The sequence below is a fragment of the Crotalus tigris genome, unplaced genomic scaffold (genome assembly GCF_016545835.1).
Source record: "Crotalus tigris isolate CLP2741 ecotype Arizona unplaced genomic scaffold, ASM1654583v1 scf7180000017764.6130737, whole genome shotgun sequence".
Taxonomy (NCBI): Eukaryota; Metazoa; Chordata; class Lepidosauria; order Squamata; family Viperidae; genus Crotalus; species Crotalus tigris.
Window position 1 is genome coordinate 3,270,648 of NW_024096618.1, and position 143,346 is coordinate 3,413,993.

General features: G+C 39.9%; 9 protein-coding genes across 13 annotated transcripts; 4 read left to right on the forward strand and 5 right to left on the reverse strand.

The window, feature by feature from the left end:
* The first annotated feature begins 5,370 nt into the window (after positions 1-5,370).
* On the forward strand, positions 5,371-9,036 carry LOC120307036 (olfactory receptor 6Q1-like). Its single transcript, XM_039341250.1, has 2 exons — positions 5,371-5,524; positions 6,499-9,036. The coding sequence occupies exon 2, from the start codon at positions 6,499-6,501 to the stop codon at positions 7,447-7,449; it is 951 nt and encodes a 316-aa protein (XP_039197184.1). The 5' UTR covers positions 5,371-5,524; the 3' UTR covers positions 7,450-9,036.
* A 3,940-nt stretch (positions 9,037-12,976) lies between these two features.
* Positions 12,977-19,295, reverse strand: LOC120307038 (olfactory receptor 10W1-like). Its single transcript, XM_039341254.1, has 2 exons — positions 19,111-19,295; positions 12,977-15,077 (listed from the first exon to the last, which is right to left on the reverse strand). The coding sequence occupies exon 2, from the start codon at positions 15,055-15,057 to the stop codon at positions 14,134-14,136; it is 924 nt and encodes a 307-aa protein (XP_039197188.1). The 5' UTR covers positions 15,058-15,077; positions 19,111-19,295; the 3' UTR covers positions 12,977-14,133.
* Positions 19,296-20,034: 739 nt separating this feature from the next.
* On the reverse strand, positions 20,035-23,627 carry LOC120307034 (olfactory receptor 10Q1-like). 3 transcript variants are annotated; one of them, XM_039341249.1, is made up of 4 exons: positions 23,570-23,627; positions 23,310-23,380; positions 22,204-22,326; positions 20,035-21,572 (listed from the first exon to the last, which is right to left on the reverse strand). In XM_039341249.1, exon 4 carries the CDS (start codon positions 21,559-21,561, stop codon positions 20,602-20,604), a length of 960 nt encoding a protein of 319 aa, XP_039197183.1. In that variant the 5' UTR covers positions 21,562-21,572; positions 22,204-22,326; positions 23,310-23,380; positions 23,570-23,627; the 3' UTR covers positions 20,035-20,601. The 3 variants fall into 3 exon arrangements, with proteins under 3 accessions (XP_039197183.1, XP_039197182.1, XP_039197180.1); XM_039341248.1 differs by lacking the exon at positions 23,570-23,627 and adding an exon at positions 21,913-22,056 and having other exon boundaries at positions 23,310-23,561; XM_039341246.1 differs by lacking the exon at positions 23,570-23,627 and adding an exon at positions 21,862-22,056 and having other exon boundaries at positions 23,310-23,561.
* A 6,880-nt stretch (positions 23,628-30,507) lies between these two features.
* On the reverse strand, positions 30,508-35,221 carry LOC120307039 (olfactory receptor 10Q1-like). Its single transcript, XM_039341255.1, has 2 exons — positions 34,948-35,221; positions 30,508-32,478 (listed from the first exon to the last, which is right to left on the reverse strand). Exon 2 carries the CDS (start codon positions 32,471-32,473, stop codon positions 31,514-31,516), a length of 960 nt encoding a protein of 319 aa, XP_039197189.1. The 5' UTR covers positions 32,474-32,478; positions 34,948-35,221; the 3' UTR covers positions 30,508-31,513.
* A 4,662-nt stretch (positions 35,222-39,883) lies between these two features.
* On the reverse strand, positions 39,884-54,737 carry LPXN (leupaxin). Its single transcript, XM_039341256.1, has 9 exons — positions 54,647-54,737; positions 51,993-52,162; positions 51,419-51,474; positions 50,035-50,125; positions 49,046-49,213; positions 48,547-48,720; positions 47,477-47,558; positions 41,903-42,051; positions 39,884-41,238 (listed from the first exon to the last, which is right to left on the reverse strand). Exons 1-9 carry the CDS (start codon positions 54,657-54,659, stop codon positions 40,972-40,974), a joined length of 1,170 nt encoding a protein of 389 aa, XP_039197190.1. The 5' UTR covers positions 54,660-54,737; the 3' UTR covers positions 39,884-40,971.
* Positions 54,738-61,329: 6,592 nt separating this feature from the next.
* Positions 61,330-91,349, forward strand: ZFP91 (ZFP91 zinc finger protein, atypical E3 ubiquitin ligase). 3 transcript variants are annotated; one of them, XM_039341258.1, is made up of 13 exons: positions 61,333-61,495; positions 61,729-62,491; positions 63,605-63,630; positions 70,611-70,808; positions 73,799-74,005; positions 74,388-74,424; positions 77,581-77,667; positions 78,185-78,313; positions 79,570-79,620; positions 80,589-80,667; positions 83,340-83,454; positions 85,793-85,892; positions 86,016-91,349. In XM_039341258.1, the coding sequence occupies exons 2-13, from the start codon at positions 62,130-62,132 to the stop codon at positions 86,524-86,526; spliced, it is 1,902 nt and encodes a 633-aa protein (XP_039197192.1). In that variant the 5' UTR covers positions 61,333-61,495; positions 61,729-62,129; the 3' UTR covers positions 86,527-91,349. The 3 variants fall into 3 exon arrangements, with proteins under 3 accessions (XP_039197193.1, XP_039197191.1, XP_039197192.1); XM_039341257.1 differs by having other exon boundaries at positions 61,331-62,491; XM_039341259.1 differs by lacking the exon at positions 73,799-74,005 and having other exon boundaries at positions 61,330-62,491.
* A 1,692-nt stretch (positions 91,350-93,041) lies between these two features.
* Positions 93,042-99,867, forward strand: CNTF (ciliary neurotrophic factor). Its single transcript, XM_039341261.1, has 2 exons — positions 93,042-94,226; positions 98,489-99,867. The coding sequence occupies exons 1-2, from the start codon at positions 93,921-93,923 to the stop codon at positions 98,990-98,992; spliced, it is 810 nt and encodes a 269-aa protein (XP_039197195.1). The 5' UTR covers positions 93,042-93,920; the 3' UTR covers positions 98,993-99,867.
* Positions 99,868-119,739: 19,872 nt separating this feature from the next.
* Positions 119,740-124,049, reverse strand: LOC120307043 (macrophage-expressed gene 1 protein-like). The gene is made up of 2 exons (XM_039341262.1): positions 123,884-124,049; positions 119,740-122,851 (listed from the first exon to the last, which is right to left on the reverse strand). The coding sequence occupies exon 2, from the start codon at positions 122,811-122,813 to the stop codon at positions 120,645-120,647; it is 2,169 nt and encodes a 722-aa protein (XP_039197196.1). The 5' UTR covers positions 122,814-122,851; positions 123,884-124,049; the 3' UTR covers positions 119,740-120,644.
* Positions 124,050-127,299: 3,250 nt separating this feature from the next.
* On the forward strand, positions 127,300-133,561 carry FAM111A (FAM111 trypsin like peptidase A). Its single transcript, XM_039341263.1, has 3 exons — positions 127,300-127,532; positions 127,938-127,996; positions 130,946-133,561. Exons 2-3 carry the CDS (start codon positions 127,943-127,945, stop codon positions 132,827-132,829), a joined length of 1,938 nt encoding a protein of 645 aa, XP_039197197.1. The 5' UTR covers positions 127,300-127,532; positions 127,938-127,942; the 3' UTR covers positions 132,830-133,561.
* The last annotated feature ends 9,785 nt before the right edge of the window (positions 133,562-143,346 follow it).

The following is a 143,346-nucleotide window of genomic DNA, read 5'->3' on the forward strand; positions in this document are numbered from 1 at the left end:
ATTTCTAAATTCAATCCATATAAATACAGAAGTGATCGAATCAGTAGTGAGCCTTGAGCAGAATTTAGAGATAGATGCCCACTTCTTGATCAGCAGAATAATTATAGCTGTTTCTAGGTGGATCTTTTATCATATGCTTGTGAGATTTCTAGGAAGAACTTTTAAGGTAGGCTATTGTTATTCAGGCTGCAAAGAATCGTAAAGGATAAATGTCCATCAATTAAAGATTGTTCAGCCCTCCTAGAACAGGGCTCTTTACCCTGTGCTTCACAAATCATAGAATTTCATAAGAAATTGATGGGTTTCTTTGAGTGACTGGGGGCAGGTTAGTTTATGTCAGTGGTTCCAACCTTTTCTATTCTCCGCACCCCTAGAACGCTTCTGATATATTCTCGCACCCCTTACAAAAGTTCAAAATAATGGCAATTAATTATGCATGTACACTATAATTTTGAAAACCCAAGTTTTTGGACCATCTGGAATATCATCTTGCATCCCCAGGGCACCCCTGTTTGGGAATCCCTGGTTTATGTGAACAATTTTCTGTCACTAAAGTCTTGAGTCCAATCAGGGTATGGGAAATTTGTTTTTAACTAACTGGTTCCGTAGCTGAAGAAGTATGAAAACCCGTGCTCTAGAAGATAATGTCTAATCCATTACTGTCCACTGAATAATTCCTGCCTGCTATTAATGGCTGTAAATAAGAGTGTCTTTCATTGTCATAGATTGGAAGAATGCTAGATAGGAGGATACAGCAGACAAGTTGAAATTTTGAAATGGAATGTTGTTCATTTCTTTTTAAAAGGGAGAGCAAGCAGGCAGTGCTGCATGTGGAAAGGGGTGATAATTGAAGAAATCTTAAGAAAGAAGAGAATTTGAAGTGGGCAAAGCAAGGCTGTCTGTGCCTTTTCTCACAATTTGTATTCTGGGGGAGGAATAACCCAGGAATGCTTTAGCTGTATTATTTGACAAAAGTGACCTGAGAGGTACATTGCAAGGGACAGCAGAGAATGGTGAGTAGAGGGTTGGTTTGAGGATTGGGAAGAGGTGTTAAAATTGCCTTCTGACCATGAAGTTCACTAGTTTGGCTTTGGGACTAGTTGCTCTGCCTCAGCTTGACTTATTATGCAGCACTGTTGTGGGAATAAAATTAAGAGGCAAAATTCTGGAAGGAAACTAGGATAGAAATGCAAGAAATAAATAAAATGAGTCTTTGTTTAGCAAACACAATTGGAACTGGCAACTCAGTTGTTAAGGAAGACAGTTTGTAAATGAAACTTTAATTGCACATTACTTCAGCTTTCCTTCGCTCTACAAATCTGCAAATATTTTAAGTGCAAAGATTAGTTACAAGATGCTTTTTCATCACTGTTCTGAGACAGTCAGTAAACGAGGATTACTGCAAATGGTATATTTATCAATTGCAGTCTGCAGTTTGGGGCAAATAGAAGAAACTGTTCCCTATCATAACATAAGGAAGATATTGTGAGTAGGTAACACTCCTCCCCAAGTCACCCTTGTCACCCTGACCACTTACAAACCTGGCCATCCCTGACCTGTCACTGAACGCCAAGCAATAAAAAAAAAACAGACTTAGGTTTTCCCCATCCATATTGATACTTGAGGTAAAACTGACTAAGCAAGTCTCCAGCTAGGAAATTGGCAAATATCATCAACTCAATCAAAACCATAAGAAATCCCTCAAGATATGGAAATCCTTTACATACACACTAAGAACTATCCACTCAAGGTCAGCATCTGGACACACAAAGAAGTGAAGATTATCTCATTCTGCAGGGTAAGAAAGTGGCTTTTCCTTTCAACCAGACACAGTTCTCTCTCTCATACACACCCAACAAGAAAAACCACATTCACGTGCTTTCTAAAACAAAGACCAAACTTTGCAATAAATAATTCAAGCCTTGCCTTTTAATGTGTGGCTACCTTCAATTGCTAAGTTATCCATTTTGTTGTCAAATAAATTCTATCTCTGCTTCAAGAAGTTGTCCTGTGTTCTTTGACCCAGCCCAGAAAGATCCAGAATTTCTTTCAACAATATGGTGAAATTCTGTTCAGATAGTGCTTGACTACCATCATTAGTATGCCCAAGACAAATGATAATTTCAAATTAAAATACACAGTAATTGTTTGCTACACACTGGTTACACTCATTCCTGGGCCAAAGAGTCCATTTCACAGTCACTCACATCCTGGTCATCTCATATTTGGATTAATGCGCTCTATATGAGGCAGCCCTTGTAGAGCATCCAGAAGCTGTAGTTGGCTCAAAATGCAGCTGCCCACATGGCTTTGTCCAAGTCCAAATTTTTACATGAATCACCTCTTTTGTGGAAGCTGTACTGATTGTCAGTTTGCTTCTGGGTGCAATTCAAGGTGTTGGTTATTATCTATAAAGCCCTCCATGGCTTGGGGCCAGGTTATTTGATGGACCGCCTCATCCCAATTCCATCTATTAGGCCCACCAAAACAGGAAGGTAGGGAATGTTGAGTCCCAATTGTTAAGGAAGAAAGTACATCTGGTGGGACCTGGGAAAAGTGCTTTCTATATAGTGGTTCTCTCCCTTTGGTACATCATTCCCTAAATAATAAGATGGGCACCAAACCTGTTGTTTTATACAAGACTTTGAAGATATGGTTTTGTCAGCAGGCCTGGGGACCCCATTCAGAGCCGATCAACTGGCTTGTTTGATTCTGTTGTCACTGCCGTGGGATGGGAGGGAGGTTAAATTGTAAATTTTTAACTGTGAACTTTTACAGGATCCACTCTAGGACAGTCAACGGGTCAGAGGTTTAATCTTCTGAGCTTTCAGACTCGTGCTGGTCCATTCTCAGGAAACTTCTCTCTAGCAGAATGTTATTTGCCTTCATTTGTGGACTTTTAATGTTATATGCTGTCTGGAATTACAGTTTGTGAGTTGGGTGTTGAAATTTGTTCAATAAATAAATTGCATTTGAAATTTTGATTCTAAACCCAGTGTAGTCCTGGACAAATCATAGAAGATACTGCATGTCCTTTCATTTATTAACTCCTGTAAGGAAACAGCGAGATATGCTGTTCCATGATGTAGCAAGGAGGATTTAACTAATGATTGCTACCAAGTAGCTGGTTCCAGGAGAGCTTGGGATCTGCAAGAAGACAGATGCTCTTACACTGAGCACCAATTCCTACATAATAAACTATGGCAAAACTATCTATCTATCTATCTATCTATCTATCTATCTATCTATCTATCTATCTATCTATCTATCTATCTATAGGTCTTTGGTTATTCGGGTTTTCTCCCGCGTAAAATTGGAAGTGTCTTGGCCAAGACACTTCCAATTTTACGCGGGAGAAAACCCGAATAACCAAAGACCTACATACAAACAAATTCTGGGCTGTGCACAGCAGTTGGATGAAGTACTGAAGTAGATATAAAAACAACAGATATAAAAAAGATAAAAATCTATATTAATACATTAAAAAATACATATACAGACCCTAAGTGAAGGAGAATAAGAATGACTACCTCAACAAGGGATCATCTAAGCATGTCTACAAATGTGTGTACACACATATACATATATATACACACACACAATATTTGTACTACCGTTTTGCATTTTTTGGGTGGTTAGAGACTTTAAGAGATAAAATGGGAGCTGTAAGCCTTGTAAGGGCTTATATTGTCCATTTGATCCCTGAAACCTCTTTACAAAAAGGACCCTGTCCTTGACATGGTCCACAAGGTCTAATGTAGCTCCTGAACTAATGACTGGCACACATCCGTGGTTGTAATGATAAAGGATTCCTTCCAGGAATTAAAGAAGACTTGGCATAGGTAACTGGTGAAAGATTTAGTCATGCAAATTTCTATTCTTTTGCCAACTTCTCTATTCCCCCCCCCCATTAATTATTACTTAGCAGCAACATTAGGGAACTTGTTAGCTTAAATAAAACAAGTTTTTTTTTCTTTTTTCTATCTCTTTAGAGATTTGTCTCTGTTTTGGCTCTAAATAACAACTCTATAATTATCTTGTTGATTTAATATTTTAATGCATTTATTCATCACTGTACAGTAGTTATCAAAGTCAGTGAAGCTTATAAAGAAAAACTAGGAATCTCATACGAGTATAAATTCAATCTTGTTCAACTTAGTATATTTTCAGGTATCTAGGGTTACAGTATACTCATAGAGTATTTCCACACAGCTACTGTATATACCTCACTCCTCACACAATCTTCTCCAATTTCACACCAAATGTGGTAGTCCAGAGAAGTTACATGCTGTCTGCCATTTTGTCATGTGGTCACCCATATAAACTGTGCTGATAAGCTGAAGCCTGGCAATTAATTAGGGATGAAACAGGTAGTTTTCACACAGAATATCTTGGGCTGGGAGGAGATAAAGTTGAAATGGTTAAGAGCTGTCAGGAAAGGAGAAATTTCACTAAAGTTTGGAGGAAATGGAAAAGAAGATGACTACCAAAGCAAGCTGAATTTAGGTAGCATTGGCTGTTGAAGATTTGCTGGTTCCAGAGTGGAAAGAAGAGCATTGAAATCATATCAATAGAGCAGGGGTGTCAAACTGCCAGCCTGTGGGCCAGATGCGTCATGCCAAAACTATGCCCACCCCAGCTCCAGCAATAAGAAAAAAGTCAGGATACGTCGCAACACATTACATGACGTAGCGAGTTTGACAACCCTGCTATAGAGGGAGTCCTAAGTGACAACAATAGCTAACAATATGGTATGTCATGATTGAAGTGGGGGTGTATTTTCTCAAAATACAGCTAGACAGACTCCATGTGATACAACTAGAAGAGAAGATATGTAGTTCAGGGTTGAACTGTGAGATTCTTGGTGCTCCTTGAGGTTGGTTGTTTGCCTACAGATGTTTCATGATCTGAATAATAACAATCAATACTTGGCTAATATCAGGGGTATTGCTCTTGATCTAAAAAAGAGTACTGTGCACCCTGCTTTAGATAAACCTATGGTCTCACCAAGTAAAATATAGTTTTCTATGCTCACGTCAACATCCCAATCAGTTCTTTGTCTGACTACATTGAATTTAGTTTTCTATATACAATAATGAAGAATTCTGCAATAGCATTAATGATTGACACTAAAAATTACGCCCTCTGTGTATTTATTGATTTGTATTTTGACCACTATTTGAAAATGAACTCTGGTGAGGACCTGTATGTGTGTCTGCATGCCCTGATGTTCCCTAGTTACTCATTAAATAATTCCTGGTGTCTCTTAGAGACCCCATTCCCTGATCAGGATCATAGGGAGGCTTTGTAGCAATCATATATTTTTGTCTTTATTTCTTAAACTTACAAATACACACACACGAACACACATTCTGTATCTCCTCTTGGTTCATAACTGCTGGTTAGTTGTACTCAAAGGCAAAGATATGACTGAAGGAGGATGAATCATGCCAAACTGTGTCCCTGAAATCCTCTGATAGAGAATAGCAATAGAAGCAGACCTCAGGAACCATTTCTTGGAAGTGTAAGTAGTGAATATTGCTATCCTAGAATATGTTTCTCCAACCAGTAATAGGAACTTCTGGAGCCCACCAAGCTAGAGAAGACTGGTACAGAAGGATGACTAACTGTAAGGAATTATATAATAGGTTGGATAAAGTTAGTACCTATTTTTTTTCAAGTTCTTGTTTCTATGCCCCGGTGCCAGTTTTATGGCTACCAGGAAAAAATTAATAAGCAACAATTCATCTGGAAGTTTTGCAATATATTTATTATTCATTTATTAAACCAATTTATATAACCATCTATCTCACAAACAAGTGACTCTGGATGGTGTACAACAGAGCTAAAAACAGTGAATGAGTACATTAAAAAGTATAAAATCAAAATATTTTCCAACCAAAATTAAAATGATAGAGATATGAATTTTGTGATAAGCTGCTGCATACAAATGACTTATAATGAATGCAGTGACACTTGTTCAGTGGAAATTATTAAAGTATATGGCTATGTGTAAAGATTACAGAAAGAATGCTTACATAGGAATATCATATACGCACAGTATTTATTTAAGTCATATATAATGACTCAAAATGCAGTATGGAAAATGACCCTCCCTCCTTGCATATATACAGAGCTTCGCTTAAAACCAAACAAAATAGCCCCAATTTTGCAAGGGATTTTCAAGAGCTGCTTTCATTTTTTCCCCTACAATCTGTAAGCACTTGGTACAAGATTTATATAAATTTGTTTAATAAATAAATTTATTCAATATGTTTTGTATTGAGATGATAGTTAAATGCACTCGGTTCACTGATAATCATTCTGTTCATACCGGGTTGGGTTTTTTTGAGGGCATTTCTTTCATCCCTTAGAATGGAAAGATAACTTGCAAAACTCAAGATTCATTACATTTATTCTGAACCTTGAATGTGAAGAATAATCTCCCACTATTATTTCTATGTCCTACTATTCTAACAATTCTGTGTTGACTCCTAGATGCAGTCTCCACGTGAAAATTGGACGTTGGTGACAGAATTTGTCTTGATAGGCTTCACAGGCATCCAGGAGGCATGGTTGCCTCTCTTTGGCTTCTTCCTAATCATGTACTTGCTAACCCTGATGGAAAATGGCATCCTGATCTTAGCTGTAGCCACAGAAAAGCGCTTACACACCCCCATGTACTTTTTTCTCATCCATCTCTCATTCTTGGACATTTGGTATACTTCTCTCACTGTGCCCAAAATGCTGGCTGGGTTTGGATATCCAGCAGGTCAGAAGATCTCTTATTCTGCCTGCTTGACTCAACTTTACCTCTTCACTTTCTTGGGCAGTACAGAGTGTTTCTTGCTGGCAGCCATGGCCTACGACCGCTATGTGGCTATTTGTATTCCTCTGCGGTACCATGAGATTGTAGATCAAAACACCTGTCTGATTCTGGCAATTGGCTCATGGTTAGCTGGTTTTCTTACCCCAGTGCTGCCTGTTTATTTCATGTCACGGTTGACATTTTGTGGCCCCAATGTGATAGATCACTTCTTCTGTGATGCTTCACCACTCCTTATTCTCTCCTGCAGTGACATTTCACTGAAGGAATCAATAGACTTCTTGGTCTCTCTTTTGGTACTGTTGATCTCCTCTTTGGTTATTATAATATCATATGTTCATATTATCATTACAGTGCTCAAAATTAACTCGCTGGCGGGACGGCAACGAGCCTTTTCAACCTGTACTGCCCATTTAATGGTAGTGGCTGTTTTTTATGGGACACTCTTCTTTATGTATGTCCGTATCAAAGTTACTTCCTCAATTAATCTCAACAAGGTGGTGTCAGTCTTTTATGCAGTAGTCACACCTGTCCTTAATCCTCTAATCTACAGTTTAAGAAATACAGAAGTGAAGGGTGCTTTATATAGAATTATTTCTGAGAAAAAACCAGTTGTAATGTGACATCAGCGATAAAAGAAGCATTCATATTATTATTATGGCTTTTGGGAAGAGCTAAGGGAAAGCAAGATTAGTTCAGAATCACTAATAATATGCCTCTTGTTTATTCAATTTCTTGGGATTATAGAGAATGGAAGCGACTGCTCAATTTTAGCTGGAGATTCTTTTAATTTTGAGTGCCATTTTTATAGACGCTGAAACATTTCACAGTATTGTCATTTATACAAAATTGTTATCAGGAAAATAGCTGGGCCAAATGAGAAACTATTAGAATAGTGGCAGGAAAACATTTTGTATTACTTTTTATAACGTATTTTTTTCTTTTCCAAAGAGAATCCTAGGCGTTTTATCAGGAAAATAAAATTACTCCAAAGTTGAGAACCAAAACAAGCGTGAGTAATATATCAAACACTACAAGCAATAGCATCATAACATCATTGCATGCCTTATGATCAGCACTGTCATCACTGCAGAATTTTAGAGTAGAGGTCCTGGGTCCCGTTCTGCTGAACAAATATAGGAACCCTGCATACATTAGGACAGGCTCACAGTATTTTGAAGTAAATGCAGTAGTACATTTATCACTTCATGAACTCCCCTAAATTAAATAATTAAGCTCAGAGTTGAAATCACCAAAGTGCAACAGTGTTAGCTATGATAGGTGTTGCCATCTGATGTAGATACAGTACCAGTTCTGGTTGTGGCAATGAGAATATAAGGTCTGACCTGATCTGCTCAGATATGAAAGTAAAGGTGGTGGCTTTCCAGCAGACTTGTTAGTGTTCTGAGGAACAATCTATTAGACTTCTGGCACATCAATTTTCATATCCTATTGTTTTATTTTTGTGGAAACCTAGTCTTGAAATTGGAATTTACGCAAAGGAAGGCTCATTTCATTCTTTGCATCTTCTTGAATATAGGGTGATACACTTCTTTATCATGTAAGTCAGAGGTCCCCAACCTTTTGGGCACCAGGGACCGGTTCTGGAGAGAGGTTTTTCCACGGACTGCAGGGTGTGTGGATTTGTGTGCTGCCTGCATCCTGCAGATGGGGCTTTGCTTGTTTGCTGGTTGCTGGCATGCCATGGCCCCATACTGGTCCATGGACCGGGGGTTGAGAACCCCTGATGTAAGTAACAATAATTCTACTAATATGTGAGATTTATAGGTTAAGTGAAATAGTGATCTCACTATTTGCTGAAGTCATCAAAGTGATCTGATTTGGAAGGGGAATTTAAAGCTAATGTGGGTGTTATAAGCCTTAACTAGTCTGCTTGCTTAGTGTCTTTAGGAATTTTTTATCAGTCATTTTTCATTTTCATCAGAGTATGCTTGTTTAATTCCATAGATTTCTAAAGACAAATGTACTTCAGCATTATAAAAAACCCTCTGCTCCATCAAAATTATTTTAACATTAACATTAGAATCTTTTGGGGATGGTTGTGTGCCATCTTGAACTGTATCTCTTTAGTCTATTGTTTATTTGGTCTAGGTCAGTGATGGCGAACCTTTTAGAGACCGAGTGCCCAACTGCAACCCAAAACCCACTTATGTATTGCCAGATGCCAGGTGGGCATGGCCCATTGGGTGGGCATGGCTGTGGTGGTCATGGCAGACTGGATGGGTGTGGCCAAGGTGGGTGTGGTCACCTCGATGTTGCTCATGGGGAGGGATGCCTGTGGGGGCTGGGCAGGGTTGGGGGAGATCCATGGGGTCTCTGGCAGGTGGGGCGAGGCAGGGCAGGGGTGCCATTGTCGCAGGGCAAGGTGAGGCAAGGGCTGGGGTGGCTGCTGCTTGACACCATCGGCCCCTGCATACAGAGGCCAGCGAGCGCATGAGGGCCAACAGTGTCTGTCAGCAGCCACAGCCTGCCAGCCCCTCAACTGGCGCACTCTGGGGCTCTGCAGCCCACCGCCAGCAGTTCAAAGAAGTGCTCACAGAGAGAGCTCCGAGTGCCGCCTCTGGCACGCATGCCATAGGTTCGCTACCACTGGTATAGGTTATATCTTTTGTTTTGAAAAAATGTTTTTCTAAAATTGTACTGCACAATGTGATTTGCTGTAGACGCTTAGGGTTGTTGTAAGCCTCTGTAAATCTAAAAAGTTTAACAGTATGGAAATGTAATGAATAATGCAGGGCTTTTTTTGTCATAGAACTCACCAGAATGGAGTTCCGGCACCTTTTTTCGATGGATTTTCCAGAGTTGCCTTGAACAAAATCCTAGTCTTTTAGATAGACTAAAAATTGAAGAGTTTTTTTTTCAACTACAAAGGTAAACCTTGTAGGGTAGGCAAGGCAAGTCGTATGACGTGTGTGAATTCCAGCATCTTTTTTTTTAACAAAAAAAGCACTGCCCTTTTGCATCCATGTCCTTTTAACTGTAAAAGAATATTTTTTCTATTACATTTTATTTAGTCTCTCATGATTTTTGGACTGGTTGCTCTTCCCACTGAACTGTGTGTTTTCCAGATTATAAACTATTTTGATAATTAGGGAATGTTTCATTTTAAATATAATTCATAGTGAGCCAGGTGGGTTATCATCATCACCACACCACCACCATCACCATCATCGTCATCCAAATCAGTTCACTGCAGGATGAAGGTCTCTTCAGCTACTTTACAGCACTTCACTCAGTATGAATTAGCCTTAAGATACCTAGAAAATGCTTGGAGGGCTAAGCAAATGATGTAACTCCAATCAAAGGACCTATTAGAAATGACTTTATACTTATATAATCATACCAACTTTGACATTGAGGAAATTTGGTCCTGCTTGAAATGCAACTTGGATATACCAAGTACTGTTGTTACATATACGAATGGGACAGCTTTCCAAGGGAGTCACATTACATTAAAAAGAAATGGTCACTCTGAAGAAATTTGGTTTCAGGACAGAAAAATGTGGTACATGAACCACTTGTTGACTCAACAAAGGTATTTTTGCCTCTGCTGTTGCTGAGAATTTTTTGGGCAACTACAGAGCACCAAACTATATTCAGCTGGTTGACAAACTTCTTACACCATATAAGACCATGACCCACAATGTCACTGAAGATTCATTTTTTTCATTCACACTTGGGCTTCTTTTTTGAAAATCTAGGTGCAGTCAGTGACGAAAATGGTGAAAGGACATTGCCACAATACAAAAACAGTACCAGGGCAACTGGAATCTATCAGTGTTGGTTGCCTATTGTTGGATACTGCAGCAAGATGCATAGGACACTGAGTACAAATGAAAATCAGCAGCAAAACATTTGTAGCTCTGTTGAATTAATGCAGTATATCAGAAACATTATGCAATTAAATACATTGTAATCATTAAAAGTTAATTTCATATTTCTCAAGATCTCTGTATGATAATCATTCTGAAATTGTATTTGTGTTCAGTATGAATAGCTCTATCACAGTGGTGGGGAACCTATGGCACGTGCGCCATTACCCCAGCCCCACCTCCCCATACGGTCCCCTCCTCACCAGCAGCCCCCCTGGACAAGAGTCGCCCCCGGGCGTGGCCCGTGTGGAACAGCACAGCCAAGGACATGGCAGCCGGACAGCAGGGACAAGACTCCGCCCTTGCGCCCGTTGCACGCAGATGATGCTGTGGGGCGCGGGCAGAGGGCGTGGCCACTATGGCGCTGCAGGGCCACCTGGGCGATCTGCTGCAATGGGCCATGGAGGCGGTAGGTGGCCCTGTGGCTGAGTGTGGGGTGGGGTGGGGCAGGGGGGTGGGCGGGTTTTGGGCACTCAGTGTCTAAAAGGTTCGCCATCACTGGTCTATCATAATCACCAAAGGTTTTTTAAAAAGCAAAACTTTTGAAAAAAAAATGCTGTTCAATGTTATTAAATGCTCACCTGAGAGAAGATACTTCCTTCTTACTTCTCATGACTAGCTTTTTAGCATTTGATTTTGTTTGGCTTTGATTGTCTTTACCCACTACAGTACCAGATTGACAAGTTTGATTTGACAGATGAGTGATTTTTTTGATCTTTAATTTTTTCATGTCTGAATCCTTTGGGATGAAATATTTCCTCGTGGACTACAACCCACAACCTATTGATTGCCTCGGGCAGTGAAATGTAGACAGTTAGAGATTTACTTATAGAGTTCCCTGTTTTATTTTCAGTCAGTATGCTCTTAACTAAAGTAGCTTTGAGTTTAATACGATGCAAGAAGTTAATCAATTCAGGATGATTCAACAAACTATATTTTTGCAAAAACATGATTTAACACAATGCTTGACTTTAGTGACAACTTCAGTGTAAATGGGATGGCTGTCTATTTTCTATTACTATTCTGTCTCTCTCTCTCTCTCACACACACACACACATATGCACACACATTTTAAAGCTGTATCAAAAGGAAGCTGCTCTTCCCCAGCAATTTATCACTGCTTGGAGGGAAGAGGGAAGCAGTAATATATTGTTGCCAGTTTTTTTTTTAAAGTGGTAAGAACACTGTTTTCTATTGATTCTCAAACAGACATGCTCTCCCATCAGCTACCGATAAAATTATCAATCAGAGAGAAGTGGATAAAACAAAGTCTCCCATTGGAGGCAGTGCAAGTGCTGTTGCCCACAGACGCCGTGTTTTGAAGGGGTCTTCTGAACAAGGTGATGTGGGTAAGGTGGCTGCAAAAACTACCTCTGGAGCACAAAGGGGTCTCCTGGGCCTCTTTGCCCATAGCGCTTTGCTCTGAGAAAAAAGGCTCAGCATCAGAACTGACAGATTCTTTGGAGCTTAACTCTGGCTGTCCTCCTACTGCAGAGATGGCGAACCTTTTAGAGACCGAGTGCCCAAACTGCAACCCAAAACCCACTTATGTATCAGTGGGTGCCGGGTGGGCGTGGCCCAGTGGGTGAGTGTGGCCAATTGTGTGGGCATGGCCCACTGGGTGGACGTGGCTGCGGTTGTAATGGCAGACTGAGTGGGACTAAAAAGTTCAATCAATCAATTCCAACTTTGCGAGATCTTTTTTTCCCCGCGAGAAGTTGAAATTGATTGATTGATTGATTGATTGAACCTTTTTTTTTTGCACACGGCAGTGGTGGCCTAAAGCGAAAAGGTTTTATAAAACCCAGCTGAAGGCCTAGGATGGTGCTCATGCCCACAGAAAGGGTTCTGCGTGCCACCTGTGGCATGCGTGACATAGGTTCACCACCATGGTCCTACTGTATCAGTTGCTTCAATAAGAAAGCAAACAGAAGAACAATCCAGAATTACCATACGATGCCTCCCTCAGGTGACCATTTCCTTGGAATGAAGCACTAACTCTCTGGAAAGTAGGTGTGTCCAGCAGGAGATTCAAGATGGCTGCCACAACTATTTGAACAAAACCTTCTCTCTTTTTTTTAGGGGTTGGGCATGCAGTGCATATAAAAAGAGGCAGGGCTCCCTGCCATTTGACTTTTTTTTTTGAAACACCCTCCCTGCCCTCCTTCACAGATGCTGCTAATGGAAACTATCATCAGCTGCATTCCTGTAGGATTTGCCCCCTGCGTCACTTCAAGGAAGGTTGATGCATGTTATGTTGTGTTATGTTGTTATGTTATTATTTATTAAATTTATTTGCTTTCCATTTCATCTAGAGGCAACTTTGGGCAGCTTACAAATATTAATAGTAGTACACATTAAAAGGGATAAAACAATAAATGACATATTAATAATTTATCATTAAAAGATGGGGAGGAGGAGGGAGCACGAAGAACACAGGGAGAGATGGGGTCTTTTAATCTAACAGCTACCTCCAGAATGGTATCCTCCCCCCATTGGGGCCCCAGGCCAACTGGCAGAGCCTGGCCTTTAGGCCCTTACAGAAGGTCAGTATAGATCTCATCTGGGGGGAAGCGAGTAAGATATTCAAAAGGGCAGGAGCCCCAGCAGAGAAGGAACTTCTTGACTGATGGAGCCCACAGCATGCCCTTTCTGCCGGCATGGGTGAGGCAGACCAATCCCATTGTTGCTGTTTTTTTAACGCTTCCTTATTCTCCTTTGCAAATCCTCCAACCAGTTTGGTTTAGTTTGAGCATTCAGCTGAGAAAATAATTAAAGAGCTATTGGGAATAGTGGTTGTAAAAGAAAATCAAAAGACAAGGAAGGAGCTGTATCACTGCTGTGGAATGGGAAACTCACCAGGGACAATTCGCCACAGCCAACTCGCCATGGGACAACTTAACAATTCAATTTAATTATTTAAAATAAATTAAAAAATATTTTAATTTTTCTCATTCACATTTCACTCTCTTCCCCCTTTTGCATCCTTTCGTTAATGATTCTTTCCCACCATTTCTTTAATATTAGTGTAACTCTTGTCCGGCAGCAAATTGTCCTGTGGTGAGTTGGCCATGGCGAATTGGCCATGATGAGTTGGCTGTGATAAGTTGGCCATAGCAAGTTGACAGCGGCAAATTGTCGTAGACCCCATGGCTGTGCCCTACACATGCTGTCCTATTAGTGCCTTCATTTGTGCATTCACTCTGTCATGAAACCATAAATAGATGACCTAATATTTTCCTCAGTGTCTAGCTTCCTTGAAGTTATTCTTTCAAGTTATCAAACTCAATGTCCAGAAGTATAGTCCACCTCCAGAAGCAAAGCAATTTTTCTGTGCAGTATTTAAGAGTCTTAAGGGCATCCATTCTACAAGACATTAAGCAGTTAGTGGGATAATTAATCCTTTTGAAAAATTCAGTGGCTGAGGACTTTCTTCAGGGCTACCTTCATTTCTTTGTTCCTTAGACTGTAGATTATGGGGTTGAGTAATGGTGTGCCCAGAGTATAGACCATGGAGAGTAGCTGGTCTTGCTTTGGAGAAAAGCTGGTGTTTGGACGCAAGTACATAAAGCTGCAACAACCATACTGGAGGGCCACCACAGCTAGGTGGGAAGAGCAAGTAGAAATAATCTTTTGATGAGCATTGGCTGAATGGATCTGCAGCACTTCAATCGTGATGAAAAGATAAGAGGTGCAGATCAATATGAAAGGCACTGCAATGGCCATTACTCCTGAAAACAGTATACCAACTTCATTGACTTCAGTTTTGTTACTTATGAGCTGGTATATAGGGGGCACATCACAGAAGAAATGTTCAATTCCAAGCTTAGCACAGAAGGAGAGGTGAAAGACTAACCATACCAGTATCAGGGAAATCAGGAAAGCAATAATCAATGAGACAACTACTAGCTGAATGCATAGCTGCTGAGTCATGATGAAATTGTATTTCAAAGGCTTACAAATAGCCACATAACGGTCAAAGGCCATGATAGCCAGCAAGAAGCAATCAGCACTACCTAGTCCAATGAAAAGAAACATCTGAGCACAGCAACTCCTAAAACTGATGAACTTCTTCTTTTGCAAGCTGGACACCAAGATCTGTGGGACCACAGTTGCTGTATAGCAGAGTTCAATCACAGAGAGAACTCCCAAAAAGAAATACATAGGGATGTGCATATGAGGGTTCCTCCAGATAGCTAATATAATCAGTGTGTTAGCTGTAATTATGATTGCATAAACTGTGCTAATGCCCAAGAAAAGCAAAGATTGATTCTGTGGTTGAGTGGGAAAAGCCAAAAACATAAAATCCAGCATTGCTGTACAGTTCTCCTGAAGCATCCAGAATGATTGCCCCTGTCCTAAAAGTAATCCAAATAGAAAATAAGAAAATCTGTGATCAAGTCAGTGTACAGAAGGCACATGATACCTGAAACAGAGGGTTTGATATAACAAAAGGGTGAAGGTCAATGTGTGGTTCTCTAATGTTGAGCTGAAGTTTCTATGAATCCTCCTCAATGGGCAGGAAGATGATGGGTTAGAGAGAATTAGAATTCAACAGCCTCTGGAGTATCACATTAGTAGTTGCACTAAATGAGGGGAAAATATGCAAGAGGGCTTCCAAGCACTATAGAAATTCATACCAAACTAAAATAATGCTGTTCGTATTCTTGACTTACCATTTTTATTGTGTATGGTGCAAATATATCCTTCTGTATGAGAAGTTTAATGAACACACCTACACCTGGTTATCTTATGATTCTGGGTCTAATTTTGATTTTTACTGAATCCTTGATTGCTGCTATTGCAGTTCATGCAATAGCATGAATACATATTCATAATCAAAAAAATAAGCAACACAGAATCACAAAATCTTGTTTCATGTGAGCATTTCCATATCAGTGTTGTTTTATAATTTTTGAATAACTGCTTTTTGAACTTTTGAAACAACAGGGCAAGTGGGGTGCATTTTGAGAAACTGATTTTTCAACTGGAAAAATGTCACTTCCTGCCACCTCCTGCTACAGAACTGTAGAGGTGCAAATTTAATTTTTTTAAAAAAAAACATGATTCCAAGAGAAATGTTGTATTAAATAATTTACAGGACTAAGATATGTTTGAGATGTTATGACAAGAAAGCAGAAAAAACTTTTAAGATTTTTTTTTTATCCTTTAGAAAAAGAACCAAGTGAGCCAGCTTATAATTTATCTTTCATAAAAGATTATACATAAGTTTAGTATATAAATATATGCATGGATTGTTAATTAAAGTGATAAAACTAATGTCCTTTTAATTTTGATTTTTCAGTTTAAAAAGTTCACAGGTCAAAAGGGGGAATGGGATGAAACACTACAGCTTTCATCCACACCATAAACGTAGAAAAGACTGAGTCAAGCTATGGGGAGCTGGAAGTAGGGTAAGTTTAATATGGTTTGCATTCTTTGTGTTATTTCAAAATTGGTTCTAGGGATTTGTGTTCTTAAACAATCATTTGTGTTCAACAGCTGGGCAAATTTATTTCTGAATCAGCTCTGATTTACTTGAAATAGCCAAAAAGTTATTATTTCCGTTTTGAGGAGTGAAGTTTGGCAATTTGGAGGAACTCTTGACTCATCCTGGTTTTAGAACTTGACCTGATATACAGCATTCTGTTCATCACTACAACCATTCCATTCTGATTTTTGACGAGGGCCAGACAAACGAACCCCATTCTGCAATTCTACTTTGAAACACAGTTGGAATGAGTCTGAACTATTTTGATGCTTTGTGGCTTCTTGCAAATCCCCAACCCTCAAGCATACTAATCTAGGCAGTGAGTGAGCAAGTGCTGGGGAGAATTTGGCAAGATTTCCATTTCCTTTTCTATTCTGTGGCAGGATCTTTCTGATGCAAAGCACCAAGTTGCTGCTAATTTTTTTTAGGACACTGTCTTGTGGATGGCAGGAGGGAATGCTAGCAGTTTCTTGCTTGCTGAATAGGAATGTATGATTATCTGCTTTTTTCAGAACCATCTCTATTCCCCACAATTCAAGCCTACTTCCCTGACCGCCTTCAAAGTTCTGTTTCTGGTGATTGATTGTAGGTATTGTTTTGAATGTCTTTTCTTCTCTCCTCCATAGCAACCACACAGAGTGATGTCATGGTCTCCACTTGTATATGGTAAGGTCTTATACAGCCATCATTGTCCCAAAATAACTGTAATATAGATAGGCTTTATATTGTCTCAGTGATGGCTGGATGGTAATAGGCAGCAATACTTTGCCTATGTGTTTAGCTACTGAAAAAAACAAATGGTTGTAAAACTGAGGCATGATACTGTATAGTTCCACTACCACAACTAGCAATAGATCTTAAATGCAAGGAGGAATATTCAGAAACTCTAGCACAGGGGTCTTCAAACTGGCCCTTTTATGACTTGTGGACTTCAACTCCCAGAATTCCTCAGCCTGGCACGCATGCTCTAGCATTTCCCATGAAGTTGGGATGAGTTCACAGTTGAAACTATGAAGACTTGAAGTACTGAAGACTTGTTAGCATGTGGAAAATGTCTTAATGTTCTTTAGCTTTCACAATTCACTTTGCTTCTAACATTATACTGGACAGCTCCAAAATGTATTGGAGTTCAAACTAGCCTGGTTCAAGGGGGCTACAGAGATTAAAATCCAACAATTTGGAGATCAATAGGTAAGGGGAAACTGCTGAATACTAAATAATGTTAATATATAGTAGCTAAAACTCGCTTCATGTTGCTTGTTCTTTTTGTTAATTACATGGCCATCCTGCACAAGTTGGAATATAGGATTCCATTATAAGTACTTCATTACTTTTTCACTGTTTCACTTCATTTGGTCATTTAATTGGAAGCTAAAGGACCATCATAATGCTCCACTGCTTTATCTTCATGCATAGTTGATGTGGAAAAATCTTCACAAGCTGATAAACATATCAGTACTTCAGCACTTGTCATATGTTGTGAACCATCAAGCAAATACTTCTTTGGAACAAAGTGGTGACCTGACTCCCTTAGTTTTAATTAGATGTCCCATTAAGGCATAAACAGCATTTGATAGTAAATATAAGCATAATCCCCACTCCTGATTGAAAAGACATGCAAAATTAGGCGATGAAAATTCTTTTCAAGGAGATGTGCAAGATAGGAAATTTGCACACCTGAATTCATAAAATTTCTTCACTATTTTTCCCTATTTGTCTAGAACTACAGCTTGGAACCTTAGTTTCCATCTCAACCAAATTATGAACAATGAATGCAATGAAAAGTAAGTGATTAATCTGCAACTCCTCCAAAGTTTCTCTTTTCCTTCTTTGTGTAAATATGGAAAATACTTTGGTGGGGAATTCTGAATGTACAGAAGAACCACAAGGGAGGAACAAGTTTGGATCAAAATAGCAGGTCAAAAAAGATCTATAAAATTTAGATCCATAAAGCTTTCTTTGCTCTAATTCATAGACACCTTACACCACAAGAAATGCATTAATTTAAGATACCACAAAATTCAATATTGGTTTCAGGAACAAGAACCAAAAAGCAGAAGGAGAATACAGAACAAGAACAGCAGAATAACAATAATTCAGCTGACATTTTAAAACTCTTTGAAAATATTTTTTGAAAGTTCTACTACTTATCCCGAAGAGTAGTAAAAAAATGTAGCACATCAGTAGAAAAGCCTTCTCTTAGATTGCAGTTGCCATCATTGAGTAGGACCACTCATGAAGGACTTTATATATAGGACAAGGATAGCCATTCCAATATCTCAGCTAAGTCACAACCCTTTATGATTTTCCATTCTTTTTCCTCAAAGCTGATTTTTTTTTTAAAAAGAAATTGCTGTTAATGCTGTATTCTAAATGCTTGTTTGCACATGTCTATAGGTAGTCATTTGTGCTGAGTTAACAAAACATGCCTTTTTGCTAGATAGTGATTTAAAAAAAACATTACTTCCTCTCTGTATCCTAAGAAAATAATGTCATTCTCTGTATATTTTTGTAATATGGGCATCTGTCATTCAATAGAATTGTGGTGACAATGAATCCATGATTTCTATTTAAGATCATAATGTATTGACTGGCACTTGGAAAATGAGAAAACTAGTTCATCCTGACAAATCATTTGCCAATAGATTGTGTTGTGTTTGCTTCAAAGGTGCTGGATACACATGAACATCTACCAAAGGTGTATAGAAGGGTAACTTTCATCCTTGTTTATATTCTTATCTCTCAGGCCATCTTACCATGCAGATGAGAATTGCGTTGAACTTAAGACATTAGAGTCACCTCGGATAGTGAGATGGGTGGCATATAAATTTAATAAATAAGCAAATAAATAAAAATTAGAAAACAGCTGAATACAAAATGGTGCAAACTGAGCAACTTACCAAGGAGGATAAGTGGCAGCTGCACTGCTCCTCTCCTGATTTCTGTCTGTATTTGAACTGCCAAGATGAAAAGATTGTTCAGTCATAGGTTTGATCAGGAAAAAGAGGAATGGAAGTTTTTTGTAAAAAAAACCCCAGTTATATAGATAGGTTAAAACAGGCAAGGTCTTACTCCCTTGCTGAAGAAAGTGGTTCTGCTTGAGAATGTGTGTGTTCACCTGCCTGTGAAGTGCTATCAGTCTCTGGATACATCAGCCAGACTTTTCTGTCTTGTTCTTTGTGGAATCCCTAAGGTGCAGTTGCTTAATCTAGATGGTTTATGATATGTGTCTCAGCTCATATGCCTCCATGGAATATTTACAATTACTTCTCAGGATAATTGTATACTAATTTGATTACTACAAAAATGGTTATATCTGTACCGGGTGCAACTTTGCTAAAGATGTTCTTTACACGTAACTGGATCTTAAACTCAACGTAGATTCTATTTTGTGAGGAATTTATACAGCTTTTACAGCTATAATGAAGTACAGCTGTTGTGGATCTTAAACATTATTCTTTATTTGCAAGAAAAGAAAAATGGCAAATTGGACTCTGAAGAGCATGCTTGATCAAGGAAGCCTTTCTTTTTTAACAAAACCAGTAGTCATTTCTGAAAACACACAGTATATGGACCTCATTCTGATAAGGGCTATCAACAAATATGTCTTTGTTCTTTGCTCTTTATAAATATGGGCTATCTATGTGGTTTTATATTTTAATCTGTTTTTATGGATTTTTCAGTTTTGTACATTTTTTTTCATTGATTAGAGTATTGTTTTCTGCCTGATTGTTTATCTGGTATTGATCTCTACCTATCTGAATGTGGGCTGTTGTAGTCTTTTCATTTCCTCCCTAGCATTTTTTTTTTTTTTTTTTTTGCTCTTTTGAATGGTCTCTAATGTAAACTCTACAGTTCAACGCTGAGCTAAGCATGTTCTCTTCTATTGGAGGTTTTTCTTGAAATTTGATACCCTCCTTAACCAGGTACCCTATGTGATTGGCTAATTTGCCCATACTTTGAGCAATAATATGTTAATATTGTTAAATTTGATTAATAATATTAACAACAATAAAGACTGCCCTTGGTTACAGATATGGAAATTTATTTCGGCCAAGTTACAGATGGGGTCAGGACTGTCCCAAAGAATGCTGGCTTTTGTTTTGATATCTTTTGCAAGATCATTCCTCAACCTGATGTCCATAATTAAAAGATCTCAGGCTGACTCAGATCTATTAGACGTCCATACCATAGTGTAATTAATTAAGCAGATAAGAAATCAAGAACCAGCAACAAAATACAACCCAGAACCCCAGATAATATGAACAACATTAAGAGACGCTGGGAAATGTTCAGCAATTACCCGAAGGATTCAAGATTCCTCCCTTCTGTCCTAATGCTAATTCACAACTGGTTTTGAGGGTGTAATAATGTTACAGATGAATTGAGACTCAAGTCTGAGATGCAATCATTTTCTTCATGACCTTCCTTAAAGCCTGCTTGATATCTTTATTCCTCAGGGTATAGATCAAAGGGTTCAGGAGGGGAGTGACAAAGGTATATATAAGAGCCAGTTTCCTATCCTCATCCTCTGAAGTGCTGGACTTGGGACGCAGATACACAAGGCTGCAGACTCCATACTGTAGGATCACAACTGTCAGGTGGGAGGAGCAGGTGGAGAAGGCCTGGTGCCGCCCAGATGTGGATTTAATTCGGAGAATGGCAACTACAATATAGACATATGATATGCAAATCAGAAGAAAGGGAATTGTTAAAACCATGATGCCAACACCATATAGGGCAGTTTGGTGGAGATGGGTGTTAGCACATGCCAACTGTAGCACAGGTGGTACATCACATAGGAAATGATTGATCTTGGGTTGGTAACCACAAAAAGGCAAGTTGAAAATCAAGATGGTTAGCTGCAGACACAGTATTATGGCAAGGATCAGAGAGCCAATCACCAGCCATGTACAAACCCTCCAGGTCATGATGAGGGTGTAGCGAAGCGGGTGGCAGATGGCTACATAGCGATCATATGCCATGACAGCCAACATAAAACAATCAGTGCTTCCTAGTGTTGTAAAGAAGAACATCTGGATGCCACAGTTCACCAATGGGATTGTTCTGTGGAAATCAGAAATGCTAGCAAGCATTTGAGGCACTACCACAGTAGTATAACAAATTTCCAGGAAAGAGAGGCTGGCTAGGAAGAAATACATGGGGGTGTGCAAGGAATGGAGAGTACAGATAATCCAAAGGATGGAGATATTACCAAAAAGGATTACGAGATAGAGTAAAAGAAAGAATGTGAAGATAAGATATTGTATCTCAGGAACAGTGGAGAATGTCTGGAAGATGAATTCATAGGCAATGGATTGATTATCCCAGTTTGTAATTGTCAGGTACATCTTATCTATCACTATAAAAAAGAAAAAAAACATAATTATATATAGCATATTTCCATAAGTTTCAGAGTCAAAAATCTGTGGAGTGTATGATATTGAGGTCTGATACATGAAATCTCAATGATTAATCCTAGTTTTTCATTTCCCTTCATCTCGCAATTAGCCTCTACCCAAGCAAATTCTAACACTCCCAGGATATTATTTTAGATGCATTACAATATCAATTGTCCAAAACTGACCAAATAGATACAAAAGCTGATATTTACAGAACTTGTCTTATCAATAGGATGCAAGCATTCTCACCCTTGTCCCTACTGTATCAGGAGAGGGCAACCTTTGAAAGCAAGAAATTACATTAAAAGGCAGGAGATGAGTCCAAGTCCCATAGATGTTTGAGATCAGACTTTGGTTTAAGTTCAGTTGTGTGCATTTCCCATCTCCCAATAGAGCATGGAGAGGGGTATATTTTCAGCTGTTCTGATGTAAGACGGTTAAGACCTATGAAAACAAGGGGTGGAAGAGTTGAAGCATAGGCTGAAAACAATGCAACTTTGATTGAGATTATTTAGTAAAATAGCTGGCGTCCCTCATATAGCATTTCTTTTCACTTTACATTTCTAGTGATTCAGCTCTCTTAAGACTTACCTCCATCAAAGAGCCAGGCTCTACTGATGCTTTTAGTATAATAATTGCTTATCTTCCCAAGGAAATTGCTTTCTCACTTCCAGCTTCCAGCTTCCATCCATTGCAGTATTGCCCACTTTAAACCTGTGAGCAAGGAAACAAAGTGGGGAAGATAAGAAGGCAGCCCTCTGCATAAATACTGTATTTGGAGCCTGGGAAAAGGCCCAGAATGCCAAGTGCAAATAGCAGGGCAACACATTAGTAGCAATCTTCTGGGCAACATTTCATGAATTAAGTCATTATATAATGACAGCTGGTTTTAGAGGGGGAAAGGGAAACTGTTGGGGGATGCATAATGGAATGGATTGCTCTTTAGGCCACGGTTTTATTCATTATTTTTTGAAAGACAGTATCACTAAATAGAGTCACTTTTCTTACAAAACTTTACAAGGAAAAGGGGAGCATTACATTTACTTAAAAGGAAGTAATTCCTAAATTGAAACAGTTTCCACCCCTATCACTCTGAAATATTAGACAGCATCCATTGTTATACTCTCAGTTAATCTTTGCAGCTTTCTCCTTTTAAAGGTAAATTATTTGATGTAAAATAGTATTGTTTTTAGGCAAATATAGTCTGTAAGTCGTCCCACATGTATTCCTAGATCACTGTGCTCTCATAAACAAATAGCTACAGAAACTGATTATATCATCCATTCCAATTCTTCCTTTCTCACTGTTATAATTGATTTTAACAATGCCCAGAATGTCTTTAATAATCCCAACTATGGTCTTGAATTGGCATGTTTTCATTTACATTCTGCAGTCCAAGACCATAATTGTGAAAAGTGTTTTGAATGTCAGCACTATCATCCTGATTTTGGGAAGTAAAACATTTAAACAACTGTCATCTCCTAAAATCTTTCTGTTTTTGCTCAATGCCCACTGCAGACCCAATGCAGAAGAAGGAATAAAAAAGAAATGAAAATGAGGTAAAAAATCCCCACCCACCCCTGCTTCTCTAGATAAAACTTGAAAATCTCTGACTGAAATCCAGAGGAGTGCCAGTCAACACCCCCCCCCCCACCCCCAAATAAAGGATTTAGCTAAGCTCACCGATGCTCTCTTACCTTGTATGATGCCTCTGATCCAGGACTGCAAAACAAAAGGGGGGGGGCTCTCTTCTTCTTGGTGATGTTTTCTGTCTCAAAAGATGAAAGGGGAGTGAATTTTTTTCAACTGTCTATGAACAGGATGGTGAGCTTTCTAGCTGGATTATCTATGAGTTCTTTTCTGGGATGAATCCAGTTTACTTGTTAGACTGAATATAGCCAGGTTCCTCCCAATTCACTGAATCAATACAGGAATGCAAGCAAAGGTAGCCACTTACTCAGCTATTCTCCAGCCAATCAGGGTAGTCTTTATTTTCTTTGCAAGGTATTATACCCAGAAGACATGTCAAGTATTTATTATTTAAAAATAAAAGCAATTCTCCTTAGGAATCCCAGTGTTACCAAGTTCTTAAATAAGTAATTAAAACTTCAGAGGCCAAAGGCTTGCAATAAATTCATTTCAGCATTCTGTGTAGAAGGTTTTCGACAAACTGTAGCCAAATCAGCTGGTAGGATCCATCTAACACTTTCAAAAACGTTGAATACTCTAGAAGCTAATGCATTATGTTCAAAATTAGCTTTGCAAAGCATTGTAAAGAAGAAGCTATCAACTTCATCGATCATTCATATCATTTCTGAACAATCCTTTGGTCCTGGGGATGCTCTTCTCTCTCCTCCTTATTTATAATTATATTAAATAATAGGAACTGCTCCTCTATTATCACATTTCAGATGCATTGAAAATGCATGTGGATATACAGTGTGTATATAAATAACTTCAGGTCTCTGTGAATGGAAAAAGCTCTATTCTGTTCTGTTCTATTCTAAATATTTTAGGTTCTTTTCAGCCACCATGTTTCAGGCAATCATGCTTTCTAGTTTTTGCTTTTAAATACTTTGGTTTAAAGAATTCCACTTTGCCTCTCTCACACTTTTTAATGTGAGTAGGAAAATATACTAAACAAAGATGCCATACAGCTATTTGGTGTCAGGTGGCATTGGTTTATGGGTCCAACTATTTTAATCTATGAATTATGGTTTGTGTTCAAACATGATATGCAAATGAGGCAATGATAATTTATTCAACAAACCATAGTTAAAGATCCAAATTGTTCTAATGGTTAGGGCATCATGCTAAAAACCTGGAGACTGTGAGTTCTAGTCCTGTGTTAGACATAAAGCCAGCTGAGCAACCTTGTGCCAGTCCACCTCTCTCTGCTCTACAAAGCAAACAATGGCAAGCCACTTTTGAAAACATTGCCAAAGAAACTGCAGGGACTTGTCCAGGTATTTGCCAGGAGTCAAAACGGACTTGAAGATACTAATTTCCATTTTTTAAAGTTAAAATACAGCATAATTTGAGAGCACTGGACTCTGCATAAATAAAATGAGCTCATTCCCTGGTTATTATGAAATCCAATTTTCTTATCTGTGCTGCAGATAAGAAAGAACACAACTGGGTCTCTTGGAAGATTTTGCTGAACTGCTCTTACTTGGAGGCAAACTCATTTCATGAAAACTGGCAAACATAAGATCTTTGCCCCTAGTGATCATTTATTTTTACTGGGCAAATTCATTTTTACAATTACTGATTTTATATTTTTATTAAATAAACAAAAAGGACATATAAGATAGAAAGATTGTTCAACAGAGCTTCTCCTCATCCACTCTGATTGATTAATTACATTTTTCAGAGAAACTTTGAAGGAAGCTTGAAATGAATGAGTCACTCCAAACCATTTATTATATGCTTATGCCTTGTTATTTTCATTTATTTGGTCTGATTCTTTCTGCTTTTTATTGTTGTTTGCTGCACAAAATGATCAACTCTTTGTTTTTTCATTTTTATTTTATCTCTGAAATAAAACCAATAAAAAATTTCCCTTTAGTGCACCTCAGCAAAGAGATCGATCGCTCCATACGGCTGCTGGCTTGAGGTGGAACAATTTCAGGGCAACAAATGATGGGCTCCTGCTGTCCTTTCCCTCCCCTATTTGCATCATCACCTGCCGCTATCCTGAATGGAAGGGAAGAAAAGCTGAACAGGTAGTATATCCTTCCATGCACAACACGGTTGATAGTTATGGACTAATTCTTTCAAAGTTCTAGCCATAGGACTAAAGTGGTGAATGTCAGCACTGAATTAATTATTCTTACATTCAGTAAGAATGTAGCTCAGCTCAGCTCAGTTCTGTTGGGACCTATGTGTAGGTATTCTACCTGGTTTTTCTTTTTACATCTTCCAGGTGAGAAAAGAAGGAATCTCGAAATGTAAACAATAAGGAGGAAACTATTCTAGGTGAGGGGGATTGCACTGATTTAACAACATACATCAGAAAATTGTGTAGCCAATAGATTAGCAAGAGAGGGGGCACTGATACCTAAGGAGCAGGTTCTAAAATTGCGAGAATGTATGTGTTACTGTCAATGTGTGAAATTAGACATTTATAGAATGCTTAGGAAATCTATAGAATGCCAAAAATGGGACATCAAAGTATGAAACACTTAATATTTCACACATTTTCTAGGCATTCTATGCCGTGCCAAAAGCAAACTGGGGAGGTATAAAATGCTCCCACTAAAATGCCATTCTAGCCTTCCTTATTGCAACAGATCAATAGTGGTCTTTTTTCTTGGTGGTTTTTTTTTTCCAGTAAGTCCTGTACTTTATTTTGCATTTCTTCTTCATTTTCACATATGTCTTTTCAATAAAGATTTAGGGTTATGATCAGTGGTGGGATTCAAATATGTGAACAACCGGTTTTTGCTTTCAGAAGTCCATTCTGGGCCTGGGCAACAAAAAAGTAGCTACCGGTTCTGCCGAAGTGGTGCAAACTGGCTGAATCCTATCACTGGTTATGATTAGCTTAACCCCAACCCATTTCATGACTCTCTTTTCATATTTTGCCTAAATAGTTTTTGTCATTCTGCACAATGTCTAGGTTTTATACTGTATACAATGCCTACGGAGAGTATATAGCATATTCTACAGATTTCCTAGGCATTCTATACAATGCCAGCTTTTCACACATTGCTGGTAACATATACATGGCCAAACCTCATCTTCTTATGTCCAGTGGAGTTTACTCCCAGTTCTACATAAGAAGTGGATGCTGATCAGAGGTAACACATGCTTTGAAATGCAGACTGCCCTTCCAGTTTGGGAACGTGACAGCCTTGGAGCCTGTTTTTGCTGCCACCAAATGCACTGAAGCCCCCTACCAAATTCACCCTTGGTATCCAATGTGACAGATCCTCCAAAGTGACACAGGAGCTGAAAAGCATGCAAAAATTCCTACAGCAATATAAAAGCTTTCTTTTTTTTTAAAAAAAAATCATCTGATTCCTACCTTTCAGGAGAAGAGAAGCACCTGTGAAACCTTTGCTGCTGTGGAACTATAGAAGTGATAACTTTGTAGAAAACCTATAATTGATCTTCCACGAGACCAATATTCCCATGAGCAAGCAAAATACACACAAAGACCCCAAAGCCTCTGCCACTGACTTTTCAGATTCCTCAGGCAGCAACAAGAAAACTGGCCCTGGAGGCCACAAACCTCCAGCCACATAAGAGTCCTACAGCAGAACAGATGTTGCTCGGCAGATCACTGGCATTTTTAGTCCTTCTTCCATGTCCACTAGGTTGTTTGCATGGATGTCTTCTCCCAAAAGAGCACAAACAATATTACTTACTAGTTGGAATACCGTAAGTGGCTTCAAGATGCCTCGGCGTGGGCTACTTATGAGATGGAGCATAGGCCCAGGGCAAACAGGAAATGGGGCATTTTTATGTCATGATAAGCAAGCCATGTGAATGACCACTATAGCTTTCTGGGGGATTAACAGGGCAGCCACTGGGAGGCAATTCCAGAAAGAACCTCAACTCTGAAGTCTTTCTTACCCCCAGTTTAGTGATGACTAAGATAATGAAAATGAAGCCCATCCATATATATATGTTTGTGTTCATGTTCACTGAACTGACTTGGATTTTATTTTTATTTTATATGAAAAAAATGCTAATTATGTGTATTTAATATTTCAGCAACTTCTTGAATAATTCCATTATGCATTTTGTGTCTTCTCTGTTTTTATTAGGATATATGGCAGTGGTGGGGAACCTATGGCACGTGTGCCAGAGGCGGCACTCAGAGCCCTCTCTGTGGGCACGCATGCCATTGCCCCAGTCCTAGGCCTTCAGCTGGGTTTTATAAAACCTTTTTGCTTTAGGCCTCTGCCGTGTGCAAAAAAAAAAAAAAAAGGTTCAGTCAATCAATCAATTTCAACTTCTCGCAGGAAAAAAAAAGATCTTGCAAAGTTGGAATTGATTGAACTTTTTAGTCCCACCCAATCTGCCGTTACCACTGCAGCCACGCCCACCCAATGGGCCACGCCCACCCACCACCCGACGATACATAAGTGGGTTTTGGGTTGCAGTTTGGGCACTCGGTCTCTAAAAGGTTCGCCATCACTGATATATGGTGACTGATTCTGCTTTTATCTTTATTTTTACATTTGTTCTGTTGTTACACAGATTGATTACATCTCTTTTGGGGTCTTTTAGTCCTGGTTTTCTTGTCTGGTTAAATGTTTGCTGTTAAGGCCAACCCTAGTAAGAAAGGCAAGTACAATCTATTATTTAGGAAATTCTCATGGCAAGTACAATATGTGTTGGCAGTGGAGGCATCCTGCAGATCCTGTCAACCTGATTATTCCAGCTGGAGGAGTCCAGGAGGTGGGTCTTTTCTGCTGTTGCTCCTGCCCTCCAGAACATCTTGCTCCCCAATGTCAGGTTGCCTCCAACCTTCCTATCCTTTTGTAAGGGCTAAAGATGTGGCTCTGCTAGTTGGCCTGAGTGGGGAACAGCACAGTGGAGGTGGTTGATCGAGTAACAACAGATCCCATCTCCTCCCACTCTGCCTCCCATGTGTCCTTAGGTTTTAATGTTTGATTTTAATTTATTTATGTTTTAATTGTATATGTGTAGATACATTTTTCTGACTCTAAGCCATCCAGAGTTACCCTATGCGGAGATGGACAGCCAATACATTTTATAAATAAATAAATAAATATGACAAGGCTGAATTTGAAGGGGCGGTCAAGTGTGTCATCAGTTTGGAATCCCTTCATGCCCACCAGAGATCCAGCCCGGAAGTCCAGCCTTCCTTAAATTCTGTTGATTCTTATCTAATGCCAAGTTGCCTTGATCCTTGCAGTGATCTAGGATGCATTAAACTTGTACTCATTTGAACAACCTTGGTTCCTGATTTCTTGCACCTGACATGACAATGTGGAAAGAGATTGCACAACTTTGCAATTCATGTCCTTAGAAACTTAAATTTTATTTTAAAAATGTGAATACTTGAATAACAATCAGTGTACTGTGAATTAATTGAAGAAATAATAATAATAATAATAATAATAATAATAATAATAATAATAATAATAATAATAATAATAGAGAAAGTCATAGAAAATGATAAAATTAAACTGCTCTGGGACTTCAGAAATCAAACAGACAAGCACCTGCAACATAACACCCCAGACTTAACAATTGTCGATAAGAAAGACAAAAAAGTCTGGATAGTGGACGTGGCAGTGCCTGGAGATAGCAGAATAGAAGAGAAAGAACTGGAGAAGATAACAAAATACAAAGAACTACAAATAGAAATAGAAAGACTGTGGCAAAAGCAAGCAAGGGTAGTACCAATAGTCATGGGCGCCTTGGGTGCAATCCCAAAACAACTGGAGCACCACTTGAACACCATTGGCATTGACAAATTCGCTATTAGTCAATTGCAAAAGGCGGCCTTACTAGGAACTGCTTCCATCCTGCGACGATATCTGTAATACCATCAAACATCCACATCTCGCTATCCCAGGTCCTGGGTAAGGACTCGATAGGTAGACAAAATGCCAAATCCAGTCTGAACATTTGGCTGACTGTGCGATGATGATGATGATGATGATAATAATAATAATAATAATAATAATAATAATAATAATAATAATAATAATAATAATAATAATAATAATGTTGGAAGGGACCTTGGAGGTCATCTAGTCCACTCCCCTGCTCAGGCAGGAGACCTATACCATTTCAGACAAATGGCTGTCCAGTCTCTTTTTAAAAACTTCCAGTGTTGGAGCATGCACCACTTCTGGAGGCAGGTTGTTCCACTGGTTAATTGTTCTAACTGTCAGGAAGTTTCTCCTTAGTTCTAGGTTGCTTCTATCTTTGATTAGTTTCCATCCAAGTATTTTTCTTTTGGGTAAAGCAGGAATTGAGATTAGTTTTACTATAATCAGGAAGTGAATATGACAGAGTCAGAAGAACAAACTGCTTCAGTTTAATAAAATTCAATAAAAATCTTCTGAAAGAAATCCAATATTCCTATAAAGCCATATCTTTATAAAGCCACATGAAATTCCAAATTAACTTTTAAGCTCTCAACTTGTAACCTCTTCCACTTTTTAATTAGACACCATAGTAAAAAATAGGGAAGAGAAAATTAATGCAGTTTCAACTATGTATGTCTTATACTATAGTCTTCAACTGAACTGAAAGAAGCAGAGTATTTGCCTGCATTTGGTGCCATAGGCAAAAGATAAAATCAATTCTCCGTACCCAAATCCCAAAGAAAATATACTTTATATTTTAAAACTGTAGATTGCTTTTTGTGGAATTCTTGATGCTATCTGAACTTAGTGGTTTGCTGTATACATTACCTTACCCAGCTAAGTAATATGATCAGTGCAAGTGAGTGTGGTATTGGCTTCATCTTTATATGCAGTAGTTTGCTCTGCCAGATTTGGTGGAGTGTAGTTTCTCCATGATGGATCTATAATTAGAGTATTGTTTTCAGCCTGATTTTTTGCAATGGGTGGAAACTAATCAAGGAGAGAACCAACCTAGAACTAAGGAGAAATTTCCTGACAGCTAGAACAATTAATCAGTGAAACAACTTGTCTCTAGAAGTTGTGGGTGTTCCAACATTGGAGGTTTTTAAGAAGAGATTGGACTAAAAGATTTTCTATTCCTACTGAAGATCTGGTTTTTTACTTATAAAAAAGTAAAACTGAAAAGATTATAAAAACTTTGGACTTAAAAGAAAATTTTCAATGGTAGGGGTGACATCTTGTGGCTACACCTGATATTACAACTTGTTATTACTTCAAAGAGACTTGGCCTGTAGCCCAGACAATAGATAAGATTTATGCAGCTTTGAGACATCAGCTGTGAGAAGCCCAGCTGTGTTCTATATTCAGTGAGAAACAATATATATATATATATTTTGCATTCTCTAGTTCTACGGCTTTTAACCTAATACACTACTAAGAGAATATGCTAGAACAATTAATCAGTGGAACAACTTTCTCTAGGAGTTGTGGGTGCTCCAATATTGGAGGTTTTTAAGAAGAGATTGGACAACCATTTGTCTGAAATGTTATAGGGTTTCCTACTTGAGCAGGGGGTTGAACTAGAAGACAGCCAAAGTCCCTTCCAGTTCTGTTATTCTGTTTGGTGTTGATCCCTGCTTATCTGAATGTGGACTGTTACAGTAGTCTTTTTAGTTTTTTTATTGCCTCTTTTGAATGGTATGAAATCTAATCGGGGAACCACCAAAGAGGAACATACATTCCCACCAAAACTGGCAGGAGAAAGTAGTACATAGAAACAAGGAGCAAACCTCACACTTGTTCGCACTGATGACGTTACCTTCTTGGGTAAGGAAATGCCCACAAGCTAACAATCAAGCTCACAGTACCAGAACTACACAGATCAACCACAAGCAATGGATATCAGGTTTTTTTTTCTTGAAATTCGGTAGCCCACTTAATTAGGCACTCAAGGTGACTGCCTAATCTGCCTATATAAACATACCACTGTAAGATACAGATACAGATATGGAAATTCATTTCTGCCAGGTGCAGAATTAGAGTATGCTGGAATAAGGCTTTTGTTTTCGTGTTTTCTGAAAGATCTTCCCACAGTCCATTATTAAACTCCATTATTAAAAGATCTCAGGCTGACTGAGGTCAATTATAGAAGTAGACAACCTGTGACAAAATACAACCCAGAACCCCAGATAATAAGAACAACGCTAAGAGACGCTGGGAAATGTTCAGCAATTACCCGAAGGATTCAAGATTCCTCCCTTCTGTCATAATGCTAATCCACAACTGGTTTTGAGGGTATAATAATGTTATAGATGAATTGAGACTCAAGTCTGAGATGCAATCATTTTCTTCATGACCTTCCTTAAAGCCTGCTTGATATCTTTGTTCCTCAGGGTATAGATCAAAGGGTTCAGGAGGGGAGTGACAAAGGTATATATAAGAGCCAGTTTTCTATCCTCATCCTCTGAAGTGCTGGACTTGGGACGCAGATACACAAGACTGCAGACTCCATACTGTAGGATGACAACTGTCAGGTGGGAGGAGCAGGTGGAGAAGGCCTGCTGTCGCCCAAATGTGGACTTAATCCGGAGAATGGCAGCCACAATATAGACATAGGAGATGCAAATCAGAAGAAAGGGGATTGTTAAAACCATAATGCCAACACCATATACGGCAGTTTGGTGGAGATGGGTATCAGCACATGCCACCTGTAGAACTGGTGGTACATCACATAGGAAATGATTGATCTTGGGCTGGTAACCACAGAAAGGCAAGCTAAAAATCAAAGCAGTTAGCTGCAGACACAGTGCTATGGAAAGGATCAGGGAGCCAATCACTAGCCACCTGCAAACCGTCCAGGTCATGATGAGGGTGTAGCGAAGTGGGTGGCAGATGGCTACATAGCGATCATATGCCATGACAGCCAACATAAAACAATCAGTGCCCCCTAGTGTTGTAAAGAAGAACATCTGGATGCCACAGTTCACCAATGGGATTGTTCTGTGGAAATCAGAAATGCTAGCAAGCATTTGAGGCACTACCACAGTAGTATAACAAATTTCCAGGAAAGAGAGGCTGGCTAGGAAGAAATACATGGGGGTGTGCAGGAAATGAACAGTACAGATAACCCAAAGGACAGAACAGTTACCAAAAATGATTGTGATATATAACAAAAGAAAGAAAATGAAAATAAGATGTTGTATCTCAGGAACAGTAGAGAATGCCTGGAAGATGAACTCATGGGCCATGGACTGATTATTCCAGTTTGTAATTGTCAGATGCATCTTCTCTGTCATTAAAGAAAAAACAAGAAGGAAAACCAGTTAAATAGTAATATGTCTTTTCAAATGTTTAAAAAGCCATGTCCTGTGGACTGTATGATACTTAGATCTGATATGTGAAATCTCAGTGGTTAATCCTAGACTGTTCACTTCTCTTCATCTCGTAAATTAGGCTGTACCCAAGCAAATTCCAGCACATCCAGGATATTATTTTCAGGTGAATACAATATCAATTGTGCAAATCTGACCTAGTAGATATAAAACTGATATTTACAGAGCTTGTATTATCTGTAGGATACAAGCATTCCACCTGTGTTTTTCTTTTTGAAAACAAGCTCCTACTATTATCAGGAGTGGGCAACATTTTCATGAGTGTATTTTCAGCTGCTCTGATGTCAGAAGGTTTCAGACCCAAGAGAACAAGAATGGAAGAGTTGGAGGATAGGCTGAAAATACCACAAATTTGATTGAGATTATTTAGTAAAACAGCTGGTATCCCTGCGCATAAATAGCATTTCATTTCACAGCACTTTACAGTTCCAATGGTTCAGCCCTCATAAACTTACCTCCATAAGAGAACCAGTATTTATTTCACAGCATTTCTTAATTCCCATGGTCCAGCTTACCCCCATTAGAGAATCAGGTCATCTCAGTCCCTACTAATAGTTTTAGTATAATATCTGCTTGTCTTCCCAAGGAAGCTGCTTTTTCACTTCCAGCTTTGGCCCATTGTAGTGTTGCCCCCTTTGAGCCTGTGACAAGGAAGCAAGGTGAGGAAGGTGAGAGGGCAGCTATTGGCTTCCCTTCTTTGGCACGCCAGCTGTCCAGGTTGTATTCCTAGGATATATCACTGATACCATAGTAGAAACCTGCAAAGAGCTTGCTGCAAAAATTTGGGTAAAGAGAGCAGGTTTATACTAGGTGAGGTCAGGGAGAACTTATTTCTAGTTAGAAACCTTTAGGGTTAAAATAAGAACAAGTATGGCAAAAGTACACTATGCCAATCTGTCATTAAATTAATACATTGCCATAAACCATGATTTATTTTACCTGTTATTTGTTGGATAAGTTTTAAGGGCTGAATTCATATTTAGCACAAAAATAGTCTCCTTTGAGTAGAGCTCAGGTCTAGTCCTTTGAGTAGAGCTCAGGTCTAGTCCTTTGAGTAGAGCTCAGGTCTAATCCTTTGAGTAGAGCTCAGGTCTACTCCTTTGAGTAGAGCTCTGGTCTACTTCTTTGAGTAGAGCTCAGGTCTACCCCTTTGAGCAGAACTCAGGTCTACTCAATGGACCTTTCATGGACACATCCAGGTCATTTTCCCAGCAAGGGAGTAAAAGTAGTTTGCCACTGTCTTTTAGATGTTTATAATTTTCTATTTGAGCCTTGATTCTGCTTAATGGAATTCCATTCAAGTATTAATCATGCTTAGCCTTGCTTTGTTTCCCACAGCAGATAGGGTCATACATGTCAAAAGCAAAAAGCACAGTTATAGAATATAGACCTACCTTGTGTATACAATTCAGTGTTCAGGATTTTATAGGTATTACAGATTTAAATTACTCTCAACATCTATGCTGCCAGCTTTTGTGTTCTGAGTAGAAGTAATTTTAAGAGCAGTGAGAAATCTACAATTTTAACTACTTTTTAAAAAGATGATAGCTTTAATATAGTTTTCTACTGTTTATTTTTCAGGGAAAAATAAAAAATCTGGTAGAAGAAAAATGATTGGATGAATAGAAATGTGAAGCTGAAAAATATTTACAAGGAATAGAACAGCATTACATTTACTGAAAAATTCCTGAAATAAAACACCCCAACAGTCTGAAAGATTAGAGAGCATTGATTGTCATATTCTCCGTTAATTTTTGCAATTTTCTCATTTTAAAGGTAAATTATTTATATAAAAATAGTATTGCTTCTAAATAAATATACTCTGTACATTTCCCATATTGACTGCTAGATCATAAACTTATAGCTAAACTGATTATATCATCTATTCCCCTTCTGCCTTTCTCACTGAGCACTGTTATTTTAGCAGTGCTCAGAATGTCTTCATTATACGCAACTATGGTCTTAAACTGGTACTTTTCATTGTCATTTTGAATGTAATCCAAGAGCATAATTATGAAAAGCGTTCTGAATGTCAGCAAAATCATTCCTGAATTTGGGAAGAAAAGCATTTAAACAACCATCTCTTAAAATCTTTCTATTTTTGCTCACTGCCTACTGCAGACCCTATGCAGGAGATGCAATAAAAAGGAAGGAAAATGAGATAAAGGAACCCTTCCTCCCTGCATCTCTAGATGCTGGAGTAAGAAGCTATTTAACATGAGTTAAAAGTAAAATCCCTGCATCTCTGCATGAAGCTGGAAAATTTCTGGCTTAAATCCTGTGAAGTCCTTGACATTCAAAGTCCACTCAACTCTCCCAGAAACAGACCAAAGATCTAGCAAAGCTAAATAATGTAGTCTTCTTACCTTGTAAGAGGCCTCTGATCCAGGACTACAAAAGAGCTCTCTTCTTCTTGGCGATGTTTTCTGGATCAAAGGGTGAAAGGGGAATGAAATTTCATCAAATATCTATGAACAGATAGGTGGGGGGTTTCTAGCCCAGCTTTCTAGGTGGGTTATCTGTGAGTCCTTTCCTAGGATGAGTCCAGGTTACTTGCTAGATTGAGTATAGTAATCAGGTTCCTCCCAATTCATCGACTCAGAAATGGAAGGCAAGCAAAGGTAGCCATCTCTTCATAGCCATTATCTTTTCTCCAGCCAATCGGGGTAGTCTTTGTCTTCTTGCAAGATATTATCCCCAGTAGACATGCCAAGTATTTGTCATTTAAAAAAAACACAACAGTTCTCCTGTGGCATCCCAGTGTGACAAAGTTTTTCAAGAAGCAATAAAAACTTCAGAAGCCAAAGGCTTGCAAGAAATTCATTTCAGTATTCTATGTAGAAAGTTTTGGACCAACCGTGATCAAGATGTAGAAGAACAATAAGACCTGGTTAATATAACTACTTCACATCATTTCTTTGTTGTCCGTCCTGTTCTTAATGTTTTGAGAGTAGTAATTTTGATAGTCGAAAGTCTATTCTATCTGCCTTTCTCTGTCTCAAAGATTCAATAGCCAGGGTTTACATAACTATTTCAAAGGCCTTCAGTATTCTAAAAACTAGTGCATCATGTTAAGAATTAGCTTTGAAAAGCATTATGAAGAAGAAACGATCAACTTAAACAATATTTCTGAACAATCTTTTGGTGCTGGGGATACTCTTTTCTCTCGTCCGTATTTATGATTATATGGCATAATAATCAGGATCTGATCTTACTATTGTCACATTTCAGATGCATATGAATATTTAGTATGTATATAAATAGCTTCATGTACCTATTCGCAAAGAAAGCTGAAACCCTATAAATAAATACAGATTTTTAAAAGAAATTTATAAATCCTATTATAATTTATCAAAAAGCACAAAATCAGAAGTGAATTCTTTTATAGCTATACAATCATGTGCACCATAGCCATTGTTATATCTTGCAATATGATAGTGTTTGCATATTGATTAAAATTAAAACAGTCATTAACTTAAGAACTGCCAAGATGTGAGTAGGTTTCAACAATCAATAAAAGGGAACAAAGTCAGGTGTTCATCAGTTGTGATCCTGTGGAGCTTAGGGGAAGAAACTGAGTGGCTAATGGGGGATGACACACTAGAAGCTGGAAAGGATATTCATGCTAAACATAGCAGTCTCTGATTTATCCACATTAAGGTGATAGGATAAGCAACTGGATAAGATGAAGATTACATCTCTTTTGTCTATGCATCATGATCAAAGATCACCAAGGAGCAATAAATAGCATTGTAACAATGATACTAAAATAATTTTGAAGCTTATAAGCATAATAGAATTCAGGATTTATGAGAGATACATTCTGGATTGGGGAAATTTTCAGGGCTGAAATCCATCATGTTATATTATATTGTATATTGTATTATATTGTTATATTATATTATATTATAAAGAATGAGAAAACAAAAAAGATTTGAACCATTGAAATGCACTGCCATTGACATCTAAGTAGATAGCAGTTACTACTATCATATGTGAAAACACTGCTGTCAGGTTCAAAAGAATGCAAGGCATTGGGGTGTGGCCACCAAAATATTCAGAATTCATGGAAATGCTTTTGAATGGCGTGCACCAAATCCTGTTTGACATGGAGAAGATTATAGTGCTGAATGTCAGTACTGAATTAATTACTCTTACATTCAGTGGCCAGCTCAGCTCAGTTCTATTACAGTAGGGACCTATGTGTAGGTTTTTCTTCTTACATCTTTCTCCAATTGAGGAAGGAAGAAATGTGGAGCTGTAAAGAATATGCTCTAGTGAAGAAACTATTCTAGATGAGGGGAATTATATTGACTAAACAATATTCACCAGAAAAATGTGTGGCCAATAGATCAGAGCAAGAGAGGAAGCAATGATATCTAAGCAGCAGGTTCTAAAATTGTGAGAATGTATATATACCCTAACCTCATCTTCTGTCCAGAGGAGTGTACTCCTGGTCTACATGACCTACATGGTGGTTTGTTGGAACAAAAGCTGGGAAATATAGACCACCCTAGCAGTTTAGGCTTGAGGCTTCTTTTTTTTTTTTTTTGCTACTAACAACTGCACTGAAGCTCCCCACCAGATTGGTATCCAATGTGGCAGATCCTTCAAAGTGACGCAGGAGCTGAAAATCATGCAGAAATTCCTACAGCAATGCAAAAGTTTTCATTAAAAAAAAAATCAGCTGATACCTAACCTCCAGGAGAAAAGAAGCATTTGTGAAACTTTTGCTTTTGTGGATCTGTCGTAATAATAATTTTGTGTAAAACTTATAATTTATTTATTTATTTACTTACTTTTAAAATTGTATTTATTTATTCAATTTTTATGCCATCCATCTCCCATATAACATGAACATGGATAGCTTACAGGTTATAAACAAATTGAAGAACAATTAAAATATATTAACAAATTAAAACTAAGCGGGATTAAAATTTTACAAATTATTCAAAAAACCCAAACGAAGAGATGGACGGGATGGGGATACAGTCTTCTTATCCTGTCAACCACTCTAGCAGTGAGTGCTCCTTCAGAGCCCCAAGCCAACTGTCAAAGCCAAGTTTTAATTGTCTTCTAAAAGGCCAAAAGGGCGGAGCAGTTCTTACTTCCAGTGGTAAGTGCTCCACAATGGCTCATTTCCTTTAATTGATCTTCCATTAGATCTAATTGATCTTCCATGAGACTATACTCCCATGAGCAAGCAACATACATCCAGAGACACAAAGTCTGTGCCATTGACATTTCAGATTCCTCATGCAGCAACAAGAAAACTGACCCTGGAGGCCAAAAGCCTTCAGCCACATAAGAGTCCTACAGCAGAACAGATGTTGCCCAGAAGATCACTGCCATTTTCAGTCCCTCCTCCATGTCCACTAGGTTGTTTGCATGGGAATCTTCTCCCAAAAGAGCACAAACAATATTACTTACAAGTTGGAACACTGTAAGCAGCTTCAACCTGCCTCAGCAGGTTATGAGATTGAGGCTCCACTATGAGAAGATGCCAAGGGGAAACAGGAAATGGAGCATCTTTATGTCATGATAAGCAAGCCGTGTGGATGACCTCTATAAATTTCTGGGGGACTAAACAGTAGCTATTGGTAGGCAATTCCAGAGAGAACCTCAACTATGAAGTATTTCTTACCCCCAGCTTAATGATGAATAAGATTATGAAAATGAAGCCCATCCATATACATATGTTTATGTTCATGTTCACTGAACTGACTTGGACTTTATTTTTATTTTATATGAAAAAAATGCTAATTATGTGTATTCAATATTTCAACAACTTCTTGAACAATTCCATTATGAATTTTGTGTCCACTCTGTTTTCATTAAGATATATGGTGATTTATTCTGCTTTTATCTTTATTTTTACATTTTTTCTGTTGTTACACAGGTCAATTGCATCTCTTTTCTGATCTTTTATTCCTAGTTTTCTTGTTTGGTTAAATGTTTGCTGTTAAAATCAGCCCTAGTAAAAAATTATGTAAGGCAAGTGCAATCCATTATCTAGGAAATTCATCATGCAATGCAGAAAGAAATGGTACAGCTGTGCAATTCAATACTGTTAGACTAGAGACTTAAATTTTGTTGTTAAAATGTAAATATTTGAATAACAATCAACTTACTGTAAATTAACATCATTTCTTTCTTGTCCATCATGTTCTCAATATTTTGAGAGCAGTAATTTTGAAGTCGAAAGCCTATTCTATCTGCCCTTTCGAAGAATAAATTGTCAGGGTCTATATAACTAATTCAAAGGTCTTGGATTCTCTAGAAGATAGTGCAGCATGTTCAGAATTAGTTTTGCAAAGCATCATAAAAAAGAAACTATCAATTTACAAGTTGGAACATGTAAGTGGCTTCAGCCCACCTCAGCAATGGGCTACCTATGAGATTGAGGCTCCACTATGAAAATATGCCCATGTAAAACAGGAAATGGGCCATCTTTATGTCATATTAAGCAAGCTGGGTGAATTGACACAGATTTTATTTTATTTATTATTTATATAAAATAAATACAAATGATGTGTATTTAATATTTCAACAACTTCTTGAAGAATGCCGTTATGTACTTTGTGACTACTGTTTTCATTAGGATATGCAGTGATTGATTCTGCTTTTATATTTAATTTTTACATTTGTTTTCTTGTTAACATTATTATTGTTGAATTATTGCATCTCTTTTGGATCTTTCATTCCTAGTTTTATTTTTTTATATAAATTTGTGTTGTTAGAGCCAACCCTAATAGTTCTCTCCCTCCCATCCAGGACATAGCACAGAAGCATTGCTTGAGCAGGGCCCGTAAGATTATCTGGGACACTACACATCCTTTTCACAACCTGTTTCCCTTGTTACCTTCTGGGAAGAGGCTTCGTGGTATCCGTAGCAGAACATCCAGATTCAGCCATAGTTTCATTCCATACAGCATTAACCTTGTGAACTCTCAAGCTTCCTCCTTCCATTATATATTCAAGATGGACAGTATTTAATATTTATTTGCTACGCATATGTTGGGGTGTGGGTCTGTACATATGTTGTTCATAGTATGTTTAGGTGTGTGTCATGTGTGTTTTTCACTTGAGAGCGGACAACTAAATTTCATTTTTGATGTGTGCCGTTGTGCCCACAGTAAAAAAATGACAAAGGTTATCTTATCTTATCTTATCTTATCTTATCTTATCTTATCTTATTTATCTTAACATAGTAGAAAGGTTACTTCTTATTTTTAAGCTGATTAGCATCAATCAGATTTGCATGCAAAATATTGTAGTTCTAAAAGTCAAACACACATGACCAACAAGAAAATAAAATTTATTGTTCTTTGTGTATCATTTAATTGTTTAGAAACGAAGATAACAAAGACATACTTCATCAGTGTGTATGACAACTTAAGAAGATTAAGGGGAGGATGAATATTCAAATAATCTGGCAAGAGGCTGCTTGCATACATACTGTACATAAGATTTAGCAGATTAAAAAGATAGATGACTGATTTTGCTAGGGCATTATGATACTAACCCTGAGAGATGAGCTATTTATATAAAAGATACCTTAATGGAACTCTGCTGCCTGAGCCAATCAGAATGAACAGAATCAGATGGCCAAGATGTAGTGTAGCACAGGGAGAAGTACACCCTTTCCACATCGTTTACTCCACAGACTATACTTGCATCTGTAATGCAATTTTGCACAAGTCTAGCATTAAAAAGCTATTGATTTCAAGATGCATTGGTATATCTTCCCCTTGTCATCTAAATACAATTTTAAATGAGATTATCCTACTCGGAACAGTTGTATCCATCCTGATCAGGAAGTAAGCCTAAGTGACTTTTGAAAGATTTTCTATAATTTGCAGCTTATCTACTTCAAGATAACATAGGTTTCTGCTATTAGTTACATAAGTTATAGAAATAATGAAAGATATTTCTGCAGATGAATATGTATTAGTTAAAAAACCAACTTGTTGAAAAAAAACTCAAAAAACTTTTCAGAGAAGAAGAGCTACTATTTTTTTTCATTTTAATGTGTGTGTGTGTGTGTGTGTGTGTGTGTGTGTGTGTGTGTGTGTATGGGGGGGAAGAGAGAGAGAGAGAGAGAGAGAGAGAGAGAGAGAGAGAGAGAGAGAGAAGCTGCTCTTAATATTTCTAAAAATCACAAATACCCAGATAATGAATTCTAGTAAAGTTATTTAAGTTCAACACAAAAGGTACATGCCTAACAGCTGATTAATTTGAAAACATTAAAGTGTAATAGTGTGCTATAATATTTAATGTTGCCTAATTTGGTGGAGTTTTTTTTTTACTCAAGAGAAAATCTCAGGAAGCTCTATATGCCAAGGAATTGTCCTGAGGCTTATAGTCTTAATATTTCACATACTTTTAAGTTAAACAAAGAGTTTTTTAAAGCAAGAGTGACAGTAGGTTTTACCATTCTGCTCCTGAAAAATACCATTGTGCAACTGAGTAAGGCAAAAGGCACAAACAAAGTGCTCTGGGTGAAACTTGTGCCCCATGGCACTGACACACCGCCCAACAATTGGTTTTCCACAACCGTGACACACGGTTCCCTGATGATGGTGGAAGTGAAGCTCACAGTAGGGCTGGCCTTTTAGTTCGAAGAAAGAACCATCAGTAAAACTGCAGCAACAATCCTGAAAACAGAGGAAAGGAGCCTGTGTCAGGGCATAAAAAATATTACTGAGATTGGCATAGGGTTAGATTCTTCCCAATGCTGCATTGACAAGAGCACATTCATTGCTAGTCCACTACTATTTAAAATAAATAGGTTTGGCTGGTTTTTTTTCCTAATTCATCATTTTCTTCTTGGAATTATGTTTGAAACATAAATCCATCCAGGATAGAAGCTTACAAAAACAGCTAATCCTGGCCAAGGTTTTTCAATGCAGGTATCCAGGTCAATAGACACTCAAGAACGGAGCCACTTTTTGCTAATATGACAATTTGAACTGTGTTGCAGAGTGTCTTCCCCTTTTAATAAAACTAATGTGCTGCCACCAATATTTGGATAGTGGGTATATGTGTGTATGTGTATACATGTAGGTATGTGTGTACACACACAAAAATACACACATGCTTTATAGTACAGGTTTAATATCATATTTTAATATTTTTAGTTTGAGAGACTTTCCTATATCAAAATATAAATAACAAATTAATTAGCTGGGATTTAAGAAGTCTAATTATATTCAAGATTGTGACCAAAGTCTATTTAGAGCCCCTTAAATATTGGCTGTACCACTAACCCAAATGCCACCACATAAATGTTCCATAACTACCGTACTTCTGCATGCTTACCCTGCATACAAAACATTCGGGGTGCCATACAGCATTCAGAGCTGACAAATATTGATTCATCACAGGACGATCACAGCCTCTGCATTTGGGAGAAAAAATGCTTTGGAAATCTTTCTGGCAGTATGGCTTTCCATCTTTCACATGGTAACCTACAGGAGAAGGTTTGGGAAGATAATCATTAAAAACAGTGAATTCCTCTCACACAGACACAAAGGCATGCTATCTCTTTGATTGGAAAAGCAGTAGGAAAAGAGAGACTCTTTTATTAGGGTCCCTGATCCTCAGCCTAGTTCAACATTGATCTGTTAAAGATCTTGCTACAAAGCAAGAACTATTTTGATATATAGTTGTTTTTATGAGTTCTTACAGATGCATGTTTTGCCATAAAGGCAGGAAGAAACAGGATAGAGACAGGAAGAAAAGAGAGATGGAGACTTAAGAGACTGGTAGAAAGGAATCTGTAATTAATGGCTTTCTCTTAGCTTCCATAGAAGAAATGCAGTGGAAGATATTACATCACCGGCATTTAACTCTAACTAGATTAGCATGAATGATCCATAGTCATTCATCAAATTGTTATAGGGCTTGGAATCAGAAAGGAATACGGTATTTTTTTCAGTTGCGGTAGACTTATGAAAAGGTAGTGAATTCCTGGAAGATACTATTCAAAGAAATTAGAATAACAACAAACAAAAGAATAATAACTAAACAAAAAGTAGAATGTGTTCAATTCACATTGTGGAATTGAATGATTACATTGTGATTATTACATTTTATTGAGGGAGATAATTCTAAATAAAAAGTATTGTATTCTTACTTCTGGCTGCAGAATTGAAAGTTGCTCAAAACTGAAATTTCTAGATAACCTATCATTGAATAATTGGCATGCAAAAGTATGGTTAATTGTTCTTATGGAAAAAGTGACTGATAAAATTTGAATGCTGACTTCTCTAAGCAATGAATCACATTTTTATTGGTTCTGGAAAAATTAAATACAGTATGTTGTGCTGCTAATAATAACTCTTCTACTGATAAATTGAATGTCATAAATAATCTATGATTAAATGTTGATAGTTTGGCACTGTTATTTTATATTCTTGTTTCTTTTTGGCTTTACAGAATATTAAACATTAAAAATTAAAAATAGATTGTGATATTCTACAATATACAATAAAGGAAGCAATACATTTTTAATGCATGCATGAATGACTTACAAATTAAAAAATCTAGTTCTAAAAATAACACCTGTAATGGAATAGCTATGGCTAAGCAATGATGGATTGAGATAAGCGGGCAAAGAATTTGGTTATAGGTTGGGTATAATATTGTGACCATGACCACATGTGCCCTAAGTCTATTTATTTATTAGGAGTTTTGAATAATGGTAGCTTGATTGCTTCCTGGGAAGAAAGTGTCCAAAATGGCCACATAAGGCTGCACTGCAGTGTCTGTATGGTGGACAATGAAGCTGCCCCTGTGTTCTTGTCACACCCATCATTCTCTATTTCCAGATGAGCCTCCGCTCACAGCCAGAGGAGGTGTACTCAGGGAGCCAGACTGATAAGGACTGAGTTTCTGAGCCAAAGGCAGCCAGGAACCTCCAGCTAGAATGTATCTTGGATAGTTACCTTCTGTATACCATAAACAGCTAGATAGACAGACAGCGACTAAATATTTCTGCTGGTTTCCAAGGTTTAAAGACTGAATTACAACATTTTCTTACAGAACACAGAATAACAGAACTGGAAGCGACCTTGGAGGTCTTCTAGTCCAAGTCTTAACTTTATTACTTAATGTTGATTAATAATAATTAATGATTTGTTAATCATTATTTATTATGCATTATTTCATTGCATAGCTTAGTAAAAGAAATGTTATTATAATCCGATTCACCGGAGTAGCCTTTTAAGATGAAACAGAAAAGGTGCGATAAACTGGCAAAAAATGACATCTTAGATCTCTGTGGAGCAGCAACACTCAGGATGTTCTGAGATCTCATTTGTGCCAATGTATGTAGAGAGTCTATGTAGTATGCATAAACTCAGCATGGAGGGATTTCTATACATTCCATGAATTGGTGACCAAGCTGGACAAAGAAAATGATGCCGATAGGCTTTCCTGCACCCTTCTGAGTATAATGGAGCTTTATATTTTCTAGGGGGGAAAAAACTGGCCACTTTTTACGACCCAATTCTACTCCAGCTAAAGTTTTCATATTGTACTAGAATGAAATACTTTGTTTGAACAAAAAATACAAGCATGCTGTTAATCTGTTAATGCATATGTTAATTTACAAAAACTATAATAAAGAAAGGGCATTCACAAGACGTTATGTGACAAATATTTTCAATAGGAGGCTGTACAATCGGAGTAGATGCTTTGCATGAGCTGGCTGTATCAGAAAGTTTAAGAGTTACTGAATCAATTAGTAAAGGTTAAAAGATTTGCTGTTATGACCACAAGAGGATTCCAAGAAGTTAAGCCAAGAACAGATAAATTATCAGTGCAGATGAACCATTCTAGACAAAATTCTGGTACATTAAGTTCTGCCCCCTTATCTTTCACACACAATAGATAAACATGAAAATTTAGATTTTTAGATTTGCTCTGTTTCAAGAAAGCCTAAGACTCCTTACATAGCTTAAAGAAAAAAATCATCACAGGAACTACAGCAAAGGCAAATTGCTGTGATGCAGAAAAGTGGAGGATTTTTTTGAAAAAGATTTTGAAGCAAAAACAAGGATGAGCTTTAAATGAGAAGCCATTAAAGATAGAGTTTGATATTAGGAACATCTGCAATTTGATTTCCTCTAAACTTTTACTATCTCTCATTTGGTGCAATACCTTGTCTAAGAAATATTAGTATGGTTAATATTTGAGTGAGATACTACCCAGATATCCCAGGCTTTAAAATGGCAAGTATGCAATCATCAGCTCAATTTGCTAAATATTTACTTTTTAGATTAAACTGAGAAGATGAAGAATATTCTAAGAGGCAGTGACATCATGCTGAAACCATGCCCACCCCAGCTCCAGCAATGGGGAAAAAGTTGCAATACGTTGTGACACGTCATGTGACGTTGTGAGTTTGACACCCCCGGTTTAGAGTCTTTATGTAACCTCAAATGAACTGCATCCAGACCCCACTGAAACTTAACTTAGCTCTAACCAGGTGCTGACTGTTAGTTGACATTTCTATGCATAGGTTTTTAGCAATAAATCAGCTACCGTAAATTGAACGCTCAAGTGTGGACCTGGTTTCTCATGCCTGACAATTTCAGTGTTAATTCAAAATAGTTACTTGAAATTGATAAATTGTTGAGGAAAGTTATATAAGAAAATAGAACACCTAGAATTTATTGGCTTAATTAAAAATCTCTTTTGAAAAAGGTACTTTTAATTTAGCAATTTTTCAAAAATATAATTGAACTTATTTTTTTTATTACAGTACAATATATCTTTGTGGAATGAAAATTCAGCAGTGAATCAGCTTTTGTTGGCTTTATTGGAAAGCTTTTGCTCATTTCCATTAATTGCTTGGACTGATAACATAGTTGAAAGGGTGTTTGGTTTCTGAGACTGTGAGCTACTAGATATGTTTGAGCTCTGTTGGTTTGTAGACTGGATTTTTATGTTAAGGCCTTTTAATATTTAGAGAAATAGTTATTTATGGAATAATTCTATTTCAAAAATTGGGACCAAAAATCTATTGGACAGATGTGAGCAGAATCTGGAAAACAGTTAAATTAAACCTATTATTACAATGACTATTTTAAGGACTTTTCTTGACTTCAAATATAATTTTTGGGGAATAAAGTGTTTTTCTTTTTTAAATTTTCTTTTCCCCATTTTTATGTACAGGTAGTCCTCAATTTACAACAGTTCATTTAGTGATGGTTTGAAGTTAAAATGGCACTGAAAAAAGTGATTTATGGCCATTTTTCACACTTACAACCATTGCAGCATCGTCATACTCATGTCATCAAAATTGAGACACTTGGCAACTGATGGACATATGATGATTGCAGTCCATAAATTGTGTCCAGCAAAGTCAATGGGCCAGCCAGATTCATTTAACAACCATGCTACTAACTTAACAACTGCAGTGATTCACTTAACAACTGTGGCAAGAAAGATCATAAAATGGAGCAAAACTCACATGACAACTCTCTCACTTAGCAACAGAAATTTTGGGCTCAGTTGTGGTCATAAGTCGAGGACTACCTGTATTTCTCTTTATAAAACATGTTAAGGTAAAATAAATAAACTTGATTAAATAAATAAAAAGTTTCTGCTGCCGAATCAGAATTCACAACCTAGTCAATGTGAGCTTCCATAGTCAAGAAGAGAATGATAATTGTACAAATCACCCCTGCTCATGCCACTAACCAGCTTGCTACCATTCATTCTGGTAAAAATATAATTTGGTTCACCGTGGGGTCAGATAATCCCTTGCTAAACTTCTGCAATTCTTACATGTTTCAAGAGAAACAATCCATAATTGCACAATGCGGTTACCACACCAAAGATGAAGAAATTGCTGCCAATGCAATAAAGTTCTGAAAGTTGCTTCCAAAAGCTTGAAGCAATAATTCTGAGCAATGCTCAGGGAAAACCCTCCCGCGTGGCCAAGAAAGAATGAATAGTGCCCTTGGGTTGTTTAAAAGACTTAATTTAGGAAGAATCCAGCTCATCTCTAAATTGACCTGTAAAACTTTTTGCATTCTAGTTCTAATTAGGAGCTTGGGGACCCGAGTTTACCGATATGGGCTCAGAGATCCCCCTAGGAGCTAATTACTGGATCTCAGTTCCTGGTGTCCTATTAGTGCTAGTCTGTGATCAAATCCCACTGTGAGTGTGCTGATGCTTTTCTGATTGTTGTTTGTCAAGCAGAAAAAAATAATTATTTGCAACATGCTACCCAGCAAAAATGAAATTGAAACATTTTAATCAGTGCTCCCCTCTGATGCTCTGTATATTGCTTACACTCAGGAGAGATAAAATGCATTCAAAGAAAACTATGATACCGGGTACTTCTTTAGTACTCCCCTTTTTTTAATCCAGTCCACATTCATTCAGTACCCATTCACTCATGTATTCATTCATTTGTTCTTTCATTCATTCTTGATCCTATCTTTTCTTGTTTTATTGTACATGTAAACACCCCACTTCCTCTGCATTTGTATATTTCTCCTGAAATATAAAAAATCTGACTTCTATATAACAAATGTGGACAAAAAGCAAACATTTATTCACAGCCATTTTTGCAACTTTCAACAAGATTCCTTACTCCATCCTACTGGCAAATTTCTAGTGGCATTTTCCATCTTTAAAAATGCTCCATCCATTTTCTCATTTGTAAATTCATATACAAGACATCCTCAATTTTTTCTTTGCTTGTGTATAATATTGAATCACTTCCTGCAGAGTAGGAATGAGACATTTGTGGGTAAGAATGCTTCTACTTAGAAATGTTTCACACTCATCTACCTAGATTACATTTATACCAATAGATATAGACACTAAACAAGCTTGCAAAAGCCAAGTCAGGAATTCTGAGAAATAATGACTCACCACCATCACCAAACACAGTCCCACAATGTGCACAAAAAAAATGCTCAGGATGCCAAGTCTGATCCATAGCTGTTAGGATTTTCTGCAAAGAAAGCAAGAAAGCTTTACTGGAATAGTGTTACCGGTATATATGACAAAGAAAAGATGGCAGGCACGAAAGATATATACCCAGCTTGTCCCTACTCTGAAACAGGCAAAATTCAGGTACAAAGCTTCCAGTAGACAAACAGAAACATTTACATTAATGGGCAGATCATACAGGACAGCAGTGAGGTGCTGAATTGCAAAGCCATGGGAACTTTGCAGCCTATCTTGCAGATCTTTGGCTAGATGATCAGATTTGGCGAAAGAGGTTTTTACATCCTTAGTGCTGAAAGTGCAATTCCACTGTTGCTTGGGCATCTTTGGTACATGGAATAGGAAGGGTGGCATCATTTTATCTTTAGCCCCAGATAGCTAATGTTTAGGACCAGTTATGAATGTCATAACCCATTTCTTTGTTGGAGGGTGGTTCTGTTCTCTTTTGGTTTCTTCCTATGGGTTCTGTCATTCTCCTGGGGGCAGGGGAGAGGCTCTACGGATTGCATCATTTCTCTTTTTGCTTAGCTACAATGCATCCTCTCTGCCTTTCCTATCTGCTTGCTCTTTGAACTGTTCCCCCTTGATGTCAACCTGGGGTGAGAAAGGAATGTGCCTCCGGCCATCTGGCTTATCTCTCGCTATGAAAGAGAAGGTGCAAAGACCCAACAACATCTTCACAAGCATGGGAATGGACTCCATTATCAGCTCCGTTCCCACAACGGACTGAACACCTAGGGATTGGCTCGTTTGAACTGAATGGATCAACTATTGGGGTGGGGTTTGCTTGATGCTCCTTTAACCTATTGATCTGAGTGGGAAACCCTCAGATCCTGCCTTCTTTGCCTGCTGTCAGCTTCTCCTAATAAAAGTTCCTTTTGGAATGGAGTTGTTCCATTCCAGAAAGTCCTGCTTTCTTGGGATGAGGTTTTGAAGCAGGTCCTTACAATGAAGGCAGTTGATCATCAGATGGCAGAAACAGTGATTCATACCTCTTTGATAGGCGCAGTACAGTAAGCACAGTGAGGAGAGAAGAGCTGATGGTAGTCTTCTTGGCAGTAAGCTTTGTTGTCCCGCTCAAAGAATGGCCGGGAACCCATTTCTGTTCCACAATGAGCACATGTGAAGTGTTCAGGATGCCATATCTTTCCCAGAGCTGTAACCACCTAGAATTCATTAAAGGTTTAGTTGAAGATATTGGGTAAAGATACTTCTTTCTCTACCCAGAAGTTACATATTCTTAAAGGTGCTCTGTTTTACATCAATCTCCCCTCATTGGCTTAGCGAGCAATAGAATCTCTTTAGGCTAAGACATAAAGATTCTCAGTAATAAAATTGCAAAAGAAGATACTCTAATTTGCCTTCTTGGCTATACATGCCATGCAATTTAAAAGTGTGACAAATAAGCAATTGATTGTAGCAATCTCGGTGAGATTGAGAATGGTAAAAAGAGGAGATAACTAGATCCTTAATTCCCATGCCCATGCGTACCTTTCCAGCAATAGGTTTGTGGCAAAAGGCACAGTTGCCCTTCGGCACAGTAGTAACACCAAGGTCCTGCATATCATCAGTCAAACTCTTCAACATGCTGTCTAGGTTGTCAGTGGTATTCCCTTCTGCTGATGTTGACTGGCCAGAGGAGGCCAGGTCATCTGAAACCTGCAGGAGAACAAATAATTTGCAGTTCTCTATCTTTTTGTATAACTTTCTCTGCTTCCAGAACAGGTTTTTATTGATCTATCAACCTGCAACATCCACATGCTTTTATAAAACATTTTAGATGACATATAACTCTCACATATATATCCTCACATCTTTTCCTTACTGAAAAAAATATTTGGAACAAATAGAACCATACTTTTCCATTTGAATAGCAAATCTAAGAAGTCTTAATTATGTAATACAGTAAGGACATGGTTTGTGTTCTGTTTTATTTTATACACTCATCTGTACAAGGCTTTTCACTCCCCTAACTTCCTATGTTCAAACAACCAAGATAATGTTACGAAAACCCTGTCCTACAGTTCTTTTCCAGATCTGAAGCATAGGTAGTCAGGGAGGCTGCAGTGATCAAAGACATAGGACCAGGAAAAAAAAGCCAAGAACAACATGCAGTCATAAAATAAACTAGATATATACAGAAGCATAGGATATATACAACTATCTTGAGAAGTAATTTAAAGACATTCAGAATAATAGTACTCATGATAGCCTCCATTTTTACCTCTTAACTATTTTTAAACCCTGTACTCTCCCTTTATGATTTTTTTTCCTGTCAATGTATATTTGAAGTATGCAAGCTGACTTGAATGTAGGCAAACTGTAGACATCTTTCCTTAATTTATTTGTCAGTGTTTTTCAACCTTGGGCAAATTCAGTATATGTGGACTGCAACTCCTAGAATTGGGAATTTATTACTGCTTGTATAAACAATCAGTTTTCATTTCAAAATGTATTTAGGTTAGAAACCCATTATTCACCTTGGATTGGATTGTTCCTAAACAAGCCAAAAGATCATCCAGTTCCTGAGCAATTGAGGTAGAAGATGTTTGCTGTGGAGGTAAAATTTTGCTAAAAAAAGAGAAATATTTATGATCAACCAACTGAAAGGAATAAAAAGTAAATCTTTAAATTTATCCTGTCATTATATATAATACCTGCTCAAAAACCAACCCACTATTTCAGTTATTTACTTACTGATCTCAAAAGTTCATCTCAGAATGTGGCTCAAATGTATGAATGGCAAAACCTGTGATTTATTTGCTGTTCTATTGTATTTGTATTAGGCAAGCAATAATTCTGCCTGTCCTCTTACTGATTTCCCGTTTTCTATACAGTACAGACAGATTGCATGCATGTGTAAGACAGCCCAATTTGTGAAATGCTACAGAAATGTAATGCAATATGTGGGGACCACACATTTTCATGTCATTTAATTTATCTGTCTTTTGCTCATCATCCTTAAGCAATGAACTGGCAAATGAAAATATTCCTTTTATAAAGCAGTTGAAACTTTCACTATGAAGAAAAAACATTGAGTTGCAACACTCAACTTTTATGCTAATGTCTGATTAATTTATTAACTTTAAGCCACCCTAAAATTTTCTGGTTAGATGGCATAAGTGTATATTATGGACGATAATAAAAAAAAATCCAGTATAATTTTCACCCACTCTGAAAACCAAAAATTACATTATATACTAAATCATCCAGGGTTCTTGGAAATAAGGATGACTAATTTCCAGTGCTTTATATTTCTGACTCATAATATATTTACATTCAGCCTTCTGAGTATTGTACAGACAAATATTAAATGGTATTTAAAATACCAACGATTCCGTTTTGAAAATTAATGTTATAACTATCGGTTTGGTAATGTTAACCCTCAGAAACTGAAATAAAGTGACTCAATTGTAGCATCCTACTAGAAGCTGATTGTGAGTAACCTAGAATTAATGGCTAAGGAGAATTGATAACCGTTTGCATATATAACTGACCAAATACACTCTAGCGCACATTTTTTATTGGGCAAGTTCCATCTCATTCCAATAAGGTGCCACACATTCTATCAAAATGCAAAATGTGCCTTGGTAGCTCCAACCTATAGATAGGATCTATTGGATAAAAAAACAGACATTCTTACATTGGTAAATGTGCTAAGAAACCTTTATTTAATCCATGGGAAAGTGATTAAAATGTCATGTTACAGACTGGAAATGAGCTTTTTGTAATGAAACTGATCTTTCTAATTTCTTTAGTAAGCAGAGAGAAGTGAGGACAGTGACACAGCTTTAGAAGACATGAATTGCAAAACAGTAGAATAATTTGAGGTCTGTTTATCTTTTTTTCTGTAATAATAGTTACCTGTAAATATTACCTGCATCTTCTTTATGGGTTTGAACATTGGGTGCTGGTTCTACCTGGAAATATATATACAGCAGATTTGTGTAAGAATACTGCCTAAAGAAAATGCTTGGTTTCTGGTTATTATCATGCTGATAACTTCAGCCATTCAGAAAATGTTGCACTGCCCTGTTCTTCTAAAGCAGTGTTTCCCAAACTTGACAATTTTAAGGCATGAGGACTTCAACTCCCAGAATTCCACAGCCAGCGTTGCTGGCTGTGGAATTCTGGGAGTTGAAGTCCTCATGCCTTAAAATTGTCAAGTTTGGGAAACACTGTTCTAAAGCAACCTCTAGTCTAAACTATCATCTCCCATTCTGGAACCAGTTCTTCTACATATTGTAATGGTCATCTGTGTTCCAGGTACAAATTGGAGAGAAAGGCAAGCAAATGGACTTCTCAGTAAAGAATCTGTTATACATCAGAACAGGGATAAGCCAAGGGCTGGAAAAAATTTTCTAGTAGGTTCAAATTTGTGAGCACTTCCTTTCATAACTTTTAACTTCCTAAGACTTATATATTTTAAAGAAAATACCTTTTTGGCTTCTTGAGGTGTTGATTTTGGGTGTTGGGTAGGATGGCTTTCTGTTATTGCTGCCACTGGTTTTGGTTTGTTGTCGCGCTCCAGAAGAAAGCAAACATTTGGGTCTGAGTCATTCAAACTCAGGCTCTCTGTGGTTTGTTCCAGTTCTGCCAATAAAGCATCTAAACAAAACCATTATGGTTTAAATATTTCTGTCTTGTTATCTTAGTTTTCTACAAGCCCTTTGGTATGTGCATCCCATCTCACTGTGAATTCTTTGGCAGCAAAATAACTACTGAATCTGTAAAACTATAATATTGCTATTAAACATCTCCTTGATCTATGATGGTCTACGGTGGGGCAAACAGGAGTGCAGGAAAAGACCTCTTGCTATTCCAGACTGCTGCCACTATAGAAAAAAACAAACTATATCTTGTAACAGAGAGGCAAAAAAGAATTTATCATCAATTTAGGGATTATTCTATCCTTCCCAGAATAAATGTATTCACAGAAAAAGTTGGAGCCAAAAGCTAAGTATAACCAAGAGATGGAAACCCTAAATTACTATGATGCAGTAGAAAAACACAAGAAAGAGATTTAGCATTCACACAGAGTCATCCTTTTGTGTGTGAAGAAACAATGAAAAGCTAGAAACAGGAAAAACATATAAACTATGTACTTGCAAATTTAACCTATTTGTCTGTTTTAGATTGTAAACGCCATATATACTGGTAGCTTGAATGTTGATATATTGATTGAGGTTGACATGTGGTTGTTATCAAACCACTTTCATATCTCAATAAATCCCATTACTTTTAAAGGTTCTTCTTGCCAGTTATTTCTGATTACTTCTAATGAGGACTTGCAGCTATTTTTTAGACTGAAGAAATCTTTTGATAATATATCCTCACATCTGAAGACTGTAAAATTTTGATCTGGCTTGTAAATGCTGACTAAGAAGCAACTACATCATGTTGTGTAGGTAATGGTTAATCCTATAAATCCATATATATTATAGAATCAAAATATTTTAAAATAATAATGCTCGTACTAAATTTGTACACTCCCCAGCTCAACAATTCTGGATGTCTCGCAATTAAACAAAGAAATTACTTACAAAAAAAATCAATAAGAGATAGAGATAAAAGATGGCAAGTGTGATGAAGCAAGGGGTGTCACTCTCCCTCACCCAAAGGCCTGGGTGAAGAGCCAGGTATTCAAGACTTTTGTAAACAACAGTAAAATGGCGGCCATCCAAAACTTGGGAGGAACCACTACAGAGATGCTGCACTTCCAAAGCCCAGTAAATGACATTGTTTAATTGAAGGAACTCAGAGAGTGCCAACTTTGGTCACTACCCAGACTTACAATTTGGAAAGTGGGTGGTTATATAAATCAGTATAATAAATAATCAATTCTAAGCTGGTTTCTTTGATTTTTGTTTATCGTCCTCAACCTCTCTTTAGTTTTTACTACCGTGACCATTGTATTCATCTCAATTAGCATGGAACATTTTAATTCTGGATCAAGCTTCAGAAAAGAGTGCAGAAACTATAGGAAGTGTTTCACTCCTTTATCCCACATTATTAACAACGGTGTTAATAATTGTAACAGAACTGAATTGCTTGGTACCACAAAAATCTGCTGCTAAGGTATTGCACTCACCAAACTGAAAGTTTAAAAAAATCCTCCTGACAAAATTGGATTAACGAAGGCTGCTTATTTCATCTTCATATCATACCTCCTTGCCCACCAATAACATCGTGTAGCTGATTGCTAATTCCAAAATGATTTTGGTGGAACAGAAGTGGCACTTCTTTCCTTCCTAAGTCTCTTTAATATAATAATTGCATTTTAAAATACTGCTAAGTCACTATTAGTGGTATTATTGCATTACAAGGATGATAGAAACTATTTTTAAATCAGGAATGGGACTGTTGGTCACAGATTTGTTCACTTTTCATCTTTTAAAAAATATAAAGAGTATATAGGGCTACCAGCATGCGAGACGTAAGGGCAGGTTGGATATACCATAAAAAATGACAGAAATTATGATGGAATCCTTCTATTATTTCCTAATGTTGAAAACATAAAAAATGTGTAGTAAAATGTTACAGACTTCAAGAGAAATAGCTAGAGGGGTTCCAATCTCTGTGATATCTATGAGGACTAGCACAGCAGGATCAATATTTTCCTAGTTCTGCTCTGATTATGAAATGTTTGTTCTTTTAACAATTTACATGTTTTTCCCCTGCCTAAATATTCTTCTACTTATTGCACTACGTTATCAGGTTTTAAATATAATCTCATAGAAAAAAAATCCTGATTAAAAAATAAACTTCATCAGTTTCTGCTCCTGAGTTAGGTTCTTGGTTCCTCCAATATTATTTCAGTGTGGATTCACTTTTTCGCAAACCAACAACCAAACAGGTTGCTGTGGTTTACAGCAATCCAATCTTTATGGTTTGAGGAGGGAACTGTACTAATGTATACCCATCAAGCAACAGCTAAAGGCACAAAGCCTCTGCCTTGTGTTCAAGGTCTCCTTGCTGTCTTCAGTTTTCTGTTTCTCCCATTCTCCATAAGATGAACCTCTTTGGGGTACGATTACAAACCCATCTCTGCAGTCTTTATTCTTTTGCTATACTAAAAAAAGAATCACTTACCTAAATCATCCATGGCCTGTTTCCACTGGGTCTTCTTGCCCGAATCTCTAGTAGAGAAGCAGGCTTGTTGAGTAATAGAAGGGGAAATGAGCAAGATGGTGAAGGCGTAGGGCAGTACTTTGCACAGACTTTTTCAGTTCCTCACTCTAACTGCACTTCCTCTGTTTAGAGGTTAATGTTTCTTTCCTCTACTGTGGGTTACAACTTAAGCAGATTTTTCAAAAATTGTACTCAAATGGTACAAGAGAAAGAGATGTGTATCTGATATGATCACTGGGTAATCTTTCCTATAGATAGGAATTATTTCTCTTCACAGACACTAAAACACAGATAAAATACAAACTATACAACTTTAAAAAAACATTTATATCAGAAATGAAGCATATGTAGGCTATGTCCAGCAATTTCTAAAGCTATTGCTGTAGCACAAAATTTGCTCTTTTTTGGAAGCTTCATAGTACTGATCATTTAGCAAGAAATGTACAATTGCCTGTTGGAACAAGTCCAAACAATTCATGATTAATTTGTTCCTTCACAAATGATAAATAGCCCATTTTATGATTATATACACAACTGTCTTAATTTCAGGGTCTGAAAATATGCAAAGGGACCCTTAATAGCAAGCTGTGTTAAATTATCTCATCAACATCACTGAGGGCATTCAAGCACACTAATGTAAGCATTGTTCTGTTACAGCACAAGGATACACTAAAAATATTTGAGGATCTTAAAAACAGATGTGTGAGCTCATTATAATACTGATGTGAAATGTTAATTCTATCCCTTTGTATATCAAGATTTTTTTTTTTGCTTGACCTCAGTCCACACTTTACCTAAACCTAGCATAGAAAACTGGGGGATAAGTCCACAGTAAACCATATCAGTAAACTAGGTCAGATATAATTTGATTCCTCCAGAGCAGTGGTTTTCAACCTGTGGGTCGGGACCCCATTTGGGGTCGAACGACCATTTCACGGGGGTCGCCAAGCAACGCAATCCGCCATTTTTTTCCCCCTTTTCCTTAGCTGTGCTACTCCCTTTTATTCTATTGGCTTTTGAAAGCCAATAGAATAGACTCTCTTGAATAGAGTCTAATTCTATTGGCTTTCAAAAGCCAATAGGAATTGTCCAGGCTGTCTCTGCCCTGCTGAGCCCGCCAAAAGTCCCATTCTGCAAACGGTGCTGCACCAGTTGAGTAGTCCTCGACTTACGACCGGTTGAGTAGTCCTCGACTTACGACCGGTTGGGGGTCGCGGCATTAAAAAGGTTGAGAACCACTGCTCCAGAGGAAACTATGATTGGTCTATCAATACATGCTGGACTAGAGACTCACCGCCATATATTCATTTAACTGGAAGAACCTCAAACAGGCCTCAACAGAGACCTAGCCAAGTTCTAATGCAGTGGTTCTCAACATTTTTAATGCCGCGACCCCCAACCAGTCGTAAGTCGAGGACTACCCAACCGGTCGTAAGTCAAGACTACTCAACCGGTCGTAAGTCGAGGACTTTCCCTGCTCGGGAGCGCCGTGCATGCGTGGTGCTGCCCCCTGCACCGGCCGAGGCGTAGCTGGCAAGCGGCAGCGACGGCGCAGGCCAACCACCGGCTGGGCCACCAGCTGGCCCAGCCTGAGGGAGGTAAGGCACCCGCCGGGCCCCACGCATGCCAGCAACCCTGCCTGCACCCACCGGCCTCCCACCTCCCACCCCTGGCCCTCTTTTACTTACATTTTTAGTAGTTGCTCAGCAGGGAGGGGTAGAAGCTTCCAGACAGTTCACCTTCGCTGCAGACAACTTGCAGCAACGTTTGCAGAATGGGACTTTTGGCGGGCTCAGCAGGGCAGAGAGTCTATTCTATTGGCTTTCAAAAGCCAATAGAATAAAAGGGAGTAGCACAGCTAAGGAAAAGGGGGGAAAATGGCGGACTGCGTTGTTTGGCGATCCCCGTGAAATGGTCGTTCGATCCCAAATGGGGTCCCAACCCACAGGTTGAGAACCACTGTTCTAATAGGAAATGCATATTTGCAATTGAGCAAGGGGCTTGGAGCAGACCTCAGGAATTTAGATTAGGCTCCTTCTAGTGCAGTAATAGTTTTATCCTATATACACCCTATTTTTCACATATAGCAAATGATTTAGTATTTTAGCATTTAATAGTTTAATTGCTGTAGACATAGAGGTATCCCCTGTATGGCTCCATATCTGGTTACTGCACTGGAAGTTTTTTGTGCCTGTAGCATAAGGCTTCTAGATGGAAATTTCCAGGAGGCAGAGGACTGAAAATAAATGCCTAGATATTTGAAAGGTTTCATGGTTGCTCTTGTAAAATACTCCTGGTTGGCATGCCAAATTGGCAGATCATGCTTTAATTCTATCTTTGGAGCAATTTACAGTCCCTAACTCATGAAGTTAAACAAGTGTTAATTTCCTCTAAATTGTATGTGATTCACTCCATTCTTATATTTTGTTTTGATCCACTTGCACTGCTGATCAAGCTAAACATTGCTGCTAAACATTGCTGTTTTAAATCTGTTATTAATATATACCCCCGACCCACACACACATACTGTACATGTTTCACATACAATGACATCTGTAACTATTTTGAAGATTGGGTGCTTGAACTGACTACTTGGTTTCCAAACTTAGAAATGGTCCAAACATTTGGATGGCTTAGATGAGCTCCTTATATACAAATAACTAAAAGCTTTTCTCTCTCTCACTGTCCTGTGGATAAGGGACATATGGGGATGGAGATTAACTCAAAAGGTCATTAAATTTAGGCTCCTAATATTAAATAACTCAACTACAGGAGACTTAGAGAGAGAGGTCACTTTCTGGAATGGGAGAGGCATTCATATTCTTCAAAATAAGCTACTTTGCCTAGAAACTGACTATTTGCTGCACAAACCTAATGGTTGCCTATTTTCCAATATCAAAAGCCTATTAAGTTTTTTTACTAGTTAGAACATAGAACAGTGATAGCGAATCTTTTAGAGACCGAGTGCCCAAACTGCAACCCAAAACCCACTTATGCATCGTCGGGTGCCGGGTGGGTGTGGCCATTGGGTGGGTGTGACCCATTGGGTGGGCGTGGCTGCGGTGGTAATGGCAGACTGGGTGGGACTAAAAAGTTCAATCAATTAATTCCAACTTTGCAAGATCTTTTTTTCCACCGCAAGAAGTTGAAATTGACTGATTGATAGAACTTTTTTTTTTTTGCACACAGCAAAAGTGCAGCACTCTAACTGCACTTCCTCTGTTTAGAGGTTAATGTTTCTTTCCTCTACTGTGGAAAGCGAAAAGGTTTTATAAAGCCCAGCTGAAGCCTAGGACTGGGGCGACGGCACATGTGCCCACAGAGAGGGCTCTGAGTGCCACCTCTGGCACCCGTACCATAGATTCGCCACCACTGACATAGAATAATAGAATTGGAAGGGACTTCAGAGATCTTCTAGTCCAACCCCCTGCTCGAGCAGGAGACCCTATATCACTTCAGACAAATGGTTGTCCAGTCTCTTTTTGAAAGTCTTCAGTGATTGAGTACCTACAACTTCTGAAGGAAGTTATTCCATTGGTTAATTGTTCTCACTGTTAGGAAATTGCTCCTTAGTTCAAGGTTGTGTAGGAAGTCAGCCCCCCAGAGAAAGAAATATTAAAAGGGCAGAAAAATATATTTCCTCAAAGGATTTTAAAGAGGCAGAAAAGCATGCCCAGTTTTCTTAATAGCCCCAAGTCTCCTTCCCCCAAGCAGAAACCAGCTCTGTACAAATGAAGATGTAAATAATCCAGGAAGGTTGGAAGCCCCCAGCTAGAAGATTAAGAAGACAAAGACACTGAAAATCTACATACCTCACTCAAAGTCTAAGACAGGACATAATAGTATTAACTCACAGATGCTAAAGGGCACACCCAGACTCAGGTCAGAATACATGACATAGGAAATACAAAGCCTCAAACAGGAACAGGAAACAACTCCAAACAAAAGGCTCCAGAGGGTATAAAACCCCACTCCCTACATGTGTTCGCTCTCTTTTTTCCAGAGCCATCTTCCTGTCTGGCTCTCCTCTTCAATAAACTGCAACCTTCTTTCTAAAGCAGTCACCATGTTTATTCCCAGCTTGGACCGAACCACGATGAAGACTTTTCTTTCAACAGTTGCTTCTTTTCTTGGTTTCCAACCAGTGTTTCTTGTCTTGCCTTTTGGTGCTTTGGAAAATAGTTTGACCCCCTCATCTTTGCAGGAGCCTCTCAGATATTGGAACACTGATATCATACACCTCTAGCCCTTCTTTTCATTAGACAAGACAAACTCAATTCCTGTAACCATTCTTTGTACGTTTTAGCCTCCAGCCCCCTAATCATTTTTGTTGTTCTTCTCTGCACTCTTTCCAAAGTCTCAACATCTTTTTTGTATTGTGGTGATGAGAAATGGATGCAGTATTCCAAGTGTGGTCTTACTAAGGCTTTCTAAAGCAATATTAGAACTTCATGTGATCTTGAGTCTATCCCTCTATTAATGCAGCCCAGGATTGCATTGACTTTTTGGCTGCTGCCACACACTGTTGGCTCATATTTAAATGATTGTCTAAACTCCCTTGTAACAAGTGCAGGAAAATTGTTAGTGTGTGCTAGTACTTTTTAATGACACAAGGGAGATCTAGACTACTCTAGATATTTTCCAGAATATTCTCACCTCAATATAGAAATATCTAAAGCCTGCTTCTGTGTCTGTTCAGAATGTCCATAATGAACACAAGAATGGTGAAAATTGGCAGCATCTTGCATTGATCATCATTTTTTTCAACTAGCAACAATATTTCATAAAAACACTACAATAAAAGTTAGACGTATTAATGGCAAAAATTGATTGAGGCTATCCCAATGTCCAAAGGAGTCCAATGTCCAAAGGAGCCAAAAGATATATCCTGGATCCCTACAATATGACATCTATATTAATGATTCACTCTTTGTCTCTAGCTTATAATCTAATCTCCCAATATATGTTGATGATAGTGCTGCCCTTTCTGCAACCCAAGTGGATAACTATTCTAGAGGAATTAATAAATTGAATATGTATATAAAGAAAGTTGTTCAGAAGGATGCTATAAAAAAGAAAAATGTTGAAAAGATTAATTAGACAAAAATTGAAGAAATACACCACACACTGAGCAATCTTTGGGATAATATAGCTTATTTAAAACTGTAAAGAGAGAAAAGAAGATTAAGAAAGTCGGGAACAACCTATGATGAGGAACAAATTATATTGCTTTATAGTTTTTTTAAAGAAAAAATAGAAATAATGCAAAATAAATAATACATTCTAATAGAAAAATGTATTAGCAATGATTTAATGTATAAAAGATGGGGATTAAAATTTTAAAATATGTTAATACAAGAATTACTAAAGAACTAGAAATGGTTAATCAAAATTCTTAGAAACTAGTACTTTTGCATTCCTTCCTTCTTTGAAGTTTATCTATCCTTGGCCATATTAAAATTTGGTTTCATCTAGTGCACGGATATCAAATTCGCCACGTCACGTGACGTGTTGCGACACATCATGACTCTTTTTGCATTGCCGGCAATGGGGTGGGCGCGGCTTCAGTATGATGAAACTGGCCTGTGGGCCGGCAGTTTGACACCCCTGATCTAGTGATTTACTACTAAATTCAAAAAAGACAAAAGCCTTGTTAATGCAACATTTTATAATTTTCATTCAGTGAACTTGTTACCAGCCTTCAGTAATATAAAACAATCTGTATTATTTAAATGGGCCACTGGGTGTCAGAACTCTACTATAAGAGTAATAAATGCACAATTTTTGCATATATCCTGCCTGACTTATGCATCCATCTATACCTAGTTTACTGTCCAATACGAGAAGGCAAAACCAGCATTCACTAAATATCCATATTTTAGCTCATATTGTGCATATTTGTCCATCAATGAACCATTACTATGAGGGAGGAGTTGAAAAACCACAAATTCTATTTGTTTCAAATGGCAGCAAAATTTCTGTGGAGATAGAAGAGAGGCTGGGATGAGACAAGTTGAAACACGTGTAACAAATGGGATAATGACCGACTGGTAAGATAGTTAAGCTTTAACACTGCAAATAGCATCATCATCTTTCCTGCAATGGTAAATACTCTGCAGCTGAGTCAGAAATAAATCAGCTCAGCTGGTGAAATAAAGCAAAGGCTTGAGATCACACAGGTGCAGAGTTACTTCTAGAGTAGTGAAAATGAGGACTTTTTAAAAAGTGTATCTGTTATTAAACAGTAAAGGAATTTGCTCCTGCTTTCCATTCATTTTTACTATATGTAGCTATTGTAAAGAATTTTCTTTGCCTTTAAAAGCAGATTGTATTGAACCAACATAGATGCTTGGTTCATTACGCATTTTCAAAGCAATATAGTGAGAAATAGCGTCAAACGCTTTATTTTAACACTATGTTCCGTAATACTTGCTTCTCGTATCTTAGATTCCCCAAAATGCATTTGTGAACCTATCAGTCGCCTCAAAGAGATCAACAGAAACTGCACCTTGAAGTTTCCAGGGGCTTATGTTCTTTTTTTTTTTTTTTTAAAAACTATAACTCCCATAATGCTTTCTTGGACATGCGCTGACACGCGCAAGACGAGAACGGAAATGCGTGCGTACTCCATAAGTCCCGCCTCTCCCTATCGGACGCCATTTTGTCGCCGACTTTCACCCGCCACACGACGGTGCTTTTTTTTCTTAAAGGAGAAGCGACAATGTTTTTTTTTTTTTTTTAAATCCCCTGCAAGTATGAAACACCGAAAACTGCGGTCGATGTGAAAACGAGGAAACAAGTTTCTGGAAGGTACCTCCTCTCTAACGTTTCACTTTTGAAAATAGAAGCTCGGGGATACCAGACCGGCCGGACTGCGGGGCGTATTGTGAGGAGGAGGAGGAGGAGGAGGAGGAGAAAGTGGGGGGGGGCGACGGCAATAGGACGAGCGATACTTCTAGTTTTATTGCGGTCACTGCAGGGCAATAACTGTTCTGGAGTTCAAGATAAAGCGCGTGGGACATTTACAGACGCCTTTTCTGCAGGGCAACGGAGGGCATTTAATTTGGCGCGCGGGAGATAACTGCTAAAACGGCTCAGTTATGCGAAGCGCGCGCCACGGCCAGAATTCCGACAGCACACCCGCGCGCGCGCGCGCGCGTCCCCGGTGAACCTCGCCCGCTGATTGGCCTGTAGAGAACCAGCCCGGCTTGCTGCTGTTATTGGCTACATTGGGAGAGAAGTGGGTGAGGTGTGTCTTTGCATTTTTCTCCTGATTGGATGATACGGAGAGCACTTGTATCCTGTTTGAACTCCGAACTCGCTCTTGATTGGACAAAGTCACGCGAGGGGCGGGAGCTTCGTGGAAGAGGCGGAGTGAACGGCGGGTGCTGCTGTCAGAACCGGGGGGGAGCCGCTGTTGGGGCTTCCTCCGCTAGCTGCTCTAATGCCGGGGGCGCCCGAGCAGGCGGAGACCCAGGAGGAAGAACAAGAGAGAGAAGAGGAACGGACTCCGCCTCCTAGCGGCCGCCGGCGTCCCCTGCCCCCTCCCGTAGCCTCCACCGAGCAGGGGGCGGAGTCTAGCGGCAGTCGGGTCCTCCGTGGAGGTCGGGAGCGCGGACGAGCTGCAGCCGCGGCAGCGGCCGCCTCCCGCCGAAGAAAGGCCGAATATCCGCGTCGGCGCCGCAACAGTCCCGGCGCTCGGCAGAACCAAGAACCGGAGGAGTTGCTGCCTGCACCCGGGGTTGCAGCTGGAGCACCTCCGTCAGCCACTGGGACTGCTGGTAGAAAGGGCACGCCACGCAGCTCGTAAGTATCGAAGCCGTTCGGTGCTTTTGGGAGGTACTGTAGAAAGTTTTTGGCTTTAGTGGCACGGACGCAGTCTCTAACTTTCCACTGCAGAAACTTGCCGGTAATATCAAAGTAGGATTTAATATTAACTTTTCTCCGGTTATACACTAGAGAGGCAGTTGCCTTCCAGGTTTGTTGTAAGTTGGCTTGTTTAGAAGGGTATTGATTGGTGGATACCTTTAACTCAATTCTTGCACCCTAACTAAAGTTGTACTAGCCTTCTTCTTCTGTGTTACTTTTTTCATAGACATGTATTTTTCATTCCATGTAACATCAGTATTTTGCCTTTTATCCACTACAGTAAGTTATAGAAAAATGTTGGTACCTGTTTGTATAGCTTTAACCAATTTTCAGTATAGCTGCATCTTTATTTAATATAAGTTCCATGTATCTAGTAAACCTCAGAGTGAAGGGTCCTAAATTTAGATTTTAGATTAGAAATAATCTAAGCTTTAGGTTAGATTATTATTTTTATTAATTTGTTAATAAATTTATAATATAAATTATTTCCTTTATATAAATTATAAAGAAAATAGGAAAGATAGAGGAGGGAAAAGTGTAGGAAAAAGAAAATGTATTGACTTCCAACTCCCTTTGGTGCAGTAGAATAATAACATCAAATCTCAACTTTTTACTTTTGCATAATAGTATAAACTAGCCATTTCTATAACAACAAACCTATCTAATAGGTAAAACCCAAAATCAAAGTTTCATTTTTTTCGACCTCAAGCACAAAGTCCAGAAGCTGTTTCCAAGTAGAAACAAAAGTAATTATGTTTTTTCTTTAATCAAAGATGTCAGTTTAACCATCTTGGGTTAAACATCAACTTTTGCAGCCATTCATCCATTGTGGGTGGGGAGAATATTAAAAAAAAACAGATTTACATACCTATTACATTTTTATTTTCTTGTATTATGATAGAGGTAAGCATCTTTGATTTCTATAGGCCTCGTTTCTATGTGTGTAAGGTAGATGCTAGAAAAATACACATTTAGGAACTTTTATAAGCATCTACATCTTAATATTGGGCATTGTGCTAATTCACATTGTATGTTTAATTTCTATTTCAGGTGCTTGGATAAAACAACAGTGAAAGGTAAGATTTAAATTAGCAGAAGGATGGATGGTGATTGTTAAGATATATCATCAAGGGTCAGGAGCAATGAACATAAGATAATTGGATGTGAGCGCTTTTATATTGAGGTGTAGAGAAAAGCTTGTGATCCTGCTAATGTATTAATTTGCTATGCTTCTGACTGAATCCGTCTCTGAGATTGAGATGATCTGGAGAAGGAGATTTCAATCATCCGTTCCCATGATCAAATAATTCCTTCATCTCATTACAATTCAGTACTTCTCCTGGCCTTTCTGGACAGTGGAATCCATTTGAATGGTCTGTCTCAGACAACTAATTGGTTTCTAGCAGATGCTGGGGAGTTTCCTGACACTCTAGAAAGCAGATCTATCCACTGCTTGATACATAACTAGCAATAGGACATGTTGCTCTGAGCTTGATTGCCACAATCTCTCTTGGCAATCAATTTCAACTGGCGGCTAAGTTTTCTGCAGCTCTTTGGGAAGTAAAATGACATCTGGAGGAAATGCCAGTAGAGGAAAACAAGACGCTAATCTGGCTGAGCCTGGGTATGTGCCCATGTTCAAGCCTACACTGTTTCAGGAAGGAAGGCAAAACATGCTTATTTCTCTCCCTTATTTCATTAATGGTTTGCCATTCAGAAGCCTTATTTAAAGTAATTCCTTTCTGGGAAGAGACAAGATGAATCTCTCACATCTGGCTGCTGTGATTAATTTGCGTAGCACTTTGCTGATAAATTGAATTGGAATCTTTAATAGTGACTATAGCACCATGTTATGAAGTTTGGGACTCTTTTTGGTCTGTGACATCCAAGGAAGTCTAGCTTTTCATTTATAATTCCTTCTTGCCCCTTGCCCATCCTGGCTGTTGCGAGGCAGCCTGAATCCATAAAATTGTCAATGCTGTTTCTGAAGAGGACAGTTTCTGTCAGTGTTAAGGAAGGAGGTGGCATTCCCCCCTCCCTTAAGAAACTGTCCTTGGAACTATGGGTTTAGAAAACAACCATTCTGTCTCCAACCTTCCCCTTTGAGAAAGGATTGAAATAATTCACTGAATCTGAATCCTCTGATAATTTGAAGTAGATTATCTGGACCCCTTTCAGTCTAATTTTAGGCCTGGACATGGAAAAGAAATACAACCTTGATGTTGGAATTTAGATGAGATTAGTGCACTTTCTTCATCCTTTTGGATCTCCAGGTGACTTTTGATATTGCCAAACGGTTTAGTGTTTAGTGTTTTAAGTGGAGTACCTATGGAATTTTGTGATTGGACACAGTTTTTTAGTGGTTCTACTTCATTTGTTATAGGTAATTTTAATTGGAGAGGCAGTGAGGGGTTGGCTTGGTGTCTCTGATTTATGGTGTACAACAGATATTGGTCCTCTCTCCCATATTTTCTAATATCTACACAAAGTCTAGTGCAGGGGTAGGCAACCCAAAACACTTAAAGAGCCACTTGGACCCATTTCACACCAAAAACAAAACACTGGGAGCCGCAAAACCATTTTGATATCTAAAATGAAGATAACACTGCATATATCCTTTTTTACCTTTATTATAGGTGTGTGTGTGTTTGTGTGTGTGTATGTGTGTGTGTGTGTATATATATATGTATATGTATATGTATGTATGTATGTATACACACACACACACACACACAGGTAAAAAAAGGATATATGCAGTGTTATCTTCATTTTAGATGTCAAAAGGGTCTCTCTCTCTCTCTCTCTCCCTCTCTATCTGCCCTTGGTCTGCCACTCCTCTTCCCCCGCTCTCTTTCTTTCTCTCTCTCTCTTTCCTCTCTCTCTCTCTCTCTCTCTCTCTCTCTCTCTCTCTCTCTCTCTCTCTTCTCTCTCTCCTCTCTCTCTCTTATCTGCTGCTCACCTGACAAGCTTCAGGCTGTTGTCCAACAAGATCAGGGGTAGGCAACCTCGTCTCTTTTATGACTCATGGACTTCAACTCCCAGAATTCCTGAGTCAGCCTAGCTGGGCTAGCTAGCTCTCTCCTGCCCTTCCTGCTTCCTGCAGAGACGCAGCAAAGGGAGGAGCTCCGCCCAGAAAGCTTTTCAGCTCCTCGGAGAATACTGTGAGTGCACTCTCTTTTACACACACACACACACACACACACACACACACACACACAGAGAGAGAGAGAGAGAGAGAGAGAGAGAGAGAGAGAGAGAGAGAGAGAGAGAGAGAAGCAGGGAAGCGCAATTCCTCTCTCTGTCTCTGTCTCTCTCTGCAAAGGCAGAGGAGGCTGGGAGCTGCAGGGGAAGACTCAAAGAGCCGCATGCGGCTCCGGAGCCGCAGGTTGCCGACCTGTGGTCTAGTGGGATAGATCATGGTTCAGGGTATGCTGATGACATCAGCACCATGACTATAAGGCAGTGGTTCTCAAACAGTTTGGTCTCAGGACACCTTTACATTTTCAAAGATAGAGGACCCCCAAAATTTTGGTTAAGTAGTTTATTAACTTTATTAGAAATTAAAATGGATAAATTTTAAAATATTTACTTAACTAGACTTTGGACCTCCCAGGGCACCCCAAACCCCATTTAAGAACCACTGCTACAGGGGAAATGCCATTGACACCTTGTCCAGTGCTACGAGGCAATAAAAGTCTGGCTAGGAAAAAACAGATTAAAGCTGAATCCTAGTAGAACAGAATTACTGTTTTTGCATTCTCTGCTCTGGATTCTCTGTTGATGCTAATGTTGTCTCTAGATGGACAGACTACTAGCCTTGAAAGAGTAATTTTCTGTTTGGTGTTCCTTCTGAATTCGTGTCTTCTCAAACGGCAGATATAGGCTGTGGCGAGAGAAAACTACCTAGCTTTGTATGGTGCACCAGTTGCACTCTCACCTAGTGCTAAAGGACACAGTTACAATGACTTCCTGATGACATTGCAATTGCTTTAATATAGTTGTTCTTTGAAACCTAAAACTGGACCAGAATGTGATAGACAAGAGGTCCCCAACTTTTTTGGCACCAGGGATCGGTTTCACGGAAGACAATTTTTCCATGGACTGGGGGAGGAGGGGGAGGTTTCAGGATGATTCATTATATTCTAAATTTTCTAAACAAACAAATAATGCACTATATTTCTATTATTATTAGTATTAGTATTATTACATTTTATCAGATTAGACCAGTGATTTTCTGCTTCTAAGAAAGTGGGAAGGCAAAGAGGCAATCCTAAACTCAGCCTTCCAGCAAAGCAAAGCAAAGCCCCAGCATGTTGAGGAAGTGCTGAGAAAACCATTCAAAAAGAGAGGGAGGGCTCTGTGCAAGCCCAGCAGCCTTGGAAAAGATGCAGATGAGAGAGAGAGAGAGAGAGAGAGAGAGAGTCCCTTGGAGACACAGTGCTTAAGGAGAAATGTAGCTTCTCCCCTCCCCCATTGCAAGCTGGGTAGGAGTGCGCTTGGCTTGCAAACTTGAGAGCTGCAGGAAGAAAGGAGTGTGAACACACGCAGGCGCACACACACACACCAAATTAAACCATGAAAAGCAGACAGGAAATTGCCAAAACATCAGGCACCTGAAGCATCATCAAAACAAAGCAAAAAAACTCAGATTATTATTATTATTATTATTATTAATCATTGCACAGTCAGCCAGATGTTCAGACTGGATTTGGCATTTTGTCTATCGAGTATTATTATTATTATTATTATTATTATTATTATTATTAAGACCCAGTGCTTAAAGTGAAAGGTAGCTTCTCCTTGTCCCTATTTGCATCCTGAGAAAGGACCCTCACAAATACATACCTTTCCTCTCCAATGGGGTTTTGGGGAAGCCCATGGGTGCAAGCTGGGCTGGCGCACGCTTGCCTTGCAAACTTGGCGGAGCACGAGCCCAGCTGGGGTGTCGGAAGGAGGAGAGGAGGAAAGTGAGAAAGAAGAGAGAGAGGAAGCAGGAAGAGGAGGACGAGGCAGAAGAAGAGAGAGCACAAGAAGCAGGAGGAGGAAGAGGAGGAGGAAGGACGCTGAGGTCAGAAGTTTCAAGCCGGTTGCAAGCGCAGCCGCTGGAGAATCTTTGCATTGAGCAAGCCGGCTTCTGCCCTGCTGCTCTCCCGCCCCTTCCCAGATCCATGCAGACTCACTACATGCCTCCAGCTGTGAGGCCTGGTTCCTAATTGGCCAAGGACGGGACTGGTCCACGGACCGGGGGTTGGGGACCCCTCCTTACCAAAACTGAGAGAATATAACACCAATTTTGCAAGTCCCTCACTGGTAACCAGTGTTAATTGTATCAGTGAGATACAATTTAAGATGCTGATATTGACCTATAGACAGCCAGCTTGGTGTAGTGATTAAGGCACGAGGCTAGAAATCAGGAGGTAAGTTCTGATCGTGCCTTAGGCAGCGGGTGACCTTGGGCTAGTCCCCCTCTCTCAGTCCTAGAAAAGCAATGGCAAACTACTGCTGTAAACCCTTTTTAAGTAAACTGTAGGGACTTGTCCAGGTAGTTCTCAGAGATTTAAAAAGAACTGATTTGAAACCCCCCTCCCCCCCAAAAAAAAGATCTACAAAGCTCTTCTTAGCTTGGCACTTGGGTATCTACAGGACTGGTTTTCCAACTCCAATGGCTCAACTCATTGTCTTTAACAGCAGCCTAATCTATGGTTGCCATAAAATTATATTGACAATACGGGCAATCCTCACTTTCCAGCTTCTCATTTAGCAACTATTTGAAGTTATTTAGTGGTGCTGAAAAAAGGAGTTTATGACCAGTACTTAAAGTTGTGACCTCTGTATCATCTCCATGGTCATGTGATCACAATTTGGGTATTAGCATTTATGATGGTTGCAGCATCAGGTGCCCTTACCTTTACAGCCAGCTTCTGAAAAGGCAAGTCAATGGGGAAGCTGGCAAGAAATTGCAAGTTGCAATCACATGATAGCCTGCTTAATGACTAGTGATTTGCTTAGCGATCACAGCTGGAACATAAGTTGGAAGTTGTCAGGTGATATTTCACTTTATGACAGAGTTGCTAGTCCCAATGGTAGTTAAGTGAAGACTACCTGTAATGAGTTTTTCTTGTAGTTGAATGAATGCTTGTTCATATACTGTGTTTCCCTGAAAATAAGCCCGGGTCTTATATTTATTTGGGCCCAAAAATCCATTAGGGCTTATTGGAGGGTGTCTTATTTTTTTCACCACAAGGCCCAGCTGGGCTAGCGCCCCACCCCATCAGGCAACTCAGGTTTCCCTCAGTGTGGGAGGAAGGCTTGGGAAACTGCCTTTTCATTTACATTCATCAATAGTGTAATCCGTCCCTTTATTTTTCAAAAAATGATTTGTATTTACCACGATTAGCCTCCTTGATGGCCAGTAGGAAAGCGCGGTGTGAATTCTGCGCATGAGCTGCGGAAATACAGACACTTGCACCCTCAAAGCTTATGACGCTTCCTTGCTCAGGAAGCACCACTGCTTTACGTGAGTGTTCAACTTTGTGGCTCAGCTAAACAGCTGCGGCAGGCCGCAGTTCCCATCAGCTTCAGGAAGCCTGGGCAATGGAAACCTTAGACCAGGCTCCTCGCAGCTGAAGCAGTCCGGTTTGCCCGGGGTCAGGTTGGCCGTTACCGGAGGGGTGGCCCATCCCTGTCCTCCAGCTCCGCTGCACATGCTGGATGAGCCTCCCACAACAGCCAACCTGACCCTGGGCGAGCTTACAGGGAGAGGCTGCGCGTTGCAGGAGGACGACTACAGAGGGTGGATCCCTGGAGGCTCCGAGCGCTGTTTGGGTTAGTTCCATTTTTATGAGCTTTTTAAGGTTTTCTGCCAATTATATTTTAAAACTTAACATAATTGCTACTTTTTTTTCACAGAGTAATGTGAAACATAATGTTACAGGTAGTCCTCGAGTTATAAGTGTAATGGAGCCTGCCTATTACACTTGTAACTCGAAAACTCATAAAGTGACCTTGTACTTTGAAGGAGATCACTCCCTTGCTCGTTAAAACGCACGCGGCTCATTAAGCAAACATGAGGTATCTCAGGATGGGGAAGGCCATGGAGGGCCTATTGATGGAATAGGCCCCCAAGGCTTCCTCGACCTACTAAGATACTGCACGCTTCCCCCTCCCTTCCTGCCATGGCAGACTCACCTGGAAAAGATCCATCTCCTCTCTGCTGCCGCCTGGATCTGAGGCTGTTGAACACTTCCGCAACCCACCACGGCCCAATCCGTATTCCAGAGGCCTTTTCCAGGCTGTTGCTGCCCAGATTTGAGGCTGGGGAATGCTTCAGTACCCCCCTCTGCAGCCCAATCCAGGCTCCAGAGGCTTTTCCAGCTGCTGCCACCTGGATTTGAGGCCGATGAACGCTTCCATGCCTCTCCATGGCTGGATCTAGACTCCGGAGGCTTTTTCCAGGCCACTGCCTCCCAGATTTGAGGCCAGGGAATGCTTCCGCATCCCCCCCCACTGGCCCAATCCGGGCTTCAGAGACCTTTTCCACGCCACTGCCACCCAGATCTAAGGCTGGGGAATGCCCCCTCCTTCCCCAGAGGCCCGATCTGGGCTCCAGAAGATTTTTCTGAAGAACTATTCATGTTATTTTCAAATTAATAACTCCTGTCTTTTTGATCAGATATAGTTAATTACAGCATTTTGCCCACTTGTGACAATTATTCTGAGTTATTTTTCTCAAAATATTTAACAAGTGCAGCCTCTCTTGCTTTGTTAATTATGATCTGGATAACATAGGCTAATAGGATCTGAAACTACCAGTTGCTCTGTGGGACAAAGCCCTGAAGATAAAGAAACGAGACCTTCTTAGATAGAATTTTCCTTCTGGCCCTGATGGGAGCCTCCTAAAAACCTGCTTGTTCTTCAGAAACAAGCAAACAAATGAATGGCTTTGCCTTTCTAAGAGAGATAAATACTTCTTTGATCTGTTTCAGCTCTTTGATATTAAAAACTCAGAAATTTCCTTTTGTGATCCAAGTGTATTTTATATATATTTATATCACAGATCCCAAAGAAGAAACAGAGGAGAAGGAAATTGGTGGCTCAGTCACTACAACTAAACCCAGCCGGAGTTGGCGTAGCAACAGGGCTACTACTACCGTTCAGCAATGCGATGCAGAGAATTCCCGGAGTTCCAGATCAAAGACTGGGTCCCTGCAACTCATTTGCAAATCAGAACCCAATTCAGACCGGCTAGAATTTGGTATGATGTTTTTTATTACTGGGAAATAAAACAATAGTATTCTCAATGAGTCTGTGTAAAATGTATAATAAATAAATATAAAGTCACACATGTTCTATTGTGCCAAAAAAGATTGTTAATAGAAAGATAATTTTGGTTAATCACATGCAACAGAATATATTCCAAAATTATTCACTGAGCAATATATACATTATTTTACTGTGATATTTGTCTTGAGCAACTTTTTCCTTTATTTCAGGATTTTTCCAAGCCTGATCGGGCCGTGAGGGGGGCTGCAGAAGCGTCCCCCGGCCTCAGATCTGGGCGGCAGCATTTTGAAAATGGCCTCCAGAATCCACATCGGGGTGCAGAAGTGTTCCCCGGCCTCAAATTCGGGCAGCAGTGGCCTGGAAAAGGCCTCTGGAGCCTGAATTTAGGGCGTGGAAGCATTCTTCAGCCTCAAATCTGGGTGGCAGCAGCCTGGAAAAGGCCTCCAGAGCACAGATTGGGCCGCTGGGGGGCATGGAAGCATTCCCTGGCCTCAGATCCAGGTTGCAGCGGGCTGGAAAAGGCCTCCGGAGCCTCAATCCAGCCTCCAGAGAGACGTGGAAGCGTCCCCCAGCTTCAGTTCCATTCTCTGTTGCAAAGAACAGAGGCCTAAAGTACCATGAGATCACACGAGATCAGTTGCGTGAGATCTCGCCCCACTGATCTCGTGTGATCTTGCATTACTTTAGGCCTCGATTCTCTGAGAATGCGCCAAAGTCTGGAGCAGCCAAGAAAGCGAAGGATTTCGATCTTCGCGGGGAGAGTATTGAAGGCCTGGCGCCTAGGGAGACCAATGGGAGGAAGGGAATAACCAGAGTGAATGTTGCAAAGCCACTGCTGTCGCTCTTAAGGGCAAACGACTGCCGTGGTGCTGCAATATTCATAACTTTGGGACTTGCTCATAAGCACTAGGGGGCGCTCATCACGTATCTTTGAACTAGCATTAAGTGACGGCTTGTAACTGAGGGATTACCTGTATAAGACATACTCAGATCTCAGAGCCTTTCTAACACTTTCAGTTATAATATTGTAGCTTTTTTTTCAACCCATTTTTTTTAACCTGTTTCTTATGTAGCCATTCCATTGCCTTTCTGGTTAATATATTCATAATCCATTTATTTAAATAAAATACAAATAAATTATTAAGGTATTCTAAAATAAAACTTAGAAATTCTATTGCCTTTAAGATAAGTTATATGCTGTATTCTTTTGTGGATGTGGGGTGGAAGGATTGATCAGCATCTTCTTGGACTTGCTGGTTCTGCTAGCCAGTTGAGATTTGAAATTAAATGCCGCTACTGTAGTTGATTTCAGGAAGACTTTAGCTTTGTATCCAGGTAGTCCTTGCTTAATGACCATTTGTTTAGAGACTGTTCAAAGTTATGACACTGAATAAAAGTAACTTACAATTAGCACTCGTACTTACTGTCACAGTATCATTGTGGTCATGTGATCACAATCAGGTGCTTGGCAACCAGTTTGCACTTACAACAGTTGTAGTGTCCTGCAGTCATAATGATTGCCATTTGCGACCTTCCCAGCCAGTTTCCAACAAGCAAAATCGATGAGCAAAATCAGGAGACACAAGTCAAGTCAAATGAATTCTTATATCTTAACCATAGCAAAAGTCATAAAATCAGGACCAGTCACTTAATTGCTGCACTGCTTAACGATGAATTTTCCAGCCCTTATTTGTAGTCATGAGTTGAAGACTACTTGTAAATACTTATTTGTAAATGCTAATAAGGAATTGGTGATCAGCAAATTGAAAGTCTTATTTATCTGGAAAGCAAACATTCAGGAAACCAATATAGAAGTTAAACATATTTTATCTAAAAACAAAGCTCCCTTTTTATACCCCTGTAATCCCTGAATTCGGGGTAGAGTTTGGGCGATTGGATGGAGCTGAGTGTTTACTGGCCGGATGCTCTTACTGACGCCATGCAGAGTTCGCAGCAGCTATTTTTTCTTTGCACCCTAGGAGAGAAACATCTGCCTGTTACCTAGGATTCAACTCTCAACTTTCAAGTGGGAGGCAAGGGTCTTCACCACAAGGCCACCACGCTGCTCTCTTTATCTAAAAAAAAAAAAAAAAAAAAAAAAAAAAATTGAATAACAAACCAGAAGCTTTTTGTAGAGGTTTTTTTGATTGTCTGCAGTAGCTAAACCTCGCTGCAGTAGTATTCAGAATCAATTTTTTATGATTTGTGTTTTGCAATATTGTTGTGATGCATACCTTAATTAGGGTGGGTAAAAATTTAGAAGTAATTATAAGCTTGAACTTTATTAGGTACAGGTAATTTGATACAATTGACAAAGTTGTATTAGAATGTTATGTCCGGTCTTGGTTATATTTAGGTAACAGAAAGAAGGTGTATAAAATAACTATTCATGTTATTTTCAAATTAATAACTCCTGTCTTTTTTATTAGATATAGTTAATTATAATATTCTGCCCATTTGTGACAATTATTCTGAGTTATTTTTCTCAGAATATTTAACAAGTGCAGCCTCTCTTGCTTTGTTAATTATGATCTGGATAACATAGGTCAGGGGTAGGCAACCTCGGCTCTTTTATGACTCATGGACTTCAACTCCCAGAATTCCTGAGCCAGAGCTGGCTCAGGAATTCTAGGAGTTGAAGTCCATGAGTCATAAAAGAGCCGAGGTTGCCTACCCCTGACATAGGCTAATAGGATCTGAAACCACTAGTTGCTCTGTGGGACAAAGCCCTGAAGAGAAAGGAACGAGACCTTCTTAGATAGAATTTTCCTTCTGGCCCTGATGGGAGCCTCCTAAAAACCTGCTTGTTCTTCGAAACAAGCAAATGAATGAATGGCTTTGCCTTTCTAAGAGAGTTAAATATTTCTTTGATCTGTTTCAGCTCTTTGATATTAAAAACCCAGAAATTTCCTTTCTTGATCCAAGTGTATTTTATATATATTTATATCACTGACCCAAAAGAAGAAACAGAGGAGAAGGAAGTTTCCACTACTGCGACAGCTGATGCCTCAGTCACTACAACTAAACCCAGCCGGAGTTGGCGTAGCAACAAGGCTACTACTACCGTTCAGCAATGCGATGCAGAGAATTCCCGGAGTTCCAGATCAAAGACTGGGTCCTTGCAACTCATTTGCAAATCAGAACCCAATTCAGACCGGCTAGAATTTGGTATGGTGTTTTTTATTACTGGGAAATAAAACAATAGTATTCTCAATGAGTCTGTGTAAAATGTATAATAAATAAATATAAAGTTACACATGTTCTATTGTGCCAAAAAAGATTATTAATAGAAAGATAATTTTGGTTAATCACATGCAACAGAATATACTCCAAGACTTTAAAAGCAAAATTATTCACTGAGCAATATATACATTATTGTATATGTATATAATATACACTATTATATTTGTCTGGAGCAACATTTTCCTCTATTTCAGTTTAGAGGCTTAACATACATCACTTTAACACAGTAGCATATCAATATACGTTTGTATAAGTACTGATATGTAAGCTTATCATATTTCTACATCTAAATGTCTTTCTTTTTTAGAAGTTACTGAAGAGCATTCATCTCCAACTAGAATCAGGTAAGCAATTATACAGTTGCTGGAAAATTAGTTAGGATACAAAATATCCTGGTTCATAAACAGTAGTTTTTAAACTATAAAATTGTCCTTGAGTTGAACTTAATTCTTGGTGACTGATTGGTCATAACCATGTAGTTTTCTGGACAGTATTGCAGAAGTGCCTTAGGATTGCCATCTTCTAAGATGTTCTTTAAGTTTTGAGTATAGTTTATGGTATTTAGTTCTCTACCCAAGTAGTAACCAGGCCTGATTTCTGCTTAGCTTCCAAGTTCAGATGCCACCAGGTGCTAGGAGAATAGAAATTCAGTGAAACTTCATTTTGATCTTTTGAGGGGAATGTGTGTCTGTTCCTAAATGATTATTAAATACAAAAGTATACCATTGCTGAAATTTAGAGAGTGTTACCATTATGCAGGTAATATAAAATTATATCATTTGTGGCAAAATGACTATATGGAGATTTTCAATCATCCAGGTCATGGTTATCCCAAAGGTGTTTTTTCCAAAAGACAACTGGACTTTGTTAGTTTTTTTGTTTGAAAATGTATTGCTTCTCATCCAAAAAGCATTGGAAAAAGTACCTTTGGGATCATATGTGGCAATATTTGTCATATTGATGACATGCAAATTGTCACATGTAAATTTCATGAAATGCTTCATCCAAGATACTTTGCATTCAAGAATTTGTGTGTTATTTCTGGAGGCTGTCAGGATCATAATTTGTTCAGTTGCATTTGAGGAATGCTAAATGAGGTTCCATTAAATTGAGTCTTCACTTATATAATAAATATCTGTTGAAGTAGTGAATAGATTCATTGTTATGGGAAAGAACTGAGTTGCAGCATATACAGCCCAGGAGTTTATCTTGTTAAAATGATTTAAAATAGTAGTGTACTCAATAACCAGATGAACACTTCCTGATTTAGGGGAAAGGTTGTTTTTAACTCCAGGATGTAGGGGTGTGTGTGTGTGTGTGTTTTGTAAACTTCAGTGACTACATATTTCCTGAATAAGGAAATCCCATGGAATGAACACATAATCAATGAATTCTCCTGCAGGACTATTGTAGAATCATTATAGTGCAGTTTCATAGGAACTCTAGTGTCAGATTTTCTCTAACATAAACTTGACTCTTTTGAAATTACAGAATTGTTGAACGTATGTCTGCTGTATCTGAGAAAGCTTATTCTCTGGAGTCTTTAGTGCTCTCTGAGCTTGGTTGTTTTCATGCAGTTCTTTCCTTGTCCGTCTGGGTAACGTCTTTGGTGCTAGGAGGGAGTGGGGTTTGCAGCAGAGAGGACTCTACAGCGGGGCTTTTCAACCGGTGGTACGCGTACCACTTGTGGTACATTAATGAGTGGCAGGTGGTATGCAGCCCTGCCTAGCCAAGTGTAGTGGGGGAGGGAAAGAGCCAGCACAGGCAAGGACTTGCAGTGAGAGAGTCCTCTGGAGCTGCAAAGGCCCCAGGCTCACTTCTGGCTCACCCTCCCCCATGAGAAAGGAGGAGGGGGGCGAAGACAGGAGAGCCTATAAAAGGAGGGAGTTTGGGCAGGAGAGGAAGAAAGAGAAAAAGCAGCAGCCTTGGGAGGAGGTGGAGTCATCTGCACAGAAGAAGAAAGGAGGAGGAGATGATGATGATAATGATGATGATCAAGCAGGCTGGCCATGAGCCTATCTATAACTGCTGTGGCAGCCACCTGTGCTGGCAGCAGTAAACAGGCAAGAAATGCAGCGGGGGAGGGGTCGTCCTCCAAGAGGAATGAAAAACAGGTAGCAATGGCCGGAGGTGAGGCACGAGGGAGGGAGATGGAGAGTGGAAGGATTCTTATGTGCTTTTGTGATTTTGAAGTTCTGGGATTTGTGCACTGTGGGTTTTGTGTTCTTAAGAAGTGTTTGGCAATTTCTATTTGGCTGATGTCTCGTGTTAGCGTCTATTGCTCTGCTGTTGTTAGCTGTACATTTTGCTGCAAGGGATTTTGAAGTATTTTTCTCCTGAATGGATTTTGCCTGTAGCATTCCTTTACTTATGAATGGAGCCATTTGGGGAGGCTGCCTTAGCCGGCAGCCAGTACTTATATTTTTTTCTTCCTTAAATGCTGGCTGCGCTCTTTACTTTCCTTTCTAGCCAGTAGCTAATTCTTAAAGGGGAATGTGCCTTTTTAAGCTAGTTCACTCAGCAGTTTGTCTTTTCTGTCTCTGGAGGCCTTTCCTTGTTTGATCAATATATGGATGAGGGAAAATTTGAGGGGGGGGTTTCAAATTCTTCCTTCAGAAGGAGATGGGAATGAGAAAAAGGGAGGCAGGGAAGGGAGGGAGGAAAGGAAGTCCCACCTTAGCACTTGGCCACCAGCAGCTCTGCCATTGACTTTGCTTGTCAAAAGGTTGCTGAAGGGGATCACATGAGCCTGGAACACTGTGACCATTATAAATATGAATCAGTTGCCAAGCATCCAAATATAAATCACATGACCCTGAGCATGCTGCAATGGTCATAATTGTGAAAAATGATCAAGTCATTTCAGTGCAATTGCAACTTTGAACAGGTGTTTTTTTTTGTTTGTTTTTTTGGTCATCAAATGTTTGACACCTTGCTAGGTGGTACTCGAATATTGCCATATCTTAAAAGTGGTACAATCGGTAAAAAGGTTGAAAAGTGCTGCTCTACAGTTCAACCCTTAGCTGAATATATTCTCTTGTATTGAAAGCTTATTCCATTATATCAGGATCTTATTTCTTTATACCTGTTGTGGGAAAAATGTCCAGAAAGATTCAGGTCTGTGTTCTAGTGACACTTGCATTATAACTGACCGTAGTAAGCTGATGTCTGTCTGTAGGTATATAAATATTCTAAGCTGATGACAAGCTCAGTTGTGTTTTTTCTTCTGTGCATAATTATTGCCCAATATTTTAGGAATACAAAAAGATGTCTTTACAGGCTAAAAAAAAAATGTTAGAAAGTAAATGTTCTGTTTATATTTAGTAAATCATGTTGTTAAATTAATTGAACTGTTGCTAATATGATTCCTTATTGGATGAATATGTCCTTTTTAGCATATGTCCTGGAAAAGATCAGTTTGTATTAATCGAGGGCTGGATGCTAATACATTCGTGGAAAAATGATATTCAGTATTTTCCCTTTTCTTTCTCATTCTCAAGTGATGAAGAAGAAATGCTCATCAGTGAAGAAGAGGCTCCCTTCAAAGACGATCCTAGGGATGAAACTTACAAACCTCATTTAGAGAGGTGCTCTATTTTATTTTCAGTACAGAAAGCAATTGTATAGGCAGGGGTAGGCAACCTTGGCTCTTTTATGACTCGTGGACTTCAACTCCCAGAATTCCTGAGCCAGCATGGCTCAGCTTGGAAACCTCTCCCTTTGCCCTCAGCATAGCTGGCTCAGGAATTCTGGGAATTGAAGTCCACACGAGTCATAAAAGAGCCAAGGTTGCCTACCCCTGGTATAGTCACTTCAAAACAAGATGGGTAGCAAATAAATGTAATTAATTATTGTCAGTCTAGCCTGTTGAAAAATAATAAACTATCTCATTGGTAGAACTCTTAGTATTCTGTTATGTTTCTGCTATTATGGGCAAATAGACTATTTTTAAATAATTAAGACCAGGACTATGCATATTTAAAATTGCAGTTATGACAAATACCAAAAAGAAATTCATGTTGAACTGTCTAAAAACTTCAGTATGACTTTTAATTAGAAAGTGTTTATGTTCTTGGATATGTAATATATAATGGTTATCTGCAGAGATGCTCCAAAGCAGAGGAAAAAAACTGGGAAGGGAAAAGAAGAAAAAGAGAAACAGAAAGAGATTAAAGTGGAGGTGGAACTTAAAGAAGAAAGTGAATTTCGAGAAGATGAGGATCCGCCTAGGAAGTGAGTATCTGAGTATTAGAGGCTGTGAATTAGTGTAGCCAGTCCTCTAATCCTCAGTAATACCAAGACTTAGAAAAAAAAAACTAAAGGCCTGCCAATGCTTTAATTATAACTGGAATTCAAAAATAATTCTTATGTCTTTAACTTTATACGAAATTTGTAATTAAACAGTTTTGTAGATTTTTAGAGAGAGGTTGATTCCCTGAAAACTGTGGTCCTATTACTTGTGGAGAGCATCCATTTGGGGTTTTTAGGATCCAATCTGGGTCAGTCACTGGGAGAAGTTTTTGTCTTTCGAGCTTTTGGACTCATGCTGAAGACCATCCTCTGGGAATTTCCCTGTGTGCTTTGGGCTGTTCTGTGTGTGGTATTTATATGGTGCCTGTTGTGTGTAGCTTTATAGATGTAGACTGGGGTGTTGATGGCTGGCTATTAAGTCTTTGGCTGTTGTTTCCTCATGCTGACAAGCCCTTGCCTCCTAAGTACTTGATAAACTGGGGGTAAATCAACACTCTTCATTGAAGAGGGGCACATTTTCCAGGCTTCAATCGCTTCCTGGGCTGTTTTTGTGCCTGCTCGTCCAACAATCTTAGTAGTTGCAAAATTGAAAATATGTCCTTGTTTATGCAGTGTGAGGCTATCAGTAAGTTTGGGTCCCCTCTCATCCCATCCCATCATATAGGATACAGAATAATGAACAAGATATGAGAGGCAGGTTGAATCGTAGTATTTTTTTTTCCAGATTTTTGTCACAGTAAGAGCAGTTCAGCAATGGAGCATACTAGTTCTGGATGTGTTGAGCTCTCTTTTACTATATATCTATTCAGATTGAGAGACTGTGCAGGGCAACCATTTATCAGGAATGCTCTATTCCTACATTGTTCTGGGGATGGTTCTTGCTGGGCAAAATACCCTTCAGTTCTGTTGTTTTATGACAAGATGGGAGAAATTTATGTAATAATATATGAGATTGGCTAAGGAGCCAAGCTGTTCTGCATTGTAGAGATATTGTACTGCTACAATGAATCTCCAGCATGTAGGGAGTGATATACCTGGTTGCTTGAGAATTAGATACATTAAAACAGGTTCTGTGCACATTAAATAGGTACATATTTATGGAAATAAGATGATTTGTGTAGAAACTAATTTCGTATCCTTGCATTTTCTTTAGTGGTGGATTTTGGTATATTTGTGTATTGTATAACTTAAGAATTCAGTTACACATGTGCAGTTATGCTTTCATTTTCACGTTTCAGGAGAGGAAGGCGGAGAAAAGATGACAAAAGTCCACGACTTCCTAAAAGAAGGTAAGTTGTTTTTGTATTGCTTAAAAAGGTAATCTAGTACAAGTCCAGTTATCTAATTAATAATTATTTAATAATATATTCATCTTTAAAGGGCCTTCTCTGGCTTTTTCTTAGTTTTGTGTGAAAGTAATACGATAGCAAATAGATGTTAGATGCCTAGTTCATCACTATTTGCAAAAAAGCCATACCTTGGGTGATACCTTTCTAAACTGCACTGCAAGCCTGCATCTACAGATCTTTCAGTGTTATGAATATATTATATTTTCAGGAATTATTAAATTCAGTCTTCCTATGTATTGTTAGACATGATCATTTAGGAAAAAAAGCTAGAAACTATACAATTTATTACACCTATAATTGAATTCATAGCATCAAAACTGTGTTGAATAAGTCACAAAAACATAGCAAATTCCATAAAGTTGATAGCAAGCCAACAATTTAAAGGGATAATTTTCACAACTTCTTGTTCCCAAGAACTATATTAAGCTCTGTTTGACAATTTAATCTTCTAAAGAAAGGGCTGAAAAATTGTGTCGAACAAAGCATAAACAGAATCAATGTTCTTTCTTCCAGTGGATTTTAAAGACTGCGTTTATTTTAAATTATTTGTATTTAATATGTATTATATATTAATGAAGAAATTAAACCATTTAATGTGGTTTTTAACACTGATGAGCTCTCGCAATACACAAAATTATTATTAGAAAGGATACTATGTTACAGGTAGTTCTTGCATAATGACCAGTCGCTTAATAGTTTAAAGTTATAATAGACCCTCCAAAAGCTACTTATGACTCAGTTCTGGAGTTGTGACAGCTGCACAGTCCCCCCCCTCCCATGGTCACATGACTACCTTTTAAGCATATGGCAACTGGCTCACTTATAGTCGCAAATTGAGAGCTACCTGTATATAATATTTGTCAAAGTTGTGCTGTTTTCTCTTTATTGCTCATCTGTGTGCATTTTAGGAAGAAGCCTCCAATACAATATGTACGTTGTGAAATGGAAGGATGTGGCACAGTTCTTGCACACCCTCGCTATCTACAGGTAAGAATAATATTTACAAGCAAAGGAAGGAAAAAGAGATGCCCTTCTTTATTCTCTATAAATTTCTTTTTCTGTTTTGTGGACTAGCCTAGAAAACATTGCAACAATTCTCTGATGCTCCGAATTCTAAACACCCCAAATCCCAAATGCTTGTTTCATACCATGGCATGACTTACTTTTCAACCCTGTTCATGATTCTTTCTCCTAAAATGCTAAATTGTAACTTATTTATTCTGGATACCGTTCAAGGTTGATTCAGCCTGCCATCCTTCTGAGGTTGGTAAAAATGAGGGCCCAAATTGTTGGGGCAAGATGCTGACTCTGTAAACTGTCCAGAAAGGGATGTAAAACACGGTGAAACTATAAGTCTTAAGTGCTATTGCTACTTTTTTCATAACCTTTCACCTCTTCTTTTTCCCGCTCTGCTATTACATTTCATTAATTTTATTATCAAATCCCACATTACACTAACCAGGATTCCTTGATCTTGTCCTGGTTTGACATTAGTTGTACCCAAACCTTTCATTATCCACCATATTCATTACATGAACTATTCATTTTTCTTTATCTGTTTTTCTTTAGCATTTGAATATGCCATTTCTTTTGCAATTATTAATGTATCTTCCTCTGAGTTCTAGACTATTGGAAAGTACCTTTTATTCTCATAGTTTCAATATTCTCTGAATCTTATTGCAGAGTCTAGATTCAAAAAATTTCACAAAGATGAAAAAGACCTTCATTGTTAGATTTTTTTAAAAAAACTTAATTCAAACTTTATTTTGCTATTTTTAATGCAATTGAATACTCTTTCCAAATTGGTTTCCTTTATGTCCTACTTTTCTGTGATTTTGCTTTATTGAGTTCTCTTCATTTATATTTAAGGAGTTGAATCTTTAATGCTCTTTCTGTATACTTTGTTTCCTTAGTCGCTTTACTCATTTTCTGTGTCCATTGAAAACTTTGTCACTAATCTGACTTATTAAACAGAGCCTTGGATTTATTGACTCCTCTCTCCCTCCCCCCCCAACTCTTGTTGCTTCTCCCTGCGCAGCATTCCAAAAATACAGCCTTCCATTCTTTTCTTTCAGCAAAATTCTTTTTTGTGTCACAATAATCTTTTACCTTGACTATTGCAACCTTTCTGGTCTTTTATCACACTTTCATTCACTGACACACATCCCACCCAGCACTGAGTCAGTTTGGTTTAATGGTGAAGGGGCTGGCCTAGAGTTGAACAAATATCTATATTTTTAAAAGTGGGATAATCACAAGTACAAAGACCTGCAAATAGAAGTAGAATATCTATAGCAAAAGACAGCTAGTACCAATAGTAATAGGTGTCTTGGGTGTAATCCCAAAATACCCAGAGCATCATTTGAATACCATTGGCATTGACAAAAATCAATATCAGTCCATTGCAAAAGGTAGCTTTACTTATAACACCTTACATCCAGTAATGATACATTTAATATTCTTTAATAACATCTGCCTGTCTCAAGTCCTTAGGAAAGACTCAATAGCTGAATAAAAACACCAAATCCAGTTTAAACATCTGGCTGACTGTGTGACCAAACATAATAAAATTCTCATCATTCTGAATAACTTCAATTCTTACATCCCTATATTGCTACTCATCCTCTCACAGGTCCTGCATTAACTTCTTGTCCTAATCTTTAAAGACTACCACAATCTTATAATTTTTCTTTTTTAGTACCTACAATATTTACCTTAAGGGAAAACTGTCCCTTCCCCTCCCCAACAAGGGGGAAATAGCGAATGATTCTTTAGTTAAGAAAATGATAATGAATATATTGGACTATAGTGGGTTTACGGTAATAAAGTATTGATGTTATAATTTTGTATTGTGCCTAGTTATAGATACATGGAAAATAAAACTATTGCTATTGTTTTCTCTGTGTAGCCTTGAGTTCCAGACTTACTTTTAATGGGCTATTAGGGAACAAATTACTGGTCTCAAATTTTCCCAGAAGCCTTCACATAACATACCTCATCCTATATCTTTTTGTAGTATTTCCAACTATTTGGGATGTTAGGCACTGGAATTTTGGGAAATCATGTGGGTGCTACAAAATTGGTGGTATTGGGATGTGCCCCTTCACAAAATGGCTATTGTAGGCATGATCCTTTAGAAAATGATCTTTTTATAGTCATGGGCCTAAAAGTGAAATAATTCCAAAATTTGGATACTAGGTAGAGATGATGTCTAAACCTTAAAGCTTCAATTCTCTATATTTCTTAGTCACTTTCCAAATTCTTTGTAATATGTTCCTATTAAAAGAGCCAGTTTAATGTTGTGATTAAGGCATCAGGCTAGAAACCTTGAGACTGAAATCTGCTTTAGGCATGAAGATAAGTGAATGACCTTGAACCAGTCATTCTCTCACATCCTTTTGAAGTCTTCCCCAGAAAATTTGGCCAGGAAGTTTCCAGGAATCAACATTAAGTCAAAGAAACCAAAAGAGAGAGAAAATGTTCCTATTCTACAAAATCTGTACACATAACATTTCCAGCATATGTTTTTTAAGTTCTTCGTGTTTTAATCTGTATATTTATATTGAAATATAAGGTGGCTATTAGAATATTAGATGTGTTTACCACACTTTTGTATTAAGTCGCGGGTAATAAAAATACAGAGTTTTCTTTGTTTTCAGCATCATATCAAATATCAACATCTGCTGAAAAAGAAATATGTATGTCCTCATCCCTCTTGTGGGAGACTTTTCCGGCTCCAGAAACAACTGTTGCGGCATGCCAAACATCACACAGGTAATACGGATTGCAAAGAAGATCCCCACACTTTCTCCTTAAGGAGGAAAGTAAATTTCTTATTAAATAGCCAAGTCTTTAGATATAAAATGCAAAGCTGATGCAGATTGCTTGATGACAGATACACAGATGTTCTGTGGCTATATTTAAAATGAGTATGACTCATACTGAAGGATGCAGTTAGGGTGTTACTGCTTCCAGTCTTTTAATATTTCCTTTCCTCACTTCTTTTAGCACTGATAGAGATAAGAATAAGTTACACTGATTCTGATCTTCATAATATAAGAGATATTACGCAATGAATTATTTGCAATTGATATAAATAAGGAGAATACAGCATAGGAAATCAGGTAATTGGAGTAGACTGCTTATTTGACAGAAGTCACTTTTGACAAGCTTGGGCAGTACTGTCTACCTTCCTTGTTTTTTAATCTTCCTGTTTCAAAATCAGAACTCCCTTAGGTAATATATGAATAGTTTGAAGGAATATAAGCAAAAAGGAACACATTTCCATTAAGATATGTGTAGCTGCTTTTATTAAACTGGCAATCTCTTGGTGTAAGCTTCAATTTCCATAATTCCATTGGTATATGAAAAGCAATGGTCCCACTGTCATTGAACTGTGAGCATTATGATCCTCTGTACCTTCATGTACTCTGAATGAATATATGCTTTTATTGGCAAAGTGTGGTGGAATCACCAGCTAAAGGAGAGGGGGGAGCAAAGAGGTACGTCAATGTGGAGTTGCCCCATGACAGGAAGTGTTATAGATCAGACTAGTGAAGCCTTATCTACTGGTTCCCAAGGGAATTCAGCCAGTCTGGCAAGACTCTTGTAATATAGATGACCTACAATAAAGACTAATAAAGGAGAGTATTTGTAGCTTAGGGTTGAATTGAGGGGTCCTTGGTGCTCTCTTGAGTTTGGTTGTTTTCTTGCAGACATTTCATTACTGAAACTGGGTAACATCATCAGTGCATTGATGCTGTTATCTAGTTTGGGTAATGAAATGTTTGCAAGAAAATAACCAAGCTCAGAGAAGTACCAGGAATGCCTCACTACAATAAAGAAGCTGCCTTGGCCTATTCAAAGAGTTCTGGTTCCTTGTGCCTAACACATACGAACGAATAATATATGTAGATCTTTCAAATATAATGAGAAAGATTTTAATTTATCTCCCTTCTTTGGAGAATGAAGAAAAAACTAGAATATATAAATCTCAGAATAATGGGACTTTTTTCGTAAGATTCTACTTGTATTTGAGAAAAACTTCCTCATCACTATTAGAAAATCATAGTTATCCTTTTAATTTAATCAGTGAAGCAGTCGACGTGATGTGCCGGTGCCTGGAAGATGTGAGGGTCTGGATGGGGGTGAACAGGCTTAGACAAGACCGAGTGGCTCTGGGTCTTGCCTCCCAAAGGCCAACTGGACGGTCCATCTTTAGTCCTGGGGGGGGGGCAAATTTACCTCCCTCAGTGCAGGCACGCAACTTGGGTGTCCTCCTGGACTCACAGCTAAATTTGGAACAACATCTATCGGCTGTGGCCAGGGGGACCTTTGCACAGGTTCGCCTAGTGCACCAGTTGCGGCCTTATTTGGACCGGGAGGCTTTACTCACAGTCACTCATGCTTTACTCACTTGTCACCTCAAGACTGGATTACTGTAACGTGCTCTACATGGGGCTACCCTTGAAGGGCGTTCGGAGGCTGCAGTTGGTTCAGAACGCAGCCGCGAGAGCGATTGTGGGCGCGCCAAGGTACACCCACGTATCACCTATCCTCCGCGAGCTGCACTGGCTTCCTGTGGGTCTCCGGACGCAATTCAAGGTGTTGGTTATCACCTTTAAAGCCCTTCATGGCATAGGGCCAGGTTACCTACAGGACCGCATTCTGCCGCACAGCTCCCAGAGACCGGTGAGGTCCCATAGATTGGGCCTCCTTCGGGTCCCGTCGGCCAGACAATGTCAGCTGGCGGGCCATCGGGGAAGGGCCTTTTCTGTGGTGGCTCCGACCTAGTGGAATCAACTTCCCCCCGATTAAGAAAGCCGTTAAAATGGCAGGCCTGGGGCTGATGTCCCCGGGGGGGCGGGATATGATCGGACTCGCGGTATGATTGGATTATTTTATTGTTTTACGACTGTTTTTAATTTTGTACGCCGCTCTGAGTCCTTTGGGATTGGGCGGCATATAAATATTTGTAAATAAATAAATAAATAAATGATTTAAACTATTAACCTTAATGCTGTGATTAGGAACATAGCAGATTCCTATTGAATGGATATGGATTTGGATTAGATTCAGGTTTTGATGTAAAATACTATGTGCTGCTTTATAGATCAAAGAGATTACATTTGTGAATACTGTGCCCGTGCTTTCAAAAGTTCCCACAATCTGGCAGTTCACCGAATGATCCACACAGGGGAGAAACCATTACAGTGAGTAGTGTCCTTGATTATGAGGGATTAAACTAGCTCTATCAATAATTTCTTTTCCTTTACATTTTTCAAATATTATTCTGATGAATGAATTGTCCTCTGCTCCCTCTCATTTTTCTGTAGATGTGAGATCTGCGGATTCACCTGCCGGCAGAAGGCCTCATTAAACTGGCACATGAAAAAACACGATGCAGATACCTTTTACCAGTTTTCATGCAATATATGTGGAAAGAAGTTTGAGAAAAAAGACAGCGTTGTAGCCCACAAAGCCAAGAGTCACCCAGAAGTGCTTATTGCTGAGGCACTGGCAGCCAACGCAGGGGCTCTCATTACCAGCACTGACATCTTGGGTTCCGATCCAGAGGCTATTGTCCAACCCACTGATGGCCAGGGCCTCCCCCTTCTTCCGGATCCCATTGGAAACACCACTCCTGGAGAGTGCCTATTGCTGAACTCTGATGGGATGCCTAAGGCATACTGCAGTGGGGGTAACCGGGTCAACCTGATGGCTGATGGAAAAATATTTGTTGGCAGTGCTAGTGCTGAGAATACAGAAGGGCTGGTCATCAATACAGAGATTCTTGGAGCTACCACTGAAGTTCTCATTGAGGATTCTGATTCTACAGGACCTTAGTGGGAGAGGAGCACATGTGTATTGGGACAACTTGAACTTGTATTTAAGAAAATAAATGGGGAGAAGCAACTTATTCAACATAGAGAAACTAAACATAAATTGCTAGTCAGATAACTAAAGGACCTGCCCCCTGCCCCTTCTGCCCCAGCTCACCCCTTTCTGGCAGAGTGGATCACTACACTACATTTTTTTTTTCACTCGTTTCCTTCTTGGAGAGGAATGTTGCCTTTACACAGAGATTGATAAAGCAAAAGAATTCTTGCAATGCATGGGAGGGAAGCAGCTAGAGCCTATCCCTCTCCCAGCTCTTCCAAAATAAGCAAACTTCCTGCTTCTTGACCATATTGCAAGATTGAAAATGCTTACACTCTGGACCAATATTTCATTCTTGAAACTGTATTCTGTTCCTCCAGTTGTATCAACCTGTTCTATGCATTACTAAATTCTGACCCTTGCAAGCTCTTACTTTTCATTTTAGGGCTTGGGATATAGCTTGGCACTTTAGAACCCCTCCTTAGGATGAGCTGTAAAACAGCATATTTTCCCCATATTTTGTATCTTCCCATCCATAAGAAAAGAGAAGGGATCTCGAAATGTTGGTGCTTGCTTTCTGAAAGAGGAGCGCCATCTTTCTATATAATTGCTCTGGTGCAAAATACATATGGGAGAATCAGAATGGGTGCTAGGCTTATAAAAGAAAACTTGCACTTTGTACATGTCTTTTTTTTTGTGATGAAGTCCTTATTTATTTGCCTTCTTAAAAGGGGTCTATTTTAGTTGCTGTCTAGAGAATGTTTTTGTTTCAAAAGTGAACATCCTACGAAAGGGATATAAAACAGAATGGGCTTCTTCAGCAAACCATGTTTAGGAATTCTTATTCAGTCTGAGTGAAGGAAATACTTGTGGAGCAGGATAGGTCTTTAGCACCTCTAGTGAACTGTGAGGCTCCTGTTTGCTTCAGCATTTATTGTTTAAGGATGTAATGGCTGTTCAAGAAAATGATGTCATATATTCCCTCACTAACTAACTTCCTATTTGCTCGCTCACACTGTGGTGCTTATCCTTTCTCTCTGACGTTGATGGGCTAATGCCATTAACAGGAAGCTTTGTCTTGAAGAAGTTATATTAACTGTTTTAAAGAGCCTTGGCTGCTAACATGCTCTGCCTCGTGAGACTTTGATATAATTCTTCAAACTTCATTTAGGGACATTATTTGATTTAGAGTGGTAACAGCGCCAGCTTTACTCTGCATTATATCCACTATTCTCAAATATATGCAATTGTTTCTGTGGAATTTGACTTATCACCAGACAGGTCTAGATTTGGAAGGGAATAGTGTTTAAAAAAATATAGAAATACCTTAAAGATATATTTAGCACATGATTTACATAAACTCTTCTCTTACCTGAGAGCTTATGATGGTACAATATCCTGGTAGTACTTCTCTGTTAATGATCTGATATGTTCATATGATCAAGAAGTAAAATGAATTTCCAATTTAGACTTTATTCTGGAGCTGTATCCTGTATAGTTCTAAACCCTGCTATGTAGTGCTAGCTGGCATTAAGTACAATTATTCTCAGCAGATCTTTTTACAGTGCTAATTATCTGGAAGGAAGACTTATAATTTGTTACATTGAAACCAAGAATCAACTGGGTCTAAAGTGAAGCAGTTACTGCAGTCCATTACATACTTTCTGTGACTCCTGCCTGGATGCTTGGCAGCCATTCAGATATATAACGTGTAGGTGTCATTGCATGCAGCTCAGGACTGCATGTTCCGCAAGACTGCTACTGCTACAAATTGTGTGATTAAAATTGATGCGAGAAAAGTATTGGGAGCCAAAAACGTGTACATACTACTGAGGAAACTGACTTCTGTCTCGATTACAGTATGCAGTATTTTGCTAGCGTAATGAACAAATTACAATATGAACCCTGTTTTGCAAATTACTTGAAGTATTTATTCTGTTTGGCTATCAATCTCTTGTCTGTTTCTAGCCCCCCCCCCTTCATTAGATGCAAGTGTGGTTTTATTAAAATAACAATCTTATATTTAGCCAGGATAGCCGTCTGCACTCTAGGTGAAAACTTCTAATTTAGATTTGTGATGACTATTTATCAACCAATAATAATTCCTTTAAAGTTGTTCCCATCATAAGCAAGCAGTTTCAATTACAACTGCAGCAAATTATTTGTATTTTCTTCTAGTAAATTCCTCCCCCCCTCTTTTTTTTCCTTCGCGGGAAAAGCATGCTGCTGGGAATTGAACTTGTATAATTTTCCCTCTACCAGATGGATAGTTTACAGTAACTCATTTAACTTTGTTCCACTCCATATACAGTTCCGTAGTCTAGTAATATCTATTAGCTCACTCTGGTTCTCTAGGAGTTGGACTCCTTCCTGTTAATATTAAAGGATAGTTCATATCACTTTTTGTCAGAGGTTGACAAAAAAGACCTTTTTTTAGTCATGTGAATAAGAATTCTCTTTTTAGCCCTTTATTTTACTACAACCAATATAACTGGTGAGAACACGAGGCTTAGATGTTCTTCAAGGACTAGTCTTCTATTGTGTGAAAAGTACTCCATCTACTTCAAATAGTTTCTGAAAAATGGCACAATGCTGAAGTTTTTGCAGCTGGAAAGAATTGTCAGATCTCTGGTAATATGGTAGTGAAGACCAGGGAGAACTGTACTAGCATTGTGAATCCTACCAGAGAAAGGACAGGATTTGCAATTTTTAGCAGAACTACCTGAAGTAGTAGCCACTGAGTGGCAACAGACCTGTGTTGCATTGTGGCACACCCTATTTTTTAGAGTTAAATAACAGATGGTTGAGTTAACAAGTCTTTGGTTCCTTAAAAGCCTTGTGTACAAAATTTCCAGAAAGCGATAGTGGAAGTTTAGATGGGGTGCCAGGATGGAGGGGCAGTGATCCATGTTCATAAAGGTTTGTGTATACAGAAGTAAATAAAACAATTAAAAGGGATGCTTTGTTTTTTCATGTCATGTCTTTAAATTCAGGAAGCCATAACCAAAATAAATACTTAAAGGGAAAAGCAGTCTGTGTCATGTTACATGCCAGCTACATGGGAAATGTTCACAAATGAAATAGCTTCCCACGCACTGCTGTAGTGCAGGTCTTTCTGCAATGCCCTGCTGCAAAAGATTGCCTTTGAAAGAAGCAACAATAGGCTGACCCTATTTAAATGGTTAGTTAATTTGCTTAAGGCCTGTGAAAACACCTGTTAATATATTATGAAACTATCCCAAAAAGCATGCATTACTTTTGGAAGTATCCTGAAAAGTGGCTGTGTTTGTAGGGTTAAAGCGCTACTTCATTCTTCTAACAAAAGAGATACTCTGTTCTCTCCCATCATGATAAATTTAATATTTCTATATCGATCTTCAAAATCTTTGGAAATGTTTTGCTTCCAATATAGAGTTATAGAAAAATTGGGTTACAGAATTAATATTGTTTATGATTCAGTATGCTATTTTAAAGATCAAGCTTGAAGAGAGATAATCGTGGCTGAATAATTCTTATGGAGCTATTAAGAAAAAATGGGATGTTCCCTACCCCACAAACAAAATTTATGCATGCCCTGTAAACTCAGTTCAGAAGAAAGTGCCATTTTCTTCTGAGGTTCCTGAATATTCTGGATAATAAATTTCCTTCCCTTGTTACCTAGTGTGGGAGATTATGTACATCAGCTCCAGAGATGACATTTCTAAGGAATGGAATGTATTTGATCATGCATTGACTGTCAGTGCATTCTGTAACATTTGAATTTGGACTGTCTGTCCAAATGTGTAGTAAATCAATTTAATTCTGCAATGTCCTTCAAGGAGCTATATAGAACATAAGGTTCATTACAAAGGCAACATATCATTTCTAATATCTATCAGAAGGAGAAACCAAACATCTTCCCAACCTAATTTTTTTTTAAGTATTTTGGAGGATTGTATAGGATTCTGCCACCCTGGGTCTCTTCTTGAGATGAGTAATTGTCAGATTGATTAAATACATTTCAATATAGTATAATGTCAAAGGAAATTGGAGCAATCTGCTTCATTATGTTTCTGTTAAGATGCTACAGTAGAATACTAAATGACTAAAAGACTGCTAGCACATAATGGCTTATTTCAAAGTATGTCAAACATGGTAGGGGGATTAGTGTGTTTTTTTAGAAAAACAACTGTACCATATAGGAATGACAAATTAGAGAGGAGCGGTCTAAAAACAAATGTTTGGTGAAAACCAGTGAGTTCAAGCCAGATTTTTGAAGTCTGCTATATTAGACAATAACTTTGGTGGGTAGGATTTTTTTCATACTGATGGAGTTATTATACATTTAGTTCTTGCAACAATTGACAAGAACATGACACAGAAACCAACCTAGAATAGGGAAACTTCAATGCCATCTTAAAACGTAGATTAGCATTTTAGAAAACAGCAGAATAATATAGCTTGTTTTGCTAATTTGAAATTAATTATGAAGCAATTATGAGCCTGAAAGCCAGCTGGGTGACTTTGACCAGTCATACTCTCTCGGCCCAACCCAACTCCAGGTGGTTGTTGGGGGAAAACAGGAAGAGGAAAAAATATTTTGTTTGTTTACCACCTTGAGTTACTTATAAAATAAGGCAGGATAAAAACCAAATTTTCATTCACATATCTAGTACGGTGTAATGGGAGCTCTGATAGTTTCTCTTGAAAAGTTCATTATGTCATAGGTGTTGGCTGGGGAGTTGTAGTTCCTTTGGGAATTAAGGTTTGAATTGTATTGTGCAGAATATAAACAGTCTTTTGATAGATCATCACAAGGTTTAAATTTCAGTATCAGGTTGTTTGATTTGTTTCAGATTACTAAAACAAGAAAACTTACAGCCATTGGGCCTGGATTATCTTCTACTTTGGATTCTACTAAAACAGTGTTTCTCAACCTTGACCATTTTAAGGCATGTGGACTTCAACTCCCAGAATTCCACAGCCAGCATTGCCTTAAAATGGTCAAGGTTGAGAAACACTACTAAAATATCCAGTTAACTTGTTGAGCTATGAAAAGAAATGCCAGAGAACTCTTACCAAGCTGACTGAAAAACAATGACATAATACAATCATGCATAACAATAGTTAGATGGCAATTTTCTGCTACAAAACTATTTTGATTTGAGGACATTTTGCAGTTAATATTTTTATGCTTTATTTTTTATATCTCATTTTCCTACAATGTTAATTTTATTTAAATTGTTTAGTAGCTTACCCTATATTCTTGTCTGGCAACTAATCTTTAACAACAATTATGAAAGCAGCAACGATTACATCAAACAAATTACAGCATTTTTTAAAAAAATCTTAAAAATAGGGGAAGTTAATCTGAATTACACAATTAGGGATTAGCACTGTCCATAGTACTAACCAATCTAAAAGTTGTTATAGGAGGTCAGTCAAAACTGTTGGGCAATTCTTATTGCTATATGGAACTTTCCTCAGATCAGCTTAATTTAAATAAGTTTGACATTTATTAATGAAATCTCAAATTCTGCAGTCAAAAAAACCTGTGTAGAATAAAATATATTCATAATGACTAATTCCTTCATGTTTCATTCTGCCACAATTTGCACACATTTTTTTAATTGTGGTTAAATCATAGGGTGTGTTGTACCAAACTATCTTCATTAGCCATGCAAATGTTCCAGAATATATAAGATGATTTTAAGAAACTACTACTAGATGATGCTGACACTTATTCTTCCATAGAAAATGAAGACTCCGGGCCATTTAGTCATATCTGGAAAACCACCACCAAAATCCTGTATCTTCTCTATTCCACCAAATGTGCCTCCAGTAGTGGTCTTTCTGGAAAAAGAGTGAACAAAAACCTCCCCTAATGTTTTTTGGTGGCCCAATTTCTGTAACTGGTGAGATGTTGATGCAAAGTGGGAATTATTTTTATCTATGGGTGGACGCAGCTGGGGTTTCCTATGACTTTTATGGGAGTTGGGGTTTAGTTCTTTTCCTTGCTAAAAGTCATTTAGCCTGCATTGTAGTTGTGTATCTGAAAATAGCAGGGAAAAGATGTCACCAATTTTCAGCATTCAAGCTCAGACTTTAGGCCGCAGTGTTTCTCAACCTTGACAATTTTAAGGCACGTGGACTTCAACATTGGCATGTGGAATTCTGGGAGTTGAAGTCCACGTGCCTTAAAATTGTCAAGGTTGAGAAACACTGCTTTAGGGACTGCGAGCAGGGCTCAGGGCCACCTCACTCATTCTACATCTAGAAGCTGCTAGAACTCAGATTGATAAATGTCATATTTCAAATAGCCTGGGAAATGTATGGCACTGTAAGTTATCAATGGCATTTGTTCTTGAAATGGCTCAGTAACCAGCAAAGGGCTGGAGTTGCACAATATGCTCACCTATAATAACAAAGAACAATCGCTGTGTTCCTTCCAGCAACATGTTAAGCTAAAACAAATGACAGTGTGGTTCACCACAAAACAAACCTCATAGAATATTCTAGAGCATAATCTGTTCAGTTTAGAATAGCCATTGTGATCTATAAACCAAAGTTTGACACAGCTAGTGTGCTATAATAAAGGGATCAGGTGTCCTGGTTATTCTATAACTACTTACATTTGGGCCGGTTATTTTCCAAGGCAGCCTCGTGTCCAAATGTGTGTGACCCAGTGGCCAAACTGATCTCTCAGGGGGCTGACATCCCACAGCTCAATGGGCTGGGTTTGGCTGTTGTTTTTATAGGTTGGCTTGGTTATGGTAGGAAGACGGGAGTTCTTTGGCGATTATGTTTTACATTGATTTTTAAATTGAATGGGCAAAGTAGAAATGTCTAAAATGAACGAAATATTTATTTTTCAACTCCACACCTGAGCACCGTTGTTTCAAGTTGATTGGAAGGAGAGAAAGTGCTAGCTCCCCTCTTTAATACCGACCGAACTGAATTATCTGAGCCAAGAAACAGGAAACTGGAGAGGAATGTAAGCCAATGCTGTATTGCAACAGCATCAATTAGGCTGTACCTAAAACAGCTCAGATTCATATTACCGATCTTTTCCAAAAACCCCAAGGTTGCGAATGGTTTATTGACACCAAAAGAAGCAGTTTCTTTTCACAACTGGAAAATAAACCCTGCTTAGAAGAGACGCAAAGGCACGTCTGGATTCTTTTTCTGTCCTGGTCGTGTAATGGTTAGATTTCCCTGGGTTGAATTTACAAGGATTAGCGGGGCTATTCGCCAATCAAACCCGAGAAAAGCGTACGGAGCGGAGAGCAGAGCGAACGAGCCAATCGCCGGGGGCCAAACAAGGGCCAGGAGGTGACCGAAACGCCCGCGTTGCTCTCCGTGGGTTAAGTTCCGCGCCTGGAATGTGCAGTTTCTCCTCAAACCGCGGGGGACGGAAGGAGAGCGAGCGAGCGAGCGAGCGCGTCAGGCGCACCCGTGAGGAATTCTCTCGCTCGGGCTGGACTGTAGGACCTGAGCGAGGCTTTTCCGCGGCTCCAGATCGCTTTCTTTACTGGTACGAGCGGCGCCTCAGCTCCTGCTGTCCTCTGCGGGCGATGGCTTCCTCGGAGCGGCAGCCCGGGGCCCCTCCACACCAGGAGTCGTGGCGTCGCACCGTTCACCTCCTGAGGAAGATGCGCTCAGATGTCAGCAGCCTCTTGGAATGCTACGTGAGTTCCTCTACTGCGCGCGTTCCTCTGTGTGCGCGCAAGAGAGATTTGTCTTTTAGGGCTGGGGTTCAGATTGGGTGAGAAATAGGGTATAGTTGGAGAGAAGAGAACGTTGTGCTGTTGCTTCCATCACAATTTTTTTTTAAAATCCTAATAATTTTGTTAAGGCTATCAGTCAATGAACAGTGAACACTTGTTAGAAAATTGTATAATGCCCCAACAAGAAATTCTATGATTTATACACAAGTGTGATGATACCTAAGTAAGATCTTTCATCACACCTGGAGGAATGTGTGCCAGTGGTAAGTGCAGCTCCCAAACCAAGCTGGTGCTGCTGTATTGGGTATTTTTTTGCCTTTGATCTGAAGACTGCCATCAGCTCCTCTTTACACCAACCCCCCTTAAAAAGCTATCTAATATTAGGGGATGAATTATTGGTATACTGAATCATCTAGCTGGAATGGACAAACGCTTGTGCATACCGGCTCTTCCTTCCTGTGGGCAGAGTTATCCACCCCCAACTGGATGCTGAACTGCAGAAAACAAATCACTCAAGTCACAGAATAAAATGTATTACTAAAGAATAACTAATAAATTAAAGAAATTTCAAATGTCTAAGAATTCATGCTTATCAAGTTCTCTCTCTCTGTGTGTGTATGTGTTTGTGTGTGTGTATGTATGTACCCATGTGCACAAAAATCATAAAGTGCTTCTCCCAAAAAGAACGTTTTGCAGTTTGTTGCCTTAGGGGATGGAGAACCTATTTTCTATCAGAGATCAAGGCAGAAATGAAATAAGGGCTCAATTTTATTTATTTTAAGGTAGGTCTGGCTTTGTCAGGAAAGAAATGGGGGGGGGGGGGTAAAATTCTGTGCTAGACGGCCACCTTGTGGGAGACTATGTGTATAACTTGAAATGGTTTTTTTAAACCATGACCACATAATATTTATTTTAGGGAGTTTAACAGACACCCTGATGACGGTCTTGACCAAACCTATTTCACATGGTAAGTTGGGAGATGATAACCATCATCCCAAAAATAATGGGTGGTAATGAAAAGAGATCTCCATTGTAACTCCACCTAGAGGATGGATGGGTTGGTTTTAGTTAGGTTTGCTACAATGATCAGGTGATGAATTTAGCAAGGTTGAATTCTTATTGATAAATATGCCAAATTGCACTCTTGAAGATACACAGGATGGGGATGAGTCCTTTCCTCACTGAAGATGGGGATCATCTGTCCATCCTCAAAGGCTCATCTCAAAAATAAATGATAAGATATCATGAAATAATCCCATCTGTATCAAAGAATGATTACAAATATTATGAAATAATCCCATCTGTATCAAAGAATTAATTATTACAAATATCATGAAATAATCCCATCTGTATCAAAGAATTAATTATTACAAATATGAAATCCCATCTTTATCAAAGAATTAATTATTACAAATATTATGAAATAATCCCATCTGCATCAAAGAATTAATTATTACAAATACTTGTTTCTTCAAGGAACAACAGTGATTTTTCTGTTTGCCTGATTTTGATATTGAGATTGCAGAAAATTAAAATTAATATTACCAAATGTACCTAGTAATGATGCCTCCACTTGACCCCTTCTTCAAGAAAAATCTGTCATAGTATGTCACGGTATTAGATTCCTCAGATGCTAGACAGGATGTGAGCAACTGGTTCTGGGAGACAATCAATGCTTCTTCAAGGGAAGGAATAAAGCTGCCTCATTTGAAGGAAACAGTAGGGGCCTCTTTCTTGTAGAAATTATCCCTGGACCGACCTGTATTTGATAAAGTTCAATCAGTCTTCAACCTGCAATTTTCACCAAGAATTTGGTGCTATAGAAGATTGCTCAGGACATTGATGATTTGGAACCTCTTTAGTCAGGATTTGGGCCTAGTATAAGTTAGAAACAAAATTGGTTCCTCTAGTACAGGGATCTTCAAACTTGGCCCTTTCATGACTTGTGGACTTCAACTCCCAGGATTCTTCAGCCAGGCATGCTGGCTGAAGAATTCTGGGAGTTGAAGTCCACAAATCATAAAAGGGCCAATTTTGAAGACGCCTGCTCTAGCAAATACCTATTTCAGGACTTAGATGGGGCTAGTACACCTTTCTTGGTCCTTTTAAAAATTTCCATAGCTTTCAATACCACCAACTTTATCCTTTTGGAACACCTAAGGCCATGGTGGCGAACCTATGGCACACGTGCCACAGGTGGCACACAGAGCCCTCTCTGTGGGCACGCGCGCCGTCGCCCCAGTCTAGGCCTTCAGCTGGGTTTTATAAAACCTTTTTGCTTTAGGCCTCCGCCACCATGTGCAAAAAAAAAAAAAAATTAAATCAATCAATTTCAACTTCTTGCGGGAAAAAAAGATCTCGCAAAGTTGGAATTGATTGATTGAACTTTTTAGTCCCACCCAGTCTGCCGTTACCACCGCAGCTACGCCCACCCAATGGGCCACACTCACCCAAGGGCCACGCCCACCTGGCACCCGATGATACGTAAATGGGTTTTGGGTTGCAGTTTGGGCATTCAGTCTCTAAAAGGTTCGCCATCACTGATAAGGTTTGGGAATAAGGCACCATTTTACAATGGTTCTTCTGCTCTTATTTGAATGGGCAGTTCCAGTCAGTGGCCATATGGGGAAGTACTCCAGTTCATGGAAACTTCAACAAGTGTTTTGCCCCTAGTGGTTCATAATGAGGCAGTGGAACTTCTGTATTTAATATTGCCATTTTATTAATTAGACTTAGACTTAGTTCCATCTGAGTTGTCCGGCATGTTGGGCAATAATTGCTCTCTTATGATCAGATCTCATTTAATTGCATCTGTTGTTTCAGTAACAGGAAAAAAAATGCATTTTAATTTGATAGGCCAATTCCTAACCTTCTTCTGTTCTCACAAAGATTTAGGACTGGCAGTGGTGGAGTTTTATGCTTATGTATTTATATTTTCACTTTATGCTGTTTATATTTTTCCAGGATTGGAGCAGATTAAAAATATTATTAATAAATAATAAAAGAAACAATGTTTTCCTTCAGAATATAGCCTCAACAGGAGGCAGCGCTTAGCTGATTCAGCTAATTTTGGAAGCTAAGATGATTCAGCTCTAATTAATCCTTGGATGGTTAATCATCTCAGAATGATAAAGCTACTGGCTGTACAATAAAACATAATTGTTTGGTTTATGCAACATTTCAGACCAGCTGCCCCAAACTTTATGGCTTACAGCAGGGGTGTCAAACTGCCGGCCTGTGGGCCGGACGTGTCATGAGGAAACCGTGCCCAGCCAATTGCCGGCAATGGGGAAAAAGTTCTGATATGTCGCACGTCATATGACGTCATGAGTTTGACATGTCTGGCTTAGAGGATCATGAAGCCATTTTTAACTTGGAGGCAAGATATGTTTTTCACTAGTTGAGTTGAAAATATGGGGTTCATATTCTTTGGGCTTTGGGAATTAATAGTGAGAATGAGGCCTTCATTCCCATTCATATTTTACTATTTTTCATCCGTAAATCAGGTGACCTGCAATTATTGTTTTAAATCACCCAGAGTCATTTAGGTGAGATGGGCCATATAGGAATTCAATGAATGAATGAATGAATAAATAAATAAATAAATAAATTTGCCACCAAATTTTAATACTGAAATCTTAAGATGTTTGGATAGTTTTCAAATGTTTAATTTTTTTCAACCATTATTTTTTAAATCTTTATATTTGTATTTAAAACTTATTTTGCTGAGGACTGATAGAAACTCAACCTATGTTGTAAAACCTGTTGATCTAAAAGTTCCTAATAACTTAAAAGCAGTTAATAAGTAATTTCCAAAAGTGTTTTATAAAGGAACTGTGGGAACCCAGTGTCCTTTCAAAGATCCAGCTGTGATTTCAGCTAGATGGTTATTCCCTTATCTCCTAATGCTAAAAACCCACCAGAGACTACTGTCTCCTCATGAGGATCAACTGTCTGGAACACACGTGGCTGATCTCAAGTCCTCTCCTTGTCCAGAGAGGAATTATTGAAGAGTCTGTCTACTTGCTGGCTCTTCATTCCACTGCAGCTGTCAATTCCAGTAGTGCACCATTTCTTCGCTGGATGTCCTGTCCTTTGTTTTTTCTGTTTATTTTTTTTTTTATTTTGTATTTTTTATTGTTGCAATTGTAATTTTTAATAAAATTACTATTTAAAATCATTTTCTCCTCCTACCTCACTCTTGCTGCTCCCCATTGTTTCAGGTTGAGAAGCAAGAGCTGGCCCAACCCTACAACCTTGATTTGATCGATGTTGATTTGATCGATGGAGTACCTGTAGCTGACGTTGAAGAATGGAGTGAGATTTCAGATGCTGAACGTCTGGGAAGCAACTTGCAAGCTTATTGGGCATTTCAGATTCTGTTGGATCAAATCTTAGAAGAGCAGAGGACTGATTTAACCCCAGAGGATGTAGCTTTCCATGAATCTATCCAATCAGTTTTGCTGCAAGTTTCTGCTTTAGCTTACCAATTGGAGGAACTGATGGTAAAGCTGAAGCACAATGTGCCGGCCAAAGAGGTAAAAAATACAACAAACCCTGATGAAAAAAGCTTGTTTGAAAGGAAAATAAGGGGCATGAAGGTGTTACAGGAGCTTGGCCAATGGACCGTCAGGTCAGTCCGAGACCTTCACAAAATCTCTACATCAGTTCAGGCATCATCCGTCGCACTTGAGAGTGACAGCCTGACTCAGGCCCAGGAAAAATAAGGCTTCTGTTATATTCTTAAGCTTCTTTAAAACAATGTCCTTCCCTCATTTGTGGTATTTAGACTGAAGCTGTCCAGCCAGTCTGAGCATGCAGAGAATGATCCCATCCATATTAGTCTATATGCATCCCATTCCCGAGTGATGAAGAATTTCAAGAGTACCAGTGCTACATGGTGACTGTAGGCTTGTAGTGTTGTTGTGATATAAGGTTTATTTGCAAATATCTGCAGGCTGAGCACCAGCTGAGTATTCATAATACTAACACTCCAATGGATTCCTTTTTCCTGGGCGTTCTGCCAGGAACGGTCTGCCTCCCTCTAGTTCCAGCCTGGACTACTTCTCTGCTTCATACATACCATTCACTAATCTCCTCCCCATGATTCTTCAAGGAGGAAAGACTCCTCATCTTCCACTGCAAAATTATTATCAGAGTGTTTCTGGTGGCCTTTTTCTTTGATAAGTTCTTAACCATGACTAGCAGCAGTCCCTATTTAAAAAAAAAATACAGTGGCTTTTAAGGGCCACTGCCTCGGGGCAGTGATTTTCCAAATATGGCGATGGAGATTAATGTGGTAGTCTGTTGTAACCTCCCCATGTCACTTCAGCCCAGTGGTGTACCTAGCATGTCTGATCCCCAAAGCAGATCATTTTTATCACCTCCCTGCTCTGTCACCAAGAACTACTTTGGTGCAGGCTCTTGTTATAAGCATGAAGCCAGCTGGGCCGCTCACTCGCTTGTAGCCTTAGGGAGAAAGCAATAATAATAATAACAACAACAACAACAACAACAACAACACCATTGGCATTGACAAATTCACTATTAGTCAATTGCAAAAGGCGGCCTTACTAGGAACTGCTTCCATCCTGCGACGATACCTGTAATACCATCAAACATCTACATCTGCCTATCCCAGGTCCTGGGTAAGGACTCGATAGGTAGACAAAATGCCAAATCCAGTCTGAACATCTGGCTGACTGTGCGATGATCCATAATAATAATAATAATAATAATAATAATAATAATAATAATATGAGGAAGTCCTTTTCTTAAGGCGGAAGAGTACAGATTAATACTATTATTGAAGCCAACATGATCAAAGTACATAGTTACATTTCTTTCTTTCTTTTTCATTTAGCTATCTTAAATGTATAACTCAATACTGCCAAGGCTGACATTCAGGAATGTTTCTTTAGGCCTCTCCTTTCAATTCTCATCAGCAATAGGCCATGATGCTCAGATGGGGCACAAAAGAAATAGGCGTATTTTTAAGGATGTTAAATCATTTCAAGTTCTAGTATTTAGTATGAAAGAATTTACCCAAGAAACCATTTCTGTAAGTTTATATGCAAATCAGTATGAGACAACTATAACAAAATAAATAGGATTCTATAGAATTTATACCTCTACATGCTTAAATCTGAAAAACCAATGGAAGTATGTTGTGTAGGATTGAGGGCTCTTTTTCTGTTTGGGGCAGAAATCTGGACAAATATAGGCCCAGAGTATTTAGTGCATAAAATAAATGTGGAAGGGACTCCATCTCTTTCTCTCCATCTCTCCCCAAAAGGAAGATTATGGAAATGATGTAGTGGAAGGTAGGAAGGATTTGTGATAATCTCTCAGGATTTTGTGCCAGAGTAATCCAAGGATTGTTTTCCAGAGTAAGAGGAAATAGAAATAAGTAACAACATTGATGCAGAGCAAAAACCGATGGACATTATTTTGTATGGTCCAAGTTAAAACATTTTTTTTTAAAATAGATTGATCTATAATATTTTTGTGGGTATGTTTTTTCATTTATAAAATAAATAAGCCAAAAGAAATCTTTAAGCAAAATTCTATGAACATATTCAGCCTTAATTTGGAGAAAGTAAGCATTTTGGTGACAAAAATAAAGACAGAAAAAGAGAGGAAGGATAGAAAGAATGTGAATAGGTGAACTGTTATAAAGGCTATGGCAGTTTCGCATTTGTATTGTGCTTCCAGCTAGCCATCTATTTCATTGCCCAAGTCTTCTGATTTGCAGATTAAATAGGGATTGGCCTGTACTGACTGTACAGGAACGTATTCGTTATTTTAGGACACAATGGGCAGGCTTATGTCATGGCAAGTCTGCAGCGCCGGCACCCAATTGATGGGCAAACAGAAAGGTGTCCTTCCTGGCAACAGAATGAGCATCAAGATGACTCAGCTAATCAGGCTTAATCTGCTGGCCAGCAAGAAGTACATTGTCTGTGCGTTCAATTTTGCTTTGGGGGGGAAAAAAATCTTCTTTCTCTGGAAAATGTTTTTTTTTTTTTAAAAAAAAAAAACGTATTTAATCTCATGACAGTGGAAAGCTTTTTAGGCTGCCATCTTTAGCCACTTTACTCATATCTGATGTGCGTACCATATTGGGAGACTACACATTGGGAAGTAGGGCATCTCCTCCCTATTTGGAACACCCTATACCATAATGCTCAGCAATATTGGAAATGGGAGCTCCTTCTTTGACAAGACCTGCCAGATTACAGCAGAAGACTTCAGAATACAGAACTGTAGTAAGGCTCAGGAACAACATGGAATGACTGCTAGAGGAAGGAGTAACTCTTATCTATGATGGTGATGGTGTCTCCCTCCCTCCCCCCCCCACCAAATTTGGAAGAGCATTTAGTTTTCTGGGGAGTGTAATTCCCTTAAATTTTGTGAGTTGTTTGCTACTGTGAATAATCGTTATGAAGGAAAACCAAGTAGCGTGAAAGACCACCCTCTGAAGAGTTGTCCTTATTGCAAATACTGATTTAAATTTATATTCCCTTCGTTGTCATGAAGAAGAACATCCAAAATCAGTACAATGGAATAGATTTTGTACAAAAGTTGGTGCACAACGGTAAGACTCCTCGCTCCCATATTGCTGGGCATGTGGGACAGAGGAGTAGTAGTAAATCATTCTATTTTTCTGTAAAAGCTCTGGTCATCTAAGCTATGGACTCTTGGGGGATGGAGAGCCCTGTTTCCTACTTACAATTTATATTTAATGTTCTTTCATTGGGTTGAATCCAAATTTGCTCTTCTGTTAATGAAAGGTTCTTTGGCTCAGGTTCTGCTGAAGCTCCCACTTAAAAAAATAGGGAGAATATATATATTTTCTGAGGTTTTCGCGGGTGTTTGTATGTAGGTCTTTGGTCATTCGGGTTTTCTCCCGCATAAAATTGAAAGTGTCTTGGTGACGTTTCGACGAAGTCCCATTCGTCATCTTCAGGCTGGTGTTTTCAGCTTCGTGCTTCGAGGAGTGTATATATATATTCATACTAACAAATAAAAGAAAAAACAAACACCAGGATATAATAAACCAGCCTGTTTAAATAAACAAGCCTGTGGTTAAAAAGAGTTACTAAGCTTTCGTCCAGCCCAAAAACTGCCAGCATCATCAGAGTTAGAATAGCAGGAGATTGGGAAGGATATAGCCTCCTGCCTCTGCACCCGGCTCCTTGAGCGCGTCATCGGCCTGATGCGGAACAACTCAGTGCAATAAGGATTAACACAATCAACGGGCCGATGACGCGCTGAAGGAGCCGGGCGCAGAGGCAGGAGGCTATATGAGCTGCCTTCCCAATCTCCTGCTATTCTAACTCTGATGATGCCGGCAGTTTTTTTGCCGGACAAAAGCTTAGTAACTCTTTTTAACCACAGGCTTGTTTATATTAAACAGGCTGGTTTATTATATCCTGGTGTTCGTTTTTTCTTTTTTTTTCTTTCATTTGTTAGCATAATGCCCAGGATTCGCATTTTTTCGCGGGTATGAAATGGGACTTCGTCGAAACATCGCCAAGACACTTCCAATTTTACGCGGGAGAAAACCCGAACAACCAAAGACCTACATATATATATACACATACATACATATTTCTGAGGTTTTCGTGAGGTTTTTGCGGGTGTTTGAATGTAGGTCTTTGGTTATTCGGGTTTTCTCCCGCGTCAAACTGGAAGTGTCTTGGTGACGTTTCTACGAAGTCTCGTTCGTCATCTTCAGGCTGGGGTTTTTGGCTTCGTGCTTTGCTCCTAGAAGCACGAAGCCGAAAACACCAGCCTGAAGATGACAAATGAGACTTCGTCAAAACGTCGCCAAGACACTTCCAATTTGACACAGGAGAAAACACGAATAACCAAAGACCTATATATATGTATATATTAGTTCCACTTTTGCCATCTTCAAAACTGCCTCTCATGTGATTTTGAAATGATTACACGACCTTCAGAAAAGATTTTCAGCTAGAGAACCTAAAGCAGGGGTAGGCAACCTTGGCTCTTTTATGATTCATGGACTTCAACTCAAGCTGGCTTACTGGCTCAGGAATTCTGGGAGTTGAAGTCCATGAATCATAAAAGAGCCAAGGTTGCCTACCCCTGACCTAGAGAGAGAGGTGGATAAAGAACTCATGACAAGTGCTACCCTCTCTTCTGCCAGTAGGAATACCCACTTTCAGTATTGTGAAACTGGGAAGATCTAGATTGAACCTGTCCATTGAAGAAATACAAGAAATAATAATTTTTCCCCATAATGGCGTCTGCCTTCTCCCTGTACTATTTCTAACTTAATTGTTTGTTTATCCTCTTTTAAAACCATGTGAAGTGCTTCGTTTAGCATGTTTGTTGAGCTACTGAAATATGCAAAGTATGTGAAATGTAATCATTATGAGCAATTCCTTATTTTTGTACTGTGAGCTACTTTTCTGAGGGAAGAAAATATGTAATAAATGTTAAATGTGATCTTTTTGATTAATGAAAATAATACTGACAGATTTCATCTGTAACATAAAGATATAGCTAGCTTGATTGGTTAAAATTAATATTTTATTAAAATATTGAAGAGGATGTCATTTAACCGAGTAGATTATTTTAAATTAATTTTATTATATTCAGCTCTGTCTATAATTGCCTGTGGAACAAATTCCTTCTCTCTCTTCAGCTCTTATTGCTCTAGCGAAATCTCTGGTGATTCAAGAGAAGAGGAGAAGATGGAGAACTTCCTTTGCTGAAAAGGAAGTTAATTAATGTTTGGATACCGCTGAATGCATTACCTTTCATTCGGGTATTCTAAAAATTGTGGCAAGCAAATGTCACCTTAGAAGAGGCATTCCCCTTTTATATGCACTGGAAGAAATGCCTCTTCTCAGACTATGCTAGCTGTGGCACATTTGTGTGTCAGTTAATGACTACCAATTGATGTTTTGTTTTGTCTCAGAGTGATAGTTTTATAGACCTGGAAATGTACTTCGTGATTAACTCATGTTATCAAAAAGGTTTTATTTGAGAGCTATTTATCAAATTATATTGAAAATTGTTCAGAGATTTTAAAAATAAAGCGTGTTATTTTAAAACAAAGTATTTTTTCAATTTTTTGTACTAATTATTCAAATGGGAAAATAATTTCAAAACTTGAAATATGTCAGGCTAATAATAAATTATAAGCATTGGGAGAAGAAAACAGGAATGCAGATAATGCTGCTACCAGCAGAGAAGAGTGATAACAAAAACTTTTCAAGTTAAACCTTTTTTTACTTTTAGAATTTCATCCTTTCTGAACAGCTATACTGCTGGATAATATTTCCTGCACTTTTTATTCCAATTCAAAAATTATTCAAGGAATCTTGTTATTCGGGATTTTAACTCCATTCGATGTTCTGCTTTTTAAAAAAATGTTTTTGATGAATTTTATTTAGTCCTGTAATTACTGAAATGCACAAAAAGTTTCACTGAAGCACTGGTGAGCTTTTGGGCCAAATGACAGTGATCTGTTGACATTTCATCAGCAGTTGTGGCTGGCATCTTCAGAGGCAGAGTAGAAAACTGATTGGTTGCACTGGCAAGCAGATCCATGGTTGGCCCACGCCATAGGAATCCAAGAAAGCTGGTTCCTGATTGGTTCAAAATGGGCCAAATAGTTTCAAAATGGATCAGTCAGATGAGAAATCAGGGTTCAAATATAAGATGAGATATCTGGTTCAAATATAAGAGCTCAGTCAACCCATTTCAGTTGCCTGTGAGCCTCTGACAGGTATACCACAAAACAGCTCACTCTGTCTCTGAAGATACTAGATTTTGAATGTGTGAAAAAAAGTAAAAACGGGGTGAGACTGGTGCCTATGTGGAAATACCTGTATTTGCAAAACATTGCTTAGAAGAGGCATTTCTATAACTGCAACTGAGTTGCCTAAGAATATATAATAACTACAAAAGAAGTTGAATCCTCTCCTACTATAGTCAAGTTATCCTGTGTTTTCTATGTTCTGTTACTGAGCTACAAAAATTCAGATGACCGCCAGATGGTAGCAAAGAGGTTGAGTTTCATCTTCAGTTATCTAGATTAGAACAGTGTTTCTTAATCTTTTAAAATGTGTGGACTTCAACACGCTGGCAGGGGAATTCTGGCAACTTCTTAAGTCCAGACTTCTTAAAGTTGCCAAGGATGAAGAACACTGTTCTAGAAAATACTCAGCTGGGGAAGGCTGCAGCAAAAGAAATGCAAATCAGGCAAAAGAACTGGGAGAACAGAAAGGTCACAAATTATGGCAGGGAGATTATTAAATATGGGAAATTCCAATGTTGGTTTGTTTCTATGTTTGGATCCTCAGTGTTTTTGAGTTACTGCCATTCTGTATTATCCCTTCATCACAGCCAAGATCTTGTTCATAAGATTGTTTCACTAAAGTCCTTTTCAGTAAAGGGCATTCACAATTTTAACTGGAAATTTCTGTCCCAGTATTATTGGCTGTTTTCCTCTGTCTTGTCTATTATTTCATTCCCCCCCCCCCTCTGGAAGATAGCATTACATGTGGTTTCCTTTCAATATTTTTAAAATAAAGAAATAATTGTATTTTTAATTTAAAAATTTCATTGGAGAAAATTTTATAACACTCATAAACTTCCCACAAGCATTGTGTGAGTGTGTGTGTCTGTGCATGTATGTGTGTCTGTGCGTGTGTGCGTGTGTATGACAGGGCAGGGGAAAATAAAGATCAAAACTCTATTGTAACACTGTTCTTCAAGGCTGGGGGTTCATTGCAAATAAAAGGAAAGACCAATTGGCTCATACTTTTAAAAACTTTTCTACATCAGTCAACTTCCATCCTTATGGCTTCTGAAAAGGCTTCATTGAAAACTCACCTTTTAATTAGCTGAAGTCCCCTGCATGGGAATTGCTTAAAATGGTCCACAGCAGATCTGATCATTCACAAAACAAAAAATGAATTCCAATAGCATTTCTTAGCAAAATTCCTCCATGTGTATAAATCTGTAGTTGTTATACCAGTGTGTGTGTGTGTGTGTGTGTGTGTGTGTGTGTGTGTGCGCGCGCACGCGCGCGCGCGCGCGTGCATGTTCAAACAAGTTAATAGTGATAGGCACTTGGCATACAATTTTTTACACATTAATAGTGTTTTGTAGAATAGAATAATGTCTGAAACAACATGTTGAAGACAGAGAAGAAAACACACAGCGAAACTGAGCTTTCTTCTGCTTTATCCACTGCTCACTTTGTGTGTGTATTCAGTTCCCATCCATCTCTCTTTAGCAACTGGAGCACAAGATAGTCTTGATTGATTAAAAAATGAGTTGAAATAAGCATTGAGTCAGAGCCAAGTACATGGTGAACTTTGCAAAGAAACCTGATAAAACAATGAATGATCTGCTTGTGAAGTAGACAATTTGGGAAATAACATAGCGTTGACCTAAATCTGATTAACCCTGAAAAAGGTTCCCAAGGAAAGGAATCTGATTCAGTTAAATAGGTCATTTCCCGTTCAACTTTGTGCTTTATTCTTGCTCCTTTGTGACTGTCCAGCAGAATCAAGGGAAACTTTTGTGGCTAAAGACCACAATTCATTTTGGTGATGGGCTTCAGAGCCACAACGATGGGTTCGTGATGCAGATTAGGAGTGGTTGCAAACTGTCAGAGCTGGAATTTTCCATTTCTTAGTCCCAGGTTGATGTGTGTTCTTTAGACTGCAGAAAGCTTTCCTTAGGTTGTACAGTACACATTTATACTATTTTCCCTTTATAAAAGGGCAGGATTAATTCCCTGCAGCATATCCTTCATTTATGGAAAGCTGTCTGGGTTCTCCAGAGAAAAGGCGTAGGGGCTATATGAAGTCCTGAGACCTCAATTTTCCTATCACTGCTTTATTTATTGGTGAGTTTCTTTCAAAAAAGTATTATTTGTGTTTATTTTAAACACAGCTGGTGTCTCTAACCCAGGGGTAGGCAACCTTGGCTCTTTTATGACTCGTGGAGTGGCTCAGGAATTCTGGGAGTTGAAGTCCACGAGTCATAAAAGAGCCAAGGTTGCCTACCCCTGTTCTAACCCAGGGCTTTTCAATCAGTGATACGGGTATCAGCTGTGGTATATTGGCACCTGGCACCATCCTAGAAAAGTGGTAACGGTGGAGGGGAATGAGCTGAACCGATGGCAGGAGCACCACACAAGCCTGAGCGAGAGATGGCTGGAGCTGCAGGCTGTCAGGGCTCAGCGGAAGCACCAGGATCAGTGCCGCTTTCCAGCTGATTGGCACTTGTTCAGGACTGTCAGGGCTCAGTGGAAGCACCAGGATTAGCACCAGGCTCAAGCTGGAGATCGTCGCTGATCCTGGTGCTTCTGCTGAGCCTTGAAGAAGCACCAATCAGCTGGAAAGAGCACTGATCCTGGTGCTTTTGCTGAGCCTTGAAGAAACACCAATCAGCTGGAACGTTGCAGCATCTCCAGGGTCTTGTCATTTACATTCAGATGCTTGGCAACTCATTCATATTTATGGCGGTCACAGTGTCCCAAGGTCATGTGAAGTGATCAAAACCTGCTGCAACCACCCAGCAGGCAGAGGGAATAAAAACCAAATACCCCCCACCCCCGCTGCCAATCCTCAACAGAAATGCTCACAACAATGAAAACCTTGGACAGGAGGAAGAGTGCGGCCGGGCGGGCAGACAGGTGTCTTGCTCGGCTGTGGCTTTTTTCAGTGCCATTGTAACTTTGAATAGTCACTAAGCGAACTGTTGTAAGTCGAGGACTACCTGTACTTTATCACTTTTTTTCTTTTTTTTTTTGGGTCATCAAGTTTTTGACACCTTGTTAGGCGACTGGTGGTACTCGGATGTTGCCGTATCCTAAAAGTGATACAATGGGTGAAAAGGTTGAAAAGCCCTGCTCTAACCCAACACAAACATGTTTCTATTTAGCTACTTACAAATTTGAATTAGTTTAGTACTAATTTTCTAAGATATAAGTAAGCTAAACGAATATTGATATAACTATCCAAGCAGGATTGTTCCTCTCTCTGTTGAAAAGCACTTCTTCCTTCTGTCTTTTCAGAAACAAAATTCTAGAAAAGAGTACAGGAGTCGTACAGTAACCTACTATTTTTTTAAAAAAAAAATTTTTTAAAAAAAATCACTGTTATTCCAACATTTTACATTTTCCCTGGAGTTGCTTTTTCATTAATTTGTTTGGTATGGGAAGTCTTGTGGTGCTGGCCAGAGTCAGCTTTTGTAAAATGGGCAACCATATAAATTTAGCTAGCTAAATAAAATCTTCACATCTTTGTCAAAAGATTACATCCGTTTTAGGCTTGGTTTGTTGCATTATTTCTCTAGATTTATTGCAAGAGGAGAACATTTTATGGCATTTTAATTTTACTTTGTCATTTATTTTTGGACAGAAAATGCTGTTGCAGTGGCAAGCTAAGCATTGGAAGGGTTATAAAGGAGTAAAGATCAAGATTCCTTTGCATTGAGCTTAGCCTTTTGTTTTCTTGGCAGCCATGGAAGTAGTTTGTCATTGTCCTCTTTCAGGACTCTTTTTCAACTACCTTATGTAAATTACAGCTCTGAGATTTCCTGGTGGCTCCCTCCAAATGCTAACCTAGCCTGACCCTGCTTAGCTTATTTTGAAAATAGCTGCACTCAGCTCATTGTGGCCATCTGCTGCAAATATCTCCTATTTAACAGATAATGTTTCTTATTTGGAAGCCCAGCTAACTTTATTATAACCAAGGCTAGGTAATTAAAGCATCCTGGCAAGCTGTATGTGTTAAACACACAGCTGACCATTAGGGAAAGAGCAATTGCCATATTTAGTTTAATGCTGAGCAGAATGTTTTCATATTCTGATCAGAGGTGACTGTTTCAGCCAGGCTGTAACTATGGATAAATGCCTGATTGCATGTGACATTTAAATTAACTCAAGTTCCTCTTTTGATATGAGTTCATGCCTATCCATACCTCAGCTACTAGAGTAGAAAATGAATAGTAACTCCTCTCCACTCATATTTCCATTTGTGACTCAATTTTCCACACTGAAATGCAACAGTCTTCACACATTGGAGGGGTAAAGCTAAATCAACCCCCCCCCCCAAATTACTTAAAACTTAGGATCTATCAGCCAGATTTCAGAGTTGTGAGGAAAAGAAATGAGCTGAAGAAGAATTAGTATCGATTGCTACACCAACACCTTAAGCACTACATCAAACTGGCTCTTTTTTTTAAATTTTAATTTGTGAGGGATCCAATGGATCCGATTGCTCCAAGCCTCATACATGGAAGGACCATATTCTAAAGTATGTTTCCATATTCAAAATACAATGATAGACGTTTAATTCAAGATGATAAACTGCATTCGTTAAAATAAAATCTCAAGAATTATTTCAGTATTTTGTAGACTTTCATTTGTTAGACCACTGATTCCCATGGACAAAAAACAGCGGTGGAAAAAAAATGCATTTGTATGAGATACAGAAGGAAAAAAATTGGAGGGGGGGTGGGAGATGAAGAAAGCATGCCATAGGAAATAGCCCCTTGCCACCCAAATCTTCATCACTGCTGAGAAGACGACATCCTGCACTGCAAAGGGATTCTTCACAGCAGGTGATCTGGCACACATTGCTCTGCCTTCCAACAGTGTAATGCTACCATCAGCTTTACCACTGGCATCTTTGGGTTTTGATCTTCTGAATAGTGTAAACTGATTTCTGGCACAAGATAACGGTTTCTGTATAAAAGGTGGGCTTTGTACCATTTATAAGTTACTAGAAGAACCTCTCTTCAATATACACCTAATAAAAATAATTGTGTTATAAGTTCTCTGTGTAGTGAATGTGTTTTCTTTCTCCTTAGGGTCATAAAATGTCATACGTATTTATTTTTACATTGAACAGGTACAGACACTCATGGATGTAGGCTGAGGTGTTTAATTGAATCTCTGTAAATGGGATAAATCAATTTTCCCACCCAGGCTTGGCAGTAAATAGCAGACCTCATTTAACCTCATAATTGAAGTCTTGATTAGACAGGCAGAAGACTGCCAGACTTGGTTAGATCAGAATGTATGCTGCAGATAAGAATGAAGACTGAAATATAGTATTCACTCACATCTGTCCAAAGAAGTCAGAGACCTCTTCTATATTCTCCAAAGCACCCCGAGGCAGGACAAGAAGCAATGGGTGGAAACTAACCAAGGAGAGAAGCCACCTAGTGCTAAGGAGAAATTTCCTGACAACTAGAACAATTAATCAGTGGAACAACCTGCTTCCAGAAGCGGTGAATGCTCCAACACTGGAAGTTTTTAAGAAGAGACTGGACAGCCATTTATCTGAAATGGTATAGGGTTTCCTGCCTGAGCAGGGGGTTGGACTAGATCAGACATGTCAAACACAAGGCCTGGGGGCCAGATGCTGCCCACAAAGTGGTTTCATGTGGCCCGCAAAGTCATCCTGGAAACAGTGAGGGAAGGCCCCTGCTGCCTTGGCCCTGGCCCAGGCTGGCTGGGAGGGAACCAATGTACAATTTTGTGGTGGCCATCTATGCTGAAACGCATTCAGTTTTAGCTCCACAAGGCCATCTAGAAACAGCGAGGAACCAGCCCCTGCTGCGTCGGCCTCGCCCCCTGGGTGCATGCTGGGGAGGTGTCACCTTTTGTGAAGAATGAAGAAATGGACCATGCCTTGGCGCTTGCCCTGGTCCCACCCCCTTCTGCCAGAGATGCTCAGATCTGCCCAGGCCTCCACAGGCACCCTTGACGCAAATGATGTAGAGCTGGCCATGCCCACCCAGTAGGCCACACCCACTCCATCCACACCCACCCAGTAGGCTGCACCCACCCTGGCCACAGCCACCCAACCCCTCGAGGGCAACTACAATGCTGATGCGGCCCTTAATGAAATTGAGTTTGACACCCCTGGACTAGATGACCTCCAAGGTCCCTTCCAACTTTAGTAGTAGTAGTAGTAGTAGTAGTAGTAGTAGTAGTAGTATTGTTGTTATTATTTTTACATCTTGGGTTTTGCGGCATTGAAGCGACAGACTCACGTTGTAACCAAGTTCTTTTTATTCCCCGTTACCACTCAGTAACTCAACAGGCTCACAGACCTTTTATAGTTTTCCAAACAGCCTATCATAAATCTCTTTTGTTTGCGCCTTGCATGCGCATGCGCGCAAGGTCGGTGCCAACCAGTCTGGTCCCAGGCAGCTTTTGGGTTGCCCGGGATCATTTGCAACATTTCTGGGCCTGCTGAGCTGCCTCATCAGGCCCAGGACACAACACTCCTCCCCCCTAGATGACACACACACTTACAATTGTTCACTGGCAGACAACAACAACAAAAAAAGAATTTCCCTGGCCCACACACTGGCAGAATATCTTTATACAACAATAATATCTTTATACAATAACTTAAACAAACCGCTCTCCCAAATTGTAATTAGTGTGTTATGCTAGACCAAGTATAGATTCCCATCACCCAGTTATGGACCAGCAAGGTTCCTTTATGATGACAGAAACCTCACATAGTCTCCCAGATGCTTGAGAGGGGCCTTAGCCCTTTGCGTCCTACACAAGGTCAGGGAGAATGCCTGGCCTGTCAGCTCACCTGCCCAGCTAGGCAGACCAGGACTTTTATTTAATGGTGCCTGGCCTACCGGCCCGTCTGGTAGGCTCAATAGACCAGGACTTTGATGCTCATAATTTACAGGTGACTCCCATTGTGGCGGGCTGGCTGAGTCTTCTGGACTCCATCAGGTTCCCTTGGAGAAGAGAAAATCCCCAAGCCCGATGGTGGAGCGGAGGTCTCCCCGTCCACCATGGACTGCTCCTGGGAACTTAGTCCCTCTAGCCCGCAACCAGTCTCGGACGTGACCTGTGTTGCAGCTGTGCCCCAATAGTTCCATTTCCCCGTGTAGGTGGCTGAGGTGCCAGAATCAGGAGCCGCCTCTATGGCAAACCCCCTCTCAGGAGAATTCCTGTTTGGTGCTCTTGCGGATGCGCAGGCTACCCCTCGGGATGACTTCCTGTTCAGAGCACTTGCTGATGCACAGGACTCCCTGTTTGGAGCAATAGCTGAATCGTGAGGATGCCGTTGCTCCTCCACTGGGGAATCAATAGCAATTTGCGGCAATCCCAGGAACAGTAAGACTGGTTCCCAGGATTTTGACCTGAAATGTGACCATGTTCCTGGCCTCCCTCCCCCCGAGAGCAGAGTCTGGGGCAGAAACATCGGGGGGCAACCGCCAGTGCAGTTGGTCAATGTGATGCCGAAGGATGCAGCCGTCTCCCAAGGTCACTTCGTATGAAAGCGGCCCTGAAATCTTGCAGAAGATAGCAGGGACCCAGAGATGTCCAGGACCATAGTTCCTTGCCCAGAACAGATCACCCACCTGAAGTCTCCTGGATGATCGCGGCTATGACACCTGTGAAGCCACCCGGTCTGGGTGCAGTCTGTCCAACTTTGTGATGAGGCGGCGACCCCAGCAGAGTTCAGCTGGGCTCTTTCCAGTGGCAGTGCATGGTGCAGTGCGGTATGCAAGAAGAAAATCTACTAACCTGTGATGCCAGTTACCGTGTGTGATTCTTTTGAGCGGGTCTTTGGTGGTGCGCACCATACGTTCAGCTTGCCCATTGGTGGAAGGGTGGAAAGGAGCTGACGTGGCGTGCTGGATCAAGTTGGCCTGAAGGAAAGCCTGGAACTCAAAAGAAGTAAATTGAGGACCGTTGTCAGAAACAAGGACATTTGGGAGGCCATGGGTAGCAAAGATTCCTCTCAACACCTGGATAGTCCTGGCAGTAGTAGTGGAGGTACAACCTCTAGCCACTTGGAATGGCTATCCACCAGGATAAGGAAGAATTGCCCCTGAAAGGGCCCAGCGTAATCTAAATGTACCCTTGACCAAGAGGTTTGTGTCTTCTCCCACCTGTGTACGGGGGCCTGAGGCATTTCACGCCGGGATTGTTGGCACACCTGGCACTCGTGCACCTGGGCCTTGATAGATTTATCAAGCCCCAGCCATCAAAGATGGCTGCGTGCAAGCGCTTTCATGCGTGCTATGCCTGGATGTCCCTCATGCAGAGAGGACAAGACTCTAGACGTCAGTGAGGCTGGGATAACTACTCTACTATCCCATAGCAGGCATCCCTTAAATGTAGACAGTTCATGCCTTCTTTGCCAGAAACCTTGAAACGCAGCATCTGGACATGTGTCAGGCCATCCTGACAAGACCCATGTCAGCACAAGTGTAAGCGTGTGATCTGTGGCAGTTCTGCAACTACATCCCTAGCATTGAGGGGAGAGTCAGGCAACTCCTGAATGGACAGAATATTAATAGCAGGAGCAGGATCTGCCTCTATTTGTTTGAGAGGTAATCTGCTGAGGCCATCTGCATGACCCATCTCTTTTCCCGGTTTGTGGATGAGTGTATAATCATATGCTGACAGGAAAATTGACCATCTCAGCATATGTGGAGAAATAATGTGTGGTGTCTGTTTGTTGGTAGTAAACAAACCCAGCAGAAGTTTATGGTCTGTGTAGACCGTGAAGTGGCGGCCATATAAGGAATCATGGCATTTCTTTATGCCAGCCACTATAGCCAAGGCTTCTTTGTCAATCTGAGTGTAATTCTGCTCTGCAGATGACAGAGTCCTTGAATAGTAGGCTACGGGGACTTCTGTCCCATCAGCCTTCAGGTGGCTAAGTACTGCTCCCACCCCATAAGGAGATGCATCGCATGCGATGCACACAGGCAGTTGCTCATTGAAATGCGCTAATACAGTTGCTAATTGAAATGCGCTAATTTGAAGAGAGCAAGGCCTTAACCTCACTGAAACTCCTGTCATGGACTTTAGTCCACTGCCATGGAGCCTGCTTGTCTAAGAGCCGGTGTAACGGCTCTGCCACAGCAGCCTTGTGTGGGAGAAATGCATGGTTAAAAATTTAAGAGCCCCAAGAAGGCTTGCAGCTTACTCTTGCATGTGGGCCTTGGGGCCTGCTGAATCACTTGAAGCTTAGATTCAGCAGAGCGGATGCCTTGAGCATCAATCCTGAAGCCTAAGAAGTCAGTGGAAATGACTCCTATTTTGCATTTATCCTGCTTTAATTTAAGGCCTGATTGGCGGAAATGCAACAAGACAGCCCTTAATCTTTCTGCTAGATTTTGAGATGACTCCCCAGCAATGAGGATGTCATCAAAGTAGGGACAGACCCCAGGAATACCACGAAGTGTGCGTTCCATGACACTTTGAAATATGCCAGGGGCTACATTCACCCCAAACTGCAGTCTTTTAACCTTAAAGGCCTCTCTATGTGTTACAATTGTTTGGTCTCTGCAGTTGCCTCATCAACAGGTAACTGTGATAGGCCTGTGCCAAATCAAGTTTTGCAAAAATGCGCCCCCCCTGGAGGGAGGTCAAAATGTGGCTTACCACAGGCATTGGATATGCGTGCTATTGCAACGCTTTATTCAGTATACCCTTATAGTCTGCGGACTTCTCCATTAGCCTTTAAAGTCGTAACAATGGGGGTTTCCCATGGACTGGAGTCCACAGGCTCTAAGATGCCCTGCTGGATCAGCTTGTCCAGCTCTGCATCTATCTTGCTTTTAAGGGCAAAAGGTATCCTTCTAGGCTTGATCCTGATGGGCGTGATAGTTGGATCTAAACATAATGCGATGGGAGGCCCTTGTAGGATCCAAGCTCTGAGCTAAACACATCAGCAAACTGCTTGCAGACTTCTGCAAGGCCCAATGTTTGCACGCTGTGCAGCCCAGTCACTTGAATTCCAAGGGCCTCGAACCAATCGAGTCCAATAAGACTTGTGCGTTCACCCCCACTACCACCACATCTAAGAAATCCTCAAAAGCCTTATGCTGCACTTTGAGCGTAGCCTCCCCCTTGACACTAACTTTGGAATTCTGAAAGTCAGTGAGGATTAAATTTGAGGGCCTGAGTTTGACTCGAAGGCCACTACTGCTGCAAATCCTTTTGAAGGTGTCAAGTGAAATGAGTGATAGAGTGGACCCTGTGTCCAACTCCATCGATAGGGGAACCTCTTGCAACTTCACGTCAATGCAAAGTTTTTTCTTAAGGATCTTGTGTGTCCCTATCCTCAGAATACTCTTGCATGATGCGCAGAAACCCACCCTGTGTTGGCTGGGGACCCTGGTACCTTTCTGAAGCAATTTTTTCCGAGGTTGGACCTTCTGGCAACCCAAACAGACAGAAGCAATGTGGCTTTGCCTGCCACATGCCCGGCAAATGGCGGAGCGGAATCTGCAGTCAACTCGCTTGTGACATCCTCCACACCTGAGACACTGAGGAGCTGCTGGGGCCTTGTCTGGATGCCCCTTTGGTCTTCTTTCTGCTGGCTGGTGAAGTCTGTCCACTCCTTCTTCAGGATCCGCTTCTGAATCTTCTTGAGCGTCCTCTTGATGGATGGACGTGACTGCGGTAGCGCTTTTGGCGAGGTGCAAGGCCTTCACCGTGCCGCCTGCTGCCTCTTCAGCTGCCTCTTCAGCTGCAACTTCGCGCAAGACATCTTGGAAGGTGACTTCAGCTTTAGCAAATATTTTTATTGCAGTTCTCTACTTCTAAGGCCGCAGACAAAACAGTCTTGTAAACGTTCTTCCAAGTCCTTGAACTCACAAGGCCTGGCTGCTTGTCTCAGGGCAGCAATGAATTCCATAGCAGACTCACCAGGCTTCTGATCCCTTTGCTCAAAAGCATGCCTCCACGCGATCACAGAGAGCTTTGGATGGAAGTGGTCCTTCAGCATATTCTTCAAGTCTGTGTACGATACAGACTCAAGCGGCGCAGGAGCTACTAAGTTTTCTGCTACATCGAAAGTGTCCTGGCTGCAGACGCGCAGCAAGGTCCCTGCCTTCAAGCCATCTTCTCAAACCTGGTTAACTTGGGGTAGTTTTCCACCCGGGCCACATAAGAGTTCCAACGCTCCAGGTGAGACACGTTGAATTCGGACAGCTAGCTGATCTTCAACATTGCTAGCTTCTCTTAGCCTCACTGCAACTTCGGTGGGGAAGAGGCCCATTTGCCAAGCCCATCTCCAGCGTTTGCATACTGGCAGACGAGTGCAGATCTGGGCGCTAATTTCCCAGCTTCCAGCTCTTTTTTTTTTTTTAGAGGCTAGGTTCTTCAATTGTCTTCTTCTTTGCAGCAATCCCACCTTCGTCACCACTTTTACGTCTTGGGGTTCGCGGCATTGAAGTGACACACACGTTGTAACCAAGTTCTTCTTTATTTATTCCACGTTACCACTCAGTAACCCAACAGGCTCGCAAGCCTTTTATAGTTTTCCAAACAGCCTATCATAAATCTCTTTTGTTCGCGCCTTGCACCTTGCCTCATCAGGCCCAGGACACAACAATAATTATTATTATTTAGATGCTTGAGGTGTGGGTACTCCTGACTTCTTTTCCTCCTGCCATTCTGAATTAATAGATACTTGTTGGGACCCTTGATGGCCATGGTTGAGCTGTGGTTATGTAATAATTGTTACTGACCCAGAAATTGCTGGTTCCCACCTCACCAGTTTCTGTCCATTTTAAGTATTTGCGTTTTTAAATAGTTGATGAAAAACTATACATGTCAAGGGATTAGAAGTTTGTTCTTTGAATCTGGGATTATGTAATATTCTCAGCATATTCATTTCATACTATTATTTAAAAGAAAGCCCTGTGCTTTGGAAGCTATACAGGTATCATTTTACTTTATACTCAGGAGAAGTTGAGGAAAACCAAGGATCTTCCAAATTAAACTGACATACCAGCTATCTATTTTATACTACTTTTGTAGGGATTGTTCAAAGAATGTAAACAAAGTGTTGAATTTACCAACACAAGAGAATATTTGTAACTCAGGACTGAACCGTGCAGTTTTTGGTGTTCTCTGAGCTTGGTTGTTTATTTGCAGATGTTCCATTACCAAACTAGATAATACCCCATTCATTGGACAGATGTTTTCCCTCTGCCTTCTGAACCTAAAGACCCCACTGATTTGTGTTCAATCTTTCTATTATTGGAGCACCAATGGCAAAGAAATAAAGAGCGACAGATCATTCAGCCACTGCTATGAGGAGGGTGCCTTTCAGTCCAGCAATTGAGAGATCAATTATCTCTCTCCTGGAATACTACCCCTATGGGAGGGGTCTCTAGGACCATCAGCTGCCTGAATTGTTATTTCCAGGTAATCCTTCAAACAGATGTTTGCCGATCACCTCTTTTTGCTGAAAGCTATTTGAGTATGCAACAGTTTTATAGTTCCCATAAAAACCAAAGCAAAGGATCTTTTTTTCAGCATGAAAATAATAATATAAAGTATTTTTAAAACAATACTGGGGGTGTTTTAGGCACCTTGGCTAAAGATGGATTTCTATCCCCAAAAACTTATAAATGCAATGCTAGATGGGGCAGCTAGAAAGAGAGAGAATTGCTATCTTGTTTCAGACCCAATTCTTGCCAGGACTTAAGTTGCAAATAAATGAGTTCTGAATACAGTTCAGGACAGTTCCAATATCAAGACAAGCTGACTTGTGATTTTGGCTTTTAGTGAAGTATGTGCATATCTGTTTTGCCTTGAGCGAGCGCAGCTGCATCAAACAATGAGTCAACTACCTTACTAAAAAAGGTTATGAATCTAGATACTCTCTGCTCTCACAGTTGGGTAATTCTACCTCCTCCCATTGTCTAACTCCGGGGTGTCAAACTCACAACGTCACGTGATGTGTCGTGACATATCACAACTTTTTCTCCATTGCCGCCAATGGGATGGACATGGTTTCGGCATGACGCATCTGGCCCGCCCGCCGGCAGTTTGACACCCCTGGTCTAACTGATAAAATAAAGGAACAACTGCAACACCTTTATTTTCTGGTCTGAAGAGGCCAATCAGGATTTGCCTCAGATGGGTGAAGTGGTAGAGCATGAGAGATTCTTTCAAAGTCAATTTTTGCACAAGGAAAAGGCTTGTAAGGCCTTAAATCCCAGCTTTATACAGCGTAGCATGCCTCCTAATAGGTCCACAAAATAGAAGAAATACATGCTGGCTGGGGATGATGGGACTTGTAGCTCAACACATCTGAGAGGAAAATGGTGACACATAGTGCAGATAGTCCTCCACTTACAACCGTTTGTATAAATGACCATTCAAAGTTACAATAGGCACTGAAAAAAGCGATTTATGATAATTTTTCACACTTTGCAGCATCCCCCATAGTCACACGATCAAAATTCAGACACTTGGCAACCAACTCATATTTGTGACGGTTGCCGTGTCCTCAGGGCCACGTAATCCTCTTTTGCAACTTTCCAACAAGCAAAGTCAATTGTGAAGCCATACTCATTTAACAACCTTGTTACTAACATTACAATGGCAGTGAATCATTTGACAACAGTGGCAAGAAAAATCGTAAAATGAGGCAAAACTCAGCAGCAGAAATTCTAGGCTGAATTGTGCCATAAGTCGAGGACTGCCTGCACTAAATTTAATGAACCAATTATAGGGTTTGTTATAAAGAATTTGTTTTATGCCGATTAAGAAACGACAACTAAGTAAGCTGTAGCATTAAATTCTATTCTAATTTGTTAAGAAAAATATCAGAAGAACTGGAATGAGGAAGTTTTACAAAAAAATACTTGATGGGAGTTTTCTAAACTGTGAAACCTAGCCCTGAACAATTCATTCTTGCCGGCTCTGTCCTGTTCACTCATTTTGTGGGAATTGGGCACAATTAAGTATTAAGACTCATTTGGCTCTCCAGGAGCAGCCACCCCAACACCTCAACACACTCAAACTGAGGAGATCTTTATTTCTAACAGGCCAGGTTTCATTCCTGCTCCTGAAATCTGCCTGCTCCGTGGGCAACGTGTGGGGTTGGAGTGAGGGCCAGTGTGTAGTGTCCCCATCCCTCTGTAGGTATATTGAAATACTCCATTCAGTCCAAACACCAGAACACAATAATTCTTAGCATAATATGATGTCTGAGCTGTTTATCTAAGAACGTTTCCACAGCAGAGGCCCAGAATGGAACTGGTTGGTGTTTTGGAACTGTTGTCTTTTTGCAGGGTGGAAAAAAGGAGATGAAAGGACTTCAGCCATGGCCCAGAGAAGAAACAAGGCTAGTGTCTAAAGGAGGGAAGCTGGGTTACCTGACAGAAGAGAGAGAAGAATAACTAACCATTAAAAAAAAAAACACCTCTCTTTTTACCACCCTGTAATCCCTTAACTCAGGGCAGAGTTGCGGGTGACTGGATGGAGTTGAGCATTTACTGGCCAGATGCCCTTCCTGATGCCATGCAGAGTTCACAGCAGGTATTTTTTTCTTTGTGTCCTAAGAAACATCTGCCACTACCTAGGATTGAACTCCTAATCTTCCGGGTGGGAAGCAAGCGTCTTCACCGCTAGGCCACAATGCCACTTATAGAAGAGTAACTGGCCATAAACTTCCAAATATATCAATTTATTGTGATAAACAAAGGAAATAAACAAAGTATTCAGCAAGAAAGCATTTCAGAATATCACCACATACATTTGACTTACATTTGGCTAATCTCTATTTTCCAATACAAGTGGAGTTTCATAATACAGTATGTTGATAAACCCATATGTTTCCAGGAATTAAAGCAATTATCTCACTCTTACCAATTAGGGCTAATTTCATAAGGCAGTGATGAAAAAATCATCACCTAAGGGTCAAAGACCTTTTTCTAAACAACAGCACAGGATTTATTGGATTGACAAAGGATTTATTGACTGACTGCCAAAGGAGTTTGCTTATTATACTCGGTATTGTTGCTTATCCGCTTTTTTAAAATAATGTATCAAGTGATGGCTGTCAAAGTGCAATAAAAGTAAAATAAATCCCCCTACATATAAATGAATTCTCAGTACACTACAGCAAGAGCTGTTCTTGCTCTAAATTATGTCTCAGTCTACTAAAATTACTTTTAAGTCCTTTCCTATCTTGTCCTGTCAGTGTAACCTATTCTCTTTCAGCTATAGAACTACAGTTGCTCAAACAAAAAGCTATATTGTTACAGCTGAATTATTTTCCTTTCATTCATATAATTTGACATTCGTGATAAAACCTAGATCTTTCCATTTATTTCCCTCTGGTTGCTTATTTTACCTATATTCAGGTAAATAAATTATCAATTACCTATATTCACTCAATTCAAAGCAAATTATTTTGCTTGGAAGCTGGTTAGCATCATTTTGATCAAACATTTTTACATACACCCATAGTTAATGCTTCCTCCCCCCATCCCTACACAACTCCCCCTTATTATTCTGCCTCTCCCACTTCCCACAGTTGGAAGTAAGCTTCAAAGTATAGATGAAAATATGTTTCAGGCAGCACTAAATTCTGGAAGTGTTTCTGTGGTTCCATAGTTTCCATCATTATTGACTAGATGCTCATTTGTCACCTCTTGGTAGCCTCTAATCTTGTAGCGCCGAATTCTGAATGCGATAAAAACAAAGATAACCAAGATTGCAATCACTGCCACGCAAATCCCAGCAATGGCCCCATTTGATAATCCCAAATTGTCATTTCTCTGGAAAAGAAGAGCTATTGCCTTCCCATCTGTGCCATTGGCCAACCTCCAGCTCCCACTCTGCTGTATTTTGACCCAGGCTTGGCTACCTTCGGTGCTCACTAGGATTGTTTCAGAAAGGCTGCCATTTGGGGATGGTGTGCGCAGAAAAGGGGGGAGTTTGATGGGAGCCAACTGCTGAGCAAAAAGTGTCCCTGCCTGCAAGCAATAGAGAATTTCACAGCCATCACTTAAATATGCCTTATGTTGACTATATCCACTTGGACATTTCATGGGGTACTTAGTAGGGGAATCTTGGTAGAAAAAATCCTGGAGGATTCCAGGGCTTTGCCCCTCCCGCAAGCCTGCCAGAGGATTGCCAGACTGGCAGCTGAAGAAGCCACCGAAGGGCACCGCAAAGCGGGAGCCCATCTCATAGTCATTGCTGACGCACACCTTCAGATTGTCAAAGAGGACCAAGGGGAAGAAGTAGGCTGGACAGGTATAGGTGTTGGTCACTGGGTTCTCATTCCCGGTACTATAGAGTCCTCCAAAGAGAAATCCTGTGCTCTGAGCTATTGGGCCTGCGGCAGCACACCAATAAGCAAAGAACTTCACTGTGCTGGGGTAGTAGCGGATGCCGCACACCTTGTTACAGCATTTAAATACAAGCCAGCAGGAATGGCACTGCTGGTGACACTCCATCTTTGGCTGGTTGGCTGTACGCTGCTCTTCGTGCAGCAGGACAGCCGAATAGTTCTTCGGGCAAGAGTAGCTGCCAGTCAAAGGGTTCTGGATACGGTAAGACTGGCAAAGCTCTTCTGAGTCCTGGCCCGAAACCCCATGGCACTCCTGAAAGATTCCACCAAAGGTATAATTTGTGCTGGGGTTTTGGCACGAGCCATCATCCACATTGGCCTGGAAATTGAAGTTCTTTGAGCTGGGCTCAACGCAGCCTGGATGGGTGTTGATTGCATAGTAGAGGCGGATAGCGTTTTCCACTGTAGTGGCCACTCGATAGACTGTAGGCTCTGGCAATTCGGGTAAAGCATCAGGGGTGATGAAAAATGGCAGAGGAAGCCCTGACTTGCCTATCGCCACTAAACCATTGGGGATGCCCTCCTGCCATTTCTGGAGGGTGATACCAGGATAGAAAGGCACACTGCCCCAGCTCTCCAATTTGGAATTTACAGTATTTACCAGATACTCCTTAGTCATATTACTCAAACCTTCCATGGAGGTCCCAATTCCCACATTGACTTTGTGGAAAAAAGTAACAGAGGCAGAGGCAGTGATGCTTGCTTTCTTAGCCTCATTGTCCAGCAAAAACTTCTTTTTCACCTGATCTTCTTGTATGAGGGATGCTCCAGCCTCCACACCTGTGAGGACATGTGTGCCGTAGCTTAATACCAGCATTTCTGCCATATACTCAGCAATCCGACTCTGATTGTTCTCCAGCTGGTTGCCTATACTCACAAGCTGATGACGGAAGTCGTTGTGGAAAGTGAAGGACGGTTGAGCTTTCACAGAGTAGATGTGATGCAGTACCTGCACTCTTGTGGTGACTGTCTCATCATAGACATTGTGGGTCTTCGTTTCTTGGCTACCAGTGGAGAACCTGCCATTGAGCACAGTGAGGTAGGAAGCCTCAGCATTGATGGATTTGGAAAATGCATCGGTGTAGGACAGCCAGTCTTCAATAATTTCAGAGTGGATCTCCACCGTGCTCTTCTTGAGGGGCACCAAAAAGACATCATTGGGAATGAGGTACTCACCATCTTCAGTAGTCCGGCATTGGGAATAGTTGAGGGTCATGACTTTGCCCATCTCCACATTACGCAAGTTGTCCCAGCCACCTCCAGGTAGCACTTCTAGTACCTTTTCACTGAGACCTTGCAGTCTACAAGTTTTGAATCCCAGATCTTCAGCTATTGCAATCTCTGTGCTCAGCAACACCAAGAGAGGCCAAAGCCAAAATGCCATGGTCAGGGAAGGGAAAAGACCACTTTACTTGCACAGTCCTGAAAACAGAGAAAAGTTTCATTATTGAAAAGACTATTTGTTATTACTCGATCAAACCTTCTCGAAGCTGATGCCCTCCAAATATCAGAGCTCATAGCCAGCATCATCAAAGGCAAAGCTGCTAGAGAAGGAGAAAGCTAGATAAGATAGCAATCAAATGTTACAATTACAATTTCTGGCAATTCAGTTGAAGTAGAAATGTATGCAGACGGATCCACCCATGGTAGACATAGGCGATAATAGAAAAATAGTTTAATATTGCTGCAGAAGTTGATATATAATCCAACCCTTTCAAATATCATTTTGCTACACCCACCCACCCACCCACACACAGAGATACAATAGCTGCAATACACACAATAGAGCATCACTTGTGTTTTTATAATGCATATTAACCAGGTTGCTTCTCTGAATTGGAAAAAATATGATAAACCCAAGTTACGACCTTATTCTGGCTTTGTGCCGAGAATTACCCTCCCTCTCCTCTTTGCCCCTAACAGCAGCAAAGAGGAAGCAGCTTTAATTATAACAGCTGACTTCCAGTACTTGAGGGGCAGTATGAAATGATAACAGACAGAGATAGCATGAAACAATTGTAGAGAGTCAGTGAGATGGGGGGGGGGGGTTGGTTTATTCTTCAAAGCTCCTGAGGGCAGGATAAGAAGCAAAGGGTGGAAGCTCATTAAAGAGATCCAACCTGGAACAAAGGAGAAACTTCCTGACAGTGAGAACAATTAATCAATGGAACAGCTTGCTTTCCCAAATGCTCCATTGCTGGAGGTTTTCAAGAACACCCTGGACAACCATTTGACCTGGATGGTATAAGGTCCCCTGCCTTGAGCATGTAGTTGGACTAGATAACATCCAGCCCTTTGATTCTGTATTCTATGTTTCTAAGATTAGTAGAAAACCTGCAGGGACTTGGGTCTCCTAAAAAAAGGAGACTAAAACTCTTGCAAATCTCCTGAACACTTTGGCCCTAATAGGGTTGTCTCTGAACTTTGGAAAAGTTATCTGAAATCATTCCTTACCTTGCTTGGCTCCCCAGATCCAAAACTTCTTTCTGTCCACCAAAGGAATTCTCGGCTACTTTGTTTAGTTTATCACATATTTTTTTAAAAAAGGAATAGATGAAGAAAGACTAAAGAGGAACTTTGATTTCCCCAAAGAATAGGATTGGACAATTGAAATGGGATGGGAGTGTCTCTACTGTGGAGAATGAGTCACACATCATTTGATTTTTCAGGCAGCAGTTTTCAAGCAAAGTCGAAACAGAAACTTTTTCCCGGAAAGTCCCTTCCCCCCCCTTAGCCTCCTTGGCCCCCCTCTTTTGCATACCTACCTTTTGATGCTACTTTCAGGGTAAATATTTGCTGCCCTGGGCACAAAGTCTGTCCATCTGTGACACGGAGGAATTATTAACCGAAAGGGTCTCTTATTCTACAGAAATGTTATACTATACGTTGCAAATTATACAGGTAAACATGTTTCTCTTTTTCTCCCTTTTTCTTTCCCCAGAGTTTATGAAACATACTTATGTACTTAATAAGACAGCCAAGAAATGACTGGCACTGGAGATGAACAAAAGTATGGGCACAGTTAATGCTGTTAAGATATTGAGAAGGTGACTGAGTTTCCAGCTGTAATGAAATAAAGTTTGCTTCTGGATCAGAAACCACTGACTATGCCGTAATTCCGTGAGTGTAAATTATTATTTCAAAATGACCTGACATCAGGTGACAGTGGCATTTTGTTTGAAAGTATAAGACCCAATTATGTAACTGTTCTGCTTGTGTTTGTACTGGAGTTTCCATTGTAGCGGATCTGTACTGGAAAAATAAAGAGGCTGGTATGGACATGGCCACTCAAAGAAATACTTTACTGAAGCTGTCTATTGCACTTTCAGATCCAGAGCTACCAAGTCATGCTGCTGGACTTCAAAAACTGCCTAATTTGCCCCCACAAAAGGCAGAACGTTGAGTTGGAATTTATGGATGAAGACAACCTCTTTATCTCTCCACTTTTGGTGCCCATCCGATGTTCTTGCAGATTATTACCAGACACTAAAACAGGCTGCTCTGCTACATTTTTTCAGAGCTGCCCACAAGCTCATGGAACAATCAGAGTGTTGTCTAATGTCTAGCTTGCCTTTTGAAGTGGATGGGTTGTTTTGATGAAAATAGTCACCATAGCCATAACAGGGACTGCTATTATAACAAAGCATAAATGTTGTGTAAAGAGTGAAATTGAAAACAAATACTTAACAACACATACAACAAACATATTTGTTTTAAATTGACAATGCCACAGACTATTAGTATAGAAACGTGCCCACTGAAAGCATTGACATACATTTCATTGAGCATCTAACTGGCAATGCAAACAAGAATAGGCCTTGTGATTTTTATTAATCCACCATACATTCTATCTACAACAGCAGCCAACAGTGATGGATCTCCATGCATAATTATCCAACTTTAGTAAATAGAAATAGGATTCCTCCAATCCTTGGAAGTGAGACCTGGATTTTTTTCTGGTTGATTCTGTAAAAGGCTTTGTTGATAGGACGGACAGATTACCTTGGAAATGCTACCCAAATCATGTCCATAGCTTAATCTTTTTTTTCAGTAACACTATCACATAATCACACTATCTACACTGCAGCTTTACATTTTTCAACATTCTCACAGCACTTGTTGCTTACTTTTCAGCAACTTTTCTTGTACAGTAACATTTCTATCCTTGGTTTCAATTCCAGCCTACCACTATCATTCCATGTCAATATACTCCTTTGAGCATTTTCTTATTTCAATTTCATCCAAAATAATTTCATCACTTTTATTTTTAATTCCTTTCATTCTGCTGCAGACTTCTCATTTAGCCCTTTTCATCCACATCCAGAACAATTTTTCTTTTCATCAGAATCATTAAGTCTTTTGCTTGCCTCTTTTAATATTTTTCACAAAATATTTATCAGTTTGTATACTGGTGAAGTGACTCTAGGTAGCTAGCAAAAAAAGGATTGAAACAAGTAAAAAAATAAAAGTTTTTTTAAAAGGAAAAATTCAAGGTGTAAATGCAAGGTGTATATAATGGAAGGATAACTAAACAAACAGATTTTCAGTCAAAGCACCATCAGAGAGCCAATCGCTACATGCCATCCAAAGCTTGATGGGAGAGCCAGGTTTATAAGGTATTATGAAAGCTCAAATTGGTTGGGGCTATCTAGACTCAGAGACATCTACCTGTGCATATACGAAGATGCCCAGTATTCAAGTCTGTCAAGATTCTTCTGTATCTTAAGCCTATCTTCTAGAGCGGTGGTTCTCAACCTGTGGGTCGGTACCCCATTTGGGGTCGAATGACCATTTCACAGGGGTCGCCAAACAATGCAATCTGCCATTTTTTCCCCCTTTTCCTTAGCTGTGCTACTCCCTTTTATTCTATTGGCTTTTGAAAGCCAATAGAATAGACTCTCTTGAATAGAGTCTAATTCTATTGGCTTTCAAAAGCCAATAGGAATTGTCCAGGCTGCCCTGCTGAGCCTGCCAAAAGTCCCATTCTGCAAACGGTGCTGCACCAGTTGAGTAGTCCTCGACTTACGACTGGTTGAGTAGTCCTCGACCTATGACCAGTTGGGGGTCATCTCATTAAAAAGATTGAGAACCACTGTTCTAGAGTGTTGGCTATTCCTGCCAGCTTGGTGTTTGCAAATTTGATGAGTTCCCCATCTATCCCCGCGTCCAAATCATAGATTGAAGATGTTGAAGAGCACTGGGCCCAGAATAGAGCCCTGGGGCACCCCACTACACACTTCCCTCCATGTAGATGCAGTTCCATTAAGTACAGCAGGTCAGCCAGCTATGAATCCATCTAGTGGTGATGCTGTCTAACTCACATTTTTCTATTTTATCAAGTAGAAGGTTGTGATCTACTTTTTACCTTACTGAAGTCCAAGTAAATTATATCCACAGCATTCCTCTGATCCACTAATTTTGTCACCTAATCAAAGAATGCAGTAAGATTTGTCTGGCATGATCTGTTTTTGACAAACCCATGTTGGTTTTTGGTAATGACTTTGTTGGCCTCTAGGGCGGTGTTTGCTTATTTGTTTCCTCCCCCGTCCCTATTTTTCAGACAAAGGCTGGAATGCAAGCAGGACTTAAATTCGGAAGCCGAAGGGAGCAAGACTCTGAATCATCCAGCCCCCGCCAGGCCTTTCCAGCTTTCCAGTAGGAGGGGAACGATCCCGATGCAGTCTCTCGCCGGCTTCGGCTACTCTTCCCCCAGAGCTGGAGTCTATTTCTGTACCTTCCGGGGATTGATTGATTAATTGATTCAGAGCGCCCCAAGAGGCCATAATGAAAGCCCGGGAAATTTCAGAACTGGATCCAGTTTCGCTTTCATTTGTCGGCTAGCGGCTGCTTTCCATTTCTCGTCATCTAAAAGGAAATGGGCGGGAATCACTTTTGCCGAAATGAGTCTGTTGTTACTCAGGGTCCGAATCACCGCCCCGGAAAAGTAAAAATCGCTTTGTCCCCACCCTCTCCGCCTTACGAAAAGCCTCTGCAAGAACTTGTGGAGTCATTTCCCCCTTTTTTGTCATTCCGGAAGGTGTGCTAGAGGCCTCCCGTTGTCTTTTATTTCCAAACCTCGGCTGATAGACAGCTCCTTTTAAAGGTAAAGAGTTCTTGAACGAACGTGTGAATGCGAAACGATGAACGATCGTGATTTCCTTTATTACAGCACTCTCTCTGCCGACAAGGTTCATAGAGGTCGTCCCGCCTGCGAATTTAATCCCACAGCAGTCGGCGGGCGGCGGGCGGGAGAAACCTTAACTGGTTGACCCAGCACACGCAGCCATAATAAGCTAGTGATCTTGATCATGATTTAGTGTGGTGTACCGAGCTAATTTTGGTTTATTCAATAAACTAAAAGCTTACGTGCCCAAAGCAGCAAAAACGCCCTAGCTGAAAATGAATAATGGAGTGGGTTAAAAAAAAAGTCAAAATAGCAGGAAAAATTTAGTATAATCCTCTTGTTTAGGTCATCATCTCTTTTTTTTTCCCCTCACTTTACCAACAGTAAGGATGGAACCGCTGAAAGATGCTTTCGCTGCTGTAACTAGTGATGAAAATCCAAAGGTAAAGTTCCTGCTTATTCTGATGGTCTGTGTGCGGTGAGTCATGCTTTCCATGGGCATGTCATGACATGCATTTCCTTACTCTCTCCTTGCCTCCAAGCCTGTGGCTTAAAACTTTTTCAGGCTGTGGGACCTGTTAACGTTTATCATTCCTATTATGTACACAACTGTGAGATCACAGCCACCAGTTCTTTTAACTGGGGTTGGCCTTCATACACATCAATTTCTGAGAGAGCCTAGGCCAGGGGTAGGTAACCTTGGCTCTTTTATGACTCGTGGACTTCAACTCCCAGAATTTCTGAGTCAGCATGGCTGGCTCAGGAATTCTGGGAATTGAAGTTCACGAGTCATAAAAGAGCCAAGGTTGCCTACCCCTGGCCTAGGATGTTGCAAAGTATCGGCACACTAAATGTGTGGATCCAAGCAGTCTAGCCTTTGGTAAGTGGCAAATGTTTTGTCAATGTGCAGATTCTCTTAAGTGCCGTCAAAGGTATTTTTGATATGGCAGCCATTACAGGCGGTTCTTGAACCGCAAACACAATTGGGCCCAAAATTTCCATTGCTAAGTGAGGCAGTTAAAGTGAGTTGCACCTCATTTTATGATCTTTTTTTGCCACAGTTGTGGAGTGAATCGTGTGATTGTTAAGTGAATTTGACCTCCCCAATTGTCTTTGCTTGTCAACGGGACTATCATAAATACATGCCACTTGCCCAGTGCCTGAATTGACTGTGGGGATGATGCAATTGGTGTAGGTCAGTAGTTCTCAACCTGTGGGTCGGGACCCCATTTGGGGTCGAATGACCATTTCACGGGGGTCGCCAAACAATGCAGTCTGCCATTTTTTCCCCCCTTTTCCTTAGCTGTGCTACTCCCTTTTATTCTATTGGCTTTTGAAAGCCAATAGAATAGACTCTCTTGAATAGAGTCTAATTCTATTGGCTTTCAAAAGCCAATAGGAATCGTCCAGGCTGTCTTTGCCCTGCTGAGCCTGCCAAAAGTCCCATTCTGCAAATGGTGCTGCACCAGTTGAGTAGTCCTCGACTTACGACTGGTTGGGGGTCGCGCCATTAAAAAGGTTGAGAACCACTGGTGTAAGTGAAGAATGCTCATAAGCTGCTTTTTTCAGTTCTATTGTAAACAAATGGTTGTAAGTCGAGGACTACCTCTATTATTATTACCTACTCAATCCAAAAACAGCAAAAAATATAAAACGATTCAGCCAGACTATTCCTGCCACAGCTGCTACCTGCTCTTTCAGCACTCGCTGCCAGTCCAGGAGGCTCCCCAAGTTGTACTCCAGTCTCAGATAAGGAAGTAGTACCCTATCCCAGACGGACAGTGAAAACTTCCTCAACCAGTGGAGGGGGAGGGGCTAAACAGCCACAGCCTCTTAGTCTTGTCTATAGCTGAACAGGCTCTAGACCAGTGGTTCTCAACCTTTTTAATGCCGTGACCCCCAACCAGTCGTAAGTCGAGGACTACCCAACCGGTCGTAAGTCGAGGACTACCCAACCAGTCATAAGTTGAGGACTTTCCCTGCCCGGGAGCGCCACACATGCATGGTGCTGCCCCCTGCGCCGGCCGAGGTGTAGCTGGCAAGCGGCAGAGATGGCGCAGGCCAACCACCAGCAGCCCAAGGGAGGTAAGGCACCTGCCCAGCCCCATGCATGCCAGTAACCCTCCCTGCGCCCGCCGACCTCCCACCCCTGGCCCTCTTTTACTTACATTTTTAGTAGTTGCTCAGCAGGGAGGGGTGGAAACTTCCAGACAGCTCTCCTTCGCTGCAGACAACTTGCAGCACCATTTGCAGAATGGGACTTTTGGCGGGCTCAGCAGGGCAGAGACAGCCTGGACAATTCCTATTGGCTTTTGAAAGCCAATAGAATTAAATTTTATTCAAGAGAGTCTATTCTATTGGCTTTCAAAAGCCAATAGAATAAAAGGGAGTAGCACAGCTAAGAAAAAGGGGAAAAAATGGCGGACTGCGTTGTTTGGCGACTCCCGTGAAATAGTCATTCGACCCCAAATGGGGTCCCGACCCACAGGTTGAGAACCACTGCTCTAGACATTGGGTCAAATCATACTCTAGTAATAGAAAATTGGTTGAGTTTGAGTATTGATTTTGGTCCTTAAGTTCTCTGTAAAATACAGTTTGAAAATCCTGGTCCATCCCACAAGAAACCACAGATCCTAGCATTCTATCCAAATTCAGAATAGAACGTGCAATTGCACTGCTGATGGCTAAGGGCTCTCTGCTAACTTGGCTTTCACCTGCTCCAGAGGAAGAAACAGAAACCCTGAAAGATAAACATGGAGTCTGCCCTCTTCCTGTTTTTAAATGCCACATAAGAGAGGCCAGTTCTCCTGACTGGATCCTCGGTGCTTGGTTTTTGAAAGTGTTAGTTGACCCTGCTATTACTGGGAGTGATGAATCAAGCTAACTTTCCTTTAATTCTTTTCCTTTTGGGAAGTTATGGTGGAATTTCCCCACAGTCTCCATGCCTCTCCTTAGTACATTATGGGATCACATGCACCTGGAGATATGGGTAGAGCAGAACATGTTTTAAATTAATCCATGATTGAGAATCCCAGGTCTGCAGTGTGCCTGGTTAAGGGAAGATTATAAGCTCCTTCAGTTTGAATATAGAGACAATTGCCCTTCAGGTTATTGTGTTCAAGAGGAAAAAGTAATCTGGTAGTGTTGACATGTTGAGCCAAGATTTGTGCTCACGGCCTTAGTTATTTTCTTTCTTTCTTAGGTAGCTTAATTAAATTAAGTTCAGAAAATGCCTGAATTGGGTTAAAAGCACCTATGAAAATATCCTATACAAAATATTGTTTCGCATCTACTTTACATAGGTTCTAGGCACTACATGGTCTTTTTACTGTTGTTTTAATGAAAAACAAAATAACAAACCAAACACATATTTAATTGTTGCCTTTTATTAGATCAAAGAAGAGGTACTAAGTAGTGATGAATATCATTGTCCCGAAAAAGTTGCAACAAGTCGCAAGTCTGCAAGTGAAGAAGAACGAGAATTCAAGGTGACATTCGGTAAAGATGGAAGGAAGCATATAGTGAGAGGCAGACTTACTGACAGTCTCTTTAGTGCCCTCAGGTCTAATCAACATGTCTGTGCCTGGATGGACAGAACCAAGAGAAAAGAGTTCCACTTAATAGACAAGACAAAGTCTTGGGATTCCTTCATCAATCTGGGAATGCCTTTAAAGTATGTACCTGATGGCTCACAATTTGAAATGAAGTCTTACAAGCTAACTGATGAAGTATGGTATCGCCAATATGACGATAGGAGAGAATGTATATTGTTCTATGTCCGTGGAATAGGTTCTAGAATGGAAAGCCATGGAAAACAAAGCCGTACGGTAATAAAAAACGGCAGCCTAATTAACGAATATTGCACATTTTGTATCTTTGCCCCTAAAGAAGAATCGATAAAAGATGCCCTGTGCAATGATGGCCGCTTTATGTCATTCTTGAAAGAAGAGAATTGGACACTGGTAAAAAAAGGAACAATCACAGAAAACAATTACTTAGTTAAGATCTTATCAGATCAACCAGATGAAGTTTATGAAATCCACGTGGAGTCTAAAAAAGGTGCCAGATACAGTGGTGATCTAAACAAGAAACAGAATGATTTAGACTTGGCAGGGGGGCAGCTGTGTACCCTTGAAAAGCCACAGGGACAGCCGGACTTTGGGGAGGGACAACTCAGTGCTTCTAAAACACAACAGCCACAGCCAGACTATGAGCAAGGACAGCTCGGTACTTCTAAACTACAGCAGCAGCAGGAGTTTGAATGCCAGCTCCTGCATTTGTATCCTAAGCTGAAGGAAGAAGGAGAAAAGATTTTCAATTTTTTGAATAAAAAGGACTTGGAAGTTTGTAAAAAAAACTTTGGAAAGGAGGTAAATGACTCTCTTTCAGCTATATTGGTGGAGACACTTGCTACCCGTATGAATTCTGTTGGATATATAGAATGGAGGAATGACTTAGGATGCGTTCATGGGTTTGCAACTTGCTTTGTTCTCCGTGGTAGATATATATTAACATGTTACCATGTAGTAGAGAAGATAGTTGGAGAAGGAAGTGAAGCAAAGGACTGGGGAAATAGAATTAAGCAGTTAGCCCGTGTAACTTTCTCTTATAAAAAAGAGCATCCTCCTAGAGAAAAGTGGTTCTCACTGGAAAACTGGTTTGAAATATCAGATAAGGATCTCGATTTTGCTGTCCTGAAATTGGAAGAAAATGAAAGTCAAAGTCATCCTCCGCCAGGACTGTTGCAATTTCATTCTCCACCACCACCAAATGGTCCCGTTTTTATCACAGGTCACCCAAAGGGAGGAATCAAGTCTATGGATGTTTGTGTTGTTGTCAGTGTATTTGAGCGTGGCAATAAATACAGCAATCATTTGCAGCAACACCAGAATAGTGAATGCAGCAGATATATGTGTGGTTACAACTCAGATGAAAAATGCATCCATTCGTATAACCCAAAAGGTTTTGACCGAGAAAAAAATAGTCCTGATCTTGTCGCTTACAATACCTGTTTTTTTGAGGGCTCATCAGGGTCACCGGTGTTTGACAAAAATGGGAAACTTGTTGCTATGCACGCTGCTGGATTTGCTTATAAAATGAGAAACAAAGAGTGTAGCATAATTGAATGGGGCTATTTAATTTGCTCAATCATTTTAAAAATTAAATCCAAATTTGGATCTTGGTTTGATTCTACATTTTCTCCTGATACAAGTGAAGATAATTCACATGTGGATGCATTTCAGAATGAGGCAGAGGAGGAAATGGATTGTAGTTAATGTTATATTGTTAAAGTTCAATCCACTTCTCCAAAAAATGAAATGGCTTGAGGGAAAATTATCTGCCAAGGTTCTGCTTTCTTTGGACTTATAACAGTTTGTGACAGATACATTTATTTTCAAATATTCAGGCTGAACATAGCTGCCACTCTACATTAAATTCTCCAAGAAATGCCTCAAAGTTTAGTGTTGTCCTTTGCATTTTAGAACTCCCAATAGCATAAATTCTTTTGTAGCTGTGTCTCTGTTTCCTAGCTATTTGTACTTCTTCCTTTATGCAAACATTGATTTATATTATTTGGGAGAGAAGAAAAGTGGAACTAAAGCGAGATCCCAGTTAGTGACTTTTCTAGTATATTTTCTAGTATCATACAGTCAATACTGTGGTGATATAAGGGCTGTCCTTTTTTACTGTTATTTTGACATAACAATAGTTTGGTGATTATAGAAGATATTAGAAAGGCATTTCCCTCACTGCTGAATCAGGGCATTATCCATCTTTCCTTGAATTGGCAGAAAATTGAATTGCCATCTCATTTTGCCGCTCATTTTGCTCTCAGTCACAGTCAGTTGCTTGCCTTCTCTTCAAGGTAACAGTCTTAGATTTACAATGTTTACAAAGTTCCACTTTGATGGCAGTTATTTAAGGGAGGAAATACAGCTAATGGCAACTTCAACCTATCCTACTTGTGAGCTGGGGCTGAGATGAAGGCTATGGACCAAGAAAAAAAAGAAAAAAAAAGAAGATGCCAGGACATGTTGATGCCATAATTAGGTGCATGAATATCTCAGGGGATGCCACAAAGATGGGAGTCAAGCTATTCTCTAAAGCACCTGAAGGCAAGACAAGAAGCAACGGATGGAAACTAATCAAGGAGAGAAACAACCTAGAACTAAGGAGAAATTTCCTGACAAAACAATGAATCAGTGGAACAGCTTGCTTCCAGAAGTTGTGAATGCTTCAATACTGGAGATTTTAAGCAGGGACTGGACAATCATTTGTCTGAAATGGTATAGGGTTTCCTACCCGAGCAGGGGATTGGACTAGATGACCTCCAAGATCCCTTCCAACTCTGCTGTTCTGTTCTGAAGACCCAAAGTTACCAGTAAGGATGCCTCACTCTGAAACACATCCACAGGAGAAACCAAAAACAAGCTCTGACAGTCTGGAATCTGGAAAGTGGTCAGTGTAAATTATGTTCCTGACATGGGGATTGGAGAAGGACTTTTACAGGTTATTCTGGTCAAAGCATTATCTAAATATCAGTCTACACCAGTGATTGGCAACTTTTCCAATTTGGATAAATTTCACCTATAAGAGCAACAAGAGTTTTATTGCAGGATAGGTTTTGATAGATTTTTAAAAATAGGAGGCATTGGTGTTAGTTTTAGTTTACTGGGCTTAACATTGTTTTTCACTTTGCTCCCAAGGAAGTGGAGTTTTGCTTCAAAATTCCATCTGCCCAATCTTGAGTGACTACATATATTTCAAAAATGGAACCATATGCCACCCTCAGATGACAAACTGCTTATTCTATACACCAAAGTATTTTGCTTCCTGAAATTAGTGATTGATAAATCTGATTAGCCAAAAGGCTATATGAAGGGAGATTAAGTCACAACTTTACTGTCTCGTATAGTTTAAATACAGTAGTGTTTTAGTGAGCACACTGGTCTAGATGTTGAACTGCAGTTTCCAGCAATGCTGACATCACATTGATTAGTGAGATCTGCAGTCAAAAGCATCCAGAGGGATCTGGGGGGGGGGAGGGGGGATGTTGGTGATCCTTGGGTTCTCTTAATAGTTTCCAAATAGCTTAGACTCATGCTACTTATCTAATTGTAATTTCCTAACTTTGGTCTCATATTTAATATTTACGACTTGTTGCCTTATTCTGTCATGACATGGAGTCAATAAAGCTTTGAATTCCTTGAGCTATTACATTGTTTCCATTTGTTTCTTGCAACTCAATATTCATAACAAACTTTAAACCAGGAAACCAAAGAGAAAATAATGTATATATTGTAATTTGCTGCAAAAAACAGCTGGGGGCAACAAGATCTATCAAAGCATAGTTTGGGCAAACATGGGTTTAGAAAAATCAGAGACAAGACAATACTATTAGATACAATTATCCGTATATAAAATTAGAACAGCAAGTAATATAAAGCTTGAATTAATGATGCAAAAAGCTTTCAAGAATTGGTGCTGGGGGGAAAGTAATATAGTGAAAATTCCCAAATGATTAAATCTGTATCAAGAATGTCCTGTCCTTGATAGATACATGTGAATTCCTGGCAACGCTCGTATCCTTAGGAGGACATTATCATAGATTATCAATTGTTTGTTGATGGAGTGGCAGAATTGAGTTGGAAGTGGTCCTCCGTCCTTCTGCTCCTTGCATCTCAGCAGCTTTTGATACCACTTCCAGGCGGTTGGGGTTTGGGGGCATGGTTTTATGTTAGTTCTCTTCTCCAAGCTGGTTCCTGTTGGTGTTGGTTTTGGGGAGAGATCCGCCTCCAGGCCCCTCCTGTCTGGGAGTGTTGCTATGTTGCCCTACTGTCTCTCCTGCTTTTTCAACATCGATGTCAGGGGTCTTCAAACTTGACCCTTTTATGATTTGTGGACTTCAAATCCCAGAATTTCTCAGCCAGCATGCCTGGCTGAGGAATTCTGGGAGTTGAAGTCCACAAGTCATAAAAGGACCACGTTTCAAGACCTCTGATCTATATGAAACTCTACTGGGTGAGGTCATCTGCCAATTGGGTTCAGTATCGTTACTATGCTGATGATGCCCAATTCATCTTTTGACCAAAGGCCTGCCAAGTCAAGCTGTCAAGATTTTATTTCCAACTCAGTCTTGCCCAAACTGAGTGGCTGTGGATGTTTGGAGCAAGAGATAAGGGGAGCTCAATCTTCTAGATCTAGTGACACCTACTGTAGTGTTCTCAGTTTTTCCTCAGATACTGCATGGTAGCCTTGTATAAGCCACTTAATATATAGACAGCTAGAGTTGGAAGAATATCCTTGATGAATGTGTTTATAGCCTTTTAATTAGTGAAGAGTTTTCTCCTTCCCTTTCTGTATTTTGTGTGTGTTGAAAAAAAATTCAGAGGATTCTTGTCCCCAGCTGAAAACCTTTCTTCACCCTTTAAGGACATTTAAATAAAATGCTGAAGCTGAAGCAGTAGGCATGAATTTAAATGGACTCCAGAAGATGGTAGAGGACAGGAAGACCTGGAGGAACGTTGTCCATGGGGTCGCGATGGGTCGGACACGACTTCGCAATTAACAACAACAAATAAAATGCTAAAAATAATTGTTCAGAGATATTTTGATGGATGAAGACATCCCAATCTTGCAAATTTCATAAAAAACATTGCAAAAAAAAAAAAGACCACACAGTTGTGGGTTGTACGACCGAGGAAGAACATCAGGTGCAAGGAAGGAAAGAAAACCAACTCTCGGCAGCGGTCCAGAGATCTCCAGAATGTTTTGTCTCTGATGTAAACGCTCCCCTCTGATTTTATCAGACCATGTTGCAACTTCAGATTCGGAGGGGGGCGCGGTAACTGAGCAGCGTGATAGGCTCCCTATTAGTGATGCTAGCAGCTGACCAATCGGCTTCACCATCTTAATAAATTCGACCTATCAGAGTTCTGTGGGGCTGGTCCTGGTCGGTTTGTCCTTCTTTTGCGCTGTTTTTTCGGCTCTCTATAGATGAGGCTGCGTTCGCTGCGTTTCGTCTGCCACGCTAATTCTAATTTCTTGCTTTTTGCTCGTTGGCTGCGCGATCCTACCTTTCCCAAGCCCACAAGCTGCATATAATTAAAATTATGACTTAATTCTCTCATCTGATCCCGTCTGCCTCGCCCTTGTTCACTCCTCCTTGTCATTTCCCCAAACCCCCCACTCCCTGGGAGAGGAGGGAAAGCCTGCCGTTTCTCTCATTCTCCAACCGGAGCAACTGGATTTGGGGCTCTGTGTGGGTTAGATGGTTCGGCATAAAATCCACGCTTTTTTTTTTTTAATCCGAGGGTTCTTGATACCCGGAAGTGATCGCGTGCGCGCCCTTCCAAAGATATGTTTTGAATTGGATTTGGGAGAGTTCGTAGTTTAATGACCTGTAACCGAGGTCGAGGCAGAGAGAGAAAATGGGGAGACACCCACCCACCTACCTGCCGTCTCTCTGAGCAATTCCCAGGAGTGGACCCAGGACAGCAGCAGAGCAGACCCAGCTGCGTTAATAGGTGCTGCCTGTGCCGTAGCCCCGAGGGCGGTGGGGGAGCTTTCGGTCGGAGGAGGCCGAAGAATTGCTGGAGAGGACTTTTGACAAAAGAAGGGGAGGTCGGACCCTTCCTCACTGAGCTCTCCTCCATCTGCAGGCAGCAGATTTTTTTCCTTCAAAATAGCCTGTGTTTTGCAGCGGTACTGACGATATGGGGAAGGAGGCACGATTATACCCTTAACCGAGTGAGGTGGCAGCACCACCAGGATCGCTTGCAGCAAGTGGGAAATGATCCTCCTGTATCACCAGTAACTCCTGCGAACACAGGATGTCAGGGCAAAGACAGGAGCAATTAAGCACAATATCCAAGAAGTTGCAGGTGAGAGGAAGCATCTCTTTGCCCTGAAGCCTCCATAGGCAAATAGCAGCGCAGGCAGGTGCACGAAAGCAGTCCTGCTTGATGGCCAAACTGTGAGCCGCCCCAGTCAAATGCTGGACATATTTTTCCCCTGGTGTGAAGTGGCCAACTATCCCACAAGGCAGGAAATTGTAACTTGTTTATTGTGCACAGTGCAAACAGGTGTGATCTTGGAACTACATTACAAATCAAAAGGCTCCAATATCCAAATTAGCATAGTTTTTATACACTTTGGGAAAACATAGCTACATAATCATTAAACAGCAATAGGCAACAAGCAACAAAGCATTCACACCCCTGTAGAGCAGGGGTCTCTAAACATGGCAACTTTAACACTTGTGGACTTCAACTCCCAGGGTTCCCCAGCCAGCACGTGAGGATTTATCAAACCACCTCCCCTCAATTTTATGAACTGGGAGAAGCAGGCCAGCTCCAAAATTCACTGGAATGTGAATTTTGAAAACGGGACAGGGAGGGAGACAAGCATTTTCTTTGGTAGAACTACAAAAAAAAAAGTGCCCAGTAGTGAGCAAGGTGTGAACTGTGAATGGCCCTAAATTATGAATGCTCTTTGGTTTCTTTTAAGTCAGAGGTGGGGAACTATGGTACCTTTATGACTGAGCATGGCTGGTTCAGGAATTCTGGGAGTTGAAGTTCACAAATCATAAAAGGGCCATAGCTCCCTACCCCTGTTTAAAGTAGATAAAGGGCCCAGTGGTTCTCATCTCTCTAAATCTGCTCAAATTAGGGTAGGGAAGTAAGATAAATTTTACTCCTTTGTAAAGGGAGCATCAGTATTCATGGTGTGGGGCAGAGGTAAGTAACTTATACTTTCATATGATATCGTGACGCAAGAATGAAAAGACAAACCTTTTGGAATTTTGGCATCAAAATGTTTGGGAATGCACACGTATGCTGAAGAGGGAGTCATAAAAGTGAAGTTAGCAGCCACAACTGTGAGATCAAAATCCTCTTCCTTTTTTGCGTGTATCACATAAAAATTGGCAGGGTTTCAATTGCACGGTTGTAAGCATCATCTTGATTTTTATGACCTCCCCTTTCTCAGTCTTATCTTTATTAGGGCTAGTGCTGGCCAGAAATAAACTTTTGTCCTGTTTTGTACAAATGGAATCCCAGTTGTTCTATGCCAGCTTCCTACTCTATATCCCATTTTGTGCCTGGCATCCCAGAAAACCTGGAAATTTAAGACAGGACCACAGAAAAATAGGCCACAGCCCAGTAGTGGGCAGGGGGCTGGGGACCTCTGCTTTAAAGGGTCTACCATCCCTGTTATCTTCATCCAAATCTACAAGGGGATCCATAGAGGTGTAGTGTTCAAGAAAGTCAAACTGGTGATTGTGCCTGGTATATGGTAATCCAAACATGCCCATGTGGCTATATTCTAAATGGGGAGATGAGCCTTTCCCCAGCTAATGGTGGAAGGGAAGAAGAGGGTTTGTGACCTTCTCCCACTGTTGCAGCCTGAGAAGGCTTGGTGCTAAGCTTTTTTTTACTCTGGGGGGAATGGGGGCTTTTGAAAAGGTTGTCCCGGGGAACAAAGAACTTTGCTCCCTTCACCCTTATCCAGGCTTCTATGTCTCTTGATTTCTCTGTTGACTGGAAGCTGAATTAGAAGGCCATGTCCCTGATGCTAAGAACAGGGGTTCCCAATCTTGGCAACTTTTAAGATGTGTGGACTTCAACTCCCCCCACCCATGCTGGCTGGGGAATTCTGGAAGTTGAAATCCACATGTCTTAAAATTGCCAAAATTGGGAATCCCTGTGCTTGAATTCTCATTTTGGGCTTAGGGGGAGGGGAGACAAAACGTCATGAAAGCCAGATGGATGATGTGGAGCCACTCATTCTCTCTCAGCCCAACTCACCTCACAGGTTGACGTTAGTGGGGAAAATAGGGGGAGGAAGGGGTACAGGTGGTCCACGGATTACAACCACAATTGGGACCAGATTTTCTGTTGCTAAGCTAGGTGGTTGTTAAATGAGTCACGCTCAGATTTACAGCCTTTTTGTTAATTTGTTAATTGAATCAGGTGATCATTAAGCACATCTGGCTTTGCCCATTGACTTTGCTTGCCTGGGAGGGACTGCAAATGGCTGTTGCCCCAGGATGCTGCAATTGTCCTAAATACATACCAGTTGCCAAATGACTGAATTTTGATCACGTGACTGAAAGGGCTGCGACGGTCATTAATTCAAGGAATGATTGGAAGTCATTTTTTTTCAATACTGTTGTAACCTTGGATGGTTGCTTAATGAGAAGCCATAAATCGAGGACTATCTGTATTAAAAAAGTATTAAGTGTAACTCACCTTGAGTTATTTATAAAAATATTAAGGCAGGGTAAAAAAAAAAAATCTAAAATTAAAATAAAAAATAATGCTCCCAATTTTCTTTATATATATATATTTTGAAATTTTTTATTTTCCATTTATCCAAGATAGTTATACAACAAAATTCACTTTACAAAATATAATAAATTCATAACCATAACCATAACCATAGGTGCCGCTTGCTCGTTCCCCCCAAGCTGCATCCACCCTCCCTAATACCTTCCTTACTTCCCTCCTCTTTCTCTCCTCCCCTCACTACTCTCTTCCCCTCCCCTTCTCCTCTTACCATCCTACTTCCTCCCTTCACCTTCCTCCCCTTCATCCCTCTCGAATACAGGAATACAGCGTAGGGGAAATGCCCAAGCAGCACCTCTCTCATAAATTACCATATCTATATTATCCTATTCTACCTATTTACCCACCCACTCACCCACCCACTCACCCACCCTCCACCCCCCTCACTTCCCAGAATGCTCCCAATTTTCAGTAAGAATCTGGTGGCTATAGAAAGGGAGGTGAAGGATGTATGTGGCCCTGAGACTAAAGATCCTCAATCCCTATTCTAACTCATATAATAAATCGAGATACAATATCACAAAAGCATCCATACATTTAACAATAGTAAGTCATGCTTCACTGGGTACATTTATCCACCCAAGGCCAATGTAGTGATTTTGAAAAGTACATTTTCAACTAAGCTAATTCCTGAGAGATCCTCTGGAAGGCTTCTGAATGTCTTCCCCATTGTGACAACAAAACCCCAGGATGGAAATTTTTCACCAAACCTGGTCTTTATAAAAACTGCATGTTACAATCAAATAACAATATTCCTTCCCTGCTTTAAGCAAAACAGAAGAGAAAATAATGCTGACCATCCTTTCCAATTAGGTTAAGTATTTCCAGAAAAAAAACAGAGGCCATAGTAAGAGCAATGAGGACAAAGGCAAAACAGATCCTCTAGCAGTATCATTTGTACTGCAAATGTATCTAATGCTTAGATGAGTGATGCAAGAGACTCACTGAATGTGCGTCTGAGATTTGTATCATCTGGATACATCAACATAGTTGTTTAATGAAATCAAACTCCCCAGCCTGCAGCCCTATTTTTATGTCCTAATTTTTTACATTTACCTTGGGGAAAATATCTGATGATGAGAACCCATGTTTGGTAGTGGTAATGAATCAAGGATAAACATTTTAAGCCCAGACACTTCAAAATATATGGCCATAGCCTTCATATAAAATACACCACAAGAAAATCACCCCTAAAAGATGTTTTGGATTAATGATATGGCTGCAGGGTTTGAGGCTGCTGTTCTGCAATCAAAGCCTCTATCAAACCATCATGGGCTGATCAACGTGCAACGTGCAGAGCTGCACGATCTCTCAAACCAGGGAAATTGGAGCAGTCATGGAACCAACTTCATAAGTTCTCTTAAGAGCCTTGTGTTTAAAGACAGCCTTTGTATAGGAATGGATATTTTTTTGGGTGGGTAGAGTCTTTTTTTTTCTGCTTCCATAGGTCACAGTAAGGATGGCCACTGAACATGGCAACAACTCATGAGTGGGAGCAGATGGACTTTGGGCTCCTTTATCCATTTTGGGAGAGAATATTTTTTTGAAAAACACAAGATAATTTTAAAGCAGGGATCCTCAAACTTGGCCACTTTAAGACTTGTGGACTTCAACTCCCAGGATTCCCCAGCCAGCCATGCTGGCTGGGGAATCCTGGGAGCTGAAGTCCACAAGTCTTAAAGTGGCCAAGTTTGAGGACCCCTGCTTCAAAGTATGGGACTTAATAGGTATTTTCAAATCTATTTTTTAAAAATCTATTTTTTAAAATAATGCTACTAAAAATGGCTATTTTGTTCCTAAATCTCAGTAGCATGGGGGCTGAGGTTAGATGCAACTTCGGATCTAGGTAGGAGCTGCCAATTTAATGAAGGATTCTGGGAGTTCAATTTTGACTTGAAAGAGAAAGGAACAAAAGAAGGAGTACTGCTCAGGGATCTTGAATTAGCCCAAGCATTCAGACCAGCCAGTTGAATTATATACAACACATCTCACAATCTTGTTGCAAAGAATTGTGGCAAACGTATATATCAATAATATTAATCTCTAAATATGTGTTTATACATATACTTTTCATTGGTAATGAATTTCCCATTTTGTCCATGTGTACATAGATCAGTGATGGCGAACCTTTTAGAGACTGAGTGCCCCCAAAATGGCCCTGCCCCTGCTCCGCCCCCATTCCCCGCCCCACCTGCCCACAGGACCACTCACCACCTCCAGGGCCCGCCGCAGATCGCCCAGGCAGCCCAGCAGTGCTATGGCAGCCACACCCTCTGCCTGCACCGTACAGCATCAACTGCGTGATGGGGTGTGAGGGCAGAGTCTTGTCTACACTGCCTGGCTGCCATGTCCTTGGCTGCACTGCTCTGTGTAGGCCACTCTTGAAGACGACTCTCCTTCAGGGGAGCTGCTGGAGAGGAGGGGGTCGTGGGGGGAGGCAAGGCTAGGGCAACGGCACATGTGCCCACAGAGAGGGCTCTGAGTGCTGCCTCTGGCACTCATGCCATAGGTTCGCCACCACTGACATAGATGCTCTTACGGACTCTACTCTGAAAAGGCCCCTTGTAGCATTTGGATGATACTAATTATTGCTCCTTTGATAGGCAGAGGGCGTTTAACTTCCACTGATTGATTATGTGCCATCAAGTTGGTGTCAATTTTCAGTGATCACTTAGATCAGTGGTTCTCAACCTGTGGGTCGGGACCCCATTTGGGGTCGAACGACCATTTCACAGGGGTCGCCAAACAATGCAGTCTGCCATTTTTTCTCCCTTTTCCTTAGCTGTGCTACTCCCTTTTATTCTATTGGCTTTTGAAAGCCAATAGAATAGACTCTATTAGAGTCTAATTCTATTGGCTTTCAAAAGCCAATAGGAATTGTCCAGGCTGTCTCTGCTCTGCTGAGCCCGCCAAAAGCCCCATTCTGCAAACAGTGCTGCACCAGTTGAGTAGTCCTCGACTTACGATCAGTTGAGTAGTCCTTGACTTACAACCAGTTGGGGGTCGCGGCGTTAAAAAGATTGAGAACCACTGACTTAGATAGATTTTCTCCAGGATGATCAGTTTCCAAGCTGGTCCTTCCAGTCTTCCAACAGTGAATCTGTTGCTACTGTTATTGAGTCAACTTTAATTGAGTCAACTTTCCCTTCTCTTTCTTTTTGCCTTCCTCCAGAGAACTAGGCCTTTACATAACATAGCATGATAGTTTCAGCCTGGTCATTTGCGCCTCAAGTAAAATCTCTCATTTCTTGGGAAGTCTGAGTCTCTGGCTGCTTGCACTTGTTACCATTAGCTTGCTCTACTAGAGATGGCCCTCGACTTACAACAGTTTGTTTAGTGACCGTTCAAAGTTACATCATTGAAAAAAATGACTTAGGACCATTTTTCACACTGTTGCAGCATCCCCATGCCCACATGATCAAAATTCAGACACTTAGCAACTGACT

Bases quoted from the DNA above. Each gene is read 5' to 3' on its own strand.
- LOC120307036 (XM_039341250.1), top strand. From the start codon at position 6,499: ATGCAGTCTCCACGTGAAAATTGGACGTTGGTGACAGAATTTGTCTTG.
- LOC120307038 (XM_039341254.1), bottom strand. From the start codon at position 15,057: ATGCTTCAGGAGAACTGTACAGCAATGCTGGATTTTATGTTTTTGGCT.
- LOC120307034 (XM_039341249.1), bottom strand. From the start codon at position 21,561: ATGTACCTGACAATTACAAACTGGGATAATCAATCCATTGCCTATGAA.
- LOC120307039 (XM_039341255.1), bottom strand. From the start codon at position 32,473: ATGCATCTGACAATTACAAACTGGAATAATCAGTCCATGGCCCATGAG.
- LPXN (XM_039341256.1), bottom strand. The intron at 51,475-51,992 runs GTATTTTCTTTA...ATATATTTCCAG, and splicing joins CACCTCAAGAAGCCAAAAAG to GTAGAACCAGCACCCAATGT. The intron at 41,239-41,902 runs GTAAGCATGCAG...CTCTGTTTTCAG, and splicing joins CCGAATGTTTTGTATGCAGG to GATTGTTGCTGCAGTTTTAC.
- ZFP91 (XM_039341257.1), top strand. From the start codon at position 62,130: ATGCCGGGGGCGCCCGAGCAGGCGGAGACCCAGGAGGAAGAACAAGAG. The intron at 70,809-73,798 runs GTATGATGTTTT...CTGACCCAAAAG, and splicing joins TTCAGACCGGCTAGAATTTG to AAGAAACAGAGGAGAAGGAA. The intron at 74,006-74,387 runs GTATGGTGTTTT...TTTCTTTTTTAG, and splicing joins TTCAGACCGGCTAGAATTTG to AAGTTACTGAAGAGCATTCA.
- CNTF (XM_039341261.1), top strand. From the start codon at position 93,921: ATGTGCAGTTTCTCCTCAAACCGCGGGGGACGGAAGGAGAGCGAGCGA. The intron at 94,227-98,488 runs GTGAGTTCCTCT...CCATTGTTTCAG, and splicing joins GCAGCCTCTTGGAATGCTAC to GTTGAGAAGCAAGAGCTGGC.
- LOC120307043 (XM_039341262.1), bottom strand. From the start codon at position 122,813: ATGGCATTTTGGCTTTGGCCTCTCTTGGTGTTGCTGAGCACAGAGATT.
- FAM111A (XM_039341263.1), top strand. From the start codon at position 127,943: ATGGAACCGCTGAAAGATGCTTTCGCTGCTGTAACTAGTGATGAAAAT. The intron at 127,997-130,945 runs GTAAAGTTCCTG...GCCTTTTATTAG, and splicing joins CTAGTGATGAAAATCCAAAG to ATCAAAGAAGAGGTACTAAG.